Source organism: Trachinotus anak, unplaced genomic scaffold (genome assembly GCF_046630095.1).
Source record: "Trachinotus anak isolate AG129_WGS33_773 ecotype Australia unplaced genomic scaffold, CSIRO_AGI_Tana_v1 ptg000013l, whole genome shotgun sequence".
NCBI lineage: Eukaryota > Metazoa > Chordata > Actinopteri > Carangiformes > Carangidae > Trachinotus > Trachinotus anak.
This window is the reverse complement of record NW_027273864.1, coordinates 158,393-280,288: the sequence shown is the minus strand read 5'-3', so window position 1 is coordinate 280,288 and position 121,896 is coordinate 158,393. Positions and strand designations below refer to the sequence as shown.

At 42.6% G+C, this 121,896-nt stretch overlaps 8 protein-coding genes across 20 annotated transcripts in view; 5 read left to right on the top strand and 3 right to left on the bottom strand.

Moving 5' to 3' along the window:
* The first annotated feature begins 597 nt into the window (after positions 1 to 597).
* Positions 598 to 15,973, top strand: usp48 (ubiquitin specific peptidase 48). 4 transcript variants are annotated; one of them, XM_071494966.1, is made up of 28 exons: positions 598 to 737; positions 1,231 to 1,368; positions 1,911 to 2,031; positions 2,204 to 2,345; positions 2,901 to 3,028; positions 3,332 to 3,456; positions 4,447 to 4,555; positions 5,207 to 5,340; positions 5,510 to 5,595; positions 5,803 to 5,982; positions 6,242 to 6,379; positions 7,155 to 7,304; positions 7,670 to 7,870; positions 8,647 to 8,758; positions 9,016 to 9,158; positions 9,715 to 9,789; positions 10,447 to 10,571; positions 11,128 to 11,250; positions 11,473 to 11,534; positions 11,792 to 11,902; positions 12,250 to 12,380; positions 12,557 to 12,663; positions 12,793 to 12,900; positions 13,776 to 13,964; positions 14,043 to 14,168; positions 14,294 to 14,342; positions 14,453 to 14,479; positions 15,230 to 15,973. In XM_071494966.1, exons 2-28 carry the CDS (start codon positions 1,235 to 1,237, stop codon positions 15,250 to 15,252), a joined length of 3,159 nt encoding a protein of 1,052 aa, XP_071351067.1. In that variant the 5' UTR covers positions 598 to 737; positions 1,231 to 1,234; the 3' UTR covers positions 15,253 to 15,973. The 4 variants fall into 4 exon arrangements, 3 of the variants coding, with proteins under 3 accessions (XP_071351067.1, XP_071351070.1, XP_071351068.1); XM_071494969.1 differs by lacking the exon at positions 598 to 737 and adding an exon at positions 803 to 907; XM_071494967.1 differs by lacking the exon at positions 598 to 737 and having other exon boundaries at positions 1,092 to 1,368.
* A 1,098-nt stretch (positions 15,974 to 17,071) lies between these two features.
* zbtb40 (zinc finger and BTB domain containing 40) lies at positions 17,072 to 26,799 on the top strand. 4 transcript variants are annotated; one of them, XM_071494973.1, is made up of 12 exons: positions 17,072 to 17,176; positions 17,790 to 17,989; positions 19,392 to 19,873; positions 19,989 to 20,182; positions 20,653 to 20,866; positions 20,957 to 21,343; positions 21,931 to 22,137; positions 22,561 to 22,725; positions 22,854 to 23,068; positions 23,180 to 23,336; positions 25,237 to 25,475; positions 26,076 to 26,799. In XM_071494973.1, exons 2-12 carry the CDS (start codon positions 17,838 to 17,840, stop codon positions 26,289 to 26,291), a joined length of 2,628 nt encoding a protein of 875 aa, XP_071351074.1. In that variant the 5' UTR covers positions 17,072 to 17,176; positions 17,790 to 17,837; the 3' UTR covers positions 26,292 to 26,799. The 4 variants fall into 4 exon arrangements, with proteins under 4 accessions (XP_071351074.1, XP_071351072.1, XP_071351071.1 ...); XM_071494971.1 differs by having other exon boundaries at positions 17,091 to 17,176; positions 17,825 to 17,989; positions 26,076 to 26,442; XM_071494970.1 differs by lacking the exon at positions 17,072 to 17,176 and adding an exon at positions 17,375 to 17,512 and having other exon boundaries at positions 26,076 to 26,442.
* Positions 26,800 to 27,354: 555 nt separating this feature from the next.
* Positions 27,355 to 31,999, bottom strand: cyb561d1 (cytochrome b561 family, member D1). The gene is made up of 3 exons (XM_071494978.1): positions 31,703 to 31,999; positions 31,252 to 31,289; positions 27,355 to 29,912 (listed from the first exon to the last, which is right to left on the bottom strand). The coding sequence occupies exons 1-3, from the start codon at positions 31,857 to 31,859 to the stop codon at positions 29,406 to 29,408; spliced, it is 702 nt and encodes a 233-aa protein (XP_071351079.1). The 5' UTR covers positions 31,860 to 31,999; the 3' UTR covers positions 27,355 to 29,405.
* Positions 32,000 to 34,819: 2,820 nt separating this feature from the next.
* On the bottom strand, positions 34,820 to 52,368 carry atxn7l2a (ataxin 7-like 2a). Of its 2 annotated transcripts, XM_071494974.1 has the most exons (10): positions 52,189 to 52,366; positions 51,049 to 51,117; positions 49,311 to 49,650; positions 48,032 to 48,291; positions 46,699 to 46,781; positions 42,324 to 42,535; positions 41,485 to 41,665; positions 40,406 to 40,527; positions 36,940 to 37,900; positions 34,820 to 35,211 (listed from the first exon to the last, which is right to left on the bottom strand). In XM_071494974.1, the coding sequence occupies exons 1-10, from the start codon at positions 52,316 to 52,318 to the stop codon at positions 35,194 to 35,196; spliced, it is 2,376 nt and encodes a 791-aa protein (XP_071351075.1). In that variant the 5' UTR covers positions 52,319 to 52,366; the 3' UTR covers positions 34,820 to 35,193. The 2 variants fall into 2 exon arrangements, with proteins under 2 accessions (XP_071351075.1, XP_071351076.1); XM_071494975.1 differs by lacking the exon at positions 51,049 to 51,117 and having other exon boundaries at positions 35,058 to 35,211; positions 52,189 to 52,368.
* Positions 52,369 to 55,147: 2,779 nt separating this feature from the next.
* Positions 55,148 to 69,039, bottom strand: sypl2a (synaptophysin-like 2a). The gene is made up of 6 exons (XM_071494976.1): positions 68,839 to 69,039; positions 68,569 to 68,643; positions 62,768 to 62,886; positions 59,144 to 59,342; positions 58,580 to 58,753; positions 55,148 to 57,204 (listed from the first exon to the last, which is right to left on the bottom strand). Exons 1-6 carry the CDS (start codon positions 68,851 to 68,853, stop codon positions 57,079 to 57,081), a joined length of 708 nt encoding a protein of 235 aa, XP_071351077.1. The 5' UTR covers positions 68,854 to 69,039; the 3' UTR covers positions 55,148 to 57,078.
* Positions 69,040 to 73,630: 4,591 nt separating this feature from the next.
* On the top strand, positions 73,631 to 83,059 carry zc3h11a (zinc finger CCCH-type containing 11A). Of its 3 annotated transcripts, none has more exons than XM_071493522.1 (17): positions 73,631 to 73,726; positions 75,354 to 75,425; positions 76,322 to 76,469; positions 76,579 to 76,698; positions 76,983 to 77,106; positions 77,209 to 77,391; positions 77,502 to 77,567; positions 77,688 to 77,861; positions 78,369 to 78,437; positions 78,549 to 78,641; positions 78,828 to 78,890; positions 79,000 to 79,539; positions 79,663 to 79,733; positions 79,816 to 80,374; positions 80,673 to 80,845; positions 81,154 to 81,356; positions 81,814 to 83,059. In XM_071493522.1, exons 3-17 carry the CDS (start codon positions 76,416 to 76,418, stop codon positions 82,031 to 82,033), a joined length of 2,712 nt encoding a protein of 903 aa, XP_071349623.1. In that variant the 5' UTR covers positions 73,631 to 73,726; positions 75,354 to 75,425; positions 76,322 to 76,415; the 3' UTR covers positions 82,034 to 83,059. The 3 variants fall into 3 exon arrangements, with proteins under 3 accessions (XP_071349623.1, XP_071349625.1, XP_071349624.1); XM_071493524.1 differs by lacking the exon at positions 73,631 to 73,726 and adding an exon at positions 74,117 to 74,141; XM_071493523.1 differs by lacking the exon at positions 73,631 to 73,726 and having other exon boundaries at positions 74,791 to 75,425; positions 79,666 to 79,733.
* Positions 83,060 to 83,966: 907 nt separating this feature from the next.
* LOC139630260 (zinc finger protein 562-like) lies at positions 83,967 to 86,676 on the top strand. The gene is made up of 2 exons (XM_071493525.1): positions 83,967 to 84,232; positions 85,727 to 86,676. The coding sequence occupies exons 1-2, from the start codon at positions 84,046 to 84,048 to the stop codon at positions 86,530 to 86,532; spliced, it is 993 nt and encodes a 330-aa protein (XP_071349626.1). The 5' UTR covers positions 83,967 to 84,045; the 3' UTR covers positions 86,533 to 86,676.
* A 6,268-nt stretch (positions 86,677 to 92,944) lies between these two features.
* Positions 92,945 to 121,896, top strand: part of nfasca (neurofascin homolog (chicken) a) — a 123,500-nt gene continuing 94,548 nt past the window's right edge. Inside the window, exons 1-3 of one of the 4 annotated variants that reach the window (XM_071495244.1) lie at positions 92,945 to 95,252; positions 95,352 to 95,434; positions 95,647 to 96,475. The gene's annotated coding sequence lies outside the window, so the exon portion shown is untranslated. The remainder of the gene's footprint in view (positions 95,253 to 95,351; positions 95,435 to 95,646; positions 96,476 to 121,896) is intronic. The other 3 variants (XM_071495246.1, XM_071495245.1, XM_071495247.1) reach the window with 3 other exon arrangements.

The following is a 121,896-nucleotide window of genomic DNA, read 5'->3' as shown; positions in this document are numbered from 1 at the left end:
ATCAAAAAAAATGCAGCTCCTGTGATCTGGATATTGCACATAACCATATTGTATACTTCTATAGTATTTTGATTCATTGTTCAGCCCCAATAGAAAGTAATAGAAAGTATTTTAAACTAGCTCCACCTCCAGCAGCTACAACAGTGCTGCTGACTCACTGATGCTTCAGTATTAATTATCCAATGATATCATATACATTGTATAATAGGCCTAATATATAGTCAGAGGACCAAACCAGTACTTTTACGTAATACTTTAACTACATTTTGCTGATACTCAAGAAGGATTTTCCATTCAGGAATTTACTTGTAATTAAGTATTTTCACATTGCTGCATTGGTACTGTTACTTAAGGATCTGAATACTTCCAGCACTGTTTTTAGACAGGTTTGGTCGTTCATACTTAAGACATACAGGTAATATTGGCAAGTAGATGAAAAGAAACAGATTTGCTGAAAACACATTTAACAAATGAGCATAATAACATATAGCTTTGAAAAGCCACTTGGGTTCCGAAGGTAGTGCCCTCATATATCATGAATAATATATCCGCTGTCCGTCCATCCCTCCAGTCACAACAAAGAGACGTCGCCTACGTCACTTGTTGACGTCGTGTTGATTTTGAGCGGAGAAATAATATATTTAAAAACTGACGCAAGGGCGCTAAATCTAAAATAAACCGTGAATAAAATGTGAAAATACATAAATATTTTGGTGAAGCAGCTGCACGCATGAAAGGTTCGACAATATTTGACCTTAACACAATAAACTCGTAACGTTAGCCTCAGGTAGCGTTAAATGGAAAGTGAAGGGAAAATGACTTGCTAACACTGCCGGTCGGGCTAGCTTCATTTTAGCTAGCTAGCTAACATTAGCACAGGGGTAGTCCTTACTTCTGACGTTACCCTGTAAATACTGTTTGTCGTAATTTATTGTATTTTATTGCTCTGCTCTATGTGTTATTGAGATGTGGTGTGATACGCTCACCTTTCAAGTTCAGTAGGATAGTGAAGGAACTACTGAGCTAATGTTAGTTGGCTAGGTTAAGTAGCATCACATAGCTAACGGGAGGTTGCTTCGTAAGAACCAAGCTATGACTCGCAGGAACTTATTTAGCTCATGTTAGCCGGCTATGTTAGCATTCGTACAAACAGTTTTCCTAACCTTGGGCCATTGCATTCTTTCTTTTTTGATTTATATACCCGACTGTGTGGTTAACGTTATATTGTAGGATTATGGCGCCCCGCATACAGCTGGAGAAAGCGGCTTGGCGCTGGGTGGAAACAGTGAAACCAGAAGAAATCAGACAGGAGCATATCGAGCTAGCATATCGCGTCAATCTCTCGGCCTGCAAGAGAGGAGCCTGCAGGTACGACGTTAACATTTCTAAACAACATGCCCGTGTTGTTCTAGCATGTGTCTGTAAAACAAATACCATTAGCATAACCTATATTTGGTCTTAAAGATGATGACTTAATGGCTAATGGCCAGCTTCGCAGAGAGATGCTAATGTGCATCAAAGGTCTGATTAGTTTCCTTGCTTGTGGACAAGTTTTCATAGCTTGCACAGCTGCTCTGTAGACTTTCTATGACGATCACGATAATCCACTCCTGTCTTCACTTGATCATGCCACAAAATAGCTCTAACATACAGGATGGTAGGCATCACAGTCAGCACTAAATCCAGCAGCTGATATGCTACTGAACCTTATCTTGCTCTGTGGCGTCTTGCTGCGTATAAACTGCACATAAACGGCTAATAAAAAGGATGTGTGTCTTTCAGAACATCATTGATTCCTAGATGGATTTTGGCATTAGTTTTGTTTCCACTTGACATGGAGGGTTGCAGTTGGATGTTACTTGTAAAGTTGGTAGTGGAGCAGTCAGGTTAATCATGACTTCCTTTTACAGGAGAAACTGCAAAGGGAATCCCAATTGTCTTGTGGGTATTGGTGAACAGGCGTGGCTGGGGGAAATAGATGAAAATGCTTTCCACAATATTGATGACCCAAATTCAGAGCGCCGAGACAAGGTATTTCTTTCATCAGCTGTATATACTGCAAATTGTTTCCTCACCTGTCATACTTTCCTCTTGTCTTATGATAACCTATCTTAGGTTATCATAAGACCAGAGCTGGAAGAACATCTGATGAGCCAGTTGATCCTATCTCTTTCTCTGTCTCTCTTTCTCTGCCCCCTTACAGAACACATTTGTTGGTCTTACCAATCTGGGTGCAACGTGTTATGTCAACACATTCCTGCAAGTGTGGTTCCACAACCTGGAGCTGCGTAGGAGCCTCTATCAGTGCCACAATTCCAGAGCACAGGAACACAACATTGAGTCTGGTACAACTGAAAACAAAACACTGAGGACACTTCTTTATGTTTGTTCATTCTCTGGTTTAAATCAGCATGTTTCAACTGGATTAAGTGTTTTCACTTTTTTGTGCATACACCTCATTTACTGCATGTACCGTAAACTAGAATATAATTTCCCAAATAAATATTAATTAGTGTTTGAATTAAAACAGCAGGTACTCTGAGAACACAGACCTCCACCAAAACAGAACAAATGTGCCAGGGGTTATAGCATCAACATCAATTTATAACAGATTTGACTATATTTATTTTGTAAACCAATAAAGCTGGGCTTGTAAATTAACAGGGGCAATAATTACTGTCTTTTTGAAAATAATAACTGTTAAGTAAACATCATCACCACGTAGCTGATCTTAAATTAAATCTCACATTATTTCCCATTGTTGTTTAAAATGATCTGACAGAGGGGAAGGCCCAATTACAGGTTGGCAAGTGTTCAAGCATGAGACATCTTTACACTGTAGACACTGTAGGTTTTTACCTTTTCATTTTCATCCTCTCAGACAGACATCTCTTTTTCAGATTACGAGCCTCAGTCCATCTGTGAGCATCTGCAGTACCTGTTTGCACTCCTGCAAAACAGCAACCGAAAATACATAGATCCTTCTGGGCTGGTTAAAGCACTGGGCCTGGACACAGGACAGCAGCAGGTAACTCCCTACATCAAACCTGGCAAATTATCGAAACTTTAATTGAGAAATACACGACTAGTTTCACTGTTTGAAAGATGATTGTGGATATTTCTTTTACTGGGGTTCCATTTTCCTGGCTTTACCTCATGTATCTGTAGAGCTGTATATCATATCAACTCAGTATGTAAATAGTCAAAAATAATACCCATCAGAAGTTCCCAGAAGTCAAAGTAATGCCTTGAAATGTGACCAACTTTTCAGTGAGGTTAGTGGAGAGTTAGTTTCTTTACAGGCCACTGAATTCAAGTCTCTAATTTTCAGGATGCCCAGGAGTTTTCAAAGCTTTTCCTGTCTTTATTGGAGGACACGCTGTCCAAGCAAAAGAATCCCAACCTGCAGAACGTCATCCAGAGGCAGTTCTGTGGACAGTTCTCCTATGTTACTGTGTAAGACCACTGAACACTCAAGTCATTACACAAGTCGTTAACTGTTCTATCATTAGGAGGGTTAGTTTTTTTTCAGTGAAGTCCCATTTACTCTGACTCTGCGGTAGATACGGTTATTTATCGGCTATAGCTTCGATCAGCAATGATGTAAACACAAGACCCAGGTGAATACGCTAATTTTCACCCCTTTTCCGTCTTTCAGAGCTCAGACACTGTAAACACACCTCTCACCTGCCCAGCACGGTGCTGTTACACCAGAAACACCGCAGCCACACTGTGCTGGGGGATGAAAGTGTGAGCTGTAGCCCTGAAATAAGTTTTTAAAAAACCAATCACCAGCTGAGGCTCTGACACTGACAGGAGCACCAACCCGGAGATGAGATGCACCAGATCAGTTCTACCAGGCTGTACAGCCGCTAACAGCTCAACTCTTTCTCCCCTGTTTGTGTGCTCTGTAACTGCATGAGATAACATATAGCACCCTGCAGTTGTGTGTGGAAGGCAAATTTGGATAGCTGTGTAAAAGTTGTCATGTTTTTACACATTTTCATACATTGGTAAAATCACCTTTTTTAGAGAGTTTACCAATGTCTAAAAAAACTGCTTATGCTGGCTAGTTTTGGAGTATCAGAGATAAGTAGTGTTCTTCTTTCCTAAGGAAATGTTTTAAAAGTCATGCTGTATCAGAAGTGATGCCAGTCATAGGATTAACTACCATTTATTGCACAGTCCTGAGGGAGACGGAAGCCTTGCTGTTGTCAAGTTAATGGAGTGAGGTAGTTACCAGGCATTTTTATAAGGCTTGGTTTAATAAATGTAAAGGTAATTGTTTTATTAGTCATCATTTGGACCAGAATCATGCAGCAGCACACGGTTATGTTTTTTGCTGACTAGGTTTTTATAAGAAGAGTGGACACATTTTAGTGTTAAGCCACAAAAAAAGGTGTTTCCTGTTGTGTGGTGAACCAGTTGTCTTGGTCTGTTCTCCAGCTGTAACCAGTGTGGACGATCATCTGCTCTGCCTTCCCGATTCTACGAGCTGGAGCTGAACATCCAGGGCCACAAGAACCTCACTGAGTGCGTCACAGAGTTCCTGAAGGTAACTTTGATGTCTACTACTGTAAACCATACTTGGGATGTGTATGTTGTGAAATGTGGAGTGTGACAACAAAACAAAGGAGAAAGTAGAACTCATGCCAGTGTCTCTGTAGGAACTGGCCTTATATTGATGTAAAATAGTTGATATGAACAACAGAGTTTTTTTGTTTTTTTTTGCTAAAGTTTTCTATAAGCAGAGCTGCACAATTAATAGAAATACATTTGTGATCTCACTTCAGGCGTGTCATGTTTATGTGACAACAGTTCTGCCATGTTTACAGTAGTGAGTAGAAGCATTGCATTAAAACAAACACACCTAATTTCTCTCACAGGAAGAGAGGGACAGGACACTGATGTAAACAAACCTGCAGTGGTGAAAGGAAGTGATTTTCAGAAAAAACAAGAATTTGCAGATATGTTGAGGAAGAGCGAATAAATTTATACTGTCTGTCCCCAGCTCTGACAACAACAATCTTAACATGTTGTGTTACCTGCTCTGACGTTATACACTAATGTTAAATGTCAAGCAGCAGTCAAGACAGAAATGGGGAAAAATGTATCATCTAAGATTTGCTTGTCTGTGTCTGTATGTGTCACAGTTTAATTACTGCTTTTGTCTTGACGTGTATTTATGTGTGTCTCTACCGTGCAGGAGGAGAAGTTGGATGGGGAGAACCGCTACTTCTGTGAGAGCTGTCAGAGTAAACAGAGTGCCACCCGAAGGATAAAACTGCACAGCCTTCCCCCAACCCTCAACCTGCAGCTCATGCGCTTTGTCTTTGATAGGTCAGGCATCATTTTATAGTGCACTGTGTAAAAACACACAGCATTAACAAAATGCTAAATGCTAAAAAAAAACCAGTTTATTTTGCTGGTTTTAGTTCATGTACTACATTATCTACTGATGACACAGTGTGTACAGAGGCTTTATAAACTGTTTTGTCATATTCTTCAGACAAACAGGCCACAAGAAGAAGCTGAACACTTTCATCAGTTTTCCAGAACAGCTGGACATGGGACCTTTCCTGGAAGGAAAATCAGGTATTAGCAATGTGAATCTCTGTGACTCACATACACAGAAGACACAAAATACATACATTCCTCTTCTCTTAATTCAAAAAACTAAACATTCTATTCAGAAAGTAAGTAGTAAAATTTTCAGTGGTCCTCAGTATAAAATCTGACATTTTCTGTTTGATGCCTCTTTAAAAAGTAAATGTGCTGATACTGATGTTTCTGTTTCTCCAGACCAGAAGTGTGTTTATGAACTGAGTGCGGTGTTAATCCATCGGGGAATCAGCGCCTACTCAGGCCACTACATCGCCCATGTGAAGGATGCTCGCACCGGAGACTGGTACAAATTCAACGATGAGGAAATCGAGAAGATGGAAGGCAAGAAGCTGCAGCTTGGCATTGAGGAGGACATTGGTGAGTGGTTTTAAAGATGAACTGAACAGCTCCTCCTTCCTAAAATCCACGGATACCTTTATGCTGTAGGCACTAGTCTTATTGTTATCTAGTACAGTTTGTAATGGAAAATAATTTTCTTTTTTGGAGGACAACTGAAATGTTCAGCTGCAGCAAATAAGATGATGATTGTGCTTTAGTAAAAGACCTGGGAGTTTCTGTAAATGTACACACTTTCTCAAAGTTGTCGCTCCTCTTCTTCCTTTGTCTTGGTCGCTAGCTGAGACAGTGAAGTCCCAGACACGGAAGCCAAAGTGCAGTAAAGGCTACCACTGCTCCAGAAACGCCTACATGCTGGTGTATAAGGTCCAAGAAGAGGAGAGCTCAGATCCCTCCAGGACCAACGTTGAGGTGCCGGGTGAGTAGTGGAAGTTCAACTACTCTCACATTTCTCATGTTGTGTGTCATTACACCTTGACCCAAACAATTCGTCTATGTTTGCATCAGGGATCAAGGAAAAATAAAATACAACTTACTGTGAGGTATGGGCTGTACGGGCCAAAAAAAAAAAGTTTTTTAATCATGCTTGGGCCCTATTCTTGATTTTATGTGATTTTTTTTTTTGTTACCTACAAGACTAAACCCTGTTTAATAAAACATCCTATATATTTGTTACTAGTGTGCAATACAGTTAAGCAAGAATAACAAAAGACCTGAACCAATTGCAAAACTGTCATCTTTAAAAATACAGATTACCCCATACAGTTACAGATAGTGTTTGTCCATCTTAATAGTCAGGTTGGGACAGTCGGAACAAAGTAGAATCTTTGTGCTTTTCATACCTTGTTACCAAACACAAACCAAGAGCATAGATCAGTGAGCAGAAGACAATGCAACCATTAAATTCACATGAAATAGTGAGAGGCAGAAAACCACCTGAAGTTGGTGGCACCTGGAGTCACAGCTGTGCCACAAACAAAATTATACGAGACTGTCGTGACTCACCACAGCTGATGTAGCCAGCTATCATCTGTCCCACTTTTTGTGTAAATCGTAATAACTTGATTTTTATGGTGGAGTCATTTTACACATCATCCAAAAGCATGATTATTTTCGAGCCCTCCCCACCATCGGGTCCATGTTCCCCTTGTCTAATGGTTTCTTTCATCTCTGTCCTGGCTCCTTCCCTCCAGCCTTTCTTCAGAGGCTGGTGGACCAAGACAACCATAAATTTGAGGAGTGGTGCAGTGAAATGGCAGACATGAGAAAACAGAGCGTGGATAAGGGCAAGGCCAAACATGAGGAGGTGAAGGAACTCTACGAGCTTTTACCCACAAAAGACGGTCAGTAAAAAAATGTCCTGATCACCCACCGTCTGAACACAAACACTAAAGACAAGTACAGAAAGTGTATTAAGGGGACAGTCAAAGTAATGGGGGTTATTGATTAACTTGTACTACAGTTCACTTGCCTGTAGTAATACTGATAGTTCTCCAAAGTGCTACAGAACCAGGATTATTTGTGAATTTTGAAATACAAATATTGTGTCTCTATGATAATAACAGTTTCCAGTTAGTTTGAAATGTGTAGTTGTGTTTGATTCCATGCAGCTTCCACACTTAACGTGCATTTTACAGTTTTTAGTCACAGGGGAAGCCTTGAGTGAAGGAATCACAGTCAGAGGTCTTGTGTCTCTCTGTTTCCTCAGGAGAGCCGTATGAGTTCATCCCCCTGGACTGGCTGAAGAAGTGGCTGGATGACTCCACTGCCACCAAAGAAATCGACAACTCCCTCTTCCTGTGTTCTCACGGCAAACTACACCCAGACAAGGTGGGAGAGTCCAAGAGGGTCTCCCTGCAAGCTGCTCAACTCCTCTACGAGCGCTATGGTGGAGGACCAAGACTGGACGGTAAGTTTAAGCAGGGTGTGGTCTCTTCCCAGATTGTGGGCTTCTGTAAAACTGAGTATCAGTGCTTCTAATTCAATAGGTACACGAAAGTAAGTAATACAGTAATCAGTTTACTATTCTGTTTTTAATTCTGAAAATCATCATGTAATCAACTTTTCATAGCTTTAAACACTCAGGTGCTTGGTCAGTGTTAATCCAGCTGGGAATAAAAGACTGGCCTTTCAGGACACAGAAAAAATGAAGCATAGTGAGACAGTCTGCTGGTCGCCACTTTATGACGTTGGTTAAGTCTCGGCATGAAAAAAATTGTTGCCCACAGAAGATGATGTCGGATTCACAGTCTGTGCCCTCAGATTTATAAACAGTGACCTCGGAACCATGCACAGTAAATACAGCATTACACAATGAAAGCAAACCCTGGCATGTGCTCACTGTACATTGTGCAGGTGCTGCTCTTTCCAGGTGGTGTAGTTACAACTTTTTTTTCATGTCAAGTAACATGTAGAAAAGCAATATTTGAAGCTGTCTTGAAATCCACTAGTCCAAACCACTTCACAGTCAACATTCCACTTCCTCTTGTCCTCAGAAATACAGAAATACACCCAACTAGTTTGAAGTCGAGATGAGCAGCTGAGGAGAAAATTCACAGACAGATAGTTATTTATAGTTGGATACACTTGGATGCAGTCAGATGGGAAACTGTCTCTACTATCTGTAATCATAACTGATCCTAAAACCACAATGTTTACATATGACAGTTGTGTGTGTTTGTTCAGACTCCTCTCTTTGTAGAGAGTGTGTTAGCCAGCGATGCAGAGTGCTGCGGCTGAAGAACCAGCTCAATGAAGACTACAAGGAGGTCTCCAACCTGGTCAAACGCACACTCAGGTATCTACACTCAGGATACATGTTGGGCTCGTGGATTGTGGTGTTGTGCATAAAGTCAAGTGTAGATCAAATGATATTTGAATGATTCCACTGTCTTGTGTTTATGCTGCTGCCAATAGTGATTCATGACACAGCAGAGAAATAGTTGATTAATGTGAATTATGGCTATTTCAGGACCAATTTGACTCCTCAAGGGAGTGATACAGAGTTGCAATGTTATGTAATCATGTGTATTTATCACTGTGTGCGCGTCTCAGCGGTGAGGGCTACTGGGTGGGCAAAGCTTCTCTGCGTAGCTGGAGGCAGTTGGCTTTGGAACAGCTGGAGGAAGACGAACATGAAACCAAACACAGCAATGGTCAGACCAACGGACAGGGACCACACATCAACAACAGCAAAGGTGGGGGGAGTGGGATGTGGTTTGGTTTCTCTCTGTGTCTGTTCATCCATGGTGGCTCCTGTGGTTCTGATCTGACCACAAATTTTTGTCGCATTGTTTACAAGAGATATACTGCTTGTTGTTGCATTGTTGTAAATTTAATAAACTTGTCTGTAGGAAGGTTTGTCAGAAAAACTAGAAATGTACGATGGGCAGATGTCAAATAGTTGGATAAATAATTACATAATCGACCAATTATACTTTATGATCTTAAAAAAATCACTAGATTCATTGATTAGCCATTGAGACCTGCGATAGGCTGGTACAGCATCTACAGCCAGTATCATTCAGCAGGAGTTTTGAAGTCAGGATGATGGTGTTGATTTGTGCGTACATGATGTATCAGCAGGATTTTATACACTGCTGCCACATAATTGGCTGATTAGATAGTTGCATGAATAAGCAGGTGTACAGGGGTTCCTAATAAAGTGCTCACTGAGTGTATGAATGTCTTGTATTTTAGTATTAAAAATTTACTGAACAGCTCTTGTGCATTAACGTTCTTGTTTGATTGTAGAGTTTGGCCCAGAGCTCTCTGAGGGCAACGAGGACGAGATGAAGACTTTCAATGAAGACATTGTCTGCAGTCATGGTACTTCCCCTTCATCTACAGTGATCTTAGCAAAACCTTTAACAATGCAGGGTTCCAACAGGTCCTTAAAATCCTTCAACATTTCTGAATTAGACAAAAAAAGGTCTGAAAAGTTTTTGAAAATAGACAGCTCATTAAAAGTGCTTGGATTCATATATTTTGTGCTAAAATAGAAATTACTTTGATAATGTTAGTAAAAAGGACGGTGTCTCCGGCTGCCTCTTAGCTCTTCAACTTGTAATAATCATCTGTCACTATTGCTCAAGTTCCAGAAGATGTTGTTTTGCTGTGCTGTGTTAAAGATGACAAGAGACCACACAGTCTGCATCACTGTGACACAGCACAGAGCAGAAGTGTTCACAACAGTCAAACCTCTCTCTCTTTTTAATTTTTCTCTGAACTTCTGTAAAGCTGCTAGTTCTCCTCATAAAAATTCTTTGTGTGGGATCAATGATTAACCTTTATCCATGAATTTGGCCTGGAAGTCCTTAAAAAAATCTTTGAATTTGTTGTTTAAGAAGGTGTGGGAACCCAGACAATGAGATTGTGCAATCTTTAAACATAAAATGTCAACTGTTACCATTTCTATTACACAGGCACCCATATTTAATTTTTGATAGGCTGGCTCTGAAATATGTTTGTCTGTTCCTGCTGCAGGGGGTCTGAGTATTCTGGAGACTGAACGGAAGCTGGTGTCTTCTGAAGTCTGGACCAAGCTGAGGGCATACTTCTCCAAAGCCCCAGAATTCACCCAGAACCAAGAGCCCTGTCAGCAGTGTCTGGTGAGTGGACACAGACAAACCATCCAGTCGTTCAGGAAACTGATCCCTCACTCTCATCTTTAATTTTTTTATTTAAATTTTAATGATGCACAGTACTGCCGTCCCTGCTGTGGGTGTCTCAGGTGTAGCTGAGTTATAGCTCAGACCATCACAACAGTAGACCATAGTGACTGTTTTTAGATTCTTGCTTCACTGTGTGATGCAGAGTTTGTGTGATGACTCTGACCAGGGACATGGCTTCATTAGGTGTGTGTTACTGAAAATCTCTGAGACTCTTAAAACTGTTTTAACAATCTCCACCTGCAGGGGAAAGCAAACTGACCAATCACAGTTCTTCTGGTATCTCTATCACCAAAAGTGTACTCACAGCTACAACTGCTATTTAGGCTCTGTTGCGACTCTCTATAGCCAGTAAAATGGAAGTATAAAGGGAAGCTGTAGTCATACAGCAGACAGAAACAGTAATGAGTCCTGACGTCCACAGATGGTGGATATGTGGACATACAGTGAATCACTGGGGAAGATGTTGGATAAAAACTTGTTCTTGTGTTTCCAGACGTTAGAGCAGGAGGAGAAGGACAATGAGGCCGTCAGTAAAATGATGGCCCTGGACCAGAAGAACCAGCTGCTCAACCTCTTCCATGAGAAGAATCGACCGACACTCACCAAGTGGCCTCAGGTAGACGTGTGTGTGTGTGTGTGTGTGTGTGTGGGTGTGTGTGTGTGTGTGTGGGTGTGGGTGTGGGTGTGGGTGTGGGTGTGGGTGTGGGTGTGTGTGTGGGTCGGTGTGGGTCGGTGTGTGTGTGTGTGAGAGAGTGAGTCTTATACAGTGTCATGACAGATAATAACACACTCTGATTCTGGGTGAATACAGTTAATCTTCTCTGGTTTATCTCTCCAGGGCACAGACGTACTTTACATAGTTCCTCTGTTTTTTGTGGATGAGTGGAGAAAATTCATCAGGTAGGTTTGTTTCAACAGTAAAATGAACAAACCGATGTTACTGTGTTTGTTTTCATGTTGTGACTGTATGCACTGGAGAAACAGGGGTAGTAAAAGTTTGGCCTAAATATCAGATGTGTGTCATTGACCAAACCTGAAGTTGATGTAGTTTGCAGGAAGGTTGAGCTTTGTATTTTTAAGTTGGTCAGTCCCTAACCATGTTAAACATGACTGTCACTGAAATTGTGTGTTTTTTCCCATCTCTTATTGTTTCCCAGGAGGCCGACAAAATCCTCTCCAGTGTCTAATGTGGGCAACACTCTGCTGCTCTGCCCCCATGGAGGCTTCATGTTCACCTATGACTCCCTGATCAGTGGAGACGCACAACAGTGAGTTCTGCTTATTCAAAAGAGCCCTGTGGAGTTTACCTGTAAACAGAATGTGTACCCAGTCACTTTGCAAATTTATTTTAATACTATGTTTATCACATCAATGTGCGTTAGCTTGATCACTGGAACAGTGTCAAACCATAGGCTGTAATATGTAGCGTGTCACACACACATGCACATTGTGTGTATGTGTGAGATAAACAAATCAGGGACCCACTCATGGTGTTACTAGAGGTCAAAACTCCACAGGGAGCCTTTAACTGACCATTAGTAAAATGAATATATGTGAGGACCTGACCTGAGGTGTTACTGCTGTGGTCTCATGTTGTGCCGTTTGTCCTGCACAGTATAGCTCTGCTCTGGCCCAATGAATGGGAAGTGATCAGCAGACTCTTCATCGTGGACCAGCCAATCTCCATCCACTGCTTCAAACAAACCACACCCAGTGGTCCCACCACCCAGTACACCACTCAGCCTGGTAGGACTGCAGAGTGATCAAAATGGTTCACCACTTTGTAAAACTCCTACAGTTTGATGCTCCACATGTTGGGCAGAGTGTTGCAGGGTGTTGCAAAGTGTTGCGTTGACCTGTTTTGTCTTCATAAAGGCCTTGATTGATTTGATGATGAGGTGGGTGTGTGTTTATGTGTTCAGATCTGTGTTGGGAGTGCAGAGAGAGCTTCCTCTTCCAGCAGCAGAGGGACCTCAGAGAGTACACCCAAGCAACCATCTATATCCGCAAAGTCATTGAAGACCAGAGGGTATGACAGAAAGGGCATCTTAGGTTGACCAAACAGTGACAAGTGTGTTTTGTGACATCATGTCTAAAATCAGGTCCACAGATTTTGGTGCAGGCTGTGACCTTGTGTTTTCATGCTGTCTCTGCACAGATGATAAAGGAGGCAGCTCCAGAGATGAACGCCAGCAGCTCCGAGGCAGAGGAGGAGAAAGAAGAACATCCAAAGGTGGATGGAGAGAAAGACCCAGACTTCAGTCAGGTCAGCTCAACATGCTACAGCAGTAAACCGAAGGGTGTCACCTCACCCACACCATCCACTGACTGCAGCACTCCAACGAGTAGTTAAAGCAGCCAAATACTGTGTAGAGAAAATCAGACCCGGACTCTCAGCACTGTCCAGGGGTCATCATCATAGGACTGGTTGTGTTCTCCTTTTTCTCTTCTGGTTAATTTTCATTGTTTACATTATTGTTTAGAAGCACATGGAGTTAAACAACCTAAAGCAACACTGAAGCGCCCTCTGCAGCCACAACTGGTCATTACAGGATGCTGGAGCATTAAATTCTGTTGGGCACTGGAAGCAAACAGCTTATGTACAGGAGGAAAAGCCTGTCAGTCGCTCAGGCAACAAACACAAAATTCATTAAAGGTGTGATTAACGAAGCATAGAATTGGCAAACTAGCTTCCTACAGCTAGCTGGAAACCCATAGTTGGTTGTGTGTGACGTAGCGCCCTGAAGCATTAAGCACTTCTCGCAGAATATCGTACCCATCCAACCCAAGTTACATAGTGAAAGAAGACAAGAGGTGCCATTCTCCCTATTACAAGTCAAAATGATTTTGAAGCTGCTATTTTCAGGTTTTCAATTTAATCCTTTCACTGCAGCCATTGTTTTTTCTCACTCGCCAAACTAGACTCCTTTGGTTAAAAACAAAAACAATGAATAGTAAAAGTACCAAGAAACAGTAAAAGCAGTAGAACTAACAAAAATGGCAGCAGACCAAAATTATCTTGATGTTCAATTGTTATTGTTTTATCTGTAACTTGACAATTTTTGTGTTGTCACGGATGAGGAACATAGGTATCATGTGTTGTCAGCCACAGTAGATAATAATCATTTTACTTTCTTTCAGTCACAAGACGGTGCGAAGCGTCTGAAGCTGTGTGACAGCAGCGCAGCAGCAGCAGCAGCAGCTGCCGGTCCTGTGACCAATGTGACCAAACTGGGTGGAATCAGGAGAAGCACCCGGCACAGGAAGCTCAGAGGAGAGAAAGCACTCATCGTTTCAGCTAATCAGACACTGAAAGAGCTGAAAATACAGGTCAGGGCTCCAAGTGACTGCACAAAAGGGTTCATCTGTTTACACCAAACTGACTTTACTGTGTCTGTGACCCCATAGATTATGCACGCCTTCTCTGTGGCTCCATTTGACCAGAACCTCTCCATCGATGGAAAGAGTCTGACAGACGACTCAGCCACACTGGGCAGCCTGGGTGTCATTCCAGAGAGCATCATCTGTCTAAAGGTACATCCAGCTGTGACTTCCTGGTGGCTGGACCTTTACATGGAAATCTTAACCACAGCAGCTTTGATCTGGTAATTAGAGGTATTTTTCTTATCCAAAACGTTCATTGCATTGTTTCCTGGCAGGCTGATGAGCCAATAGCAGACTATGCTGCAATGGATGATGTCTATCAGGGTAAGTGGTGTCATCTTCACCTCCACTACGGCAGTCACATTCACCTTGGTTTAAAAAAGACAAATTATGATCATGCTGTACTAATATGGAGTCAATACTGTCATTCACAGTGAGGATGCCTGAAGAGGGATTTAAAGGTGAGCATACTTTCCTTTTTTCTTCATGTAGGAAGTCATTTTCTCTCAACATGAAGCTGAGAGTGACAACCCTGATAATCAGACTGAGCTCACTTCGTTGTGTACTTCATCAGTTCTTTATCAGATAATTTCATGATTCAGATGATTGTTTTGTTAATTGTCTCATGTAAGGGGCGGGCAACTCCTTTCTCTTTGTTTTGTTATTGTTTTTTTGGTGTTTTATGTGGTGGCCCTGAGAGCTCAGCACACTGCAACTTAAGAAAACACACACAGAAATTCGGAAAACATTTTTTGACAGCATGTGCCGCAAATACTTACAACACAACCAAGTACACAAACGTGCTGCAATTAGCACGGACGACAACAGAAGTGTTTCCTGGAGACAAAAAAAAGTGAAGATCCCGGCTGGATGCACTTACATGGATGTATGATAAGACATCCATGCTCACTTATTGTTCAATGCTTTTAATTTCAGAAGTCACAAATCATTGAACAAGTGTGTTGCAGCCAGGTTCATCTCTTTTTTTGTGTTCCCTAGAAACACTTCTGTTCTCGTCTGTGCTATTTGCAGCATGTTTGTGTACTTGGTTGTGTTGTGTGTATTTACAGAGCTTGTGTTGTCAAATTGATGAGGATGTTTTCTGAATTTCTTTGTGTTTTGTCTGTGTTTTCTTAAATTGCAGCGCATTGAACTTTCAGGGCCATCGTGGATTTAGTTTTGAGTCTAATAGTTTGTGTTTCTCTCTGCAGGCACTGGGCTTCTCGGGCACTGAGGAAAGCTGTGCTGCAGCTATGCTTGAATTGGTCAGATGACAGATAGAAATTTTAAAAAAAGCTTGAATTTGTCAAGTGTCCATATATAAATAAGTGCTTTAATTTGGTTTTTTTTACATTTTGAGTAGGCTGTCTTTAATAAAACTGTGACTATGTTGCAAAGCCGCTGTTTTTCTCGACATAAGGTTAGCTGGCCTTTGATATTTAAAGTTCCTAATCACTCTGAAGGACTGTGGTAGTGCTTCTGCCTGACTAATAGAAACACAAGGAAGCTAAGTGGATATATTGTATGCTGAGGCTTGTCTTCAGTTAAATTCTACTGTTACTTATGAAAATGGGCTTTGTTTTTGACTATTTTAAATTATGGCAGAAGAAAAATTAAAGAAATTGTTCTCTCTTTCCATCATGTGGAAGCTTGTGTTCTCACTGCACAGTTTTTCAGGTTTGTCAAAAGAATGCACGAGTAACTGTTAGGTATTACAAATATAACTGCTCTTTAATGTTAGAACATTTATTACCTCTACAGCAAATCTATATCCATAATACTCCATGTGGCATTTAGAGATACATAGCTACACGGTATGTATACAGGCTGATTCCTGCAGAAGATTCAGCAGTGCAAACCTTATGAGTTGGAAGTGAGAAACAGAATGCAAGCAGTGTAATGTCCTGTTCTTTTCACAGTTATTTCTTATGAACAATAAAGTTATTTTCAAATCACTCTGTCCTTATGTGTGTCATTTATAGATTAAACAAATTGTCATTTGAAGTGGAATTACGATTGTTTCAGTCATGTGATCGCAACATCAACATCTACCAAAGATTAGTTGTTTCGTTTTAAGTGTAACAGGCTCTTTTTTCCATTGTTAATTAATTTCTGTATATTAAATTGTCTACCTAAAGTACTAAAAAGGTAGTTTTGATGGAATCAAAACAAAAACATAAACAACAGGAAAAGAAACGACTGTTGTGCTTTTGTAACTCATTACCTGGTAACATCTGCTGTCTCTTTTGATTTTTGCCTTGGAAATAAATATTTTAAATTAAAATTTGTTGTAACATTGTCGATAGGACATCCTACTCTGAGAACATTAGTGACAACACTCATTGGCTCATAATCATCATCTCTGCAAGCCAAGGCTTGAGCCAGATACACATTTTAATGTCTTTATTATTGACGTTTATATTTATTTATATTATTTATTTTTGGGGCATTTAATACACAGACGCAAGATGACAGAAAATTAAGGAAAGAGGCTCCCCAGCCTCACACCAACACTGCACCTCATGGTGGTATAAATGAACCCCCATGTAGTAGAGGTGCTCCATCGTAGTCAAATATATACTTCACTGTTGACTTGAGGATGACAAGACACATCTTTGGGTAAACACTATCATTTGCTGTGCTGTTTTGAATATGTAAAAAAAAAAAAGAAAATTGTCATAAGACAACCTACAGCAAAAATATTTAGTTTTTGTTTTGTTTTTTGTTATTTTTGTTTGTTTTTGTGTTTTTTACATTGCATAATTACCATTAGCTGTTGTGTTATTGTAAACTTCTTAATTCATTTTCCTCGTAGCGGAAGCTGCTAAGTTAGCGCTCCACGTAGCTTCATTGCTAACAACTTGTTGGTTGAACCCAGCAGGCATCGCTTGAATAAAGTGGAAAAAGATTGCGTACTTTCCCTAATGTGTCCAGAATTAATTACTGTGATAGTTTTACTGTACAGATTAATATTTAATGTTATGACAGAGTGAAGAGCAAACTCTTTGAACAGTGGACTGTTCCTTCGCCGGAAACGGCCCCATTTAGTCGCCGTACCGTCCGACGCCATTTTCAAAATAGCTAAGCTTTATTGCGCACACTTGGTTTGTTCAGCAAAGAAGTTTAAATAAAGAGACGGATCGTTTGAATAACTCAAGGTAAAGACACCCACCGTCTGGAAGCTGCATGTCGGATGACTGTCAGGGGTTTATTCAAAATATAACTGCAGTTTCCCAATAAGCTTCCCTGACGTCATATTATTTATCTTCTCTAGATGACATTGGCATGTGTAGCTAAAGCTAGCGATGGATGTCCTGATAGTTGGTTAGCTTGTGTTTTATCTTATACTGACTGAAGACCCAGTGAACATCAGTGTCCTAAACCTGTACGTGAACCCGAGCAACAGTCGGCTGCTAATAAAACGTGGATCACAGACAGTAGCTAATAAAACACTAACTGACATGACCCATTTTCATCCTGAGTGACTGTTACAGGTACATAACTCAACGTCCACATTACATTAATACATTTCAAACTTCAAGCACTTGACTAGTTTCCTTCCTGTTCCCAAGATCTGCTGTAGAATACAGAGCATTAACCATAAACCAGTTGAACTTGCTGTTAAATACACTGTGAGCTCCTCTGTGCTAAGTCTGTGTTATTCTATCAGTTCATCCACATGATGATGTGGCTACTGTCAATACTGTACATGAATAAACTGTCAGTTTCTGAATTGATTTTAATTGATTTAATTATGGTCTTTCCATAAAGACACAGCTGAACATTCTGCCCCCCATCCCCTCCAGACCATCACACAAAATGATGGAGCTGCCCAACTACAGCAACCAGCTGATGCAGCAGCTGTGGGCCCTGAGGAAGGAGGGCCACTTCTGTGACTGTACCATCCTGGTGGGAGACAGTCCTCACCGGGCACACAAACTGGTGCTGGCTGCCTCCAGCATGCTCTTCAGGTAGTGTGAATGCGATTTATTGAAGTGAGATATATGATGGGCTGGAGCTCAGGTCTCATGTCAGTCAAGGTTAATCTAAGTGTGGTCTCAAGATATTGGAAGTGAGTCTCACATCGAGCTTGAAAGATCATTCTTTACCCTGGAAACAAAATAATCAGATCTTTACTCAAGGTCCACTCACTATTTTTTTCTGGAGCTTTTAACCACATATAAAGACTGAGATGCAGCTGAAAACTCCAGAAAAAAAAAAAAAAACAGTTAATTGAAGTTTCAAGTCACTTCACAAATACCTGAGGCCAAATGAAAGATTTCATGTCTTAATAAACAAGTGAGTATAGTCAATAGTCAATAATAGGTTGGTGACCAGACCCATCACAGTACTTCCTGTGGATTTGAACATTTCCCTTTATGTTGCATATGCATTAAGTTGTTTCTTTAAACTTTTCTAGCTTACTTTGGTACAAAGTCACACCAGTAAACTAATAAGAGTGTTTGCATTACACACTTTCAAATCATCTGTTAAAAAACGTAAAGATTAAACTTTGACAGTGAGTCCATGCATGGACGACTCTGAACAGAACAGACACTGAGGTGTATTGAAGTTAGCTTGTTAGCTTACAAGTGAGTAAATAAGATTTCCATTCCAAAGAGTGGATGTTCATCATCCTGCTCAGCTTTAAATAAATATGTTGCACAAGAATGAAAGTGGCATTGATGATCATCTCATCTAATATATATATCTCATCTCTATCTTATATAATAATAAATAATTTTCACAGAATATGACAATATTCCTCTGACATCCCATCAGTTGATGTTTTATATATTTTATATACAACTATTATAATGTAATCTTATTGGTTATTCAGCTCTTTGTACTTAAGCAGACGATATAAAGGTTTAAAGTAGCATCTCCATGCTGTTTGTAGTAGAAGTGTTTTTCACAGTATCACTGAAAAAAATTATTGTGTATAAAGTGTGTTCTGATGACTCTGTACACACACACGTTGTGTGCAGAGCAGAGTGGGGGTAAGATGAAAGTTAAAATTCCTTCAACTCTGATCTGCAATGTGCAGAACTTTGCGCTAAATACTGCGCTGACCAACCCTTGTTTTTCTATTGTAATGTGAATCTGTCAAAGCAAATATCAAGTTAGAGACAGACTGAAGTCTCATCAGTGCAAGACTCAGGTCTTCTCAAAACAAACCTCGTGTAGGACTGCAACTGATGATTGTTGTCATCACTATTTTATCTGCCAAATATCTTCTCAGTTAGTGAGACTCATTTAAAGTCTATTGTGTCATCTTTAAACTAAAGTTTTAAAACTAGTGGGATATTGTTTTTTTTTTTTGTTGTTACCTTTGAGCTTGAACAGAAATAAAACTGTCTTCGTCTGTGTCAGGTCTCTCCTGGACGGCTCCGACACCATTTCCATCGACACGGCCGTGGTGTCCTCGCAGGAGTTTGGCTGTCTGCTGGACATGGTGTACACCGGCAAGCTGCCTGTGGGCAAACACAACGTCAGTCGCATCGTCGCCGCCGCAGACAACTTGCAGATGTTTGACGTGGCTGTTGGCTTTAAAAATGTCCTCAAAAGCCTTGTGAAGCAGCAGCCCCCTGTCCCGGTCCCAGTCCCAGTCCCGGTCCCAGTCCCGGTCCCCGTCGTCTCGACACAGATGTCCGACCTCTGCATGAACCACAAGGTCCAGAGCGTGAACCCTGAAGGTTCAGCCTCATCCAACAAGGATGACTCTGCTTCAGACAAGACAGAGCTGAAGGCCGAGCTGAAGAAGGAAGACGGTGAGGGAGACGGTGAGGGAGACGGTGACGACGCAGAGGGACCAGCATGTAAAAGGGCCTGTGTCAAGCTCTCTGAGTCCTCAGGTCAGTGTCAGTAACAACCGCCCAAGAAACATCCCAACCACCTTCTTATCCTTCAGTATGACAGTCCTGACACTCCCTGACTGGACTCCATGTTCTCGTATCTGTGTATTCACAGGGCCTGAAGAGGCCAAATCCTCAGAAAGTGCAGTGGAAGAAAACAGCACCACAGCAGACAAGGTGTCCAGTGAGTCTGCCTCTGCTCATCTGGAACATTCCTCTCAGCTCGTGGAGCTGCTCACCAACATGTCCTCTGCCCTGGAGCTGCTGAGCCAGGCAGCACAGAGCAGCCTGGATGAGCAGGAGAGACAGGTAGCACACATCGCCCCAGGTCTTCTGCCAAACCTTAGAATATCTGCAACATGGTTTTCCAAGAAATAATTTTTTTCCCAAACATTTGGACTAGAAACTTTTCTAGTTTCTGGCAGGTTCTTTATTTACACCTCTAAACTTCTAATACATGTCCCTGCAGTTGCCTGCTCTCTGTGTTTCCGCTGTATTCCGCACATTTCCTTATCTCCACTCATGATCAGATCAACAGACTCTGATCATAAAGAGTCTGTCTCCACATAAAGATGACTTTATGTGGAGTCATCTTTATTAAGATGACTCCACGTAAAGTCATCTTAATAAAGAGGATCATTTGACTTTAGGTCCATTAATTGCTTTGAACAGTAACTACGTTTATTCAGTAAGTCCTCGTGGTCGTATCCCTCCACCGTTTCAGATCACATCCCTGTTTATCCAAATATTAACCCTTTGTGTGAACCTTTGTCTGCCAGGTTGTGTGTCAGTGCTGTGAGGAGGCAGATCCCAGCTCAGCGCTGGAGAACCTGATGAGCAGAGTGAAGGAGGGGCAGCTCAGTGAGGGAGCGCTCGTCAGGCTGCTCCGGAGCGTCCAGCAGGAATCTCCTTCCTCCTCCCCCCCATCTCTGGTGTCTCTGCTGGAAGAGGTGGAGAGGAGCACACAGGAGCCAAACAGAGTCCAGACTACAGGTCTGTGACTCTGTGGAAGTGGACATCTTCTCTTTGTGTCAACAACGTTGTTTAAAATCAGCTGTTTCACATGTTCTTTGTGTTTTACAGTTGTCCCAGATCAACAGAACAGCACCAGGAGCGAAGAAAAGGAGGAAGAACAGGGGGAGGAAGAAAACAGTAAGGAAGAGACTGAAGATGATGACAGAGACAAAGCTTCGACAGACTCCTCCTCGCCTCCCCACTCCTCCTCCCCCTCTAAGCCTTTCTCCTGTCGCTGGTGTAAGAAGGGTTTTGCCTACAAGTGTCGGATGCTGGCCCACGTGAAGCGCTGCTCCATGTCCCAGGAGTGTGAGCAGCAGTGTCCGCAGTGCCCCAAGAAGCTGGCCAACCAGCGGGCCCTGCAGCGGCATCGGGCCGAAGCTCACCGCAACACCACACGTGTGAAGAAGAAGGTGGCCTGTGACCTGTGTGGACGCACCTTCGCCCACCCATCAGGTGAGAGTCGGCCAGCAGAGCCTGGATCATGCACAGCGCGCTCTGCTTTCACACTGACTCCTAAAGCTGCAGGTCAGCTGCTGCTGTCGTGTTGAGACTTTGACGTAAGGCGTTGAGCTGTCCACAGGATGCTGCTGAAAACATTTTTCCATTTTCATTTTCTAATAGTAAAAGTTTGATTTATTTAGACTGTTACAGAGCTGCTTCTTCCCTGGCACTAAAAAATATAGATGTGATGACCTTGGTTTCTGTACAGACAGCATGTGTTCTCCTTGTTGATATCCTACACAAGATGAGCTGGGTGTCATTTCATTTTAACTTAACATCTCTTGTCCTAACTTAATGTTGAGACATGCCTGACCACCATCTCCGGAGCAGTTAGGCCCGTCTGGAGCTCTCCTGAGACTGACTTCCTGAGTTAGCAGTGTTGATAAATGCTCTCTACTTCTAGTCCTAAAAGTAGAACCAGAAACTGTGTCACTCTGGGGATTTTGTGTGACGTCCTGATAAAATCATCGTCCAAAACAAGTCTGAATCATTTTTCTTTTCTTTTGTTGTTATTTTTTCCTTTATTGCCTGCACCCCAGGAATGATTTACCACAAACGGACGGAGCACTTTGAGGAAAAGCCGTTTGCTTGTGAGGAATGTGGCGCCAAGTTCGGCGCCAACTCGTCTCTGAAGAATCACATGCGGCTACACACAGGAGAGAAACCATACCACTGCAAACACTGCGACATGAGCTTCAGTGTGGCTGCTGCACTCGCATACCACACCAAGAAGAAACACTCAGAGGGTGAGACACACACACACACACACACACACACACACACACACACACACACACACACACTTGTACTTCCATCTTTGTGAGGACTCTCATTGACATAATGCATTCCCTAGCCCCTTACCCTAACCTTAACCATCACACCTGAGTGCCTAACCCTAACCCTGACCCTGACCTTAACCTAAACCTAATTCTAACCATAACTCTAAAACCAAGTCTTAACCCTCAACATGTGATTTGAAGGTGTCTCAAAAAGTGAGGACCGGCCAAAATGTCCTCAATTTCCCAAAATGTCCTCACCTTGTTAGTAAAATACTTTTTTTGGTCCTTACTATGTAGCAAGTACAAGTACACACACACACGCACACACACAAACAAAGCTGAGTGGTAATCTCTGTGTGTTCAGACTCAGTTTGTCTTTGTTGTGTTCAGGGAAGATGTATGTGTGTCAGTACTGCAAGGCCGTCTTTGCCCAGTCCATTGAACTGACGCGTCACGTGCGAACACACACCGGTGATCGTCCGTATGTGTGTCGGGAGTGTGGGAAAGGCTACAGCCAGGCCAGCGGACTGACCGTCCACCTGCACACCTTCCACAGTAAGAACACTAACACACTAATGTGTAGAAGTGATGATGAAGTGAAATCATCCAGAGGGCAAACAGTATATTCTGATAATGAACATGATGTGATATGATGTCAAGTACTTTCTCCTGCCCTCTGTCAGACCTGTCGGAGCCCCATGACTGTCAGAAGTGCTGCCTCAGCTTCTCCTCACTGGACGAGCACCGGCAGCACATCCAGGAATTCCACCCGAAGGAGTTCCACAAGTGTCCCACCTGCAACAAAGTCTTCACCAGCACCAGCCTCCTGGACAAACACAAGGGCACGCACACTGGAGCCAAGCCCTTCAGCTGCGACCTCTGCAACAAGTCATACCAGGTAGGAGGAGTCAGTTCTGAGGATTCGTCTGGATGCTGAACTGGAGGATATTAGATGAGAAGTGTGATACTCTTGATATTCAATCTGTTTGTCTTCTCCCTGTTGCCGTAGCAACTGTCAGGCCTGTGGTACCATAACAGGACCAACCACCCTGATGTGTTTGCGAGCCACACCCGGCAGCTCAAGGCTTTGGTCCAGTGTGATGTTTGTTTCAAGTTCTTCCCCAGCGCTGCCAGCGTGGCCAAACATCAGGCTTCTGAGCACCAAGGTGAGGACAGCACTGGCCCGGACACCAGGGCTCACACTGGCTCACACTGGCACACACAGGCTCACACAGGCTCACACAGGCTCACACTGGCACACACAGGCTCACACTGGCACACACAGGCTCACACAGGTTCACACTGACAGTGGACGTTAATGTGTGGGACAGATGTGGCGCTCCACCGGAATGATATGATGTCAAGAGAAATCTTTGTGTCTCAGGAATCTGCTGTACATATACAAATATAAATACCAGTAACATGACTCTGTAATAATCAGTAGTCAGTGTGAAGAGAAAATGTTGTTTTCTTATCCTTCATTATGAACAACTAGTGGACAGCTCCTGGTGCTGAAATGGAAAACAGTTTCATCAAACATTACCATGTCATTAATTCAAATGAACATTTAATCCATCGCTGTTGTATAACCAGAGGAGATTAAAGAGAGACATTAGTGATTCAGAAATACTCATAATACTCCACTGCTATCTTCCACAGTGTGGAGAGAGACATGATTTTCTTCTGTTGACTTCTGTAGCTGTGTTTAACAGCAGATTTCATGAATCAGCTCAGCAGGTAAACGTCAGGTTATATTTCAGGGTCGGGCTGCTGTACAGGCCAGGACAATCCAGACATCAACCAAACTAGATTCTTCATTTCACAAAACTTCAAAGTTATTCAAAGAATTCAAATGTAATCCTTCCTGTGACTCTGGCTCCAACAAGCTGGCCTCTGCCTGACCCTCACAGCCAACCTTCCCATGCTGGACACAAACCGGGTCCAACAGGATGGTCTGACACTGTCAGTAGACACACAGTCTGAATCTGTGAAATAACAGTCCTAAGTTCACTTTGATTGTTGAAATCAGTCGAGTGTCTCTCAGCAGTCTTTACAGAAATTACAGACAACTCTACAGTTGGTTTCAGGTCATTTCACTGCAGCTACTTAAGTAGTGAGAGACTTAGTAGTGACCATCACAGTCAGCTCACAGCAGCTACTAGTGACAGGTAACAGCCGCTAAAGATTTGGATTTCCTTACAGTTCCACCTTCGACCTTACTGCAAATAAATAAACCACTGTGGTTACATGAATCATTATTACTAAAGGAGGCAGAGGAGGAACTGAGAGAGAACTGAGGGGGGGTGGGGTAGTCATCACTGACTGCTAAAGAAACTAGCACACATATCTGAGTAATATGTAAACAAGAGAAACACCAGCAACAGGAAATGAGACAATACACTTCCTGCAGCACAGCAATAAAAGCCCTGTGAAGAAATAAAGGGTTTCTGCCCACTGAAACGCTAGAGGGCTTTTAATTTGAAATGGTTAGTGTTGAGTTTGTATTAACACAATGCAGTAACTTTAACAAAAGCAACTGAAAACAAGGCTTCGGACTAAAATCCAGCTGTGATCAGTTCTACAGATCAAACAGAGCGAGTTGGACATAAAGACCTGTTAACTGCTGCAGGTGAGGTAGATAAAGGCCCCAGCCACTTTTTGAAGAAATACAAACTGTTGTGGATCCACTGATTATGTTTATTAGGTTTGCATAAGGACCAATGGGAAGAGACCAAAATTCGACCAACCAATGGTGTAACTCCATCACTCACTCAGTCAGGGACATTCTGGGATATAGCACCAGCCTGTGACTGCTCCAGCCACAAAACACTGATATTGATCCTCTCCCTGATCTCAGTGCTGATTTTAAATTCTGAAACATTTCTAGTGTCTGTTTCTGCAGAGTTTTAAAGGCAGATTGTACATCCTCAGGGTTTATTTTGAAGAAGTTGTATTCAGAGAGGAAGGCAGTGGATTCTGTTTGACAGCCTCCAGCTGCACAGCAAAGGCTTCCTGAGAGTTTGTACCTGATGTGTTGTCTCTACTGATCCTGTGTGTGTCCTCCAGGCTCGGCAGTGTCGGGGGTGCAGTGTCCATGCTGCTCGGCCGTGCTGGGCGGGGAGGACGAGTTGCAGGAACACATCAGCAGCCAGCACATCGGCCAGAGCAGCGAGGCGTCCAGCTGCCCCCTCTGCTCCCTGGTTTGCACCACCCACCTGGAGCTGCAGGAGCACCTGGTGTCCTGCCACATGGAGGCACAGGAGGAGCAGGAGGCCGGGGAGGAGCAGGCCTCCACCTCACACACGGTAAGTTCAGATGGGAAATTTAGTTTTCATACCTCAGCCCTCAGCTGTGAAGTGTGAACCGCTGGAACAGTTGTTAAACAGATGTTAAACAGTCACCTATAAGTGAATGAAACTGCTCGACCAGAGTGATACCACATTTCCACACAGTATCAAGATGTGATCTGGATCATGTGAACTGGATGACATCTGAGGATTTGCATTGACACGTGGTATTGATAAGTGTTCTCCCCACATTTTGATCAGATCACAATATGCCCATCATGTGGGCGGGGCTGGTGGACCTGTTTTCCAAACTTGGCCCATGTAGGGTCCATAATTCTCCCTCAGATAAGGGAACGGTTTGTCACTGCTGCTCATGTGATTAAAGTTTTAGAAAAGCTTTTGTCTCCAGAGTGAATCTGGTAAATGTCCTCGAGTTAACTCAACACTCAATCAAACAGGGCTGAAGCTTTAAAGCAGCTGGCCACAACCCAAACAGTGATGTCACAATAAGCGTGGCCAATGTGCAGACGCATTGAAAGTTTCAGCCAACAGAGTAGTGCAGTCTTACCTTTTAAAGTAAATGAAAGTATTTAATATGCAACTTCTCTATCCAATCAGGTGATTTCTGCAGATCCGACAGGTGATGAGGGGGCGGAGCCAGTCACCTCTGAGGAGCAGGTACGGGTGGCAGCTGCCCAGCAGGTTTTTGTGGCTCTGTCAGGTGGAAGAGAGGGTGGATCGTCAGCGGAAGTGGTGGAGGTCAACATGTATGAGCTGCTGAACAACTCCGTCACCTTCATCTGTGAAGACAAACCATCGGGCCCACCGTCTTAACCGTGACCTTTGACCCCTGGAGGAGCAGATTTATGGTTTTATTGTGTCCTCTGATCATTAACACAACAACAACACAGGCTGAACTGATAAAGGTCAGAGGCCAAGGACTCAGTGTTTGGTCCACTGAGACGCAGGCTGCCTCATGAAGGTCGTACCCAAAGAGCATGAAAGTCAGACACAAAGCGGGAAAACAAAGACGTCACCGCGGCGGCCTCATCTGTTTCTGCTCTACACTCCTCAGACTCCAAGAGACGGTTAAGGTCAGTCTCGTTCATCCTGATGAAGACCAGGAGACATGATGTGATGTTGGATTGTCTGTTTAAATGAATCCACCTGTGTGGATGGTGTGTGTGTGTGTGTGTGTGTGTGAGTGAGTGAGATTGATTCAGAATAAACTACAGTGATGTGTGTGTTCATGGTGATGAAGGGAGATGTGTGATGTGTTTTAATGGTGTGTGGAATCAGACACACCAGATTGTGATCCACATAAAACACTTGTAGAAATGTTCTCTGTTGGTTTTGGGTCTTTCTTGAATTATCAGCCTCCTCCTTTAAAATCACACTAACATGAAGTTAACACAGCTGAACTGCATTCTGGGATTTTCTCTGCTACTGTAGAAACTGGTATGACTGTTTCACCTACACTGGATTTCTTTGTGTGTGTGTGTGTGTGTGTGTGTGTGTGTGAGACGTACAGTTTTGTGCAGTGTGAAACAGTTACTGACATGTCACCGTATCCAGTTTCAGAGTGTTCCTCTGTTGTTCCAGGGGCATGAAAACAAATATATGAAAGCAGTTACAGTTTGGTGTTCAGCGTTTTCTCTTTGGTGATTACAAAAGGAAACAGATCACAAAGCACAGCTCACACACAACTTCTTAAAAGACAGAGGAGTCACACAGTGACAAAATACTGAAAGCTGATGAAGCAGAGGAGCTGCCTGTTCACATGCAGCAGCTTCAGAGAGTCTCAGACCCCTTCACTTTATTGTGTTGTAGATTTGATCTGAAGTGGATGAACTGTCCCTCAGTCTCCTCAGGCAGCCATAAGGACAGAGTGAAAACATGGTTTTTCACAAGTTTATTGAAAATCCAAAACTGAAATCTCTCATTTACACTCAACACTGACATTATCACCCAATCACATTGTTATGGCTAACATGTTAGCAAACAGCGGCCTCTTCATTATGACCCAGACACACAGCAACATTAGCATTTATGTGGAGTTGTGTTCATGTCCAGCTGGTGAACAACCCTTACAGAAAACAAGTTTAGTCCAGTGTGCTTAGTGCACTGCTTCAAACTAAAGATAAGAGAGTACACTTTCCGTCTACTGTTTATGTACTAGTCAGATATTATTTTACTAAATTTGAGTGTGTGTGTATATTTGCTTATGGTATACATCAAAGTATATTTTCATAAACTAAAAAGTGGGCTTGAAGTATATAACTAGTATCTATAAGTTAGTTATAGTTCGCAGTATAAAATAAAATAAAAATAAAATAAAACTTCAATGTAACCTAGTTGTGTACTCAAAGTCTACTACTCTTATACTTACAGTATATCTTTGTAAACTAAAAAGTGGGACAATTTGGTCCAAAGAAGTATTGAAATAGTACACTTACAAGTATACTACTAGTATATTGATATCAGTATACTTACTACATGAAGTATACTTGGGGAATCAACTTGAACTTAACAACTTAACTTAAGTTTGCTTAATAAAATGAACTAGAAGTCCACTTATTTTCTGTAAGGGAAGTCCAGTACTCAGGCTTCTCAACACTCTCACTTTGTCTGACTGCTGGTTGGTTGGAGCGGGGAGCGGACAACCAAACAGCTGACACATCATGAAACCAAAACAAGGAGCTAAGGGAGGATGGGTGGAGCTGCAGAGCTGGAGGTCGTCTGCTGCTGCCAGTGACAGCTTTCACATTAAATCTGTCATCATTCGATTCAGTGTTATATAAAAAATTATTGATTGATGCAGCCAAAACAGACACAACACAGAAATAACATCACTGAATAAATAAATAGAATTCACAGGCTGGTGCAGAACCATCCAGAGCAGCTGCTCCGTGTCCCCTCAGAAACCAGTCTACACTCAGACCTCTGCCTCTTCTGCATATGTAGTGCAAATATTCCTCTGTGAGGTCAGAGGTGCCTGCCAGCTCCTGCTGTGGGGCTGCCTCCAGGTGTTTGTCAGGATAACCGTCCTCTGTTGTGCCCTGGGCTTCACATGTGGCACAGCAGCCCTCATGTTGTGCATATTGTCGTTAAATTCCTCTGTTTCTTATTCCAGCAAGAGTCGGAACGTGAAGATGTGAAGTGTTCAGGAGTCCTGGAGGCATCAGGGGCAACACCTCTGATCATTTGTGGCACAATATCCACACACTCAAGTTAAGAACTTCTACGGCTAAACAATATGCAAAAAAAAAAATCATGTTGAGATGATCTTGGCAGATATTGCATTTGTCATATGAGTCATGATTTCAGTTGGAATTTCTGCATTTTCACTTTCACTGATAGTTTGTTCAAATGACGATGAAGTGATTTGTGTTGGGTCTCGTACCAAACAAACAGGTTCCCTTACGTCTGGAGAATATGATTTATAGGTCTCATAGTTGTGGTGCTGTACAACAACAATGTTGTGACACATTTCACCTTTATCAGAAAAACTGCAGCTCTGTGATTTGGATATTGCACTTGACCGTATTGCAATTTAAATTAATTATGAGGCCCTAAAAACTTTCTACTGTAAAAATACTTCTTTCATTTATTAATGAAAGTGTTCACTCAGCTGCTGTCAATATTCTGGTTTTTGCATCAGACACAACAAACTGCAGCTGCTACATTCATCTGATCTGAGATACATTATTTGATGCAGACAAACGAGAGAACAAACTGATCATTCGTCAGCACAAAACTATCGAAGTGTTTGGGGTCTGATCTCAGCTCCAGTAACTGACGAAGACGCTGAAGAAAAACTTCCTCTCAGAAACCTGTGGTTTCACACACACACTCTTGCTTCAGCTCAGGACTCTCACTTCCACCACAGTGTAAATCCTACATGGCAACTGGATGAATGAAGTGAATCTGTCTCTTCCTCTGTGCCTCCTAGCTGGCGAGTTTCTTGCGGGGCAGGTAGGCATTAGTGATCTGGTTCATCACCACCAGGGCAGGGATGAAGGGCAGCAGGAGGAAGGTCCACCAGGCCACCCCTTTCACCGAGGCCTGGAACCAGTCTGAGAACATGGCCAACACCACGGTGGCTGTGGCCAGCAGGTAGACCACCAGGCCGCAGGTGGCGTGGTACAGCTTCAGTTTGGGCAGGGAGGAGGAGAGGCGCAGCAGCTTAGGGAAGATCATGCAGATCCCACAAGCTGCTTGGAGGACAGTGGTGGCCAGGGTGCAGACGCCCAGCAGACTGTGCCAGGTGACCAGGTGGGGGCGCTCTGACACGTTCTTGCTGGCCACCATGAAGCCCAGCCCGGTGGCCGCAGCTATCAGGACCAGAGCCTGGCAGAACCAGTGCAGACGGACTTTACCTTTGCGGGACTTGAAGCAGAAGGGAGCCCCCTCGGCCGAGAAGAGGAGAATGCCCTCAGTCATACACAGACAATACTGCAGGAGGAGAGACAAGACAGAGGCAAGACACTGTTCAGAGGAGTGTTCCCATGTCAGGGAATAAAGACATCACCTCTTTGTGGTCACCTCAGCTCGTAGTATGAGTTATATTAATGGAGAGTTTATTCCAGTTTATTACAACTCAGGTTTGCTTTTGTAGTTTTCATCTTTTCTGCTGGTGATGATGAACCTGTACTCAATCAAATAATTAACAGGGACTGAATTTAACTGTTTACTCAAACTCTCTGCACCACTTCATGTGGAGGTCAAACTGTCAGTAACATCCCTCACTGTGCAGGACACCACAACTGTGACACCAGCATTGGCTCAAAGTTGAACCAATAAGCTTCAGACAGTCAGTCAGTGAAACTTTAACCGCTCACCTGTTTTCTTTGTCTCACCTGAAGGTTTGTTTTCAGCTGGTCTGAGTTGTTCATATGTTTTGTGCTGTCGTATTGTATGTATATATGTGTGTGTGTGTATATATATATATGTATGTATATGTATATGTATATATGTATATGTATATTGTTGTGTTTGTTGCAATGATGTTGCTGCACCCTGAGAGCTCAGTAATCAAACTTCAACACAAGAATTAAACTGAAATAACACGAGATTTGATCAATCTGAATTGTTCTTTCATTTTAACCTAGCATGACGATGAAAGTTATATTTTACATTTTTCTTTTGGGAAACATGTTCCATCATCACCACGAACACACACTCCAGGTTAGTTTGTAACAACATATCTGAGGAGGGAGTGATGCAACACACTCCCTCCTCCCTGCCCCTCCCATCTATTATTCACAGTGGAAAGAAGCTGGAGACCCAAAGACCAGAGGGTGTGAAGCTAAAGGTATGTTCAGAGCAAACAGCAGGTTCATATTCTACTGATGAATCATTTACCTACTCTATTCCTTTAATTAGCTTAGTAGTCTACGTTTATGTCTGAACTAAGGACCAGATGTCACATGATCACTGATCTAAATCTGATTAGCTTTAAAAACATCATCACTGAACACCTGCCTGTAGCTGTGTGTTAGTATCCTCCGCTCTGTCTCTTTGTAATAACTGAGTCTCTATCACGATTCTCTGAAGATCAAGAAAAAGTTGAACTGATGATAAAGAAATAAAGATTTATTTTTTATATATTTTTGCAAATTACCTCAAAAACTACATCTGATGAAAGGACAAATGTTCCTTCAGTGTGTGATGATGTATTTGCTGCACCTTGTTTTTTTATTTTACATAATGCTGTATCTGACATTATACAGCACTGCAGGTAAACAGCAAACTGACTGGTGAGAGAGTGAAGTCATGTGATCTGTAAACTTACTGCAACAGACATACACACTGGGTGCCAAGAAAACAGACCTGGAACAAAGAGAAACACCAGTTAACACCTTACACTCCCAAACTATCCAACACTATTCAAAACATTTCAGAACTATCCAGAGCTAAGTTTACTATTGTCAAAACTGTGCAGTGCTCACAAAACTAATTGTTCTTCCATATTTGAGTAGCAGATCCTCAGTGGGCTCTATCCTTTATTTCTATCCAGCTTCTATAACCCTTTTCTCTAAAACCATTATTACAAACTCTAATTCTGTGTAAAGAGGCTCCTGGTCTTTGCCATTAATTATAACAAATAGTACTTTAATTGGGATTAATAACCCGTGAAGCAGATCAGTGACTATGAAGACACACATAAAGCATAAACTGCTGGAGCTATGTCAGGTGTATGTGCTGATAAAATCACTGGTCCCGACATCCACAGATTCACTCACTGGTTCCAGGTCTGGACAGCAGGGAGATGATGAGGGTCAGGCCCAGGCCGGTGACATGAGCCGCGATCACCGCCGCCCTGCGCAGCCACACATACAGCCAGAAGTCCCGCATCCCCAGCCCCTCTCCCACCGGGCTGTACTCCACATCAGACCGCATGCTGGCGACCCGCCTGTCCGGCTACCTGCTGGCTCCAGCGTGGGTCAGAGGCGCGCTGAGACGGAGAGACGCGGCGCATGTGCAACCGAGACACCGCCTGAGCTGCACCATCGTGTAATCACGGGGCGGAAAAACCCGAAGCACAGGAGCGACCGGAGATCTGCGCCGACTGACACGGCTCTGAGGTCCACGGAGGAGGGCACCGAGAGCAGCCACGACCCGAGTCAGCTGCACACAGTGACAACACACTGGACTTCCGGTGTGTCTTCCTGGTCAGGTGTTTTAATATCGTAAATTATATGTAATTCAATTTGTAAAGGGTTTAACCTTACACTAAGATGAAAATAAATTAGTTATTGGTTGTAAAACCGATTCACTCTCAGACCAAGTCTAGTTTTCGCGGATTTGGCGAAACAAATGAAACGGACGATGTAATCCCTCCGAGCTAAATCCGGTCCAGCCACGGATGAAAACACTGGGTGGGCCAAGGAACCAGAAGCAGAAACGTCCCCGACAGGAGGGGGAACTGTGTAACACACGACCGCACAGATTTACTGCGGGCCGGACGGTTATCCATGTAGCTCCAGAGCCAGAGAGCCCGCCGTCTGACTGCGGTCACCCAAACAACGCAGCAGCTGTGAGTTCCCGCTGCGAGGACAACCCTGGGCTCCACCCATGGATGTATGATAAGACTTCTTATCATCCATGGCTCCACCTGTCTCTGCGAACGATGCGTTGTTTGGTTCCACTTCCGGATTTGGTTCTTTGTCATCGCCGAAGAGTATGAGAGAAGTTAGATGGTTCACTTCTACTTCCTGCCCTCGCTTCGGCACAGCGGCAGGGAACTGCCGGTTGCCCCCCAGCACCAACAATAATCACACAAACATGAGATTTACTTTATTGTTGGGAAATACTGGCGCGTAGCTCCATCTCAGAAACACGCTGTACATTGAATCTATGGAGGAAAATCCAAAATAAGGTAAAATCACACTGATAACTCCCAAAGTTATCCACGTCAAATGAAACTGTGGGCCACATGTGGACACAATAAAGGTACAGTGCACCTGTGAGCACTTTAAAACTGGTCCAGGTCACATGTATTACCTCCTTTAACACGTTTTTCTTCCTTTCTTTGAAATGTGTCAATGGATGACTGGACTGCGTCCATGAGAAAGAGCTGGAGTTTTTAATTCTACGCAACATCGTCAGAACCACGAATAATGTATTTACTGATATGAGAGGAAATACTGATACCTGCCGATTAATACGGTTATAGCGACACCCAAGAGTGATGTTCAACCAGATGTAAACAATCACATCACATGACTAGAATAAAGAAGAAATGATTGAAGTCAGACTGCGGATAAACTGTAAATTAGGAGATTAATTATCATTGTCTCTTCTGTCTGATGTTGATGATGAACATGTGCTGCAGATCAAACAGTTAACGTGACGTCGGACTGTTTAAGGAGAGAAGTAGTTTGGCAAGCCATTTGAACATTATAAAGCCAGACTGGATATGAGTTGCAGATATCTGTAATTCAGTTGTGCCTGCTCAAAACTGAATTACAGATATCTCTATATGTGGTTTCGCTTAGTCACAATTACGTTACAGATATCTTGAATGAAAAATACGACTATCCAAAATGTAATTACGTAGTCAAAAATATGTTGTTGATATCTACAATGTTAATTCCGGATAGTCAAACTTAGCTTTTAAATGTTAAATCCGCTTGCCACAGAAGTAGTTGATGTGTGATGAGGTCAGTGAGACTGAAATGTTCATTATTAATGAAATATTGATCAGTATGTGGATCATTGATCTGATCAAAGACATCAGAGGTTTAGTTTTTACTTCCACTTCTGCTCACAGAGTCTCCTCATGTTATTCTGAGCTGCAGTGATGAAGAGGAGAGTCACAGCTTCATCACTGTCAGGATCCTGTGGATGAAAGAATCTGTGTTCAGTTCAGATGAAGCTCTAATAGTTCTGATGGAGTTATTTAGTGATAAACTCTCCTGTTTGTTTTCAGCTCTGTTTTAAAACCAGAGAGGACACATGGAAAGACTCCAACAGCAGAATGATTCCACTGATCTGTACAAACATCTACTGATCTGAATTATTTATTGCTTTATTCTAAACTCTTTTGTCCCAGTCAGGATCCTGTAGAAATGATGACTCAGATTTTCCAGGTATCTGATTGGTCAGTAGTTGAACTGTTGACATGTTTTGATCTGATCCTCTGAAGTTAACCAGGCCTGGAGCAGGTTAAGAGTTCAGCATCAGTTATCATGGTGATTTACCCTGGTAACAAGTGAACCACCATCATAGGACCGAAAACCAGAGTTAAACCTGCAGTGACCTTGACCTAGATCCTGCTTCATACTACAGACCTATGGCCAGTTCTGTTTATCTGTTTATCTACCACCATCTTTGTTAGGTGTTAATTACTTAATCAATTGTCATTTTTGTAATAAATAATATATGAAATATTCAAAAATGTAGAGCACAGCTTTGAGACAACCGGTCCTTCTTTATACTGTAAACTGACTGTATACTGACACTGCAACCAAATTTTAGTTAAAAATTCACCAACTAGTTTTGGGCTGCATGCTCCCAATTAGATGACCAGAAGCAAAATAAAAGTTTCTGAACTGATCTGTGACATCATCCAGTAACAGAATAACAGTCCGAACAGCCCAGGTATTTACTGAAGAAATCACTTGCTCCATGCTTGTGTATCAACCTGTATAGATGTCGCAATAATATCATTTGTGAATTCTTTTGCTATCAATAATCATGTAGTAAAAATCTGATATCAAGACGGCCCTACTGGTAAGTAAACAGCTGTAAATGCCAACATTAGCTATCTAACAATTATTTCAAAACTTACAAACAGCTCCTTTAAGACCCACAGACACAACACATATAGCCTTAAAAAATAAGTCACAGAAACCAAGTGTAAAGGACATTTTTAATCCATTTTTATAAACCAACATATTTAATTTAGCAGCATAACCGGATGGTCTTGAGGTATTTCTAAATCCATATTCTGAATTTCATCCTACCCTCCCACTCCCACTTCTCCCTCAGACATTCATCCAGACAACAGCAAACACACAGACCCACACACCCAGCTGCGATTCACACCAACAGATCCATACTGCACTAAATCTGCACATACAAACAACCTCACACACTCACACTTCAGCATATGCTCAATAGACAAAAGACAGACGCACGCGCACACACACATACACACATACATTTGAGTCCTGTTGCCTCAGAGGCTGCAGAGCTGGCTCCCTCATAGTGGCTTGTAAGGCAGGCACACTTAATGGTGCAGTTTTGGCTGTGGGACAAAACAAACATTTGAAATTAGTTCTTTAATTTTACCGACTAATTTAAAGATTCACTTCAAAACTGTACAAAATGGGACAGAAAAAAATGGACATGAAGAAAAGTCAGAATCAGAAGGAGACATAAAAGAAGAATCAGATGGTTGTATGAGACACTTCCTTAATGTTGAGCTGATTATTAAAGTCAGTAGAGACCAGTTTTTGGGATTTGGGGGCAGTGCTGGGATGAGGGGTGCACCTTTCAATAAGTTGTTCTGTATTCTGGGCTGTTTTCCATTTAAATGATGTAGCTTCAAGCTGCTAAACCCTGTTTACACCAACAATCTTTTTAAATCAGAAGATTTTTTTAAGACAGGGTTATTACAGCATCTCAGGATCAGGTGTCGCAGCTACCATAAACTCATCAGAAAACGTTTACTGAGGTAAAAATCAAGCGAGAAGTAGAGACATTTTCCAATAGACTTCAATACAATCAGACTTCTTTTTACAACCAGTGGAGTCGCCCCCTGATGGTCATTAGATAAAATGCAGTAATCGGCTGGACCGCAAAATAGTCTATTATCCAGTCTAGTGTCAGCTGGTTTCAGTCTAGTGTCAGCTGGTTTCAGCTCTTTATCTCTTTGCTTCTCTCCTCCTCAGTGTCCACATATACAGTATTTTAATGCAGCTGAATTCACAGTAAAACTGTTCTCAATTCAAGCTGCTGCTCTGCAGCTGCTAAAATCCTCATTTTCTAACCACAAAGTCGTCTGACAACATCACCAAACATCAGCTACAGACAAAGACTGAGCTGTGATTTCAGCTGGATTTACTGTAAGACGATCACTCTGGGAGAAAGTAAGAAGCTCATTCATGTCAGCTTCAGTCTGGTGATCACAGAGATGTGCCTGCAGAGGGAAAACTCGACCTCACAAAGTAATACGGTCAGCAGTGCTGTAAACACAACATCCAGGTGAACTCGCTAATAACTTGCTGGTAAACCACAAACACCGGAGCTGTGCCTTCTGAGAGTGAACTGCAGACCCATCACTGAAAAGCATCTCACACAAAGCTCAGGCGCACCAATCCAGAGGTGAGATGTGACAGATCCATTTTACCGGTCTGCATGGCAGCTAGCAGCTCACTTTCTCCCTCGGCTGGCAGTGTCACAGGAGCATTTTTTTAAAAACTGCTCATACACACCAATTTTGGTGTAAAAAGGGTATAACATGAGGTTTGTCCAAAAAACTTGCTACATTTGTTGTTTTTTTTTTCTTTTTCTTTTAAGACAATAAAGATGTTGTGAAATCTCGCGATAAAGGAGCTATACTGCTTGTTCGGGCCAAAACATTTGGAAAACAGGAACGACCACTGAGGAAACTCCCACACTCGGCCAGCCAACCAGTGGTGTAACCTTACTATTCAGTCAGTCAGAGACATTCATGTTTATGGGGCTGGCCCTGCTGTCTGTTGTCAGATCAATTAGTCAGATCAGCAGTGTTCACTGTCTGCCTCTTCAAAGCCTGTAGACACCTCACACAGGTGAGGTTACAGCAGCTCTACGACTGATCACAAATCTTCGAGATGAATGTTGGACCTGGAACTTTTGACACTAATGAACAAAGACCCAGTTCACCTCAGCCTCAGGAGAAAAGCTGCATATTCTAACTTAAACTTCCAAACCCTTTTCCTGTCACTGTATGTGCTGCTCAGTTCCCTGCCTCCCTCTCCTCCAGACTCACCTTGTGTGTGCCAAGTTTCTTCTCCACACCCCCGGCCAGCCCCCCACCTTTACTGTCCTTCCAGGGGTAGAAATTAGAGCGTGGAGAGGAGGTGGTGGCAGAGCTGGAAGAGGAGGAGGGCAGGCGGTGTGCTGAGGGTTTGGAGGAGGGCGAGTGTTCCTCCATGTTCCCCTTGCGCTTCTTCACCAGCCCCTGGTGCTCAAAGCCCCTCCCACTGCCCTGCCCGTGCAGTCCTGAGTCCCCCACTGCAGCCCGGCTGTGGGAGTTATTGGTGGTGGAGGAGAGGTCTGGGGGTGATGAATGGCCCAAAGGGGGGTGTGTCCGTCTGTAGGTCCAGACTGCCTTGGTGGCTGGCGAGTGGGACTCTGAAGGGGAGGGCTGGGGGCGGGGTTTGCTGCTGGGGGAAAGCGTGCCATTGGTCTGTCCGTGTGGGAGAGGCGAGGGAATGAGGGCTTTAGAAGAGGAGGATGAGGAGGAGGAAGAGGCGGCAGAGGGTGGGCGGCCCCGGTCCTGGAGGATGATGCAGTTCCTGTCAGGGCCTGAGTGCTCCCCTTCCTGCGACGGGGCTTTGCGTTTACGGAGGGCAGCGGCAGCAGCAGCCTCCTCACGCAGCTTCAGCATCTGCTTGCTGGGACGCCCCACTGGGTTCTTGGGTCGGCCAGGACCCATCTGACGCACTGCCACAGGTTTACCTGGAGACACCAAATGTCCCCCACCGATGCTGCAGCCTCCGCCCCCGGAGTTGTCTGATTGTACGCCTGTCTGGGGTCTCCCTGGACCACGACTGGAAGAAGAGGAACACATGGATGCAGTTTTGAGGGAGGAGCTGATATGACTTCCTGTACGGACCTTAGAATGTAATGAAGAGGAGGACGTGGCAGCTATAGAGGAGGGGGACAAGGATGTGATGGTCTTAGCTGAGGGAGGTGGAGCTTGAAGGTCTGTGGCTTGAGGTATTTTCCTGGATTGAAAGAAAATAAATTCATAAATCAATTTATCACAGATAAGTTGATCAGAAATAAAATCTATGAACTCTGTTCGAATTGTTTGACCTCAGTAACTAAACCTTCATGTACTAAAGAAATGTTCAGATTCTGGTTTATCCAAGGAAATCACAGCTTGATCAGATTCTGTCATTTCTGAATCAAATCATATTATTGCTCGTTACAGACAGGTGACAAAATCAAACGGGAAAAACATGTCGCTCCAAAATTTCCCATAATTCAACTGGACTCAGATGCGGTGACTGAAGGTCACAGCATATCATTCATATAATTTTCATATTCGTCAAACCATCAGTGACCCCTGTGACCTGTGGATGGAGACACCGTCATCCTGTTTGTCCACTCAGTTCTCAGTGGTGTCCTTTAATTTGTCACTGTCTGTATTTAAAATAAATGTATTCAATTGAAGACAGCTTCTATTTTTTCCACAAGACAAAGACGAATGGCAAACTTCACCTTTGAATCCTCAGTTATTTTCATATATCACAACACCTTGTTGTACATTATTGCTTCTTACTGTAGGTATTTGTATTTATATTAGAATAACATGAAACACTAATGCATCAGGCTCTCCATGGACATACAGGTTGTATTGATACAGTACTGGTCTCATCATCTCATGTACATAAAATAAGTAATAATACGAACTGCACACTACAATGTGGTTTATTATACTTATTACACTTATATATACTATTATACTTATACTCTTGTCTGATTTAAAAAAACAGAGTTCAAGTCTGATAATCTCAATACAATTTAGAAACAATATGTCAGCGTTGGTTCAAAGATGGAGAAGAGGGAAAAATGTATTTACTAACCAGGTTACTGCAGGACTCTCCTGATATGACTGAACCCAATTCCTCCCTTTGAGCTTTTTTCTTATGTGCTTGAAAACAGAGTCATATCAGCTGATATTCATTGAAATCAGTCACCATCTTACTGCCAACATCACAGTCTCTTCATACTGCTATTCTGGGCAGCAGAAAACACCATCTGCTTCATCTGTTAGTGACTAAACACTGCGTTACACTCAAGTTTATCTGCTAGTGTTACCAGCACACAGGATCTGAGGTAACTGTCCCTCATCTATCTACTGAGGGTGAGAATCTACAAAGAACTAAAGCTTGACCTGGTTTGACCCCAGATGTTTTCACAGATTTTTACAGATTTATCAGAGTCAGAGGAGATTTTAACACAGTTCTATGTTTGTGCTGATGGACAATCTTGGTGATCGACGATCATCAGATCAGCTTATACCTCAGCCAATATCAAGACAATGTACGTCTGGTTTTCCCATTAATCTATTTACTTTCACAGGGTGACGATAAGACGATCCAGCTATGGATAAGATCACACAGACACAAACAAAACGTTACACTCCATCTTTCCCCCCAGCTAGAGAAGAAACAGTATAACAATTTTATCTCATTATTATAGTGACCAAACCTATCAGTATTAATAAAATGTGCTGAAAAGAAAAAAACATTTCAACAAGTGAATATCTGGATTTAAACATTAAAATAATCCCATGTCCATCACATCTGTGTCACAGATGAGGACCAGGGACCAGTAGCAGTACTGGTCTGTCTGCTGCATGCCCCCCCTGTAAAGCTCTAGTATTATTATTGTTTGCTGTGCTATAAGAGCCTTTAGAGCACAGACACTGGAGACACACCTGTCACCTGGTGCTGGTAAACCGAAGACACAGCAGCTACACTGAGCTCTGGGATAAAGAGTGTGCTGCAGCTCTGACATAAGTTTTAAAAACACACAATCATTGAAGCGACTCAGCAACTACAGCTCACTCTTTCTTCACTGCTTCTGTGTGCATGTGATGACATCTCTCCAAACAGAAAGGTAAACTCGTCTGGCAGTGTGAAAGGAGGCGATCACCTTTTAGTGAGTGTATAAAAGGGTATTATAGGCTGAAAAATGTCTGGAGCAGCTCTGTCGCTGTCTTCAAACAAACCCACGTTGCACGCTGCCCATGTGTCTGGGAGAATGTTGCTGTTGATGCCATACAGAACCTCATGTGAGTAAATTAACCACAGAAATTAATCAAGGTAATAAACAGTTATTGTGATAATTAAAGTGTAAATGGTAACACTAACTGTCTGGCATGGCAGAATATGATTCTGTAGCACCACAACACTTCATTTAAGGTCTGTTGTGACACATTTTATCTTTATTAAAAAATTGCAGCTCCTGTAATTTGGATATTACACTTGGCCATTTCGATAATATTTCAATTAATTGTTCAGCCCTAATTCAAAGGAAGGTTTGAAAAAAATGATAAATCATTAGCATAGCATAAAGGATTTAGGATACAGCCTCTGCTCTGTAAATGCAGCTGAGAAAAGAAACCATGTTTTGTTCCCTTATAAAAATACTCTTCAGGATTAGAACCACAAAGGCAGAGCAAAGCTAAAAAGGCAGGAATGTGAACTCAGGTTTCTTACTTCCAAAGATGGGCACTGATGTGTTGTTCCAGCATACTGCTGAGAGCCGACCTCAGGTGGTGAAGTCTCCTGTCAAACGTGTAGATGCCGTGACCCAGCGTGTGGCTGCCGAATGAACACACCTAAAGAAAGAAGATGTTGATAAGGAATCTGGTCCAGGTGAGTGTTTCCTCTGATTATCTGTGACAGTGGCGGCTCTAGAAACAACTTCCACCTGTGCTGTGTAAAATCTACACTTCTTTCTAGTTTTATATAAACCCACAATTTCATGACATTTTTATCCACATATCGGGCACCTGAAAATTAAGATACTAAGCAATAGTAGATAAACTGGTTTCTACTGTCCACACCTTCACTGTGATTGGGGAACGATGAGGAAGTACTGAAATAAAGAAAAGATCCGGAAGATAAACCTCTGATTGGCCTGTCAGTGGTAGTCAGGTATGAAGAGCTATCTCGAACCATGGTGCATCAGTCCAGTGAGCAATGCTGCATGCACAAACATGATTTGCAAGGTGGTCTCATCACAAGAGACAGTGTCTCCAGTGTGTAAATAAAGGTGTTGTAGATTGATGACATAATTTAGGTTTGCAGAAAAGAACCTGCAAAAAACAGCGTCTGACCAAAAACACGGGGGTGGAAATAGTATGTTTTGTGGTTGTCTTGTATTAATGGATGTTAACATCTTTTGGACATGAACAGTGATAAAATGTGTGTACCACAGACCATAGTTCAGACAATGACGTGTTTAGTGGGACATTTTACTGGCATCTTCTGTTTGGGGAAAACTATTGTTTTCCTACTCGATTAGGTCATAGAACAGCAGGGCCACTAATTCCGATTCTGATTTCAACACCCTTAAAAAAGACTAAATGTAGTTTGAAGCAGTCCAACAAAAAAGCAATGATAACATTAAGACTTAATGAGTGCCTTTAAAGTCAACAAGCCTAAATGTTATTTAAAAATCTGGTCAGCTTTCAAACTTACTTCTCTCATACTGTCTGTGCATGTGAATAAATAGTTTTGGTAGGAATACCCTGGGGCTATGTTCCTCATTAACCCCAGCATAAACTGCTCACCGCTAGTGGTCTGGGATGTGCAGCAGAAGATGAGAACTCCAGTGGCTCCTCTGGTCCCTCTGCCTCACTTTCATCACTGGAGATTCTCCCGTGGACGAGAGGTGACGGAGCTCGGAGACTCCCCTCATCCTGCCGCTGCTCCTCCTCCTCTGGGGTGCACTCTGACACACCGGTAGGTCGACTGTAAAACAAAACAAGGTCGACTGTTGCTTTCAGATGTACAATAATACACTGATGCTGACTGTGTCGGTTGTCTATCCACAGTTACTGTTTGTGTCTGACCCTCTACATTAACTTGCTCCATAGAAACACTGAATCCTGCCTCCAGTTGAATTTTCTACTTGCTTCTGTGTTCTTCACTGTTATGTGGCTGCCAGGGTTTAGGAATGAGGAATCTGTAATTACCAGATTAGTCTTGAAGTAGAACCAGTGCAATTACACAGCTTCAACCAGGTAATATTACACCCAATTTAAACAGACAAAAAAGGTGGATCGTGCTTTGGTATTCAAGATAAATCCATCAACATGTGATCAGCCACTGGGCCACAACCTGGGCTGCCCACCTTTTTAGTGAACAGACATGTCTAAGAGTGACAGTGACATTTCACCCTCTGTACAATTGGAGGCAGAGAGAAAGGAGAAGAGCAGGAGAGAAGCTGAGCTCATGATGAAATGACTGCGTGAGAACGAGAGAGAACTGAATGTGAAAGCAGCTATATTTGGTGATTATGTAATGTCATTCCTTGTAAAGATGTGGTATAACAGTGAAAGGATTGGAACTGCAAACTGGAGTCTGTGAACGTCGACACTTGTACGTAGCTCCAGCAGAGCTCACCGACCTGAAAGCAGGGAGGCTGGCCAGAGGTCTTCGGCAGTGCGGAGTCCCCACCTGCTCCCTGGGAGGCTCTGGGCTGGGGGATCGTCCGCTGGAGGACCCTCCCTCCAGCGACTGGCTTCCCTTCTCCCGAACCTTAGTCTTGAGTTCTACCACCAGCTGGTCAAAGTTCTTGCTTCGGCCCACCACCTTCCTCCTCTGATGGATGGAGTGGATCTGAGGACCAGGACACGGGACAGTTAGGCTGGAGTTATGGTCAATGTATAATGGGGGTGGGGGGCGGGGGGTGTGTCGGCATCCCGCTGTAGGCACCAATTTATTTTGAGAGTTGGATTAGGATTATGATCAGGCCTTATCATACCCATTCTTTACATTGTTTCATTTACTTCATTTGTTTTTTTAATCACTGATAATCAAATTAGATAATAAAGGGAAGACTCTGGGAAGACTATGGGATTCAGGTATATGTTCTTATTTTACCAAAGTTTTAACAAGAGCGACCCAACAATACTCATGTTGAGGTATTGGGAAGTACAAAATGGTATCGGACCATCTACAGTGAGCAGAGAGGGTTGTGGTGAGGTAAAGGTCACAGTCATTATGGTACAGGTAAGAGTTCACGTAATTGTATTATGATAATAAATACATGAGAACCTAATTAGGTAGCAACTCCAGTGTGTCTGAGCTTCCCCCAGGCAGTTGCAGAGGGATGATGGGAGTTATTGAGGACTTAGTGTTAATCTTTCACCCCCAACAAATGTTGATTCCAAACTAGTCAGAGCTCGGGAGACAGAAGTGGTTTCATTTGTTAAAATTAAAGTCCATCCAACTCAATGGTTAGGACACAAACCACATGGGTGTGAATGCACTGAGCAGCGAGTCCCTGGCTGGTTGGACTAAATGTCATTCTCCCCCTCCTCCACATGTCCTGTCTCTCTTTCTCCGCTGTCACTGCCAAATACAGGCAGAAAAACGCCATAAAGTAATAATAACATTAAAAACTCTAAAGTCCAGTTCTACTTGACCATCTGTGATAAGAGTTTGATTTTGGAGCACTGTTCATTGTTACAGTTTGGCAGTGCAAACCAAGCCCCTTTAGGCGGCAACGCTTTCGAGGTATTGGGGTAAATCCATCCATTTTAGACGTCACTTTTTAAAATCTGGATAAACTATATTTAATTTATGTTAACTATTTTTAACAGAATGACAAAATAAACTTGAGTCACTCAGTTAATTGAACTGGTGGCTGCTGTTTATTTAGTCGACTGAGGAGTTCACTCACAGCTCTGCTCAAACACGTCCCACTGTTTTCAAAGAGCAAAAAAAGGGTCAGACATGAGTCATGATGTACTATTTTGATCCTGTGCCATCCAAAATAATCCCTAGTTATTAATGAAGATCAATTCTTTTTCAAATATTTGATTGATTTATTCTATTAAAGGAGAACAGGAGTGAAATATCCCCATCACATTTACCTCTGCAGTAAACATCATTTCCTCAGGTTCCCCGTTTTCCAAAAACATTTCATTAGGAGTGAAATGGTGGTAGGAGCATGTGTTTGTTACCGTTATGGTAACAAACATTTAAATTTCTGTCTGAACACAAATTTCCTTGGTGTAATTAATTGTTTTGGCTTTTACTACATAAATGATTTTATTAAACAGAAGCACATTCGAGAGGCTTCATCGAGTGAAATTATGCACCAGTGATTTTCTTCATTTCTAATTTTAATCATTTCTAATTTTAATTTAAAAGAAGTACATCACATGCTTCCTTCCCTCACTGCAGGTGGACAAGAGAACTCAGCCACCTGCCAGGAGTCTGTTCACCTACAACAGGTATGAGACACAGCCTGTCTTCCTGCACGTCTCTCCCATCACTCCTGTCATTTCCTGTTAATCAGGTCATCCTGTCTCTACCCAGTTGGATGTGGTCTCTCACACAAACACACACACACACACACATACACTTCCTCTTTCATAGACACCAGCCACCATATAAGGACTCTTCCTGTGCTGGGAGCCATTTTGCCTGCTCAGTATCAGTCAGTGGTAACAAGGAGCTGTGACTGCAGTTTCATTCATCTACTCTCAATCTTTTCTTCTGCTTTATGCTTTAATGGTGATTAAAATCTGTTCAAAGTACAACTGTAATTTCATCCTGTCTTCTGATTTTATACATTTTAGTAAGATAATCTGAAGAATTTAAAAGGTATTCTGATAGGATCACACAGTGTGACCAACTATTAGGTCCTTCACCATGATAAAGTAACTGTTACTGCAACCTTTAAATACACTGATGACATGCAGACGGTGGAATAAATCCAACTCCACTCAATACAAAGTATGTGTAATGAAATGGTCTTATCAAGTTAACAAGGAACAGCGAACTTCTGCCCTACAGAAACTCACACTGTGTATTCACTTCAGAGACATTATGAGTTTTATCACACAGAGGATAGAAGATCAAACTCATCAACAAAAGGCGCTGAAATCATCACATTAATGCAAAGTTGCTTTGCCAAAAGAAAAACTGCAGCAAAGAGGCTTATTAAATCAATTGTTGGCCTCAGATTTATTGTCTGTGATTAAGTGTAAATGTGGAAATATTTGTCTTGGATCAATATATTGTCACGCAACAGTAATCTGCCAATCACAGCATTAAAAACTGTAAAATTGTCAGTGGTGGTTGATTAATTTCGGTCTGTACAACATGTGTGACAACGCATAACAAATGTTTGATGAGTCTGAAAATGATGCGACAACTATGGGGGTTTTGTAGCGTAGTTGTAGACAGAGCTCTGCACCACCACACACCACACAATGATACCAAGGAGCAGTGAATCTGTGCTGGAGTCTGAAGGTGGAGCAACACTTTACCAACACAAACACACCATATTGTTTTTTCTCATCATTTGTATACACCCTGATACAAGTTTGAAAGTAGTAACAGACTAAATATGTTTGGGTTTTTTTTTACTAAACTTGAGGCCTGGCCAAAAAGGTCAATGTTTTCGTGTAGAATCACAATCCACAATCAGTTCTTTTAAATGTTTATCAGCTCGGTTCCTTCTTCACCTTCAAGACTGTCTTCTGTTTGCAACCTGTGTCACAACCACAATTTTAGCTTAGCTTGTGTGGAGGATTCGTTTGGACAGCCCTGATATTTATTTATAAGTTGCTACAACAAAAAAGGACTGATGTCTCCAGCTGCAGTTAGTGGGCTTGCTAACAGTTAACATGGTCTGATTATCAACTAGCTTTTTAACAGTTAACATGGTCCGGTTAGCGACTAGCTTTGTAACAGTTAACATGGTCTGGTTAGCGACTAGCTTTTTAACAGTTAACATGGTCCGGTTAGCGACTAGCTTTGTAACAGTTAACACGGTCTGGTTAGCGACTAGCTTTGTAACAGTTAACATGGTCTGGTTAGCGACTAGCTTTTTAACAGTTAACATGGTCCGGTTAGCGACTAGCTTTGTAACAGTTAACATGGTCTGGTTAGCGACTAGCTTATTAACAGTTAACATGGTCTGGTTAGCAGCTAGCTTTTTAACAGTTAAAATGGTCTGTTAGCCGCTAGCTTTTTAACAGTTAACAAGGTCTCTTAGCAGCAAGCTGTTCAACAGTTAACATGGTCTGATTAGCAGAGACTGAACTTTTAAAATTAAATATTTAAATATAGAAACTTTTAATGATGTGATGTGTATGATTCATCTGAAAAGCAGATCATATGACAAAGTAAGATCATCCATGATGTGTGATCATCAGATCGCCATACAGTGTGTGAAAATACTGACTTTAGAAGAAATCATCTCTGTGTGCATAGATTAAATATTAACAGTACTTTGTTGAGGCCTAACGAGCACAATTAAGCGAGATTAACAATAATAAATGGGCAGTATTATTATTTAAACTGTGGGAGTGACGTCATATATTCTGACACTGATAGCTGTGTTACCTGCCATGTTGAAATATACTCAACTAGCCATGTAGCATGTGCTTTTAAAAAGCTTCAGTGGTGTCATTCTGTTGTTCATTGCCTCCATCTCACATTAAACTTTCTCCCCAAGAGCTATATTTCTATTTCCTGTTAGCTATCAGATAAATGCCAAAAACATGATCTGACTTGTTGGCTGTGGTCAGAGTGATAAAGAGACAAACTCACAGCCTACTTTCCTGCCCTGATGTGCACTAATTGGGTCGAAAGCAAAAATGAGAGGACTGGATTCTGAAATTAAGCCTCTCAATGTTTTACTAAACTACACAGACAAAAGCAGAGAAAAACACAAACTGAAAACAAGACAAAAGAGGCACCAAAATCTGAGGCAAAAGAAGCAGTGTGTTAGTTTGCTGAGACTGAGTGTGTTTGGAGCTTACATTGCATGTAAGGAGGCGAGTGCAGACTTTCTTCCTGTCAGGGTCGAGGACGCCGCAGTGCTTGTCCAGGTCACACTCCCTCTCTGTGGACACAATAATAGCATGTCAACATCACACAACCAAGAAACAATTAAAAATACGTCAGCATCTCTATACCCCCACACAGTGTTGTCCATCATGGCAACAAACACCCAACTTGTTTAAAACAATCAGCGCCTCGGCGCCGTTTCCTCCATCAACCAGTCAAGTTACAGGAAACATGTCACAGTCTCTCCTTCCTGAGTTGAATAATAGCCAAGAGTGTTTTTAAAAAACATGATGTCACAGTGAAGTTGACCTTTGACCTTTTGGATATAAAATGTCATCACTTCATCATGTTATCCTTTTAAACATTTGTGTTAAACTGTGTCAGAAGCAGCAAATGAATGCTCGAGTTATGCCCAAAAATTAGTTTTGTGGACAGTGACCTTTAACCTATGACCAAACTCCAACCTTTTTAGGTTCAAGACCTGCCAACATGTGGGTCACTAAACAGCAGTACTTTCGCTGGACACACCCATAAGACTGAAGCTGCTGCTGCTGCCAACGTGCCTGCACAACCTGTCAGTTGGACTTGACTCTACTTTTGTCCAAATTAAATACATGCACATGCCAATCCCAGGTGGATTAACTTTAAAACGTGATCAGCTTCATCCCACCTAGTGAACGCAGAGGCGGCAGGGAATAAGACTGTCACCTTTTCAGAAATGTTAGATCCTGTCTCAAAATATCAAACTACTGTGCAGGGTTTTGGCATATGATAATCCCTCAGACTCAGGGATATAAAACCCAAATGAGCCTTTCTGAATTTTTTACACCTCTACAACATGACCCACCAACGCAGCTCCCACAGTGCCATTTCTGGTCTGAACACCTGGCAAGCCAAGCTGGTGAAGGGCCCATTTGGCTGGGTGGCACTCAGACTCACACATGTGATCAAGGTAAACAAAACCTTGTCATGTTCTGTGGATCTTGGCCTCATGCTGAGCCACCTGACTGTGTAAACACCTCAGTAGACAGATGAAAAAATCAGTAGACTTCTAGTTATATTTTAGGATTCTGGTGAGAGCACACATTATCTGAAAATATTACACAAAATCAGACTGAATTACTATTATTATTATTGATATCATGCAGTTTTTCATCATTTCAGCTTCCTCTGAAAGACTCAGATCTAAAAGTAGGACCATGATTATTAAGCAGATAGGCGTGATGAGGAAAACAGTCTATGTGATATCAATCCATCCTTCAACCTCTTACTCCATATTACCCCAATCTCTCCATCTGTACTCACTGGAGGCCACTTTGTTGTACGGTCTGGGGATCCGGTGGCCAGGCATGGCAGAGGCCAGAGGGGAGTCCTTCCTCTGGCTCTGGGTGGGGGACCTGTCAGTGGGCGAGGGCCTCCCAGGTGGGGTACTTCCATGTGGCCACGGGGGATCTCTGAGTGACGGAGGGGGAGAGTTCATTGGAGGCTCCAAAGGTGGCGGCTGCTTGAATACTGATGACTCTGTGTGGCTGCTGTAGGAGGACAACTTCTCCAGGGGGGAATGTCTGAACGATGGGAGAGAAGAAACCAGTTAACTGTTTGGCTCATATTTTGACTAAAAAACTTTTCCATATGTAGTATGTGACTTGTAAAGCAGTTCACAAACATATTTATGTAAAAATGTAGAAGAGTAACAGCTACAGTGTTTTCTAAAGCTGCAAAAATCAACAGCCTGTGTAGAGTCATTGGTTCGGTCTGATCTGCTTGTCTGAGGGTCAGACAATTGCAGACAGCCTAAAACAGCTGCTCAGTCGGTGCACTCTGTTCATGTTCACACTGTTTCATTTTCTTTTCCTTGTATATTTTCTACTGAAGAGCTTCCCCTGTTAGTTTAGTGTCTGAAGCTGGTTGGATGATGATGTTTTTCCATTTCCAGTCATATTTTCGCTCTTTACTTTTTACTACACATAACTGTCATATTTCTCGTCCTCATTTCCTGTAGTCATTCTCGTTCTTCTTCTTCAACAGTACCAACTCTTGACAAGTATAACTGTACACAAATCTAACAAACAAATGCTGACATAGGACAGTAAATTTTTTCATGCAAATTAGGCTGCCTGGTATCAGCATTTTGAGATTGTGGTTCATCAAAGTCATGATACACACTGTAATGGTACTTAAATGTCTACAACTATTGAAGCCAACAAACTATATTTTAAAATGACAACGATCTCCATCCAAACAACCATTTTAACTCTGCATCAGAAATAATCTCCATGTGATGAACTGATGATGACAGTCTGGCACATAACCTCCCTGTAAAACTGTCACGTTGTTTTTACTTTTTACTTTTTGAACAAACAAGATATAACGTGTTAACTAGCCATTATTAGGTCAACTGTTTTAAGACTCTATGCTAAGCTAACTGGCTACTAGCTGCAGGCTATATTTACAAACCAGCAGACAGTGGTAACCAGTGGTCTACTGTCTACAATTCTCTACATCCTGGTGACAAGAAAGTAAGCAGCTCTAACCAGAACTCTGGTCAGAGACTTCTCCCCAGCTTGCTCCACTATGTTCTTACCGAACTACATCCTTGGAGTTCTTGGAGTGTCTGTACTGGGGTGGAGTGGAAGGCTGAGGTGGGGCTACCCGTAGCTGCCCGACCCCTTGGCCTCTACCCTCCCAGGCTGAAGTAGAAGCAGAATTGGTCCCATGGGAAGGAGAGTGGCCATGGTAGGGCCTCTGCTGGGGCTGGGGTACAGGGGTGGGAGAGCGCAATCGGGTGTACAGCTTGGCCACAGGGCCATGTCTCCGTTCGCAGTGCTTTTCAAACGCCTGCGGCTTCACCACTTGGCCACAATGGCTGCATACCACCAGGTAGAAGTCATCGTGGCCAGGGTAGAGGCCGAAGATGGACATGTCTGAGAGGAGAGTAGAGAGGAGGAGTGATGAAGTGAGGAAATATAATGGATACACAGATATCAGGCTACAGAAGAGGAAGCATGACAACGTCTCTTTGTGAGCAGCCGGGGACAACGCTGGTAACGATGGTACATCTTCTCACTTAAAAAAAGCACCATCTGAACTGGACACCATTGGAAGAAAACAGACCTGATGTCAGTTTAACTGGTAAATACCATTTGACAACTTGTAGTGTTATTCTGACTAAACTAAGAAATACCTGTTATTGTGAGCAGATAATGATATATTCACTTTTCAAAAATATGCAAATCGAATTGATTTTTATTACGTGTGCCATTTAAATACTTATAAAATGCAATGGTTGGATACAGCTTTGTTGGGGGTTAACTGTTTTGGGCAGCACTGGTGATGCAGTGGTAGGTTGGTGTGTCTTGGAGTTTAGATGTTGTCATGCTGATTTGAGTGGGTTTCCTTTGGGTGCTATGATTTCCTCCCACAGGTGAAAAAGCTGCAGGCAAGGTGAACTTGTGACTCAAATTAGTGCAGAAGTGTGAAAGGTTGCATGTGTATAGACAGTATGTATTGATCAGCCTGTGACAGACTGGCAGCCTGTGGTGTACCCCCACTTCTCACCCAGTGTAAGCCGAGACAGACGTCAGCCCCTGAACAGAATAAATGGGTATAGAGAACAGATGGGATGAATGGATATTGATCTGCCAATGGTTGTATTTCTGTACAACATGAACTAAAATAAATCTCTATGTAGATCAGAAATAAGTGAGAAAAGGCAGAAATTTCAAATTAAAACAAAAGTGTGAACCCCAGATCATTTTTCTTAATCATCGCCATTTTTGGCAGTTTTCCCATGTGATGTAGATGCAACTCGAGTGTGATATGGTGAACATATTTACACAAAAGTAATATGCAGGTATTCTTTTTGATTTATTAAGTCATGCTTTAACATGCATGCACAAAGAGGGAGCGCTGTCGGACAGCTGCAGCTACACAAGCTATATGTCAGAAGCTGCCTGAGCACAACACCACCTAGCTTTGAATCTTGGCCTGGTCACTGTGAATAGGAAGCTCCATTTATTCACTGTCTCAGAGCAAGGCTGGAGACCACAGAGGAGCGGAGACACAACTCACAAAGACTTTACAGGTCAGTGTTTGTGCACAGAAATACAAGCACTCTGTATGCTTCCTTGTCTCAGATGTAAAGTTCAATTTTATTTATTTATAGGCTAATATCACAGATCACAAATTTGCCTCAAGGGGGTGACTAATCTGTACAGCATAAGACACCCTCTGTCCCAAGACCCTGGAATTGGATAAGGAAAAAGGATGTCCCAAACAACAACAGTTTTAACTGTGTTGAAGACGATGGTGTAAAGACTTACCCTCCTTACTGAGAGACATGGCCTCTGCAGCCTTTTTGCCATTCTTGCTGCAGTCGTCCACATCAGGCCCTGAAACATCACATTTTACATACATGTTTGATGAGCCACATGCGGGGTGTGTGTGGGGTGGGGGGGGTCAGATGTTTTCCAAAAGTTGTATGTGAGGTTCATCAGTAAGACAAAGAATAACCTTCAGTACCAGAATGACCAATTTCTTCACATAACCAGGCTCTTCAGCTGTGTTACATAAAGGACTGATTTACAGGTCAACCGCTCTCCACTGAGTACTGCTCGTGTTGTTCACTAGTCCTTCTGTCATAGTTTGTTAGCAGTAAGAAGCTGATGGTGTTGTGATGTAGACAGGGACTTTATTTGATAGTTTTGGCCAGAGTAGCACTTGGAGGGACGCCAGACAATGAGTGAGCGCACACACTTGAAGGTGGGAAGGGCAAGAGCACTTTTTGGTTAGAAGTCACACATATGTGATTTCCCGTCGCATATAGAAACGTTAACGGTTAAATGGAGGCGCCGACGGTGGCAGTCAGAGGGGAGACATTAAAATGAAGCGAGAGGAACAGAGTAACGTTGGCTAACATCAAAGGCTGGGCCAGCATTTACATGGTGGCAACAGCATCAGGCTCCTCCTCCGTCACCGGTGTCTACTCTGAATCCTCCTGCTGCTAGCATTAGCATGCTAAGGCTAACCGCCTCGTCGTCAGCGACTAGTCTGGCTTTCTCGCTAGCTAGCTAGCAAGCTAGTGTAGCCTTCCACGGTGAGAAGTTGCTCGCCCAACCATCCACACTAGCCTCCTTCCGCTCTGATGCCACCGCTGCCCGGCTGGTTTTACCACAATGAAACGCAGCCCTTAAGCGCTGGCAGCTTGTTTCGTGAATATAGCCCGAAAGCACACATCGCAATGGCTATATCTTAATAACTAACACTTATTATTTTCTTGAAGAGAGCATAAGCAGTGGGACCTGGGAGTGAGCAACATGTTACCCACCCAGCACTAGGACCCGGCAGGGTCTTTGTTTGGGTAACATGGTTAGCTCTGTCCTCCGTTTCCACGAATATAAACCCCGGTGCTTTGGTTAAATGGCTTCCTAGCTGTCGGCGTTTGCGTCAGTGTGTTTTCTTACCATCCGCCGCTGTCACACCGGCCCACTCGGCCCAGGCAGTCCAGCTTTGACCCACGAATTCATCGAGGCTAGGCACCCGCCGATCCAGAGCAGCCATTACTTTTACTGCGCGTTCACGCGACGCCATCATCACTGCGCGGCAAGCAACTTACGTCATATTTCGCGCTCTCGACAGGATAGGAACTTCCTGCGAGCGCGTTCTTGGGACACCCACACAGAGAGAGGCAGGAGACAGGGACAGAGTCCCCAGGTGGTGTCGTTGTCCTCCTCAAGACGACCTCAAAGCACTGATACTGGCAGGCTGCTGAGTCTGTCAGTTAACATGGATCTCCCAACCAGTTCCCAGTAACCTGTTGGCCCCCGCTGTCCCTGGACCCCACACCTCCTGCACACTGTGCACATGTATCCTGTTGGTTCCAGGTTCACAATTAGTACGGTGCACTCCACAGACCGGACACTCTGACTTTAAACATGCCCAGGGACCCAGAAACCAACCAGGTCTCCTTGCTGTGAGCACACTACAATTAAATAACAATCATAATCATAATCATAACCATAATACCAATAACAATAATAATACATACATACACACACACACACACACACACACGCAGGCACTTAAACCAAATTGTGACTCAGGGACCCTATACAAGACAGGGCCTTATCATTAGCTAACAATCAAATCAAAAATGAACTGATGAATTGGCGAACACTAAAACTCTGATCTTTGGGGTCCAGGGGAGGTTGCCTCATATGGAGCCTCCTAAGTCTTCAGAGCTGCTGGCTCTTTTTTTCAGTGGTGGTGCTCTGTTGGCTTGCATCAAAATTAAAGATGTTTCTAATACATGTCTGTTAATGGGGGTAGAAAAACACTAGATTACCTACCTACCTTTATATACAGTCAGCTAATGCAACTGAATACCATGCTCACACATCACAACTGTACATACTATGAGTATGAGAGAGAGCCTGTGTATCCGTCCACACTTAACACAGTGTGAGTGAACCATTATATCTATATATACCTGTGTGAGACAGAATCTTCCTTCCTGTCAATTCCTGCACACAACAGGTGTGAGTCACTGCCCTGATATTTACCGTTGTGTGACTCATGTCATTCATCATCAGTCACACAATTGAGGGGTGGGACATAAATTGTGCTTCAGCCTGTTTTTGTAAATGTGTACAGACAAACACACCGCTGTTCACAGGGGGAGTGTGTTGTTGTGTGCTTTCGTGGTGATCAGAAGTCACAGGTGCACACGCGTGAGCACACCTTCCCCTCTCCTAATCCCTGTAAGTGGTTAAGCCTCAGACAGCGCAGTCAGAGCCGTGCTGAAGAACACACAACTGCACATCACATGCACACTGTGTTTCTGACAATACAATGATCATGTTTAATATTGAACTTGAAACAAAACGTTAATTGGCAAATATGGAAGCAGATTAAATGGATTAAATACTGTATTTTTTGGATTTATCTGACAGTCCCTCTAAACATTTTCTGGGTTTCAACTAAATCCAATATAAATGCAATCTAATTAATACTGGAGGCAAAAAACCTTGTCTAACTTATCATTTTAAAAGGGAATTAAACTCCAAGTTGTCAAATTGGTTGCCTATTAATCTGTCACAATACTGTGCACTGCATGAAGAAATACATTTATGCTCGGTACAAATCCTTAGGTTTCAAACAGAACCCAGTCAGGAATAAAGATGAACCTCTTTAAACAGGTTCCATAAACTCCTGAAACAGTCTGGGTGGGACCTCTTATTGATCTCTGTGGAGTTTCATCATCTTCACTCTGAGCCACCATCATTAAACTGCAGGGTCAGAGCGCCCTCGAGTGATCACAGTGTGGAAAAACCCACCCTGATGTGCAGTATGAATTTGTGCTGTGGTAGTGTGTGTGCTACTCAGGTAGTGTGTACATTCAGTTGGATCTTATAGGTTTAACTGTTCCACTGTTCCACTGTTTCAGGACGGGTGACAAAGTGGATGAATTGAAAGCCTAACAAAAACATCAGGCAGCACACAGCAGTGAAAATCATGAACACTGTTTGTTACCATTAGTATCTTGAGTATTTTGTCTACCAGTTTCTATAATCAGACCAGTATCTCACCAAGGTAGGGTGTCCATGTTAAAGGAAAACTGACCTTACACTGACTGTGGAACAGGAAGTACCTGCACTGATGAGAGTTTGACCTGTGTGAAGAACATGCAGCTCTATGTGTGGTGCAAACAGGGCTCTGCAGACCAACATGAACACATCCTCCCACAGGTGGAGCAGGGTGGAGGGAGCATAAGGATCTGGACCTGGAAAAGGTCACGGTCTCTTCAGGGTAATGTCAGGGTGTCTGTCCTGCAGCAGGACAATGACCCTAAACATCAGAATAAATCCACCTTCTGCAGTGGTCCAGTCAGAGCCCAGACCTGCTGTGGACTGAGCTCAAAGAGCTGCTCACACCACACCTCCTGAGAATGTGTCTGAGCTGAAGCAGCTCTGTAAGAGGACTGGTTCAGACCTCCTCCTGAACACTGAGCAGCTGCTCAGGTCTGATCAGCTGCTACTGAGGAGCTCCTTTCAGGTTACTGGAGCCAAACATTCAGCGTCTTCAATAAAGACACAAAGATTTTAATTGTGTGTTACTATCTTGTCTACATTTGTGATGAAGATCAAATCACAAACCAGGTCATACCACAGGGTTCACTGATTTTTTCTTGCCTCTGCAGATTTTCAATGTAAAGTAATTGTAACTGTGTGTATATGTCAATAAAATCATCACATTTAGCTATTATTTTACCGTTATTGTGTAAACAAACTGTTTTGTCATGTATTCCTTTGATTAATGATAGAACATGACCAGGGCCTCCTCCTCCATGTCTGTAGGTGGAGGGAGAGACCAGTGGCAGAGGAGGATGAGGATTTTGCAGTGTAATGAAGAAAAGAGCCAGAATTCAGCAGTTGCAGCTCTCGTGTTTTTACACATCAGTACAGATAAACCACTGTTGTCCTTTAGCACAAACAAGGCATAAAATACATGAAGTCCAAAATTATTAAACCATCACATAAACATCCACAGATCCCTGTGCTCTACTTAAAGATTTCTCTTTTAAAACTGATAAAGTAACTTACAATATAGTGTCTAATCTCAATATGATGTGGAAAATATATTACTTTACTTACAGTGACTCAAACAGTCCTCACACATTCCCTGGGCTGTGGAAGTTAAACAGCTGCACTTTTTGATTTAAGTGACTGGGTAATCTATTAACGCTCATACTTCATAGAGACCATACGATCCCTCTGAGTGCAAAGTAACTAGTCAATGTGTTGACAAAAAGCTATCAACAGTGACTCAGAAGAACTACAGGGCTTCAATACAAAACCATCTAATGTCAAGTTACATGTAAGAGCAGAACTAAGGGCAGGAGTCACAGAGCAGTACAGCAGGATTACATCACTCTGGCAGCCACATGTCGTCACTTGAACCATCAGTCGTCAAAGGATGAGGCCTGAAGCTACTGAGTGGATGAACAAATTTGACGTTACCAAAAATCAAATCAAAGAGAAGCTGCACACTGACACTTTTCCATTAGGAAATACAAACAGAAACCCAACATTGGTTTAAAAATATGCAAGAGACCAATTAATGTAGATAAAAATACATAAATAATGTCACTGCAAGGCACCTTGTCCAAACATAGTTCAAACAAGGATGAGTCTTAGTGTTATGGAACAGGCTAAATGTAACATGGATCAAACAGGAGCTAAACGAGGTTTGGCCTGACATCAGTCACTGTGTGTAAACCTGGAGAGAGCCCGCCTCGGTCGACACCGGCTGGAAACATGACACGTGTCTCACAACCTGACATGTCAAAGATAAAAGTCTCTGCCTCCCCACGTTAAGTACAGTAGATTCATTGTAGTGTGAATTTACTTTTTCAGTATGTATAGTATAGTGTGTGTTCTGTAAACACGAGAAAATCAAAGTTTGTTGAAGCCACAACAACCATGTGGTTCTGTATTATATTTCGTATGACTGCTGCTTTAATGGTCTGGTGGTTTAATGCTGTAGAAATCCCTCTATAAACACACTGTGGTCAGATTATTTACCAGGTCTGAGGTATCAGCTGTTTTTTAACTGGAGGAAAAAGATCATTGAAAACATTTTGACTGTCAGGCTGTGACTCATCTACTGAAGGTGAAGTGACTGATGTTTAGAAGGACAGTACTTGGAGTCTGTGCTGTAGCACTTCCTCTTACAGACGGAAGAATAGCAGGGCCCGCAGGTGCATTTGCTCCCACTTTAAATGTTTGCTTCTGGATGTTGTTTTATATGTTTAAAGTGTGAGGGCTGTTTGATTTCAACCTCTGCTGGTCCTTTGCCTTTTTCCCCAGACCGAGGACCAGCAGAGGTTCTGGTTCAGTTTCACCTCCCTGAAGGGCAGACGTCAGGGAAGGACGATGCGCTAATGTGGAAGCAAATGTACTGCAGGTCTGCTGCTCTGAGCACCGCGTACATTCAGTTTCAGGTTTCAACACAGGCTGCATTCACAGGAGCTCTGTTGTACTTAGTGTTTAAGTATTTTAGTTTGAATTCACACTTAGTGTTTTTGAGGAACATGGGAGCTGATGACAGATTTAAAAAAAAAAAAAAAAAAAAAAAAATAGGAGGACAGAGGATTTTTCAGTCAGTGGGGACGAATTAAGCTTCAGCTGAAGACCCGTGACTGAAAAACAGTTCTGACAAGTGTTGGGAGGTATTCATGACAACTGCCTTTCTTTTGTTTCCATTTTTGCAAGTTAACATAAGAGACCAGTGTTGGGCACAAAGCACTTCTGCTGTGGGTACAGGGCAAAGCTTAAGGACCATTAGTGATGTGGCTAAGGCCCAGGGGCCCCTCCTTCCTCCATGGTGGCTGGTGGGTTGGGGTCCTTGTGGAAAGGTGTCTCCTTGTAAATGAACCAGCAGTTACCTGCCCACAGGATCAAGTTCAAAAAGCCAAAGGTCTGTAGAAAGAGAGGACACAGTTGATGAGATAATGTTTACTGTACACTCTTAAAACTCACATTGGTCTGTTGATATTGATGAAGTGTTGAAGTGATGCTCAGTCAAAGTTTGTGGTGGAGCTGCACTAGACGGCTTTTATTTAAAGTATCCAGAGGTAGGAAATTAAAATGCTATTTTCATTTAACAATGTGCATTTAAATTTTATTATATACAGATAACTCTGCACTGCTGCAGCAAACAGTGACGCAGTCCCATGTGCAGTTGTACAACAATAACTGGTCAGACCCGCGCTCCTGTACTGTGAGGAGTGCTGTGTTGAAAATGGACACTGCAGTGGTACTGTGGCAGCAAGCAGCTCGGTTGAGAAGTGACAGGAGCAGATACAGTATGTGGTGAATAAGGTTTAACTATCAGCTCTAAACACTGTCTGTCTGTTTGCTTAAATAAAAACAGTATTTAAGCAGCTGTACTGTGAACTCTGTCACTCATCATCAGGAACAAATGGCAAACAATGTGCTGGTAGAGAAAATGACACTTTGTTTAAGTGTAACAGTAAAATAAGAACAGAATGAAATGAATGATGAGCTTCAGATTTCAGTTATTATTTGGTTGTTATGCTGTTGATTTAACATCTTAAAACCGCTGACAGGATGATGTACACAATTCAACCAGCAGAAATAATATAAAACAAGGGGCATCACTTGCAGGTTCATGTAAAGCTCCATGTGCAGAGGTAAACAGATGTTCTGACACCATGCTTTCCTTCCCAACACCAAGTACTGATCTGGCACCACTGTGTTATAAAGTTATTTTAACAGTTGCATGACTGACTCTGTATGGGTGTGATATGACTGCTGTCATTGTTGTATGACTCAGGTTAAACATGAGCAGATACATGAATGATAGAATCTGTCTTTTATTATCTAATTGAACTGTCAGTCACTTCCTACACTAGTGGTCCTGACACTCCATATTAAAAGCCCTACATACTGCACACGTTGTCTTTTTACTGGTGGGACTTTCCAGTGTAACATGTAGCCAAATTCCTCACATTTTGCTAACGGCTAACGTTACACTATTTATGGGAGTCAGTTCTTCTTCGCTGCTCTAACTTCCTGTGGAGACTCCTGCCATTCTATCCATTTGAGAAACTATGAAGTTTATTAATAAATGATGTGGCATGTGATTGTTGCGTAGACTCGTGTCCTTGCCGATACCCAATACAAGTAGCATTATTAATATCAGAACAACTCTGGAGGTAAAGACTCAAAATAGGTTTACCCAAAATGAATTCATGAATAAATATATTAATGAATACAAATAAAAGCAAAAAGATTTCATCTGTTCATGGGTCACTGCTTTAACATGACTTACCACAGAGGCGTTGAGGCGGCCCATGGAGGGAAACTCTCCTGGCTGACAGACTCCCTTGCATGACTCTACCAGGTGCTCAGGGTTTGTGGCCCATTTGACATCAGTCAGGCCTTTACCCCAAGCTGAGGAGGACACGAGCCACAGGAAGGCAAAGGCAGCGGTCACCAGGAGGTCCTGCAGGGAGTACACAGCAGCATGTTTACACACATGCCAATATCACATCAACACTCACAAAGCTCTTAGTTCAAGCTGTAAATATTATCTACTAAAAAAACATGAGCACATCCTCATCCTGAGAACAAAGTTCACACAGTTTTCTCATCTGCTGCAGGTAACATTCACAATTCAGAAGTGATAACATAATTCAAACAAAACAATCAAACTGTGTTGGACAATCTTTGTTATGATTTTTGGTTTTATGATGTCATTCTTTAAGTACTGGCACTAATAAAATGGGGTGTAGTACCATTTGGTGGGCCCCCACAATATCAGTGTACAGGGAACCCTGCCCAGGGCTGGTGGATGTGAAGATAGTTAATGGGTATAAAGAGAGGATGCACTCACAATGATGGGACCGCGGGTGGTCTGGCGGTAGACACTCTGGTAGCCCAGGTAGAGGATCAGTGTGGCAGTGCAATAAAGAAACCCAAATACGCCGACACACACGAAGAACTCTGCCGAGGAGGAGAAGTCGCCCTGCAGGTAGGTCACGTTGGATGGAGTGGCGTTACATAATGGTATCCTATAGGGGTGTGCTGACAACCTGAGGAGATGTACAGAGGGAGAACTCACTGTCAACAACTACTCTGATGACTCCTGTCTCATACTCTGGGTGATTTCAGAGAAAAAAAGTCCTCACCTCAGTTACTCTTTAATCCAAAGAAGGCAAGAGGAGAGAACATGAGAGGATTAAGCGAGACTTCTCAGACTTGACACAAACGAAACAGAACCTTCAACTGATTTACAAGGATTTCACATTTTCATCCAATCATTTCTTAAAATGACAAACTATGAGGTTAAACAGAAGACCCTGTATCAGAACATCACAGTGTATGTCTGGGTAAGATAAATTAAACTGATACTAAATCACACTGCACTTTATCTTAAAACTGTTTAGTTGCAGAATACTGGTTGAACAAAGGTCACTTTTAGATAACTGAAGGAGTTGAGACTGTTTTTGGTAAAATCTTTTGTTTGACCAGATTATTCATGTGAACAGACTGAAAAAAAGAGCCTACGTAAGTTTCCTGGCTGCTTTCATCACACCGCACAACACTCAGAGGATGGAGGGGCTGGGGGCTGCCGTTAACATTGGCTTTCCCTGTTTCTCTGAAAACCTATGATGCAGACACCTGATGCCTAAAATCCTTCATCTGGTTAAAATATATAAAACCACCAAGACAGACTGGAAATTTGAGGTGGATTCTCAGTGGTTCAAAGTCACATCTTCAGTACAGGAACCATTTCTTATCAACTGGTAATTTTGAATCTGTGTGAACCAACTTGTGGGGTTCCCCAAGGTTCAATCCATGGACCGCTTCCGTTCAACATTTACCTGCTGCCATTAGGCCACAACATACAACAACATAGTCTATCATAATCTACCTCACACTAAATCTACCTCTCTCTGTCACCATTTGCAATAAATTAAATTGAACTCAACTAACCTGTTGTAGCCCAGCCTGAAGTTTTGCATCTTTGCCCCTGACAGACAACTTCTTAAGACTGTTTTAATTTTACCAGTGCCACTTCAGGATATTGGGGGGGGGGGGCAGCTGTAGAACTGTCATTTTGACAGATGATTCCATCACTGTTACAAAATATTCAGTCATCAGGGCTGAGAGTTAGTGCTCAATTTAACTCCGTCTCTGAAAAACAGGACGATGTCAGTTATCTTGGACACACTGTTACATTTAAACAGCCGTGTCAATCCATTACAAAGTCTGCACTCTACCGTCTTAAAAATATCAAGAACCAGAGGATTCATGTCCCGGCAGGGCAAGCTTTCATTTCCAGCAGGTTAGATTACTGAAACCAGTCTAATCAAAAAAAAAAAAACAAAAAAAAAAACCTAAAGGCAACTTCAGCTCATTCAGAATACTGCTGTTTGAGTGCTAACTAGGGGTGCCCTGATCACATTGATTTGCTTCCCATACCGATCATCTATAAGTGAGATGGGCTGATACCGATCATTTTTGGTGTTTTGCTGTAGCAGCTGGTTTAACAGTTGGACAGTCTGCTTAGCTTTGTAGTGTACTGGGACCACAAACAGTCGTCCCTGTTCAGTCAACAACATGCTTTTACTTACAACAAGTATCCCACAGTAAGGACAACTGAATTACAAAAGGTCATAATTAATTACATGTGTTAATTCATGTGAATATAACATAATTATTTACAGAGTGAAAAAATTTTTTAAGCCTATTCAATAACAGTGCAAACAGTCTAATAAATAAACGGCAATATGTCTTAGATCATTAACTCAGTTGCATCATGCAAACTAAAGATTAACAGGCTGAATTCAAACTTTAACAAGTGTAACAAATAAAATAAAGATGGCTCAGAACATGGCTCGCAGCTCTGTGTGTATTTGATCTTTCCCCCACAAGGTGTTTTATTGTGGCGTGCACTGCTGATGGTGTACGTTACATCAGTCTCACACACTTTGTAAAAGTTCCACATGATGACTTGTTTTGGCGGCCTGTCACGGGCTGGCACAGTGAACAAGGTGGGAGGAAGGACTACACTACACAGCACACAGAGGCTCTCTCAGCTGCCATACTGCCAGAGTATTCACCACAGGTGATCGGTCTTCAGGTAATCAGTGACCAGAAGTATTAATTCTGATCAAAGAAGAAAAAGTAAAAGTCAGTGCACACCTTGAATCCATGAACACTAATACCTACAAATCAAGCCAGAAATCTCGGTGTAGCTTTAGACTCAGAACTGAATTTTAACAGCCACATAAAGATAATTACAAGACTCAGCCTACTACCATCTGAAAAAAACTGTTAGAATTAAAGGATTTCTGTCTAATCTTCGTAAAAAAAAAAAAATTTAAAAAAAAGAAGAAAAGAAAAACAACCAGACAGCTGCAGCTCATCCTCACTGACACCAATAAAGTGGAGCACATTGCTCCGGTCCTTAAATCACTGCTCTGACTTCCCATGTGTCAAAGGATGCATTTTAAAATCTTTCTACTTGCAAAAGCATAAAGCACTAAATTGCCTTTTAACCTTGTGCATTCACTTGTTTTAGTGCCTTTGGTCACTGCAGCACTTCTTTTAAGATAACTTATTCAAATTTTTTATTTCATTAATTCAGTTTTCTTTGTGTGTTTAAATAGTATGTCAATTTTATCTTAATGTTCTATTTTTTTTATGTATTTCCATGCCTCTGTAGAGCACTTTGAATTGCCTTGTGTCTGAATAGTGCTATATAAATAAACTTGCCTTGCAGGTTTATGCTGAAATCAGTTGAAGTCATTTTCCCCTCATCAGTCTACAATCAAAACCCATAATGACAAAGTGAAAACTGAATTTGAGAATTTTTCCTCATTGAAAAGGAAAAATTGAAATATTACATTGACATAAGATTTCAGACACTTTGATACTTGAAATTTAGCTCAGCTTCCTTCATTTCTCTGGATCATCTTTTAGATGTTTGTACACCTGGACTGGAGTCCACCTGTGGTAAACTCATCTGATGATCCAGAGAAAAGGAGGAACCTCAGCTAAATTTAGAGTCATAGTAAAGTGTCTGTAAACCTATGTCAATGTAGTATTTCTCTATTTCCTTTTTATAAATTTGAAAAACTTTGTTGTCTCTTTCTGCTTTGTCATTCTGGGGTATTGAGTATAGACTGATGACGGAAAATGAAAATCTAAATGATTTTAGCATAAAACTGCAACATAACAAAAGTGTCTGAACACTTGAATACTCTGAAGGCTCTGTATGTCACTGCAACATCGGTATTGATTTTGAACTGGGACACAAAGTAGGAAATTAGAGCGACAGTTGCAGGAGACAGAAGATGGCCAGATGATGGCAGTATTCCACAGCTGTGTTGTTTACCAACAGAGAGAGGAGCAGGATCTAACAAGTTCTGTTCCTGGCATGTTAGTGTTGGTGGCAAACTTTAAGTAATGTGGTCATGGAACAAATGAGCACTCCATTGTTCTATAGTACCTGAATGGGTAGGCAAACACAGGATTGACATGCACCTCCTGGACTCCTGGACATTTGACACTGAAGTGGGTTGTCCCAGAATAACCTCCAGTGGTGGCGAAGGCAAAGATGGTGAAGACCTGTAGTGGCAGAGAAAATGGGAGGGTAAGAGGTTTTAAAAGAGGGGCATAATTATTTGACTGATGGGGGTCTTCAGCTATCAGTTTTTTGATGTTAAAGGACACATGTGAGGAAGGACCAATCTGAACTGTGGTGCATTTTACAGTTCACAGGTAAGCTTCTAAATTACAGCCAATATCAGACTCTTCCTATCTCAAGGTGTGATATTTTTCACTCTAAACTAAATTCACCACTTGACTATCACCATCTTCCCTGCAGTTGTTCCAGTGTGCAGTTAGTGAATCACAAGTATTTTGCTCCAAGTGTAACGTATAGTGGGGAGATTGGTCTCAGACTCTTGTGCCCCACTGCACGTGTAATGCAGCATTGATAAGACAACACTAACCTTCTGCACATTTACTGTGAGTGCTGTGCATGCATCTTTAACTCTGCAGAAGTTGTTTTCATAGAATAATGAATGTCAGCAAAATGTTTCTTCTCAGGGGAGAAAAATAAGCTGGAATCTTCAACTATGCTGACAAAGAACAGACAGCAGGAAGAATGGAAAGCAGAGGGAAACCCAGACCATTTCCTGTAACTTTTCACTTGAACTGACTGTGCAGAAAAACTTTGATTCCACTCCAGGATCTCCAGAGTCCACTCCAGTGCACCAGAAACTGAAGTCAGGGTTTAAATATGGCCAGGTTGCATCTATTTCAGCCAAATGTCTAAGGTGGATTATGAATTAAACAGCAAAGTTTGAACAGCTTCTCTTCATCTGCACATGATTAGATCCACACTGACATTCAGGTCAAGCTGAAAACATGCTCTTAGCTGTAGGACCTGGACTGGCCTCAGACCTTAATCAATCAGACAGCCCAAAATTGCAACCCCATGCAGCGTAAATACTGTGCAATCCACACTGTATGAAAACATTTATAAGCCTAACCCCTGAACATGATCTAGAAGGTAGATTACAACCAAGTCCTCCTAAAAACCTCTTAGGCCCTGGGCTAGCACCAGAAGTGCATTTTGAGCCAGAAAAAGCCTTGTTAAGGCTCTATATCTGTAAGCAGAGTACCTCTGCCGTACTCAACTACAATGTTGTTGATCCCATCTGCTGCTGTTTCATCCTATTTTTAAAGGCAAGACATTAAGTGCTAAAATAGAAACGCAAACTAGGAACAGAGCAGAGTGGGATTTCATACAGCAGCATTCTGTCATACAGCCAGCACTGAGCTGCATTATAGACATACCACTCCTGTAACTGATGTGGAACATTGGGGTGAAAACATGTGAAGTGTCTGATTACAGCTGGGATTCACTCATGACTACTTTTTGGGGAAACATGGTAGTAACAGAAACATCGTTACACCGTTTCACATAAAGTTACTCAGTTCAGTACAGTGTGTCGGCCGCATGTGGCTGTAAGATGTGTTCTAAAGGCTCCTTTACACTGTGTGATAACTGCGATCTTCCTGGTTCATTACTAAGGCTGGAAGAAAAAAAATAGATTTTTCAATAAATTGTGATCTTTATTTGAATGGTTCGATATAATTACTTAAAATCCCATGGTCATTTATGACTTTACTCATTAAACATGTACATCTGCACAAGGGCTGAATGATATGCCCCCCCCCCCCAAAAAAAAAAAAATTTATTTAAGATATTGTGATATGAGTCATGGTTTTAGTTGGAATATCATTTTTTTTTATTTCATTTTCACTGAAATACATTAAAATGATGATGTGATTTTTTTTCTGGGGCTTGTACCAAACAAACATGTCCTCTTACATCTAGAGAATATGATTTGTAGGTTGGGGCAAGATGCTTCATTCATGATCTGTTGTGACCTGAGATGTGGACATAGCACTTGACTACATTATGATTTTGATTAATTGTTCAGACATAATCTGCACCAAACGTTTGTGTGTGCCGTGGTTACTTGTTAGTAGTTCAGCATGATGTGGAAAATGTTTGCTTTTGGAAATCATATATTACAGTTTGAGTTTAAACATGGATGATAGCTGCTTTATGAACCCCCTTAATTCACGACAGCCTCAAACTGTGACCCGCCACACTTTACAGGGCTGTCGTGACTCAGTATAGTTCGGATCAAACCAGGAGATCAGAGCTGATATCCAGCCCATTGCTTGTTGCACTTTGAGTTTTTGTAACTCTATGATATCAAACTCAGCCTGTGGATTCAATGCACTGTTGAAAAAAGCCACAGCGTCCTGTTTAAAAGAAAAAAAAAGAGATTCCAACAGAGACACCTAACCACAATCAAAATCTGAAGTTTGAGGTTATGTCATGTAAATGAAATGGGTTTGCAGCCCTCCGACTCACAAAGCCAGTGAAGATCTTGATCTCATTCTCAGTCAGCGCAGGGACGCACCTCCTCTCCTAACACCGATAACAAACACCCTAATATGCACCTTACTATCACAACTGTATTCTCCATTAATTGCTTTATCGTTTAGTCTGTAATGTAAATGCCATTTACCTTTTCGCCAAGCCCACAACGTTGGCTTTAAATTGTTTGTTCTGTCTGATCAACAGTCCAAAAGCTAAAGATGTCCACCTCACTGCTGTATAGGACAAAAAAAAAGGAAATCCTAAAAATGTCACCGATGACTTCGGACATATCTTGCACTGCAATTTCCCATAACTTATCGGCCAACATATATGCCTATGGTACATCTATGATAAGCTAAAAATGCCAAAAAACTTGGATCACTGCTGGATGGCATATGTAAATATTTTGAATTATTCTCATCACCCAGAAGTGTGGGCAGATGACCCTCACTCATTGCAGGCTGGTAATTCTTTAACTTGTGTTTCTCATATGACAGGGATGACATGGTCGCAGGAAAAATGCTCCTTTCTAACCAAATGGCAGTGTTGCAGTAATAATCTTGTAAAGTATGTATGAGTACACACTACAGAACCTTGAAACGCTATGTGACAAAGGAGACCACCCCCAACACACATGCACTTCTCCCCCTCCCACTACATCCTTCCTACCATGAAAAGTTTCCGATTAGGGCATGTGATTCTTGCTTCCGAGCTTTCTCTCAGGAATAATGTCCCTTGTCAACTTCCACTCACATCTACCAAAGCACATTCCCAAATCATCAGGATCCTGTTCAACTACTTCACAGTTGTATTTAATGGGCCAAAGTACAGGGCCAGATCGGGCTCTAGTAGTGCGGTAGAGGCAGAAAGATAAACAACAGAAACAGACTAAGAAATGGAGTACAGTGTTTAGCAAGCTTTTGGCCCGCTGAGGATTTTGGGGAATGGGTTTCATCTTTCAGGTATCTCTGGATCTCCACAATGTTTCTCAGCTTTCATTTCAGCCCTGTTTGACCCACCCAGGCCACTCTGACCGCACGCCAAATAAACCCTCTAAACAGGGTGTGGGTTCTCCGTCCAGAATCCAGTGTCCACCCAGCCTCCCACAGACTGAAGCATTCGTCACTACCACTCCCGGTCAGGGAGCGGCAGGAGAGATAAGAGACAGCAGCAAGTCATGAGGTTTTAAATCAACAATCTTTATTTGTGTATAGCACCACACATGAAAAGAAGGCAATAATGAACCAAAGAAACAGACCAAGAAAGTCATGACTGCAAAAACAGCCAGACCACCGCCCCCTTCATGACGACTACCCTCCATCTGACACTGTGAAAAACTACTGTTACTGGCTATTGTCCATGTTTACAGGCTGTGGCATTCAGACCAGTTTGACATTCAGTAATATTAATTATAAACATCTTCTCAGAGTATGTAGAGGGGTATGTGGAGGGGCAGCACTAGATTGCCTCACACTGCAAGACATCTGTCTATTTCAGCCTTGAGTCTGACAGATTGACTGAGGAATTGGAAATAGCAGGTTTAAAATCAGAACAATCACTGCGGCTGTGAAAAATCAGATTTAAAAATATGAGTGAATGTTATAAAAAGAGCAAGGAGGCTCAAACTCAAAAAGCTGAACCACCAAACAACAGCCACACAGACGGCAGAAGTCCATGATTCTGACATACACAACAGTTGTGTCATTGAGCTACTTTTTTGAATGCTATCATTTAGCAGTGCTACCATTATGTGTCAACTCTAACAGTTGCATTGTTTAGACCAGGGACCAGCTGATCGTGCTGAAGCCGATATGACAACCAAAACAACAGGCATCCCCACAGAAATAAGGAGGGCACACAGAGGATCCTGAGGAGAAACGAAGCGATGAACGAACGAACTGAGACTGATGGAGAAGAGTGAATCTCCCTTTCCATCATCATTGGAAGCATGAGATCACTAGACAATAAGATGGACGAGGTCACAGCCCGAGTCAGGAATCAGAGGGACTTCTGTGAGTGTAATGTTGTGTGTTTAATGGAGACATGGCTGCAAGAAGATACTCTGAATCATTGATGGCTTTTAGACGGACAAAAATAAATCTGATTATAATTCTGAAAAATGAATACTTTCTAAACTGCTTCTGTTCCAGGATTCTTTCTCTTTTTTAAAATTCAAGACAAACAGTTTCCACTCCAACATGTGCAACCAAATAAATCAAGTGAAACGTATCGTAAGCCTTAAAGGATAAAGATTTTGGCAACCATTTTATTCATAATAACATTGCACTCATCAGGTTAACAGATGTTTTTCCTGGCAGACATTTGGACATACCATTGCAGGAAAAGCACAGGTGTATTGCATAACATTAAGGACAGCTACATTACTAATATGTTTTCTGGTGTGAAACTCCTCAAGACAGCAACAGATAAAACCTGTTGTATATGTTAATTACCAACAGAATGTGGCTCCTCCACAAGCTGCTTAAATACACACAGCACTACCTACTGTAACGGAGCAGTTTGCACAGTAGCCATATAAGGGAGGGGGGGCATTCCTGAACCCTTTCCTTTTTTTAGTATACAGTTCAATCAGTATACAGTCCAATCAGATTAGTCATTACTAGTCAAACACAAATACTGACACTGTAGGGATATGTTAGAGCACATTCTACTGTGCAGCAGCACATTAACACAACCTATTTGATTCTCAACAGCTGGTATTCCTCACAACAGGTACCTATAGCTGGTTCATGGGAGCACCAACACAGGCCACTGCTTTCAATCCTGCCCACCCTACATAATCATCAGTTTCACTGTTAATGGCTTTTTCTTCAGCAACACATGACATCCACATCAAGCCTGTTATGTGGCACCGTCTGAAATTGTGCAACAACTATTGTCTTAACGGGACTATTTCAACACAAGAAATGCCCCTGAAGTGTCCTGGAAATCGTTTCCAGGAACTTAACAACCTCGTTTAGGTTAACATTTAACTTGGGCAATCGGTAGCTGAAGGTAAATTCACAAGGTATGGCATAACTTAATGAGCTCAGGTCTAAAAAGAAGGCTCCGGTGTAACAGAAGAGTAAAGCAGAGACTGAGGAACCTGCAGCAGCTGCACATCAGTCTGTGTACTGATCTAACGTCAGTCAACAACACTGCAAACACACTGTGTGGTAGACGGGGATGCATTACAGGAGATATTCAAACCACGAGGATCGAGTGAGAGAAATGCTGAAAGATATGGTGTCTGATCTAAGGAGTACATAACTTATCACTAACATTAGCATGGTTTGGAATCCAATTAGAGACTTTTCGGTACTTTTTTTTTTTACTTTACTCACCCATTCTAGGACACGAATAAATCCAAGAGGTTCCTTCAGTGGTCCCAGGTCCAGAGTAAATCCAGACGCCAATTTCTGAGTGTAACAAACAAGTTGTGTAAAAGACGAACAAAGATACACAAAGATAAAGTTAGCCAAGTGTAAACGAACAAGTATCATTACCTGTTTGTCACCTTTCTGCTAACTGGCCCTGCCCTTGTTAGCCAACTCCTGCTAGCGATATGCTAATGCTAATCCAAGTAAACCCGTGTATTTAGCTAACTCACCTACCTGAACAGTGTCCATTGAGACGCGAAGCAAGTGAGAAGTAGTTTGCGTTCACTCCTAAAGTTGTCGGTTTGGTTGTAAAGCTAAATTAAAGACACTCCGTTTGAACGGTCGCATGCGATACAGCAGCGACGGACTGTCAACAGGTGGCAGAGGAGCGACCGACAAGCCTCCTGCCAGCGCCAGGACCGCTGAGCCAGCGTCAAGCTCAGCGAGGTGAGGGGCACAACACTTCCGGTTACTTGTCAAAATAACTGCGTGTGTAATCATGGCTATACCTATGGGCTATACACATGAAACGTTTCTCCACTGTTCTCTCTTCGTAATATCTCAAATCTTAGATGAAAAAATACAGTGTACAACCTGGCCATAAAATCAGAATTTAACACCTCTGGTTAACAGATTCATTATTCATTTATATGAATATTGATAATATCAATGTTTCTATACCTTCTTTCAGTATAAAGGAAACTGACCTGAATTGATTTAGCTCAATCTGGTGCATTCTTTTTAAATCTTATTTTTAATTGACAGATTATACAAATAATCTCAACCATTGAGGGACCGGTCCCATGAGCTATTCGTTTTTTGTTTCCAAAAAAAGTGAGAAAACTAAATTAAACAATAATAATAATAAACAATTTTGGTTTTTGCAAATTCATTCATTTGTGGACAAAAATTCTAAATAAAAGCCAAGAGGACACCAGCCCCTCTCCACCTCTGTCCTTTGTGAGTTCTCAGTGCCCTGTTGTCAATACCAACCTGGCAGTAGCCTGTTGTAAGTCATTTTTACTGGTGCCTGCTGTCCTCTCTCCTCACCTTCTCTGGGGATATGGCCCACTGTCAACCCCAACAGCCTGTGTTGGTGGTTGGGAGGCTGCTGCCACCATGCCACAGCCAGGCGTCTCCTCTGCACTTGATTCAGAATTTCCTGATTATAATAATAATAATAATAGTAATAATACTAAACTTTATTTATAGAGCACTTTTCTAAACCCACGTCACAAAGTGCTTTACACAAGTCAGCAAAATAAAACATTCAGGTTATATGAGGCAACAATTAAAAACATCCATCCATCCGTCCATTTTCTAAACCACTTATCTGAGCCGGACATTAAAAGGTCAGATATATAACATGGAGAGAGGCCATGAAGAGTTTCAAAAGTCAACAGCAGGATCTTAAAATCAGTTCTAAAACATACTGGGAACCAGTGCAAGGAGGCTAAAATTGGTGTCACGTGATCACTTCTCCTGGATCCTGTTAAAAGTCTGGCAGCTGAGTTCTGTACAGTTTGAAGTTAATTAATGGATTTTTGATTAAGGTAGGTGAAGAGGCTGTTGCAATAGTCAAGGCTTGAGGAGATAAAAGCATAAAAGATGGTCTCTGTGTCTTTAAGAGATAAAATTGATATTCCTACCCAGTGCTTCAGCCTGTCTAGTAGGATGCCATGATTGACTGAATCAAAGGCGGCAGTGAGGTCTAAAAGAACAAGGACTGAACACATACCATCATCTGCAGCCATTAGTAGATCAGTTGTGAGCCTGAGGAGGCAGGTTTCAGTGCTGTGGTGCTTTAGAAAAACCTGACTGAGCTTTCTGCTATTAAAAGTATTTGCTCATATTTTTTTAACTCTTTGAAATGAAAGTCAGCTTGGAAATTGGTCTGTAGTTCTCAGTGAGAGTTGGATCGAGTCCTGGTCTCTTTAAAAGAGTTTCGGTTTTGAAATAATCTGGGACACAACCACTGGATAAGGAACTGTTAAAAATGGACAACAAACATGGATGGCCCAATAGAGTCAGTGATTCTGTTAAAAAAAGCTTTGCGGGAATTATATCTACAGGACTGGAAGACACTTTCATCTGGGACACTATCTTTATTAGATGATGCATGGACATGGGAGAGAAGTGATTAAAGGTGGTCTGAGGTGAGTGAGAAGTAGTGCATTGTATGCCAGTGGGTGTAATAGAGGCTCTGATGGTTTCTGCCTGGAAATAGGAGAAAAACTTTTCACAGTCAGCATCATTTCCAGCAGCGGTACATGGAGGGGTTGGATTTATCAATTGATCAACAGTCTTGAACAAAATATCTGGGGACATGATGATGGGCAGAAAGTCTGGGGTATAAGTGTGTAAAGAAATATAATCACTGCATATGCATTTTGTCCCAATTGACTGCCCTCAGATTTTGTTCGGGAACATTTATTGTCTTGCTACTTTCCCTCTGTGCCCTGTCACACATGTTCACACTTGCACATGCTTTTGTCTTCTCATGTGCTGTTGTGTCAATTCTCTGCTCATGTGAACAATGCTGTTGCTCTGTGACAGAACCTGCCTCACAGGGTGGTACACCAGAGCAGGCTGGACACAGGGAGCTTCATGTCTCCTCAGAAGAGTTCACTCGAGGGGTGGAGAGTGTGAAGAGACAAGCTCTCACCACAACTGTCCTGCTTGGTGCGTCCCCAGCGGCAACTCTTCCCTGCTCCCTCCTAGGTCCCTGGTGGATCTAGTGACTCAGGGACCCTGAGCGTCAGCCTCTCCTCTCTCCCCTGCTCCGGTCAGAAAACATACAGTATAAACATTAAATGACTGTTAACCCTTGGACACTGGACTGTTACCTAAAGTTCTTGTTGAATAAACAGGAGAAAACTATGCTATAGAAAGAGTAAATTAATGAATGAATACTTTTTAGTAAGTTAATGTCAAATTAAAATTGGAGAGGAACTTTTTCATTTTCGTTTTCTTTTGTATTTACTTATATTCCATGTGTAACGTTGTTATGTCGTGCTGTTTTGCATCTCATGTGTAGAAAGATTTGCTCTTCTCTGTCTGCTAAACACAAATGTATATATTCACTATAGAATTATTAATACTTTACTGATGTAATAATCTGTAATGTGTAAATAAATGATGTGACTTCCAATGACAAAAGATAAACTTTTCAGTTTATAATGAACACAACAGTGGAACTTGCAGACCTTGGGAACAGCTTTTTTCTCACATAAATGTGTATAAAAATGAAAGTAAAAGGGCTTTAAAATAATTAATGGCATACACACAGGTGACTAATGACGAAAAACCAACATAAAGTGTCTGTTTAAGGTGTTGTTCCACCAGGTGCCTCCAGAACACCATCACTGCTTCTTGTCTTGATTCTCCAAGTCTCTGGACTCTCCTGGAGGATGAACACTATTCCTCCTGAGGATTTTCCCTCGTGGTGTTTTCATGATGTTGGTGGCGAGTGCTTTCTAGTATGTCGGTCCAAAACCTCACATAGGTGTTCAGCTGGACTGAGATCTGGTGACTGAGAAGGTCAAAGATGTCAAAATATGATTCATATCATCTTCATACTCATCAAACCATTCAGTGACCCCTCATGCCCCATGGATGGAGGTAATGTCATTTTTCACTGGAAATCCCCCTCCGTCCCCTTTCACAGAGGAAAGGGAAGGGTGTCATACTGGAAAACTACTTCAAAGTGCCATTTCCTGCAAGATAGAGCCAAAATGATAAGACTTAATTATAACTGCTCTGACTTGAGTTTCTATCAAGGAGTAGCACTGTTAGAGCAGGTAGCTAATCACTCTATTTGAAGCATGGAGTGTGCAGAACTCCACCTGCCTGCTGCTCTTTCAATGACACAATCAGTCTTAGAAACTCTCAGCTTCCACGGTCCCACAAATCTGTGTCACAACAAAACAAATGTGCTGAGTTGTATTCTTTAATTTCCCAGTGTAATATATTAATTAATTATATGAAATATTTTAAATGCGGTCTGACTAATTGTTTTTCTGATTTTAGATACTGCTGAAGGGCTCTCAAACTTTCCACTACTTAAGTGCCTTTCTTAGGTTTACATCTGCTATATATTTAACCAGTCACTGCAAATAGTTTGTACCTTAGAGGTGTGAGGTGAAGTGAAAGCGAACATGAGTCACTCCGTTTTTTTCTACAGTTAGTTGTCTACAGTTACAGGACCTCCTGTAGCTCACTTCCCCAGATTCCCCCCATGACCATGAATATTTAACTCTGAAAGCACTGCAGCAACTGTTTTAGTGTTGAAATAAACCTTAAAAGGCCCAGCAGCGCATCTGATTTATATACAGCGTGTTAGGTTTCCTCACTGCACTACTGACTGTGAAGCAATATGGTGTGTGTGTGTGTGTGTGAATGGTTGAGTTGATCAATGCGCTGCGCAGAGCTCTGCAGTGAAATAAAAAGTTAAATATTTCCGGCTCCTTATGAAACTGTGACGGACTGATCAGACTGTCAGTGAGGACGTCAGTGGATGACAGTCCTTCAATGTGGCCAGGACGCATTTGCGTTCACACCGCAAAGAGAATGTGGCAACATGTGTCTCGCACCACCTCCGAATGTGGTCTGAGTGGTCACACCTGAAATTAGAGCTGTCCACTTGTGATCCGATCATCCGAGACAGAATACCAGGTCTGAGCAGGGCCTATGCTGGTTTTTCTTTCAACTTACACACCCGTGTGTATGTCATTAATTATTTTTAAACCCTTATACCTCCATTTCTGTATACATCTATATGAGAAAAGCTTATCTCATCTTCAAGTCCCAGTGTTCACAGAAGCTGAGGTGCTTATAATTATGAATAGCACTACACCTCTGACTATTACACCTGATTTGTTGTAGAGTAGAAGTAAGCATGCCATCGTGGGGGCTCTCTGTTTTAGACACAGTATAGAGGATACGTGAATTACAAATGTCCCATTTCACGTGAATGCATCACGCGCATTGGTCCACCCTCGTCTCTTTTTGTCCTGCAGCCGCCATTTTGCTTTAGTGTGAGTCCGGCTGCGGCAGTCAACGAAGCGGGACGGGGCTTTTCCAGCTTTACACAACTTTTATAGTCTTTTAAAATCTGAAACTGGTAATTAACACCACATACTTTATTTCCACTATGTCTTTAGCTGTTACATTGTAGTCTTAACATATAGAAGTGAAAACCAGTGTAATTACAAAATAAACAGCCGTCTTCACATCTAGCTAACGCTAACGTTAAGGTCGCTAAAAATTGGTGGTTCAGGTAGGCCTCTGTAATGTAGCATATGCTAAAGTAACCCGAACCGTAAGAGCATAGTATGATATTAAAGCATATAGTGTTACAGCTTTCTGATAACTGAAACTACCTAGTAAGGCTAACTATTTTTTAAAGTTACTTCATCGGTTAACATTATTTGGCTAACACTAAGCTAATGTTTGCCGATTCGTATCTTTCCATCATTACTGGCAGTCGCTCGTAGATCGTCCCAGCTAGGTTTGGGCTGCTTTTTTATTAATCAACAGTAAGTATTTGATTGTTTTTTTTGACTGTCTTGGCTTGCAATCCTTGACTTTGCGTTTCTTCAACCAATACAGAAGTTCACATGTAACCTATGTAATTTGGAGTTAAGGAAACGTCGTTTGTAATAATACGTCTCAGATTTTTACCAGAAACTTGAGGCAATATTGACGATAATTGTGGTTGTGCCCCCAGGAAAGTATTTGTTCTACTTGTGATGCGAGTTCATAAGATTACGCGGTTCAATTTTACCCCTTTGTTTCAGTGTAAGTGTTAACTAGAGTGATTCTCCCTGTCACTTAAGATGGACGTCAGACTTGTTCCTCAAGCTGATCGTCATTGTAGAGCAAGGGCCTACATCTCTGGAGTAAATAAACAACCCAATCGGCGTGGACTCCGGAAAACTGCAGACATAGTTGTTCTTAATTCTGGATTGGACACTTGAAATACATAAACATGGGTTGATAATGAAGCTTAGTGATAGTTAGTGTGTCCACTGACATGGATCACTATTATAACTGAAGTCCAGTTGGCTCTGGAGTCAGTATTTGGAGTTTATTTGTGTCGTGATGCTGTACTTCTGTGTGGAAATGTCCAATTGTCTCATTTGTACTTGTGCACAAATGTCTGTCTCTTAATAACCTTTTTTTCAGTTCCCTGGGCAGTGTTTTTGATTGGTTTGTAGGTTTAAAATCATCCTCTTGGCCCTTTGTGGGGATCCCTGGATGTGGATAGCTCCCCCCCATGAGAATACATTGGCAGAAGATTTTTTTTTGTCTTCAGCATTGGTAATCAACAGCTGAAAATCTCTCGAAGCTTGAGTTTCCTGCCCATTTTTTTCTACTGCCATCACCTTAATGTCACCAAGTGTACAAAATGCCACCAAGTCCAAGAAGAAGCTGAGGATTTTTTTTCCACCCTCTCACATTTGTCCCCTTTTTTGCCACATCAGTTTAAGAGTTTTTGGATCTATTTTTTTCTTTTCTGGCCTTTTATGTTCCCCTGTTTATTTCTTTCATTAGTTACACCAGTTTATAAAAAAACAGTGATTTAAAAAAAAAATCCCCAAAGGACTCTATTGCACCCACCATCAGTAGTATTTAGCTTTCTGGCGGAGATAAAGATGTCTCAGAGAATGGATGTCGTAGGAAGACAAGTGTCTCTGGGCGACCCACCCCCCTTTTCCTCTTATCTCATGGATCAAGTGTTCCTTCAGGACTCCATACCACCACGAAGACACCCTACCAGCACTGCGCTCCAGAGGGAGACAACTTCTCAGCCACCTCAGGTACATGTGGAATTACGCTAAACACTGCTTAATGGTGTGGTAACACAAACAAGGTTACCAGTTTAAGACAGAAAATAGAAGTCTCACTGGCCTCTGGATTGAAACTTCTTGAAATCTGTATTGAATTCAAAGACAAACCACCACTGATTGGTTAACGGGTGACACATATTAGTTGTCTTACACATTTTGCTGTTTTATTTTGTTGTTTACGGTTGATCATTTTTTTCTTACACACTGCTGATTTTCCAGTTGAGTCTTAAATAAAAATAAGGACTATGTCCGAAGATGAACTCAAACTTTTGGTTATAAGAAAAAGAAATAAAGTCAGATTCTTTAATTGGTATTATTAGTCCTGCACATATAAATCTAGGCCAGATTTTTGAAGCACATTATCATAATGCTTCTAGTGATTTACAGGTTCAATATTCTGGTGCTTTGTGTCATCAAACAAACAGACCTTAGGTCACATTGAGGACATGGACATTTGTCAACAGCACTGCGGTTGACAAGAGTTCAAATTTACACAAGTTTGATCTGAAGGACACTGCTGCCTTAAAATGACAAAACTTCCCCTCATATGTAATCATTGTTTTTATGTGAAACTGATTATTGTATACAAGGCACAGAAATAGGCCACAATTTCTTTCTTATCAGAAAACTATAAGATATTTTAAAACCCTGGAGTCTCTCTTACCCTTATAATAAAATTAAAGACTTGAGTATTAATCCAAAATGTTCAAGATGGAGCATGTTGACATATCAGCCTAGTCTGCTTGGAAAAGAACACAGTCTTATTTGTAACAGCTCTACGTGCATAGACATATTCATAGTGAACTGACGTCACACAGTAAGTACGTTTTCTTTTTCTGATGTGTTGCTGTGCTCTCTGTTGTCAGGGAGAGTCCTGTTGATCCTGAAGAGAAGCACCTGCTGGGTTTAAAGTTCGTTGCCTCATCACCTCCGCCACTCAAGACGCACACCAGCATTACCATGACCAACAATGGAGATGACTGCTACTTCTTTTATTATTCCACCTGCACAAAAGTAAGCAAAGTCAGAGCGTGAAATCCACATATACAGGCATAATGTAACCGAATGGAAGGTGACAGGTGACCAGGAGGAAGAGTATTTATGCTTCTCATATATCCTGCAGGGAGACAGCTGCCCATTCAGACACTGTGAGGCAGCTATGGGCAATGAGACCGTCTGCACCCTGTGGCAGGAAGGACGCTGCTTTCGAACCATCTGCAAGTTTCGCCACATGGAAATCACAGTAAGCAGGAGTTCAATTTTTTTTTTCTAAACTGAATGTAATATAATATTTCTAAATTAAGAAAAGTCTCTTAGTCCAGACCATCAGAAAAAATCATGACTGTACCATGTTCACGCCACAGAATTGCGTCTGCTCAGTCTTCATACCATTATCTGAAGAAATTTAGGTCCTGAAAAATACTGAGAAAAGAATTCAGTTGTGCTGCGGCATATATGTATTAGGGCAAATTTAATGGACATAAATGTGATCATGTTACGTTTTGTTTATGTCGTGCACCAAAACAGAAAAACCGAAAGGAGATTCCTTGTTATTGGGAGAACCAGCCAGCTGGCTGCCAGAAGCCACACTGTGCCTTCTTCCATGAAAAGGCCCGCTACATTGACGGTGTCTTCGTCCCGGCCAATAAAAGTGAGTGGTCTTCCTCACATGGAACATTAGAAATGTAGAGTTTAAGACCATTTTACACCCACCCGTGAAGGGCTTAAGTGATGATCGTTGTAATTCTTCCAGGTCCAAACAAGAACGACGAACAGCCACTTGAGGAGCCAGCCCCCCCACCAGCTGCCCCTCTCCCCACTGCAGCCAATCCCCAGCTCAGAGGGGTCATTAAGACAGAAACTCAGGAGCCTGTACCGAGCCCCACCCACCCACCAGTGGTGATTAATCCAACCGATGATGATGAAGATGAAGATGGTGAGCTGGATTTGATCTTGCTCTTCTGACAGTATTGTTTAAACACCCCTGTCTCAGGTTGACACCTTTTTCCTTGTGATCTTTGACCACTTGTGTCTTTATGTTTTCAGACCAGTTCTCAGAGGAGGGAGAGGATGGCAAGTTCGGCCCTTCTCCTCGAAAACTATCAAAATCGGGTGAGTCTGGCGCCAGACGCAAAGCACAATTATCATAATTTGTGGTGAAATACTTTATGGCCTTTACGAACTTTATAGATTGACTGTGTTGTTTGATGGGGTAATGTTGTGTCTTGGCAGGTGACTCGCTGAATTTCGGAGTGAGCACCCTGGAGGAGATCAGGCTGAGGAAAGCCCTGAAAGCCAGCATGAAGAGAGCTGGTTACCCCATCCAGAGTGCTGACACCTCGGCCAACGGAGAGAAAGAAAACATCCAGTCCTTTTCCCGACCAGCCCTCTATGAGGCCAGAGATGGTAAAAAACACAGAAACCTCTAAGGGGCTGAATTTCAGGAACTTGGTAACACTAGTCTGTGTCACTCCTCCCAGACGCTGCTTATTTACTCATGTCATATCAAGTCTGTTGGTCTGATGACACTTTGGACTGTGGATAAATTTGCCCAAAACACTGTGTATGACCTTTCTGAATAAATGTCCATGCTATCCTGACAGTTAGCTAGACTGTTGTTGCTGTTTATAAAAATAGAATTGCATTGTTTGGGCAACACAGTTACTTGATTATAGATATAAACAGATAAATTGGATGTAGTAATCGGGACTGAAACATCTCGCTCACTTTGGTTTTTAAGCGGCTCTGATTAAACATGGGGTTTACACTCTAAAATGTCTGGTCTGAATGTTTCCTGCCTGAAAACAAAATATTTAAAATGAGCAGAACTAACCTTTATTTTCACTCCTTAGAGATCACTTAAGTCAATATTATCCCGTTCTCAACCAGTGTGTGGTTCTTCTTTTAACCAAGGCCCCCAAGAACCTGGGAGACCAAGAGGCAGTGTGGCTGAAAGGCTTGGGAGGAAGATGCCCATCACCGGTAAATTTGCACTTTTGTTACACCTCAACGTTCATTTTAGTTTTTTGAGCTTGTCAACAGATTTCAGGTTCTTCTACTGACGATGATGATCACGTCTCATTCTTGCCGTAGATTTAAAAAGTGGAGAAGGCTTTGTGCTGAAGAGGAGTCTGGCTGAGCGTCTGGGCAGAGTTATGGATGAGGAAGAGCCACCCCCTCAGAATGGTGAGTACTGTTAAATATTAAAACCAGCTCACAGGTGTTCACTGTGCATCATCTGCAGCCTTTCACTTGAAGTGATGATGGTGATCGATGTAGGTGGGAAGAGCCATATGTGAAATGTTTATCTAAACAGGTCGTGTTTTGATGGGAATATTTCTTTTTAAACAGTTTTTTCTTTTGCTTCTTTAGCTTTGAAACCTATTAAGGAAAGACTTGGATTAGCTGCTGCTCTTGTTGCGCCCACTCACCCAGGTAACATGTCTGAAGAACCTTGACTTCGTCTGTTGTCTTGCCTGGAAAGACTAATCATACACATTATAATAAAACATTGTTTATTGTTGTTACCCGACTTTCCCAACAGCTGAGAGCAACATGGAGTCAAAGAAAGCACCTGAGCAGATCCGCATCAAAACCCTGGAGGAGATCAGACAGGAGAAGGCAGCAAAGTCTCAGTCCACGAGCCAGAACAATGGCCCTTCAGAAGAAGGTCCAGAAAGCACCAAAACTATCAATACCAAAGCCAGGGGCGTTAAGCGAGCCATCACCGTCAGGGATGACTCAATTAGCCACATCAAAACGTTCTCTGAGATCCTCCGAGCCAAGAAGAAAAGACAAGAGGAGGAGGAGCAGGAGAAGAAGCCAAGCCCTAAGAAGGCAAAGCAAGCTGTCGAGGAAGCTCCAGGCAAGAGCCAAGCAGAGCCAAACACAGAGAGGCCTGGTGCTGGGTCCACTAATATAGGGGAGGTCAGAGTAAAGACCCTGGAGGAGATCCGCAGGGAGAAGGCAGCACGGATACAAACTCAGCAGGCCCTGGAGGCTGGGAACAAGAAAAGCTCCGATACCCAGGAGAACGGTGCTAAGAAACCCCGCCTACTGCGCAACAACAAGCTGGCTTCCCCAGGTAAGGCAGCATAGTTTATACACTTCCTGTGTGTTGACGCAGCAGATTGTTGTTAGTTACACTGCTGTAATTGCCTTTCAGATTAATTCATTTTCAATTAGCTAATCTTCATCTTACATCCAGCAGGAAACGTCACGACAGAGAAGAGTCCTGAAGTGACTGTGAAGAAGAAAACTCAACCTACTGCCCCGGGGGTAAGACCCTGCACTATTGGCTGCTACTGCTTGTACTTCCACTGACTATAGGTGATGTAATTTTATGTCTGTGTCTTTCTAGACCGGCCTGGCCACCAGTAACCAAGTGAAGGTCAAGACCTTTGAGGAGATCATGCGTGAGAAACGCCTTCGCATGCAGGAAATGGAGGAGCAGGACAGAAGCTCAGCTGAAGCAGAGCCGTCTCAGAAACAGACCCTGAAGAGGAAGGGTACTGCTATAGACAGTCCTACATCATCAGGCTCTTCATCACCCTCCTCCACCACTCTGACCCCTGACACTACCCCCACCACCCAAAAGCTCGCTCTTCGTAAACTGATGCCCATCAAATCCAAGGCAGCTTCACCTCTGAATAGCACTGCTCCTGCTGGTGCAACAGTTGCTGCTGTGACCTCAGTCCCTGTGAAGCAGAGCTCTTCCCCACGGGGAGGCGATACTGAGTCCCACTCTCAGAGCCTCAGCAGCTCCAGGGAGGCCTCAGACAAAACCACAAAAAACTCTTCACTGTCGCCATTCAAGCAGCCCGGAGCTGCTCCTCAGGGTCCCACCGCAGAAGCCCCTACTGCTGATACAACACTGAACAATCTGAAGAAGTCCCCAGAACACACTACAGACACCAAAGGTACCTCCCCTCGAATGCTGTCATACGTTCTCCATTTTGCAACCCACATTTCTATCAGAGTGCTGAAGCAGCTCACCTTACACTCAGGTGAGCAGGGAAAACCATCTCTGCATTAACTTTTCACTCCAGTGACCTTGTGATTGTCACATAAACAAGAAGCCCAGTTGTACTTTTTAAACTAAGGGATTTACAGAAACCTGATTGTACCTTTATACACACACAACTAGGTTTCAAGCAGGGAAAACTTGAAGAGCTTACTCATTTCATCTGATGGCCTCTAAACTTTGCTTCTTTCCAGTGAGGCCCAAATTGAATGTGAAGCCTTCTGTCATGAAGCCTGCGGTTCAGGTGAAACCAGGCCAGAAGAGGAGGGGGGCGGCGCGATCTGCTGTGGCTGCTGTGAAACCTCTGAACAGCTCCTCCACAGAGCAGGAGGAGCCACTGCTGGAGAAAGTGTGCAGAGACGGACAGGTAGGAAGGAACATGCGGCACGACCTGCACTCATCTATGTGTATTGCATTCATCTTTATATTTACCTTTATAGGTTGTAGGTTTTTTTTGTGCCTTTCATATTCTATGTACACAAGTCCATCACATTTTGACATTTAAATTATTCAATGCACTCCTGTGTTTTTACCCTTTTCTCTGATGTATCTACTTCTATGAACTGCCTGCAGTTAATTGAAATGTTATCTAATCTTGAATATAAAGAAGAAAGTATGATGGAGAATCGGAACAGTCCAGTGCTGTCAATGACCTTCAGTGACCTTTTTTGTCAGGTGTTCCCTTCCTCCAGTGCAGAGGCTCAGCTGAGCTCTGCTGTTCCCCACAGTCCCAGCTCCCTGCTGGACTCAGGCACCAGCTCCAGTCCACTGAGGGAGGAGCTCCAGACCGTCCCTGTCTTCAAACAGAGTCTGAGCCAGGAACCCAAACCGTCCGTCAGTGTTACTACCTCCAGAGAGGCCTGTGCAGTCCCCCAGAGGTAAAGCTGCACAGACAGTTTAAAAGTTGAACATAAAATGTAAACTTGAGCTTTACTGAGGAAATATCTGTAGGCCAGTATGGGGAGTGAGTTGTGAATTTCTGGCAAAGTTAGAACATTTTAATTGTGTGTCTGTATATATACACAAAAAATAAATAACAGGATAACACAGAAATGTGGTATTGTTTGGTTGACTATAAAAATTTTCATCTCCCAAATAACTTTCTTATAAAAATGTATTGCTGTACGTCAGTATTTAATGTCGCCATAAGAACTCTGCCAGTGTCTCCACACCACTTCATCTATAATTAGTCCATTAGAATTGTATCAATTGTATTTTCACAGTTATATAATACTTTAATAATCTATCTCCATTATTAAAGTTTTTTATAGCTTTTAGAAAAGTGAATGAATTTTCCATCACTAACGAAATAACAAACCTCTTTGTGTGTGTCAGCCCCGTCCCAAAGACCCCCACTCAGACCAAGTCACGCAGACAGAGCGCTGGTGTGTCCCGCACCGCCTCCACCTCCAGCGCTGCTGCCTCCACCTCGGCCGTGGATGACTTTGAGGAGCTGATGAACGAGTTCACTGATGACCATCTGGAGGAGGACGTGGACCCTGGCATCGGAGAGGACGACCTGCTGCAGGAACTGTCAGAGATGATTGACAGCTGAGGGCTCCATTGAGCACAATCAAAACCCCGCCCTTGTTTCTCTCACCTACAGCCTTGTCCTGTGATTGTGTGTTAGAAGTGAAGACCATCATCGGATATCTACCATGGAGCGTTTTAAAGTTGGACTTGTTTAAAGCTTTTTGTTCTGTCTGTTCTGTTCTTCTCTCATACACACAACTCCTTTTTCATTTCCTGCCCATATGATCACCGTATGGCCCGGGGGTTACTCTGGAGGGCTCTGATTTTCTCCATCATGGCTGGTCATCATCAGTGTCCAAACTTTCCAGGCCCTAAGAAGAAAAATTGAAAAAGGCTCTGACTGGGAGATTCATGACTGATTAAATGTTGGGAATGATGAAAGCCTCATTTTAGAGAGCAGTCATATTTGTATACTGAGTATGCAGAGGGAAGAGAAAGCTGAATATAGAAATAATGAACACTGCTGCACTTAACAGTAGTCTGCCCCCAAATGCTTGTGTTCTGGTTTTTAAATTTGACTGGACGAGACTAGTTCCCAGATTATGGCATTTAAATGTTTTATTTAATGATGGACTTTTCCTAAATCCATCTGTCACGTCAACATGAGGATCGTCTTATCCATCAGGTTTATAGAGTTCTCCAATCAGATCTTCTGGAGTGCACCTTCTGCCTGCGACTGTCCCTCCCTGAGTCATTTTTATAATGTTTGACTAAAGTGTTATTTTTTAACCTGTTCTTTTATTGAGTGGACAAACTTTGAAACACCTAGTCTGGGACAAACGTTAAGTCGTTCTCTGGTCTTTGTTAATGAACACCTCAGGGACTGTTTCTGGTATTTGTACTATGATTACAAACACTGTATTTCATTTCAACAATGCTGTCTTATGTTTTTGTGTGTTAGTTTGTATTGGTATTGGTTTATCAATGTGGTCTGAGACAAGATAAACTTGTTTTTTCATCCTCATGTGTTTGCTCTGTCTTAAGCTTTTCCTTGTTTCAAGTCGCCTGTACAAAATGCTGTGTAAATAAAAAATGCTTTTAATAACCAGTGGGATCAATAATTGACCGATCATTTGAAATAGAGCTCTGATAATACTCTGCCAATTAAGTGGTATCCTATGTTTCAGTCTAGATTTTAATAAACACCACACTTTGTTTCCTTCCTTCATTCCATGCATAAGACAAACATGAAATTTTAAAAAAAATTGCCCCCCCCCCCCTTTTTCTTTTTCAACTTTATTTCACGTTAACTGTCCCAACAGTTAACTCGTGTGTGTGTCCGTCACTGTTTGGGTGAGTAAAGTGTGTGCACAGTCTGACATATTGAGGATAACACTACATTTTTGAATAAATACCACAGAGCAGCTGGACACGCCCTGACATCAGCCACTGTACTGAGCTCTCTGACGTCACAGGAAGTAGACCGTCAGGCTGTTTACATTGACCATCTTTTTATTTTTTTCCTCCACCATCTTTACTGAACATAGACGTCACGCATAACAGAGGAAACATTAACGCAGACAAACATGCAGAAGCCATAAATTCATACAAAACAATAATAGAGCAGGGCAGAGAAATCAATAACTATATTCAACAAATCCACGGTTTTTGCAGCTTTCTTATTTTTGGAGTTGAAAATAGTTTCAAAAACTATGAACAAAGGTTTATAACGGCTAAACTGAGATGTATGGTTATGACATTTTGCTAAAATAATCATCAAACTGACAACACGTCATTCTTAAAGTTTATTACTGTTGTTAATGAAACCAAACTGCATTTCCCAGTGGAGTCAGTGTTGTCGACAAAATATCGAGAAACATCTTTCCAGAATTAGTGAGTGTCAGTACATTACCGGGACAGGTGTGGCGTTGTTTCTGCCCCCCCCCAGCTGGTTCACGCCGCCGCCGCTCTGCAGTGCAGTGTGCTCTCCCGTCCGGCAGGCGGCGGGACACGGTGACGGGACGCTGCAGCCGGCGTCCTTGTGTTTCCAGGTTAGTGGATGTAAACAGGAGGACGTTCCCCTGTGGAGAAACCATGAGCAGGCTGGAGCTGTTGAACGTGTTTCTGAACGACAGGCTGACCGCGGCCGGAGAGGAGATTTTCCGCGCCGTTAAAGACGCGGTGGTGGAGTATCAGAGTGAGATCCTGCGCTCCAAGGAGGAGAACGAGCGGCTCAGGCGGCTCCTCAACGTCGCCGTGCAGCGGCTGCTGCTGCAGCCAGGTGAGGACCGAGGAGCTGGGCTTCAGCCAGGCTGCAGCGCCGGAGCCCATTCAAGATACATCACCTCTAACTGAGCTTTGCTCATAGTGCGGTTCCTCTTGTCGCTGTCACCAGGACACCCAGCCCCCGTCATATACCACCTGTCTTCTATTCTGAAAACTGACACTACAGCAGTAAAAGCAAAAGAGACCATAATAATAATGATGATATTGTAATCGTTAACATGAAACAGGGAAGAATTTCGGTTTGTTAATAATATAATAATCTCCCAGGAACCAAAATTTGTATAGTTATAGGATAGAATTACTAATAATATTGATCATCTATTACTACTACTACTACTACTACTAATAATAATAATAATAATAACAATAATAATGATGATGATGATGATGATGATTATAACAAAATAAAGATCAAATGAAATGAAATGTATATGATTGATCCAGTGGTTCTGAAGATTACATAGGTATGAAAATGTTTAGGGCTCAGCTGTGTATTCAGTAATATTTATTTTGTCCCTCCATGTACTGCTTTTAAATTACAAGAACATTACATTATTCCAATATTCTACTTAAAAACATGTAGGTTTTGAAAATTGATGATTTAAGTAAATGTAAATATTGTAGGTGGTCATGTCAAACATCAGTGTTAGGACAATGCTGCGATATTTCTTTTGTTGAATTTTTCCTCATAGTATATAATACAGATTTATTTTCTAAAAATTTTGTAGTTCATATCTTATTTGGCCAACAGAACAAATACAGTTTCTCATGAATACATCTGTATGGATAGAGACCTGTTCATGGTGGGCTTCAAATAAGCAACATTTAAATAATGGGGATCAGTTTTAATTTTGAAATTATTTTCTTACATTTCTGATATTATGATCAATTAAATAATTTTGTGATAGCATTTTTTATTCAATTATATCACATGTTTTTTTTCTTGTCATTCATCTCTCATGAACAAAAAATGAAAAACAACAAACACCAGGCTTCAGAGGAAAACATTTAAATTCATAGTGAATGATCAGGATCTGCCTCAAAATTTACTGAGCTCTTCCCTGGTCCAGGTCTCATCCCTCAACCAAGTTCAGAGAAAATCGGTTGTGTACCTTTTGTGTAACCCTGCTGATAAACAACCAGACAGGTGAGAACATAACCTCCTAATTACAGTTTGTCAGAAGCTGCCACCCAAAGTCAGACTTACATGAGGTAAATCATACAAATGTCAACACGTGACATGAGAGATGCACACAGAAACTTAACAACCTGTTAATTCATCAAAGGGTAAAGGTGTCACATGTCACCTGTATGTATGATTCCTGATCAGCAAGGCAAGATTAAATTCGCTGATTTTTGAATCAGTTGAGACAGACAGAAGAGGGAAAGTAATGTTTTTATTATACAGTAAAGAATAAAAAGTACCTTGCAGGTCAGCTTGAGAGACACAACAGTATTTTCATTGACTGTGATGTTGGTCATCTTTCAGAGCTTCACTCTGTCCAGCCCCAAGAGGACGGGCAGCCCTGTGAGTCTGAGTGGAGAGGCCGTGTGGAGCTGCCGCCTCAAGTTAAAGAGGAACCAAAACTCAGAAACATTCAGACAGATGAAGGAGGAGACTCAGAGGAGGGAAACTGCAGTCATGTGGAGCCACTGCAAAGGTCACATCCTCCACCGGCCCAGACTGTGTGCAGCAGACTGAGTGTCTCCACACCTCCACTCACGTCCCAGGAGATTAAGGCAGAGAGTGGCAGAGAGGACGATAGGAGGCAGCAGGCGGCCAACAGCTTAGCATCCTCTCTGACTGTTCATTCAAACTGTAGAGCGGCTCAGAGCGATTCATGTTCCAGCCCTGCAAAGACTCACAGGACTCAGAAAGCAGACCAGCAGATGAAAGGGTCACTCCGCTCAAACGGAAAAGCGAGCGCACACATATTTCAGGTCAAGAACGTGAGGTCCCTGAAGCCGCCCCTGCCTCGCTCCTCTCACCCAAGCCAGAGCATCCAGAGGTGGCACAGCTGTAAGGAGTGTGGGAAGGGCTTCAGCTTCGCCTGCCAGCTGGAGGTCCACATGCGCTGGCACACCAAGGAGAAGCCGTACAGCTGCGCAGTGTGCCGGAAGAGCTTCACCACGGTCAGCATGCTGAAGAGACACCACCGCATCCACACCGGGGAGAAGCCCTTCCGCTGCCACGTCTGCGGGAAATGTTTCAACCAATCAGCTCACCTCAACACCCACTTCAGGCTCCACACCAGAGAAAGGGCCGGCTGGAGCCGAGCTCCACACAGCAAGTGACTCAAGGCCCTCAGAGTGACAGGAAATCCATCTGTGAACTGTGAAATGCTTGAAAAGTCCAGCTTTCAGGTTCAGACTGTGTACAGTAACGGTGTTTGATTGTGTGTCTTATTGTTGTGCAATAAAACGCTGTATATGAATAATTCTGACCCACTGATTGTGATGTTGATCTCCGTCAAGTGTATTAAAAGGACATTTTCATGCAATGTTTAACTTTAGCTTCAGGGCCAAGCTGTACAGATGTGGTGACAGTCACAGCTGTAAGAGTCCACAGGAGCGCAGAGATGATGACGACAGGTTTGGAAGTGAAAAGTCAATTGAAGGCAGCCGTAACTGCAGATCTCTCCCTTAGGAGACATTCTGACTGAAGGAAAAGCAGGTAAAACTAAGACCATTAATGATGGCTCTGTTGCATCAAGGTGTTCCAGTCAGTAATGACAGTGAGGCAGCGTCCACAGCACCAGAGCTGCCAGTGGACAACTCCCACTTTAACTGAATTAGTTATAAAAAGGCAAGATATCTGCAGTGAGAAAAGACCTCAACCAGGAATTTAAGTCATTTTCTGTTAAGTGTATTTTGACGGGGGTTTCGGGGAAGTTCTGGGTTTGAACCTGCCGGCTGGTGGGGGCCTTTCTGAGTGGAGTTTGTATGTTCTCCCTGTGTCTGTACTCCAGCTCCCTCCCACGGTCCACAGACAGGCTGGTTTAGGTGAACTGGTGACTCTGCCCGGAGGTGAGAATTGTTGTTTGTCTGTATATATGGGTGCTGTGATAGACTGGTGACTGGTCCAGGGTGGACTTGCCCTCACCCAGTGTCAGCTGGGGTTGACTCTGAAAAACACAATAAAAGTAAAAATGGGAGAGGATGTGTGTGGGCAGATGTTTGCAGCTATAGATGAAGTTTGGTGTTGAATTTGATCAGACTGAACTTTGTGTCTTAGAAATGAAAATTTTAAAATGTCTGTGTAGAATTTGTTCATTTTCAACTTTGTCACCAAAATGCTGAACTGTTCATTTTAGCTCCACTCTTTTGTATGATGACAACATTCAAGTCACAGAATAGAATCTTAATAGTAGAATATTTAATAATAAAAATGCTTCACACACGTCTGTGATTTTGAACAAAACATCAGTGATTCTCTTACATTTGTTCACTCTTTAAGAATAACCTCACCTGTTTCCACTAACACATAACAACCCTTCATCTGTATTCTTATTCTAATTATCCTTTATTGCACACCAGCATCAAGAATCCACCACCCTGCATACCAGTGTATATACGCTGCTGAATCAGCAAACAAAACCAATCTCAACCTTGAGACACCTCTGTGTGAGATATGTAGATCTGCCCATCATCAGATGTGGCGGGTTATAGACCATGTTTACCCGCACAGGTGGTTTCAGTCTGGTTGATCAGACCTTTGAGGTTGGGTGGGGTTGTGATGGGAATCACATGGTTGCACTGGACTAGATAAAGGTTTAACCAGTTTCAGTGAACTGGTCACCTGTGCTGTTAGTAGCAGTGCACAACCAATCCAAGCTGCAGGACTACAGCAGTGACGCTGTTAAAGCACTGGGTTCGATGCCATCTGAGTGGGCCTACAACATTCATGAGTTAAGGGTGATGTCACCAGTCCACAGGCACTGATAACTGGTGAGGTCACAGGTGAGGTCACAGTTCACAGAGCCGTTTCTGCCATAAATCTCAATCCACAGTCCCAAAGTGGATTGCTCTGGTGATCGGTGGGGCGCTGGGGCCCTGGCTGCAGGGACTGCAGCTCTAGTCCCTCGGTCCACCGACAGCTGCCTGTGGGCACAGCACCTCGACCCCTGAGTCAGTGGGTTGACATACAGCTGACATACAGCTGTTTGTCGGTGGGCTCACCGAGGGTCGGTCTTTACCCGTCTGTGACATGGCTCGCTTTTCAGCATTGCCAATCCCCCAGTCTCAGATGTGATCTGGACAAGAGCCTTCACCAGTCCTCTATGGGAAAATGTGGCGGGCAGCCGGTTGAGAGCACTGGGACATTTCCTGGTGGCTTGAGAGTTGCTTTGGCCTGAAGGTCAAAGGTCTCACCGAGCTTTAAAGCAAAGTTCAAGGAAGCTAGAAAGGAACTGGCATTCTACTAACCTGGAAGAATCTCTAAAGGCTTGGAGAGACAGCCTATTGGCGTATAAAAATAGTCTCCGTAAAGCCAGAACATTCTATCATTCATCATTGATAGAAGAAAACAAGAACAATCCCAGGTTTCTGTTCAGCACTGTAGCCAGGCTGACAGACAGCCACAGCTCTGTTGACCCATCTATTCCTTTAGCCCTCAGTTGTAATGACTTCATGAGCTTCTTTACAAATAAAATTGTCTCTGTTAGAGAAAGAAATCACCATCTCCTCCCCACAGCTGGTTCAGATGTACTGTCCAGTTCAGCAGCCTCAGAGTCCACTGTAACTGGTTTATATTTGGACTGTTTTTCTCCTGTACATCTCTCTGAGCTCACTTCAACAGTTTCTTCATCTAAACCATGGACTTGTCTTCTAGACCCCGTTCCAACAAGGCTGTTCAAAGAAGTTCTTCCTTTAATCGACACCTCTATATCAAGTCTGATTAACTTATCTTTATCAACTGGTTATGTACTGCAGGCTTTTAAAGTTGCAGTAATTAAACCTCTACTTAAAAAGCCTACTCTTGATCCAGATGTTTTAGCCAATTATAGACCTATATCCAACCTCCCCTTTATTTCCAAAATCCTTGAGAAGGTCGTTGCAAACCAGTTATGTGATTATCTGCACAGAAATGGTTTGTTTGAAGATTTTCAGTCAGGTTTTAGAGTCCATCATAGCACAGAAACAGCTCTGGTTAAGGTTACCAATGATCTCCTCATAGCCTCAGACAATGGACTTGTCTCTATATTTGTCCTGCTAGATCTTAGTGCCGCATTTGACACCATCGATCATAAGATTTTATTACAGAGACTAGAGCATATGGTCGGCATTAAATGAACCGCACTAAGCTGGTTTAAGTCATATCTGTCAGATAGACTCCAGTTTGTTCATGTTAATAATGACTCTTCTATCAACACTACAGTCAGTCATGGAGTTCCACAAGGTTCTGTGCTAGGACCAATACTTTTCAGTCTATATATGCTCCCTCTAGGAAACATTATTAGGAGGCACCAGATAAATTTCCATTGTTATGCAGATGACACCCAGCTGTACTTATCCATGAAGCCAGGTGAGACTAACCAGGTAGCCAAGCTTCAGGTGTGTCTTAAGGACATAAAAATCTGGATGACCAGTAATTTCTTACTGTTAAACTCAGACAAAACTGAAGTTATTGTAATTGGCCCAAAACACCTCAGAGATACACTATGTGATAATATACTGACTCTGGATGACATCACCTTGGCCTCCAGTGCTACAGTCAGAAACCTTGGTGTCATTTTTGACCAGGACTTGTCCTTTACTTCACATATAAAGCAAGTCTCTAGGACAGCCTTCTTCCACCTGCGCAATATTGCAAAAATCAGACCCATTCTGTGTCTAAAGGATGCTGAAAAGCTAGTTCATGCATTTGTTACCTCAAGACTGGACTACTGCAACTCTTTATTGTCAGGATGTCCCAAAAATGCAGTAAAAAGCCTCCAATTGATCCAAAATGCGGCAGCACGAGTACTGACAGGAACTAGGAAACGAGATCACATCTCTCCTGTGTTAGCTTCTCTGCATTGGCTCCCTGTAAACTCCAGGATAGAATTTAAAATCCTCCTCCTCACCTACAAAGCCATTAATGGTCTTAAGGAGCTTATAGTTCCCTATTTTCCCAAGAGGACACTTCGCTCTCTAAATGCAGGTCAACTTGTGGTTCCCAGAGTTTGTAAGAGCAGAATGGGGGCAGAGCCTTCAGCTATCAGGCTCCTCTCCTGTGGAACCAGCTCCCAGTGTGGGTTCGGGAGGCAGACCCCCTCTCTACCTTTAAGATCAGGCTTAAAACTGTCCTGTTTAGTAAAGCTTATAGTTAGGGCTGGCTCGGGTATGTCCTGACCCATCCCTTAGTTATGCTGCTATAGAGATAGACTGCTGGGGGGTTCCCATGATGCACTGGGCTCTCTCTCTCTCTCTCTCTCTCTCTCTCTCTCTCTCTCTCTCTGTCTCTCTCTCTCTCTCTCTCTCTCGATGACTTCATGCCATTAACTTTGTAATTTATTTCTCTCCTGTAGTTTGTGCTTCTCCTCTCTCTCCCTCTCTCTCTGTCCTCATTCTGCAGGTCTCTCTGCCTCTGGAGCAGCAGGATCCAGATCCACCACTACTCATCATTACTATTAACCACTGTTACCTGTCATTATTATTGATAACACCATTACCGACACAGCTGTTCCTGGTCTCTCTCTCTCTCTCTTCTCTCCTCTCTCCTCCCCCCACCCCCTCTTTTTATCTTCTCCTAAACCCAACCGGTCGAGGCAGACCCCCCCACCCTGAGCCCGGTTCTGTTGGAGGTTTCTTCCTGTTAAAGGGAGTTTTTCCTCCCCCCTGTCACCAAGCGCTGCTCTTTGTGGGAACTGTTGGGTTTTTCTCTTTAACAAAGTAAGGTCTTGACCTGACCCTGTAAAGATCCTTGAGATAATGTATATTATGATTTGGTGCTATACAAATAAAATTGAATTGAATTGAAAACTGACTCATGGCTGGAAAGGACTGGAGCCTGTCCAGTGGAGAGGACGCCCGCCATGTCAGCGTCCTTTCTGATTGGTTGGCTCCAGTTAACCAGCAGTCAGCGACACGGCCTGTCTGACTTGAGGAGCCTGATGTGATAACACTGACACCTGCTGGAGGTTTACTGGTACTGGCAGTGTAAATGTACATTTCTCTGCAGTATTTCTAAATATTAGTCAGCTCAACAGTCAGAGAATAAATAAGCAACCAAACATGTGGAAGCCTCCATGTGGTCAGAGGTGGATCTTTATGTTCATCAGTATGCCTGAGTCTAATGAACTGCTGTGTGGGCCGCGAGATGACAGGAGTCCTAACTGTCTCTGCATGTATGAGTGGAAATACAGCAGCTTAATGTATGAAGCTTATTTGTTTATAGATGTAGGATGTGCTTGACTGTGCAGTCCAGACTGTTGGTGGAAGCTGCTCAGTCTCCTCCAGGATCACATTCTTCATTAATGTTTACAGTCTACTGTGTTGCTCTATTCTGTAAACACAACGTCTATCTATTGTGCGTCTGTCCTGGAGCAGGGACCCCTCCTCTTCCTGAGGCTTCTTCCATTTTTTTTTTATTTTGGGAAGTTTTTGCTTCTCCATTCTGAGGGTCTGTAGACAGAAGTGTTGTACTCTGTACAGATTATTGAGCCCTTTGAGACAAATATGTGATTTGTGATAGTGGGCTATATGAATAAAATCTGGGCAGTTACACACCAGTTACACACCTCATTGTCTTTCTCCAGTTTATTCTTTGCAAAGAAGGCCACACAGTCATACAGAGAACATTGCAGTCTGCAGAGTGTAAGACAAGGTGACAGAAGAATCTCTCAGTTATATAGTGTAGTCACAGGCGTCTGAGATATCTGCTGTCAAGGTGAACCAACTCTTGGGAATCAACTGGTGGAATTCAAAACAATCTCCTCTTTGCAACAATCAGATGCTTTGCAACAAGCGAGGTCAGACAGATTACAGAGGAGACAACAGCATGAGGCCATGTCACACAGGTCACAGCAGGGCACTTTCATCAGAGTAACACAAGAGTAAATTCATTTTCCATTACATGTGACATCTATTTTTAATAAAGATGTTAGAAGAAAAAATAACAAAATAAAAAATAAGAAGAAGAAATAATAATGAGAAAAAAGGCTGCATCTGTATCATGACGATGACGAGTCAGGTCAGAGCTAGGTCAGTCGCAGCCCTGCAACACCCACTTGTTCAATTGCCCCACCCTCAACTACACCTGAGTCCAACTGAGATGCGGATATAACAGGTAGGTCACCAGAGGTCTGACTATGAAGCAGGTTCAACAAACCCAGGACATCTTTTCATCATCTGGTTTAACTGAACCTAACGTTGGCCATCCTGGATAACCTGACGCATTATGAACTGGTTCCATTAACCCTGAGTCTACCTATATGGCCACCAGTGTGTTTATGTGAAAAAGCTGTTAATTATAATCAACATCACCAGAAGTATTTACTACTTTACTACTGTTTACTCCTGTAAATAAATGAATGAATTATCATTAAGTTTCTTACTGGGTGAGTATTTTCACTGTTCTGTCTGACTATGAACAAACTATTATCAACATATGATAAGGATTAAAAAAAAAAGAAAAAAAAGTGAAAGTCATGTCGGACAGCTAGTGCTGCCGATCAGAGAGGAGAAGAAAATAAAAATAGTTGATAAGGTCAACCTGACTCAAATGTTCATTTATAATAATGAGAAATAGAGTTGATCATTGCTCTAATCAGAGACATTAGAGGTTTAGTTTTTACTTCCACTTCTGCTCACAGAGTCTCCTCATGTTATTCTGAGCTGCAGTGATGAAGAGGAGAGTCACAGCTTCATCACTGTCAGGATCCTGTGGATGAAAGAATCTGTGTTCAGTTCAGATGAAGCTCTAATAGTTCTGATGGAGTTATTTAGTGATAAACTCTCCTGTTTGTTAGAAGCTCTGTTTTAAAACCAGAGAGGACACATGGAAAGACTCCAACAGCAGAATGACTCCACTGATCTGTACAAACATCTACTGATCTGAATTATTTATTGCTTTATTCTAAACTCTTTTGTCCCTGTCAGGATCCTGTAGAAATGATGACTCAGATTTTCCAGGTATCTGATTGGTCAGTAGTTGAACTGTTGACATGTTTTGATCTGATCCTCTGAAGTTAACCAGGCCTGGAGCAGGTTAAGAGTTCAGCATCAGTTATCATGGTGATTTACCCTGGTAACAAGTGAACCACCATCATAGGACCGAAAACCAGAGTTAAACCTGAAGTGATATTGATAGTTTTAGAGACAGAGATAAAGATAAAGGTAATTGATTTAACAATGTGGTTAATTAGCAACAGCATACATGTCCATGTAACGATTTTCTCTTTACCAGCATGAGTGACATGGTGGAAATCCTGTATGATACAGGTCAGCTTATTTGTTTTCACATTATGAATCGATCATTGTGTGTATGTGTGTGTGTGTGTGTGTGTGTGTGTGTTTCTGTGTGACTGATGGAAGAATCTGAATCACAGAACTCAATTGTGGGAGGTGGGGCAGTATGCGGTTGTGTATATGTCATCCAGCTACACTGTGTAGGCTCATGTGTTGATGTTGTGGCTGCTGGCCCAGGAAGTGTTGTTGCAGTCATATGGTGTAGATCCTGTATGATAGAATATATCTACAGCTTTTGATATTCAGGTTGTGATTATAGGCTGTAGCCTGTATACGTTTCCACCAGATAGAAACCTCATTTGAGCTTCATTATTTTCTTCTCCACTTGCATGGTCCCCTATTTACTCTTAATATAATAATGACAACTCCACCTCAATCTGAACACAACTCTTAACCAACTGGACTGTGTGTGAGCTGTTTACTGCACAAACATATAGCAGCTAATTAGAGGCAATACCAGTCCCACCACGACAGTGGGACCAGTATTGTTTGGTGTGTTTGTGTGTGTGTGTGCATGTGTACGCATAATGATGGCAAAATGTGGTCCTCGACACACCTACTGTAGCCAGAACTACCACAGAGGTGGTTTTGAGTATTTTGCCAGGTATTGATCCTTCTGTGAACAGATTTAGTTGCTGTGACAGCGTAGCAACCTCAGCATACAGTCACTAACGTTCACAGGTGTGTAGTTCAGATCCAAAGGAAGGCTGAGGTCAAAGATGGGTTTGGTCCGACCCATGGCTATTGAATGCTCTTGTAATAATGTAGCAATAACTACTGAGTGCTCATGTAATAATGTAGTAATAACTACAGACTACTCATATAATAATGTAGTAATAACTACAGACTACTCATATAATAATGTAGTAATAACTACTGAATACGCATGTAATAATGTAGTAATAACTACTGAGTGCTCATGTAATAATGTAGTAATAACTACAGACTACTCATATAATAATGTAGTAATAACTACAGACTACTCATATAATAATGTAGTAATAACTACTGAGTGCTCATATAATAATGTAGTAATAACTACTGAATACGCATGTAATAATGTAGTAATAACTACTGAGTGCTCATGTAATAATGTAGTAATAACTACAGACTACTCATATAATAATGTAGTAATAACTACTGAATACTCATGTAATAATATATCTTATCTTCCTCATCTTATATACCGGTCTCTTCGGTGGAAGATCCACCCATTTTTCCTTAAAAAAACAACCATTACCTTGAAAATACATAATAACATTACATTATTACTACAAAATAATGTAGTAATAACTACTGAGTACTCATGTAATAATGTAGTAGAATAAACTCTATTGTATTGAACTTTGTCCAGAGAACTCCTCGGGTCTCTGGAGAAGTGCTGGAGGTTCATGTAAATGGCAGTTAATCTTGTTTATGATAAGTTATGCAGTTATGCCACTTTACTTTTGTACTTTTATTTTGAAGAGCACCACTCTTGTTTTGTTGCTTCCTGTCATCGAAGACGCTAGATTTCCCGCTCCCGTCTCAGCAAAAAACAACATGCTCACGATGCTACAGAACTGGTAAAACATGCAAACAAACTATTAACATGACGTATCTTGTGTTGACAGTTGTGAAAGGTCATTTTATCGTGTTTTGTGTCATTGTATTTCTCATGTAAGGACTGTTACTGCGAGGTGTGTGTGAGGAAGACGGGCTGCTAGCAGGCTGAGCTCAAACTTAGCGCCCTTGGAAGCAGAAGGAGGTAGGAGGAGGCTAATGGTGTACTCGTAAAAGAGTGGTTCATTTTATTTATCTTTTCTATTGGATGGTGAAATCTGGTACTATGGCATTTGTATTTCTGTTATTTTTCATAGTTTTCACGGTGTCAGAAGGTGTCAAATGCCAGTGGTGAAAAGAGGAGAGAATTAAAGTAACACCAGTGGAAGCTCTCTGCATCTTGTGTGCTAATTCCAGGTGGGCGCTACAGTGAAAACTCCTTTGATGCAAGAGACCTGCCATCCATACAGAGAAGCTGGCGCCACCTCATCTGAGATCCAGCTGCCAACCTGTTACCAGCCAGCTGACTCCACTCGCATCCACATCCTGCTCAGGCAAGATTAAAAAGGACAGCACACTAAAGGTACAACTACGGATGCTGAAAAAGAGACAGTAAGCGTCAAGGAGCAAAATGGGACTATTTACACACACATACAAGCTTACAGCGTAACTAAAGTGTTAACATACTAACATCTCACATTTAAGGTCAAAATAGTTCGTGAGTTAGTTTCTATTGCATAACAGTTCTGAAATTGATTAATATTTCAAGACAAGTGGTACATGTGTTTAAGGAGTAATAATTCATGATATGTCTAGGGCTCTGGCCCACGTCTGCACTTGCCCCCCCCCAACAAGACAAACACAAACCGTGTATTTGAGTTTTTATGTTTGAGTGAAATGTGACTGCTTGAAAGACACTGAGCTCAGTGAAGGACAGAGACATTTGAAGAGAGCATCATGAGCCTGAACTCATCTGAATGTTTTTGTCAAGCATGTGACATCATGTGTTAACGGACCACGTTAAAGACAGCTGAGGCGGCCCCCTCCCGCTCCCGTCAGACCCACGTGTGACACACCGGGGATAGAAGAACCACAGAGGGGAGGGGTGAGAGAGAGAGACCTGCACCGCATCGACAGGAAACACGGAGTCAGAGCTCCGGTGACGGAGGCGGACTGTCTCTGATGCCTGTGCGGAGCTGACAGTGCGCGGTGCAGCAGCGGGGAGAGGAGCGGCGGACCAGCGCAGGTAAGCGGAGCCTTTCCACTTCCCACTGTAGCTGTGGCTCCATCGCAGTGACGCATCGGGTGGCGTCCCGGTTCTGGCGGGGCCGGTTCGGGGTGACCATGAGAACGGAGGTTGTGATAAATGACAGCGGGACGGAATGCTGCAGCTCCAGTCTCGTCCGCGAAACACCAAGCGCTAACGTCCCGTCCCTCTGCAGTGTGCACGGCACCCGGTGCACACGGCCCCCCGCCTCTCTGCGCATCTTCTGGATGATGCTGCGGTTTTGTGGGATTTGTGCTGCTCTGCGCAAATCGCGATCAAAGGCACCAAAGTCCGGTGAAATGACCGGGCCCGGCCTCGCCGTCTGCATCTGCAGAGGCCTGTGTGTGTGTGTGTGATGTGTGAGGAGAAGTGTCATTGCAGAGGACAGTGATTTTCAGGGCTGTCAAGTTGGGCTTGTTTGGTTAGGCCCCAGGGCTGCATCCTGGGCAGCACTCAGGGTGAGTCAGGTCTGTCTCTCAGCTCTGGAAGTGGATCAGAGCACATCTGACTGTGAGGGAGGTGACTCAAGGAAAAAGTGGAGTATTTATAGTCGATTATGTCATGTCACCCAGTGGATGTCACACATCTGAAAACAGCACTTATCACAAAAGTCTGCTCCTGTGCTGTTAATGTGTGCACTTGTGTGTGAGTCTGTGTTACTGTTGTTAATTACATGGTGACCTTGCTGTATTTTAATACCTTTCATGATCACAGGCGGCTATATTCCTCTATCTGTCCTTTAGTAGCTCTACACCGTCTGTGTGCATCCAGTGAGGAGTGTAGTTATATTATGAAATCACTTAATAGTGACTGGTAATAATGTGCGTCAACATTAGTCCTGGTCCTACCGTCATGATGTCTCCACAGGGGATCAGCATCAGTGCTGAGAGTGCAGTGACCTGAAGGATGTTACTTTATGGTGTTTTCTCCCCTTTAACCTAAGATTTCTACGGACTGCTGGAATGTAGTAGTTTCTTTAAAGTGTGTATTGAATCATGCCTTATTCATCTCCTGCAAATCACTCAGCTTAATAATAATACTTAATACACAAGTACAAACACTTAAATACAGCACTGGAGCTAATTTACTGTCCACCACTGTTGCAGCACAGTCTACACGTTTATATAGAAAATATATGATTCTTTTATTTTAAACAGCACTAGTAGTGATACAAAGTTTCATCACTTAAATTGAATCATAATAAATTCTGGGAGATTTTTCTCTCATCATGTTAAATTTAGTGCTTGGCCTTGAGTCTGTTGATGAGATAAGAACTTGTCTGTGGTTCTAAGGGCCTGTTATACCTGCAGTATTTATTAATGGCTTTAATATTCCTGTAGTGTTCTTATATAGGGGCTTTGCTACAGCTCTGTAACAGTATAGAAAGGTTTGCATATTGACCTGTGTAATAAGAGCCTAATACATGTTCCCAGCCATGGAGAAATATTTAGTTTATGTGTGTGTGAGAGAGTGTGTGTTACAGCTGACTTGCATACGACTTGTATGTATGTAGTGCAGATAACTGTCAGTTTAATCACTGACCTCAGTTAAAATGAACATTTCTAATCACACCAGCTCACATACAATATAGAAAGAGTGTTTTAGGTTGACATGGCTACTTCAGTAGGTTTGTATTAATCCTAAAGGTTCTATACGTAACATTTAGAAAACCCTTGTCATTAGTGACACCAGTGGTCAGTATGTGAACTGCAGTCAACATCATGTTGCTCGTGCTTGCACATGTGCAGATGCTTGCACTCCGTAGGTCGGCACGAGTAAGCATCCTGGGCATCGGACAAAACAGTGATGTGATGTCTTACTGGGGAAGAAATTCAGCCCTGTATGGTGCTTGGATAGTGACAATTACCAGGAGAAGAGGGAGCAGTCTGCCTTTCTGTCGCCGCCAAACTGCGTGGACCTTCGAATGGGATTAACTGGCCTGCAGACGAGAGCCTGGCGAGTGCATCAAAGGAACATCAGCCGGTGGCGGCCTGTCTCTCTGGCACCCAGCTCGCTCTCATGTGCACCCTGAAGGACAGGCAGAGAGGGCCGCTAAAGAAACTGACAGGGACGGCAAAAACTTTATGGACCTTATTGATAATCCATGGGCACTGGTTGTGTCATAGGCCAGTCCTATGTCGTGACCCTGAATGTGATTGACTGGCATTATATTTATTCTGTAGATGAGATGACTTAAGTTACACTGTTATTAAAGTTTGACTATAAACAATATGTTCGACTCTCCAGAGCTGAATGAAGTGTGGACACCGGTCTGGCCACGCGAGACTATAGTTTTCATTAATGTTATGTTTTTTTAAATAGGATTTGTTAAGTGTAATGTTGCTATCAGCTGAGTCTGACCCCAGTTTCCCCCGAACATCAGTCACATTCCCGTTTGGTCACACGCCCTTCATTCGATAAACCTGGGGTTTGTGTTGGAGACGGTGTCGTGCTGGGAGCTTGTCGTTTCTTGATGTTAGCAGACTCCATTTCTAAGCTAACATTAGCTAGTGTTGCTCACTGTTGGCTCTGTAGGGGAGCAGAAGAGAGGCACTGATCAAGGCAGCAGGGAGTGTAAATGTCACATCCTTTGGATTTTCCCGAGTCCTTTACAAAGGAATCAGTCCACAGGCTGTTACATGAAGTGAGAGTCTGGGAAAGTCTCATTTTTCAGTGCGTTACAATCCATGCGCAGACTGGCAATAAAAAAGTAATTTGTACTTGTAAATTGCTTTCTTACATGTAGTACCTTTTAAATATGGGGACTCATGGAGTCAGGCCAACAGCTCTCAGGTTTCTATGTCTAACTCCATCTTCCAAACATGTTTGTGGAATCATACGTCAAAATCACATTAATCAGTTTAATTTAAAATAAAAACCAATAAAATATAAAATGTTAAGCCATTGTACTGTGGACTATAAACTAAAGTCAAATAAAAATACAAATACATCTCAAACATTATGATAATAACAAGAATTAATACAATGAAATACATTAATTAACCAGCAAATGGAGAAATAATTCATTTAATAGATTTTCACAATAACAGTGTTTTATTAGTTCATTTAACTGTAGGAGATTTATTTTCTAATTAATTTAAAATTAATTGCATTTCTTTCCCAGTGGTGTATGTGTGTGTGTGTGTGTGTGTGTGTGTGTGTGTGTGTGTGTGTGTGTGTGTGTGTGTGTGAGTGAAACCTCAGCATTAATGGTCTTACATAAGAAGAAGAGAGAGGATATCTGGACCTAAACATACACACACACACACACACACACACACACACACACACACACAAAGCTGTAGAGGACTGTTCTCCTCAAACTCTAAACCAAACCGGTGAACAGTGTTGTGCACTGCATTACACACAAGAAGAGACCTGTGACATTGTGACTTGGTACAGCAGGAAGAGCTGAACCTGATAAGATTACAAATGGGATGTGATTTCCTGGAGAAACTGTGGTGTGATTACAGACAGCTGCTGTGGATTTAACCAGCTGAGAGAGCACACAGGATAAGAAAGGCAAGGAACTTTAACAGCATCATAGTTGACTGATTGATTGATTGATTGATTGACTGATTGATTGACTGACTGATTTGGAGCCCAGGCAGGCTACTAAAATACCAATATTAGGAAAAGAAAGCAGATCAAGAGCAGCCAAATAAATGACACATAATACTTCTGAAGCAGAACAAACCATCCACTGGGTTTAAAGCGTTCAACAACCATCTCATTCTGTCATTGTCATCGTTACATTACATTTCATTAACTATAGAGATCCTTCTTAACTCATCACAGCAATTTTCACATTTGACACATGCTGTTTTCCTCCTGATGTTTTGGATATGATTGGCACATTGGAGAGCCAGAGGAAGGAGCTGTGTAACTAAAGATCTGTGACTCCTCTGCAGCTTCAGTGTAAGATGAGGTTCAGGGTCACATTTATTTATTTGGAACAAATCTTTCTGCTTGTGTTAATGCTATGTGACAAATTATTACTGTACATACAGTGAGGTCTAGATGTTTGTGACAGCTTTCTGGTCTCATACTTTTGGACCTCAGTGTATATTATAATTCAGCTTCCTCAAAAATAGCATGGAGCTCTGTAGCCCATGGAGAATTGTGTGCTTTACTCCAAAGAAGAACCTTCTTATTTACCTTATTTTCTGACATATTGAGCAAGTGATTCCATTTCTGTGTTTTGTGTTATTGATCCAGGGGTCCAGCTCGCATCAGCCTGAACAGCCAGAACAGGAACAGACTGGGCAGATAGGTGGTTTTTATAAGTGTCCACATGGTGGTGCTGTTGCAACAGTTTGTGATATGTGAGGTATTTCTCCAGGGGCCTGCTGACTGTCAGGTTTTTATTTCTGTAGCCTTGAAGAACATGTCCCGACTTCAGTTTCAGACTCCTCTCAAACTCAATATTTTTGGCTGCATCTATTTTTCCTGCAGCTCTCTTTTCATTCTGTACACACCTAGTGCGACGCTCGGTCTGGAGCTGTGCAGCTGACGGGTGCACTCCTCCTCCCTGATGAAGGTGATGCAGAGGTTGATGCTGACGTTTCCTTTTCTGAACTGTGACTGAAGTGACCTCCTGGTGTCTAAGTGACACACTGTCAGATAATAACGACACACAGTTGTAGATATAAATAAAGTATGTTAAATTCCCCTCTGCTGTTGGCTTCCATACTGAATATGGGCCACGCTGCCCTGGGAGCTGCAGATCTAAATCTGCCAGAGCACGCTCCGCTTCTGCTTCTGAATGGAATATGTTTTTTCCACTATGAATTAAAGATGTTGGGGCAGTCAGAACAACTCCCATGTTCCTGCACCATTGAGCCTTGTTTGGTGAGCTCCAGTGGGATTGTACCATCTGTCACCGGTGGTTTCATGGTTGGTGGGGTTCCCTGCTAAAACTGATCTGGTGCTTAAAAATGCACCAAAGTATGTATGTTCCTGTTTTGAGAAATCTGACCCCAGGGTGTCAGGTGTCGGCAGTGACTGACTTCCTCTGATAAATGACAGGAAAGGAAGCAGAGAGGCGTGTGAACGCTGTGGACACCCACTTCATTATTGAAATATTTCAGTAATGGCCTCAGAATACTTCAAAAGCTTCTTCTATGATGTGTTGTCCAAATATGTCTGAAGGACACACTCACGCCCACCCACCCACACAGGTAGGGTGAGGGGGCCTCCTCCCGGCTGCGTCCCACTGCCTCCCCTTGTCATTGTAGTCATGAATTGTATAAATGGGGATAACAGCTAACACTGTAAGTCTTTACTGGAAGGCAGGAGAGCTGAGAGAGAGGTTCAAACCCTCCCTGGTTTACCCAGTTGCTGCACTGAGGGAGTGTCAACGTTGGCTTGTCTGTTGAGGAAAGTTTAACAAAGTGTCGGTTGCAGCTCTGTCATCACAAAGGGGCGATCTAACGAGCATCGTAAAGTGAAGTGCAACTGCAGCATGCTGCTGTGGATACACACTCACTGATCACTTTATTAGGAACACCACACTAACACTGGGTAGTTCCTCAGTTCCTCATGTTGTTGAAACTTTATCATGATCCTGCAGGAAGTCGCCATTAGAAGATGGTGAACTGTGACCATAAATGCATCATGTTGCATGAAAAACACCAAAGAAAACCTGCTTGTTTTAGTCCATCTGCCTCCAGGTTCGACGCGGTTATAAAGAGTGACACAGGTGCAAGCAGCTTCTGTACTAACATCAACAGCTCAACAATCTGCCTGTTATTGATGTTAATGATAAACTTCAGACATCATTTTTTCTTCTCTAGGGCTTTACAGCGGTTGTTAAGATGCAATTAGGAATTCCATGTTTTGTAGGATCCATGGGAAAACAGCTGGGCCTCTGATCCAAATTAAGTTTTGTTCTCTTTGATAAAGAACACAGGAAAGTAAAGAGGTCATGTGGATGTAAAATATCCCAGAAGCTAAATCCTGTTATAATTTCCCTAAAGCTTCTTACTGAAGACCCCTGGGTTTCAGTGCTGCAGTTCAGGTGTATGACCAGCAGATGTCAGTGTTGTAGCACACAATACATGTGTCCTCTGGCTCCTCAGTTTTTCATGTTGTTGAAACTTTCCTCTGAGACTGCAGGTCTCCTGTTCTACCACATCCCAAAGGGGGTCTACTGGATCGAGATCTGGAGGCTGAACTGGACTCAGTGTCAAACTTGCCAGTGTCTGTTACTGAGTGACAGGAAGTGATGGAGTTGCACAGCTACACAGAGCTGTTTGGTGCCTTTTGAATTGTTTCATGTCACATTTATGACAAAGTTTATCACCATCCAGTGGTTCATACTTTACAGTGCTTTATAAACAGACAGGAAAAGACTGTCTGTGGTGTATGAGTGGAATACATGAGGGGTCCCACATCTTGCTACAGGCCAGCTCTCTGGAGATTCATTTCTGTTTATACACAAGATGAAGAATCATGAATCAAAGAGAAACCTGAGCATTTTACAGTGGTGCTGCATTTTCTCTCACCTTTAATCCTTTTTATTGTAGCTACACTCTGCAAAGTTTAAAACCAGTGAAGGGTCATTAAAACAGTGGAGATATATTTAACATTTACACAAAACTGAATATCAGCCCGGGACACGGAGTACACAGTGTGTAGTCCACAGCAGCAGACGACGCCGTATGGCTGCTCTCCCAGTCATCTCTTCTCCTGGCTGCCGTTCAGTTAAATGGAGCCTCCAGTGCAGATGGGATGTAACCAGGCCAGGTGGACCCTGGGTGCGATGGGGCGGTGCCCAGTGATAGGTGAATTAATTCTGCATTAGGGAAACCTGCTGGCATCACTATGATCATCTAGCATAGTGTGTCGGTTCAGGAATGTGTGTGTGTGTGTGTGTGTGTGCTGCTCACCTGGCATGGGAGTCAGAAAAACCACCCCCCTGGGCTAAATGCTGGGTTTTAATACTTCACCTGGCGAGAGAGAGAGAGTCGTTCAGACGAGGAGGGGCTGGACTACTCTGTTTAATCTACAGTTTCTGAACTGTTTTGTAGTTTACAAATATAACCAGATGCTGGGTTTCCATCTGAGGAGTCAGACATCTTTACAGACACAAAGTGATACTGGAACTGTCACAGTGACATCTGTGACAGTGGAAATCCACTGACTCCACTGACAGGGACTGTTAAAGAAGAGGTTGGGTGGGTGTCATGGATAATACACAGCAGAGGAACAGTTACACACACACTGCTGTAATGGGAGCTGTGGTTTTCAACAGATTCTCATATGCTGTAGTGTTTTTGCTTTAGAATATAAGTGGTGAAGCTCAGGATAGAGCTGGACCATATGACTTCAAATCAATGTCACCATTATTTCAAACTTTTACCTTGATTACGATGAATCATTGATTACTTTGACTCTCTTTTCTTTAGCCGTTCAGTGATGTGATTAACTAACTGGTGGTGTTCCCTTTGGTCACTGAGAGTGTTTTTTTTTTTTTGGAGGTGATGTCAGGTAGATCTGTACTGATCTCTACTGTTGACCAGTTGATTACTGATTGCTGATTGTTGATTGGTTCCTGTTCAATATGTCTGTTAAAGCCACATGGGTCCAGGTGCATGAAATGTGGCTGATGTTATTTTCCAGGTTGAACCGACTCAGTTGGTATCTGATTGGACAAAAGTCAGTTTCAAACAGCCCATATCATAAATCAAACTGTGCAGCTGCAGCTGATAGAAATTCACAGTTTAAGCTTCATCTTTTCTGTGGCTCGTCCCTCGAGCATCACTACATCATTCAGCCCACAGTCGTCCTTGAATGAAAGACCTTTTCCTCTGCAGGTCCTCTCAGGTTACCTGAGCTGCATCTTCAAGTGTCCATCACTTTCTGCTTTTCAGCAGCTTCTATTTTTAAAAGCCTCACAGAAGATGCTCTTTCCTCAGAGGGCAGGGAGGGAGGAGAGGAGAGACAGAGAGAGAGGGAAAAGACGACTGATGGGAGAGAGAGGAGGAGGAGGAGGAGTGGGGAGGGGAGGCAGAGGAACCCACCAAGATGGATGAAAATAGAAAAACAAAAGATTGCAGGCGTCTGGAGCGAAGGCCAGTGGCACAGCAGTGTCTGGCTGGCTGCCAGGTGGAGAGGATCAACAGAGGGTGGAGAGAGGCAGTCTGCACTGTGGTGATGCTCCAGGCCTCAGTCTCCACTGAGACCACTGACGGGTGAGGAGAAAACAGAGCAGGAGGAAGGAGATATGATTCCACTCTGGTGCTGCTGGATACATTCATCACCTCTGATGTATCAGAACAATTCAGAGAATAAATGAAGATTCAGGGTCCAGTGGTATAATATCACTGTCAGTGTCTCGTCACTGTTGTTTCTGAGGCAGAAGTGATGCGCCTCTGCAGACGGCTCAGTCTATTAGACCAGAGAACGATGTAATGCTCTGTCAAAGGCCTCAGTCTCTGTCAAGTAATGTAAATGAGTGAGAAACGTTTTCTCCCCAGTTTTCTGTTGTAACTATGATTTACATCATAGAGCAACTTGAATCTCTACATTAAAGTATAGACTTATGCTAATGCTGTTGGGTGGGAACAATAACTATGTTTTTATGATGTGTGAGCCTTTACATCACAACCAGCTATAGGATTAATCATCATTGTTAATGGTTTTCATTTGTCAGATTAATCTAAGATTCAGTTTTTAGTGTGAATTTTATCTGTGAAATGTTGGATACTCCTGCCTTTGGTTGCTGTAGTTGTTTAAGGTTATGTTATTTTGAACTATGTTATATTAGGGCTGAACAATTAATTGAAATATTATCAAGCTCACAATATGGCTGAGTGCAATATCCAAATGACAGGAGCTGCAATATTTTTGATGAAGGTAAAATGTGTCACAGCAGACACATAGTAGATTAAACTACACCAGCGTATCATGTTTTGTTGTGTTGTGTTTTCAGCTTTGCGACGATGCATTTTACAGTTTATCCAAGAGATTTATTATTTGTTTATTCATTGTAAAAAGTTGAAGTTTCTGTCTGTCAGGAAATCAGACATAATCCCTGAAAGAGGGCGTGCTGATGGGTGTGTTGGGCTGCACTGCTGGCCAATCAGATGCCAGCTGAACTGAGCACTTAGACGCGTTCTAAAGAAATAAAAGTCACTTGTCATCGACCACACCTCTGAGTGGAGCCGGTTCTCCTGAATAAAATGTGCCAGGTTATGATGATTCCTCACAGTCAGTGGAGGGTGATATGTATGTAAATCACAGATTTGATCAGATTTCATTAAAACTCCGTGCTGGCCCCAGATATCAGTGTAACTCTGGAGGAGATGAAGGCAGGAGCGAGGGAGGGTCAGAGCTCCGTTCAGTCGATTCACACTGACAATATTTCAGCTGCAGCTTTGCCACAGGCCGTTCTTTAACTGTAGCTGCTCTGTGGCTGAGATTAAAATACACCCAGCAGATCTGACCCTCGGAGACAAACTGTCTGATTGGGTAGAAGCTGCCGTTCAGACACACGTTATCAGGATAATTAAAGTTTTGAAGATAATTTTCTCTTTGTTTGGGATCATTTCTCTCTGTCTCTTTATTTATTTCTTATATGCACATTCTCTAATATGATGAATGTGTCTTTCACCCTCCCCCCTCCGCTGATTGAGCTGTGACCAGAGGCTGAATGAATGTGCAGCAGGGGGACAGTAGTTCAGCTGCTGCTCATGAAGCTGCAACTTAACCTTAGTTCCGGATGATTGTGCCAGTTCCATGGCACAGTTTGCCATGTTTAACTCTGCCTGTGGTCCTGTGAGTGTGACTGGCAGTGCTACAACATAAGGCCATGCATATGCATAAAGGGCAGAAATGACACATGGCCTTTTCAGCTGTGCTAAGGACAAAGACGAGCAGAACTTCTCCCCTGATAAGTTTATCCAGAACTTAATGTGCATGCTGAACAGGATCCTTCTGAATTAATTATGGCAACTTGTGTTTTGTTGCTCTTTTGTCCTTTACACAGGGAATAACTTTCACCTTTTTTTCCCTCTACAGAGATGATTTGAATCATTTAAAGCTCCACACAGTCTAAATGTAGATGTCCATGTGTTTGTGATTATAAAGCAGGTCTAGGTTCTATATTAATACTGTGAAAGTATCAAAGCCTCAGTCCACAGAGAAATGCACACAGCCTGTATTCAGAAACTGAGCCTTAAAACCAGCCGTCAGGACTTCTGGAACTTTGTGATTAGCCATGATCCAAGCCTTCTTCTTATTGATATCAACACTTCGACAACACTTAGAATAAAACACAGGAGAAGGTAATGTATGGACTGTTGGTAAAACTGTAGACTTCTCACTTGTTGACTCTGCTCTGTCTGAAACACTGCATCAAGTTAAATCAGGAATAATACAGCGTCACAGTTTGACAGGTATCAGGCAACAAGGGGAGTGGATCCAATGTCAGATACATCAGCATAGAACAGGTTTAATAAAAGAAGACAGTCTCAACAGGTGAACAAATCTGTCAGGGAGGAGACAGGAAGTCAGGTCAGAGCACAGGTGGCAGGGTGGAGATGGGAGCAGTGGAGGAGGAATGACTGTAGAGCAACCTGGGAAGGTACTGTGGGACTAACTGGGTAATGAGTGACTGAGGACAGCAGGTGGACAGGTTTGGGAAGGTCTATTGAAACACAAGAGCTAGAGAGAGGTTGTGAGGGTGAGGGGGAGAAGGGGAAACAGGGCAGGTGTCACCATGTCGCCATGACAGGGTGAGTCAAAAGTCTTCTTCACTAAATGTTATCAATCAAATAGAATCAATAGAAATTCACCCGTGTGTGTGTGTGTGTGTGTGTGTGTGTGTGTGTGTGTGTGTGTGTGTGTGTGTCAGTATTGCCTCTGGCTATAAACAGGAAGCACATGCTAGCACTGTGCAGAGGAAATGAGGCTTATTACAAAGCCTGCACAGTTGATCATTAACTGAGTGAATCCAGCTCCATCAGCTCTGTGCTGGAGCACATCTGCTCCTCTGTGCTGATCAATCAGGTCCTCTTCCTTCTGTTCATTCTGTGACTTTACACACACACACACACACACACACACACACACACACACACACACACACACACACACACACACACACACACACACACACACACACACACACACACACACACAGTCATGTTGTACACCTCCCAAAAGAAAACTGTGACAGTTCTGTAGCAGACTGAGTTTATTCAGACAGGTGTCTCTTGTTTCTCACAATACAAAAAAAAGTTACAAGAAATGTTTGTTTTTAGTGTTGTCACCACACACTCCACCTCAGATGATGTAAGAGTAGCAGGTGAGTGTGGTCCGGTGAGTGCAGGTGAATCTCATCAGTCACATGACCTGCTCCACTCCTACATGTGTGATAGTAAAGGTGCGGAACAGAGCAGGAGGACTACAGACAGCAGTGGAGGTGACTCCGCTCTGCTGAGTGTTTCTAGTCTAAAGTTCAGAGGAGATGACAGATCCAGGACCAGACTGACTTCAGCATCAGTCCATCAGTCCACAGCAAAACCTCAGTCAGATGAAGGATCAGAGAGTCAGGCAGACCAGTAGCTCTGCTTGTGTTGTGGGGTGTAATGGACACTCTGAGCCTCTAGGGGTCGCTGAAGGGGCTTTCAGTTTTAGGTTTGACATGTATTTACTTCCCTGCCTCCTGCATATGTTTGTTAATCTCAGCATCATGTTTAAATGCTGCTGAGCCCTCACTGTCTGTGTGTGTCATAGAGGTGACAGCAGTTCACTCATAGGACCAGTTTTCTTCATGTTGACTCAAACTCATTCCAGACTTTATAGATGATGTTGGATCAGTTGGGCCTGATTCCTGTTTTCAGTGGAAGAGACTGTGTGTGATGGAGACAGTTGTGATGTGTAACTGTAGCTGGACGCCTGGAGGCCTGTTCCCACCACACGTCCCATCTGTCCCTGCCCTGAGTGTCCTCCTGCAGCTCGCCCACTGCGTCTGCCGGGCAGGTCGTCCTCACGATGAAGATTAACTGCCTCAACAAAGGACAGCTTCCTGCTCGCTGCATTCACCCCGTGGGGCTTTCCCACTGATCTCTGAGCAGCAGTCACTGCTGTATTGATCACAGTGAACCCACCCAGCCTGTCACCTGATATGATCAGCTTGACACCTTAGAGCTTCAGGGGAGGGACAGGGTTTGTCACACAGACACCTCCCAGGTCTGTGTTTCAGGTCTTTCCCTGGAGGTTGTGAAGGGTCAAATGACAGAGAGGGAGGGATGACGATGATGATTACGATGGTGACAATATGTAAAACCTTCACTGAGTTCAGTTTTCAGTTGCTGATTAAGTTAAGAAAATAAAATAATTATGACCAACAGCTGATCAGTTAAAATTAATAACATTAATATCAATAACATGCAAATTAAAACCATTAAAGAAGGAATAAAATGAGATTCAATAAAGTAAAAAGACGTGTAAGTGAAAACCAGCAACAGGAACATATTAAGACCACAAAACCAGACGACTGACAGGAATGTTTTCAGTCTAGTTTTAAAGGAATGTTGGAGCACCTCTAATATGATCAGTGGCTTGGAAGTAACCAGCTGATCTGAGGGGTCTCACCTTAAAAACAAGCATTAAGATTGTAAAATCAATTCTAAAAAGCACTGGAAGCAGGTGAAGCAGTGACCTCTGCACAGGTGATGTCTGGTTATGTTTCCTCTAAGTGGAGGTGAGAGGAGAGAGCAGCGTGGTGCTGCTCGGAGGATTAGAGAGAGTTTGTCTTCTGGTCACTTCCCATGAAAACTGATTTTAGTTACAGTAAAGGGCATATTTCAGGATGGCAAAGTGTGTGTGTATGTGTGACCAGTTGAATCACACACACACACACACACACACACACACACACACACACACACACACACACACACACACACACACACACACACACACACACACACACACACAGGCCATTAGCAGCCAGTGTTAATGGGTGCTGATGAGATAAAATCAGAGGTTATCCATCTGCATTAGAGAGCCACGTGTTCACAGGGAGCAGCTGTGTGTGTGTGTGTGTGTGTGTGTGTGTGTGTGTGTGTGTTCAGCAGATGTGTTGCTGCTAGTTTCATTATGTTGCTGCAAAACAAAACTGAGCTAAAACACAATATATCACTGATGATAAGACTGTATCTTAATGAGCTGTAGTTCATTATTCTCAGCAGCAGTTTGAAATGAAACGACCTGTCTTGTATTTGACAGTTTACCATCTTGTATAACTCTGTTCCTTCTTCTTAAACATACACTGTGTGACTGAGTTAAAAGCTGTGAGCAGCGCTCGTCCCTCCAGCTTCCTGTTGATGCTTGAGGGTTGAACTGGGAGAGTTTGGTGACATGACCTGAACAATGTGGGATGTGATCTCAGGCTGCACCTCAGGGTCCGGGTCAGGGTCAGGGTCCTGGTCAGGGTCAGGGTGCACTGACCTGCTGACCCTCATATCCTGTCGCAGAGTTGCTCTCATGTATTTGCTGTCAGATGCAGGGATGGAGCGAGTGCTGGAAAAAGTATCACTGTTACTGTAAAGGGAGTGTTTGTGTAACATGTGATTAGATAAAAGTAAAGAGTAGCAGAGATCTCGTGATGATGGGTGAGACACAATATAGCCAACTCGAGTCATGCTATATCTTGTGCAGTTACGTGTCATGCTAGCCTGCCTCTGTCGCCTCTCCAGGCCGGACCTCTCTGATCTCAGAGAACACGATGATTCTCCACCACAACAATCGGCCTCCTCCAGTTTGATGTTGAACGCCAGGCTGGATTTACTTACACGTGATCTGATTGGCTAGTGCCTGGGCTGGGACATTTGAATAAACATGATATGACTGACTACTGCTTGAAAAGTTGAACTTTTCTCAACTTCTACCACAAGTAGAACAAAGCAATAGAACCACTATGCAGTTTGGCAACATGACATCACCACGTTCAAAGTGAATGAGAAGAGCAAGTCACTTCAAATTCACACTAAATGATGAAAAATGATATACTATGATTATAATATTATATGATTACATATCCCCAGGCTACAAAATAAAGTGTACTGATATACAGTATATACAGTACTGCACCACAGAGTCCAGTCCAACAATGTCGCAGGGCTCAGCCAATAGGGCGCAGCCTGGACCAGTGCCAACAAACTGTCAGAGTCTACGTTGAATGAAGCTCTTGTTGCATACATTAACAGCTGAGTTACTGCAGCCGCTCCATATCTGCAGGCCTGTTGTTGATACGCTACAGTACGCATACAGCTGACTCACAGTGCAGACACACACACAATGCAAACATACACACAGCACAATACATGAGACATACTGAGCTCCTTTCTCTCTGTTCAATGCAGTGATATGAAAGAACCATATATTGTAGAGAAAAGTGTGTGTGTGTGTGTGTGTGTGTGTGTGTGTGTGTGTCCTTCCTCTTACTGTCCATGTCCACCCTGAAGTATTTATTCCCACTGTAAGTCCTCACTTCAGAGTTTTATCTTCCTCACTGACATATTCCGAGTTCAGTACCAGAAATCCACTCTTCTTCTGTTAGTGTGGGGGTGGGTTTTACTCCAGTGGGCTGATGGTTAAGGTACATACCACATAACCATCCACATCCACAGCTCAGCTCTCCCCACGTTATGTTTGTATTTCTGTTACAGCTGTTAGCGTATGGGGCCCGTGGTTCTGAACACTACAATACCCATCAGCCTCTGCCGCTATGCAGAATTAGAAACATGAGTCAAAGCTGCAGTGTATGTGGAACACTGTGCCATAGCTGTGTGACCCACAACCTGAGGGTGATCTGAGGCCGAAGGGACAACTACAGTTTATTATAAGTCTGGTTTCTGATAACTGAGTCTGCACCAACTGAACTGAGATCTCTTAGTAGCCTCAGCTCAGAGCAGCTCAGTGACTGGATGTTTCCTTCACAAATGATGCTCAGAGGTTTTATATTCACAGACTTTGACCTCTGACTTTTTCTTTAAGGGCCATGTTCACTAATGATTCAACCAATCATCACTGTTGGTGCAGAAACAGAAGTTTTAGACAGACATGCAGAAAAAAAAAGTCATATTGTGATTATTTTGGCAGATATTGCGATTGGTCATGATTATAGTGGGAATTATCATTTTCATTCACTTTCACTAAAAGCTTCATTTATGGTCTGTTGTTGTGACACATTTTACTTCATCAAAAAAAAACAACAAAAAAAAAACTGCAGCTCCTGTGATTTGAATATTACACTGGGTCATATTACAATTTCAATAATGATTCTATTCATTGTTTAGCCCCAGTTTTCACTCTATTACTGTCTGCTAGCTTATTTAGCCCTTTTAACAGAACCTGTTTCCATGTGATGGTGAATTATTCTTTTTCTAAGGAAAAAAAAAATCTTTATTATTTTGTCAGCTTAGTGTAATGTGAACTCTGAACATTTCTCTTTCACTTCCAAGTCATTCTTATATCACACTGGTCTCTGTCAGGTGGACACACACACACACACACACACACACAGACAAACCACACAATCACCTCTCTCTGTCTCTGCAGTCTGTCACCATCCTCTGTGACCCCCCCCCCCCCCCACCTCCACCCACCACCCCCCCATCCCCCACCCCCACCCCCCACCCCCCCCATCCCCCACCCACCACCACCGCCCCCACCCCCCTTCAGCACCTCAGCAGATGGGCAGTAGTGATCCCTCTCTCTCTCTCTCTCTCTGTCATGTTGTCTGTGTGTCTCTCTCTCTCTATCTCTCTCAGTGGGGAGCATTCTTTTGATACTTGCGATCCCCTCCCATTGCCTCGGGGGCTCCCCATTGTTTCTATTGTTTTGCCTTGAAAGTGGGTTAAAAAAAAGACGGCAGCAGCGGACAGAAGGGACAGAGGATGGAGAGACGTGGGGGCCAATGACCAAATGTAGAGGGAGGGGAGGAGGTGTCACATCATATGAATACAAGACAGGGAGATGATGAAATGATGGTAACGTCCTCATTACATATGTGTTCAAGTGGGTGTTTGGACTGAAAAACTGGAGCCTGGACCAGGGAACACTTCCTGTCCCCTGGTCCTGAGTCTCTGGGTGTTTGAATGTGTTTCTAGTTGATGACTGAAGTCAAGTCTGTGTTTAACAGCAGCTCAAGAAGTTTTCAGGTTTGATTCTCTGACATCAGATCCGTCAGTAAATCCCTCAGTCCTGATTCTTGGAGCTTCTCCGTCTGTTAAAAAGGCCGGTTGCTAACAAGAGTCTAAATGAGACGACAGAGGTTGTCGGGAACGTTAAACGTCATCAGTCCAACATGAAAACTGATCTCCTCACCAGTCCACCTTTACAGCCTCGTTGTGTTTCTATAAACTGTCACTAACTCTGTCAGAGGAAAGGCTTCTGTAGAAGAGCTCAGAGCTGAATCAGACTACAGGCTGAAGGTTAGTGGTGGTGATGGTGAAGTCATGTGACTGTGGTGTCGTTGGTTTGTAGCCTAACATGAGCTTTTTACTGCTGCTGATTGTATTTAGGCTTCAAACATCATAAAGTGGAGTCATTAGTGAAGATGATCCTGCTGAACTAAACCTGTCAGGATCAGAAACTGTTGCTGATTTTCTCTAATCATCCAAAAAACAACGGAGAAATCCTATTGGCTGTTAGTGGAGGGAACCAGGTGATGCTGATGTCAGTGTTGGACTATAGAAATACATAATCTGGTAGAACTGTATAGATGTGCAAAGTAGGAGGAGCTATTTCCAGAGATGAAGTTTCATTAAATTCTCAGTGTGATGTGCGGTTTGGATTGGTTCAGTCATCAGTCAAAAATATCAACAACTGTATTCAAAAAAAGTTTGATTGGATTCTTTTCTGTGGCGTACTGAGATTGTCTTGTAGAAACAAAGTCATAGGTCATCTGTCAGCAGCAGGTTATTATGACCCATATTTATAGAGCGACAAAGTCCACGTCAGGAGGAGGTTGGGGTGGATGGATGAATATGACACAGGAGAGCGTTGTTCGATTCCCATGTGAAAGTAGCAGTTTATGTTGTTTCTAATATCCATGACCATTTGTTGTTATTATTGTAACCATGACAACAAAGATTGTCTAATGTTCAGGAAGTACTTATTGTAACCCAAATCACCATCTTTTCCTGAACCTAACCAAGCAATGATGGTTATTATAGTAACCATGGTGATGAAGGTAGGTGCGCCGCTCTTGGTGCAGTACACTTGTTCATTATTGTAACCATGACAACCAAGATCTGGTAAACCATCCACCGTAGGAGCACTATTTCAGGAGACACTGCTGTGGGCCGTATCAGAGGGTTGATGTTTGTTCTGGTTGGAGGACTGGTTGGAGGACTGGTTGGAGGTCTGGTTGGAGGACTGGTTGGAGGACTGGTTGGAGGACTGGTTGGAGGTCTGGTTGGAGGACTGGTTGGAGGACTGGTTGGAGGTCTGGTTGAACTCACCCTGGTGTTGAGAGCCGTCCACAGGATGATCAGGTGATTAAATGAACCTGTATGAGAACAGGAAGAATATCCGGTAGAGTTCTGTGTTTCTAGGTGAAGGGACATTAAAGATAATGCTGAAAGGACAACTTGAAATGGGAACACCTACCACCTCATTACCCGATAACAACTTCAGACACCAACTGGTTGAAAAGCCTGTGTGAATGAAGATGTGTGACATGCATTCATCTTGATGGACGAGCCTTCATTTCCTCACAGTGTCCACATCAGTGTAGCTCCTCGTGTGCTTTTTTGAATCCAGTGCTCCTTTTTGCTTTGAGCAGGAGTTTTTCCTCCACAGTTTCACCAAGTGCTGCTCGTTGTAGGAACTGCTGAGTTTCTCTATAATATTTTCAGGTCTTGACCTCACCCTGTACAGTGTCTTGAGATAATGTTTGTTGTGGTCTGGTGTACACAAATTGAATTGAATTGAATTATGATGTGCAGGTTTCTCCAGCTGGGCTGTGGCTCCTGCAGAGACCTCTCTGACACACGTGATGTGTTGTTTTCAGGATGGGAGCTCTAAGTCTCGGTCCCGGCCTCAGATGCAGTTGACACCTGTTTTAACAGGACAAAACACAACAGCTTCAGCAGAGCTCCATCTGTGGAGCAAACGCACACACTGGCACACACACACACACACGAAGATGCAGCCAGGATCCAGATTTTCCACATGGTTTGGGGATCTTGCACGCCCTGGCTCCTCACTGCTGCTCACACTGTTAACAAATACGTGCACACACTCCACATGCACGCATGTCTGTGCAGCCCTCATTAGCTCTCAGTGTGGTTTTGAGGCTGAATGCCTCACCACAGACCTGATTTGTCTGCCTGATTTCCCTTTCATTTAACTCTAGCTCCACTGTGAGCATGTGAGAGAGAGAGTGTGTGTGTGTGTGTGTGTGTGTGTGTCCTTGTTTTGTTTAGGCTGTATAACACAACACTTAACCAAACCAAATGACACCTCTGTCTGCGTTGATTTGAGGCGTATATGAGCCATTATACCAGAGTCAGTGTAATTTCTGCTCAGAAAATGACATCTATTGATTATTGTTTCGTCCTTTGTTGGTCAGCAGCTGTGCAGCTGCTCCACCAATAATTTCAAGGTTGCCTTACAGAGAGAGGAGCTTCAGGGCTGATCAGATACTGCTGCGTCTTTGATCCAGAGCAGATTTATTCCTCATCTTCTTGTCTTCATGTGTACGTTTGTGTTATGATCTGTTTCAGAGTGTCAGGACGACAGATCTTTATTAATTCAGTCATTTAAAAACATGGTCGTTCAGCCACTCGTCTTGAACTAAGACAGTCGTCTGGTCTCTGGTAGACATACAGAAGGAGTGTGCCCACTGTCCCTGGAATAAAACTTTGGATTGTCCTTGTTACCGGTGTGAGACTCATTCTGTCTCCACCAATCATGACACACTTCACCTCCACACCTGCTGCTGCTGCATCATCACCTTCTCCTCCGGTCAGGACACGACTGTGCTGAATCAGCTGTTCCACAGACACACAAGCAGCATCATACAACTTTTTCTTTTCTGCTAGCCAGGAGAACTCAGAAATAACAAACATGATTCTATAAAGTCACATTATTGTGGTTTATTCTCCAGTTGCGTGTTTCCTGTTAAACTCCAGCTTCACACTGCAGCATTATTAGAGTCAGTGTTTGTCATGTTGTTGTGTCACAATCTGTCAGCAGTGTGTAGTGATAATGTGTAAGTATAAAGTACTTTCAGTCTCTTCATGTATAAGTTCAGGTTAATTCTTTCTTATAGTTAATTTGTGTGTCTCAGACACAAACAAGAGAAACAGTTTGATCGGTTTTATTGACACTGACTCTGAATTACATCACTATTTAAATCATTAAATGTTCACACCTGATAATTCTGATTAACACCATAATTGAGCTAATTTTCCAACACTACCTAATTTTAATTGGCAAGTAATAATATAGGATACTGTACATACCACCACTACTACTACTACTACATACATACTATTATCCCCCATCCTCAATTATTGTGTGATATCAAACTGTACAACTAGATTTTTTAGACTGATAATCAATATTTATCAGTTTACATAAAATGTGATAAGGATCCATCTGATTTGCTTTTTGAGGAACGTCAAACTATCTTTAGCATTTTATCTCTTCAGTGTGTTTTTACTCACTGAACCTTGTGTTGAGTAAAAATCATCTCACAGCTCTACTGATGCATTTCTCATTAGTTTTAATTGCTGTGGCTGAACTCCTCTTAGTCCCAGCCTAAAGGGTCTTCCTATTCCGAACTAAATTCAGGGTTTAGAGGAGAACCGTGGAGCGGGCCTCATATTTAGATCACTGCTGCTGAACACATCTTGTCTGGACCAGATCGCCACAGTCTGGTTCTACATGGAGGTAAAAATCGTCATATGATTAATTAAGGTCTTAACCCCATGTGCAGAGCCACACACACAGTAAAGTGGAGCTAATTTGTGGTGTAGTTGATTCATTCACTGTGCGACTGATGTGATGACTAATCTGGCTCCCTGCTCCATCAGTGGTGATTTGTTGTCAGTCACCGGGGACTGCGTGTGCATGAGTCCACTTGGTTGTGTCCATGTAGTTGTCACTGTGTATTCATATGTGCACAGGGAGCGTATCAGTGCTGTGAATGACAGATGCTCAGTCTGGCCTCAGGCAATGAGCTGTTGTGACAATCTGTGTGAATGGGCTCTGGGTTTCATGAGATCCTCCTCTTCCTCTGGATTTGACTTCATCTCTTTCACGGCTGAATGCTCCTTGTTTTGTAGCTTTTATATATCTTGTCACTTCACATTGTTTTGTTGTGCTGTACTATTAGACTTTAACTGATTTATTGTATGTATCTTTATCTGTTGAGGCGTGGTGGTGGTTGTTTCTTTTCCTTTCCTCAACAGAACCAGAATCAGGACTTTTAAAACCATTAGTGTGATTTCTAACTTGGTGTTTGTCTAAGTACTGGAGTGAACCTATGATGTGCACAGCTACATTGAGTCAATCCTTTAAGATTGTATTGATATGTTTATTTTCAATTATGTTCAACAGCTCTGAGGCTGAGGATGTTTTCATTTTAAAACAAAATGATCTGCATCCAGACAAAATATCAGAAATAATCTCTGTCCACACTAACACACTTGAAAACATCACATGACCATTCACCTACACTGAGCATGTGCGAGCTGGTGTAAACAGGAAGCAGATTGTCTCCTCTCAGTTGGTTAGTGAGCAGAGACAGTTGTAGAGTTCAAATCCAGAACTGAGCTGAACAACAGCTGCTGCAAAGACAACAAGGTCAGTAACACATTCATTCATAAGAGAGCTGATAAGAGCCAATCAGGAGCCACCGTGGGTGTCTATATCATCGTTTCCAAAGGTCTCTGTTTCTGTCCGTCCAGACCACAACACAACCTGGAGTTTTAGACTAAAACTGAAAGTCTCTGTTTTAGGGACTGAAGACTCTGGAGGAGAGTGGACAGAGGAGGAAACAGAGAAGAAGAGACGAGTTTAAACTAAAATGTAGAAGAAGAGATGAGTTTAAAATTAAAACATAGAAGAAGAGATGAGTTTAAAAACAAAACGGTAGAAGAAGAGATGAGTTTAAAACTAAAAAAGAAAAAGAAAAGATGAGTTTAAATTAAAACGTAGGAGAAGAGATGAGTTTAAAACTACAGCAGAAGAAGAAGAGATGAGTTTAAAACTAAAACAGAAGAAGAAGAGATGAGTTTAAATTAAAACGTAGAAGAAGAGGTGAGTTTAAAACTAAAACAGAGAAGAAGAGGTGAGTTTAAAACTAAAACATGTCAGTGTGGATGTAGACTAAGGTCAGCAAGTCTATTTCAGTATTTTCCAGTGAAATCCAAAAATTCATTCAATCTGTCCATTTCATATACAGTTTGAAGCCTGCCGACTTCTCATTGTGCATTTCCCCTCAAGGGGAAACTGGGACTTGGACGAAGTCACGGAAAACAAAAAAAGTAATTAAAAATAAAAAAATAAATTCCACAGTCGAGAGTATAAAAATTCCCACTTAAGTAACATATGAAGAAAAAATATCTGCATCTCGACTTAATGGAAAAAATCCACACAGCAGCAAAAAGGAACAAGTGGGTTGGGCTTGGTTGGGTGGTGCACTGGCTTGGGTTGTGTTGGTGACAACAGAACATTGTCCTCTGAAAGGAGTCCAACACAGAAGAGAGAGACTGAAACTGTCATGCCTCAGCTGGATAGCTGAGTTCCCTTTTTTGTTTCCCCTAGTGTTTTGTCTTGTACTTCCTGTTTTATTTTGATACTCACCTCTTTTCTCATTTCAGGTTCCTCACTTCCTGCCCTCATGTGTCCTCCCCTTGTGTGATTACCTGCCCTGCCCTAATGTGCTGCACCTGTGTCTCATTGTCTTCCCTCTCCCTGAGTATTTAGTCTCTGTGTTCCCTCCCTTCTGTGCCAGTTCGTCTAGTTCTGTATGACTACGTTCCAGCCTTTATTCCCCGTGTGCCTTACTCGTATCTTGTCTTGTTTTTGGTTTTTGACCCTGCCTTTGCCCTGAGTCCGAGCCGTTGTTCAGCCTTGACAGAAACTGGTATTGATCCTGTTGATGCAAGAATTGATCTTTAAAAACAAGACGTAGTATCAGAGTATCGATATTTTGGGATCAATTTGCCCACCCATCCCAGTTGGAAAGAATCTGTCTTCTCTCTCTTATCTTTTTTTAGCTAGTCCCTGACTGACTGACTGAGTGATCATATTTCTACCAGTAGTCAGCCGAGTGCCTTGTCACTAAGTTGTAGTTTCTGGCTCCAACAGGTTCTATCAGGGGCTGATTACAGCTGTAGTGTTGCTAACTCAGCTCACTGTCTGTAGATTTAGAGACTTGCTTTCAAACAGACTGGGTATAAACCTGGTCCAGGTCAGGACTTCGTATGAATGTAGACCGGGGGCTCAGATCTACACCTCTTGTTGCGGACAGTCTACTGAGCCCAGCTGCTCGGGAACTGCAGGGAAGAGGAGGAGCTTCAATACACTGAGCCCCGCCTCCATCACAGCAAATAAACTACTGTGATTACATGAGTCATTATTACTGAGAGAGAGAGAGAGAGAGAGAGAGAAAAACACTAACTGCTAAAGAAACTAGCAGATCTGAATAACATGTAAACAACAGAAACACCAGCATCTCTTCTAACTTTCTCTCTGATCATTTCACAGTAAATCCAACTGAAATCACAGCTCAGTCTTTAACTGATGTTTGGTGATTTTGTCAGACAATGTCATGGTTATAATATCAGGATATGACCACAGGAGGTCCTGACATATACCACAGTAAGTTTTAACTTACTCTTGTCTCTCTTCTGTCTCCCACCTCAGCCAGGTGTCTCCCTTTTTATCCATCCTTTCAAATTAAATCTGTGTAACTGAGATTCTGTGATGTTGCAGCAGTGGTTACAGATTTTTACTTCAACATGTAAATCACATGCACCTTCTCTGTACACAGACAGTGACACTGCTCAAACAGTAATTTGGTATATAGAATGTTGTATATAGAGTGTGTGTGAAGTCTGTGTTGTTGTTTCAGGCTGATTTTACAGGAAATGTTCCAGTTTATAATTCAGTCATCATCTGTCCCTGGCTGACCATCAGGCTGAGTCAGAGGTCAGAGGAGGTTTCCCAGAAAACATCCAGAAAACCACTTCTTCTGTCTGAGCCGCCTTTGTCGGGCAGAACTTATGGTGACTCTAATTGCTCGCCCTTCTCTAGTCCCATCTGTCTTCTCACAAACAACTGCTGTAAGTGGAGTCTGTCCAGTGAGAGTGCACACAAAGGCCACTGCTTCTGTCCCACAGAGTGCTCTCAGCATGAAAAATGCATGTATCCAGGTAACTGCACCTGAAGTCAACAAAGCAGAGGGGAAACGAGCTGTACAGACATTTCTACTGTTGGTGGATGTGAGAGTGGTTGATACAGAGAGTAAATTCACATTCCCAATCCTGTCAATATACAGAGACAACATGACAAAACATGATGAAGTGATGGAGAGGAGGAGGAAGAACAGAACAGAGATACAGAGGAAGATGAATGTAGGAAGAGATGAGAGTTTTCCAGAGGTCACCCGTCTGTTCCTGAGCTCCTCGCCTACCAATTATCCCCTGGACCTTGTTATCTCAATGCGCTTAATTAGGCCAGCCCAGGACATCCACTAATTTGATTGGACAGGGTCCCAGCCCTAGACAGGGTGGATGGCCAATCACCTTAAAGGTCTGACCCTGAGGACTATGGGTACCCCAAATTGTCTTTGGTTGAGTGATGATTGGGACGTTAGGATAGATGGACAGAAGAGGATACGAGGTGAGCTGCAGTTAAGGCGTGGATGAACACACGGTCTGACTGATGTGTGACTGTAGCAGCTCATACAGGCTGAGATGTATCATTGTAAACACTGCTGAAATGAATCCCATAACGCTGAAGGTCAGTGGCTCTGGATTAAAGATGAATGTTGCAGTGATGTGGGGCTCCAGCCGGGACTCTTAGTCACCAGTAACACACAGAGCAGTGCTAGAGAGATAGTTATTAGGAATTCAAATTTCATATAACTGATGTATAAACAGGAAGTGAATTAAAGGAATAAAAATGGAATAAATGACATTATGAATGTTGAGACCTCTAATAAGCTTTAAAGGAGCTATATGTAAGTTTTTACTGAATTGCTACATAGCTAATGTTAGCATTAGCAGCTGTTTACTCACTAGTTTAGAAAAAACATAGGGAGTTCAGCATCAAACTTCACCATTTACTCACCAACATCTGTCTCCAGAGGTGGAGACAAACACCAAGCTTAACTCTTCTTTAAGTTAGCATGCAAGTAAGGTACAAGTACTTATAACTTGTATGCTACTTAAGTATTGGAGTAAATGTTCTTAGTTACATTCCACCATTGGAAGAAAAATAACTATTTCCAAGGACTTCAACTTGGTTCAAATCCAACTCGAGCATACTGAGCTAAGGAGCTTTTTCAACCCCCAAGATTACAGGTAACTTATTTAAAATGGTTGATAAAAACAGAGTTAGGCACACTAATTATCTCCTATAATAATCAGTATTTACAGTGCAGTTGCTCCAAATGGTCAGGTTAGTCTGAGCTGGAGGGCGAAGCTCCCGTCGATCTTTGTTCCGACTCTCACCTTTGGTCATGAGCCCTGGGTCGTGACCAAAAGAACATGGTATCAGTGGCTGAAATGAGTCTCCTCCTCAGGGTGTCTGGGCTCAGCCCTAGAGACGGGATGAAGGGCTCTGACATCCAGGGGGAGCTCAGCGTAGAGTCACTGCTCCTTCATGGTGAAAGGAGCCAGCTGAGGTGGTTCGTCTGGTCAGGATCAAAAGACAAACTTTCATTTACAATTTACTTGATTAACAAAATGATTAAATAAAAAGAAGAAAAAGTACATAAAATATAAAATGTATAAATATGTTTTTTTTAAACTCAGCTGTAGCTGTTCTCAGTGAATCTTTTGTGAGGAGCATCTCTTTTCTCTGAATATTGATTTGGCCCATCTGATTTAATTTTCTATACACATTCATTTGTAGTTTTAAAATATCAGTCTTTGAAATGTTTTTACCCGAGCTCACAGAATAACTGAAGCAACTGTGACCTGTGTCTCTGACCACACTGACAGCTCTTCTTCTTCTGTACCTTGTACACACACACTGAATGGAGAGGAGAGTAAGATACATGCATACAGTACACGCTTGACTACACCTCTAATGTATGGACAAGGTAATCTCCTCCAGACTTCACTGTATGTGTGTGTGTGTGTGTGAGCAGAGTAATCTGAAGTCAATGGAGCGTAGCAGGTCATACTTGAATGCCAAGG

Coding starts and splice junctions, on each gene's coding strand:
- sypl2a (XM_071494976.1), bottom strand. Junction 62,887..68,568: donor TTATTCGTGTCCTAGAATGG/GTGAGTAAAGTA, acceptor CTGCCACTACAG/GTCTTCACCATCTTTGCCTT. Junction 57,205..58,579: donor GCCGCCTCAACGCCTCTGTG/GTAAGTCATGTT, acceptor CTCTTTCTACAG/ACCTTTGGCTTTTTGAACTT.
- atxn7l2a (XM_071494974.1), bottom strand. CDS start 52,318: ATGATGGCGTCGCGTGAACGCGCAGTAAAAGTAATGGCTGCTCTGGAT. Junction 48,292..49,310: donor AACTCCAAGGATGTAGTTCG/GTAAGAACATAG, acceptor CCCATCGTTCAG/ACATTCCCCCCTGGAGAAGT. Junction 41,666..42,323: donor GCCAGCCTCCCTGCTTTCAG/GTCGGTGAGCTC, acceptor TTTGTTTTACAG/TCGACCTACCGGTGTGTCAG.
- cyb561d1 (XM_071494978.1), bottom strand. CDS start 31,859: ATGCGGTCTGATGTGGAGTACAGCCCGGTGGGAGAGGGGCTGGGGATG. Junction 31,290..31,702: donor GCTGTCCAGACCTGGAACCA/GTGAGTGAATCT, acceptor TCTTTGTTCCAG/GTCTGTTTTCTTGGCACCCA. Junction 29,913..31,251: donor CAGTGTGTATGTCTGTTGCA/GTAAGTTTACAG, acceptor CTCCTCCTGCAG/TATTGTCTGTGTATGACTGA.
- LOC139630260 (XM_071493525.1), top strand. CDS start 84,046: ATGAGCAGGCTGGAGCTGTTGAACGTGTTTCTGAACGACAGGCTGACC. Junction 84,233..85,726: donor GCGGCTGCTGCTGCAGCCAG/GTGAGGACCGAG, acceptor GTCATCTTTCAG/AGCTTCACTCTGTCCAGCCC.
- zc3h11a (XM_071493522.1), top strand. CDS start 76,416: ATGACCAACAATGGAGATGACTGCTACTTCTTTTATTATTCCACCTGC. Junction 77,568..77,687: donor TCGAAAACTATCAAAATCGG/GTGAGTCTGGCG, acceptor GTGTCTTGGCAG/GTGACTCGCTGAATTTCGGA. Junction 80,846..81,153: donor AAGTGTGCAGAGACGGACAG/GTAGGAAGGAAC, acceptor CTTTTTTGTCAG/GTGTTCCCTTCCTCCAGTGC.
- zbtb40 (XM_071494973.1), top strand. CDS start 17,838: ATGATGGAGCTGCCCAACTACAGCAACCAGCTGATGCAGCAGCTGTGG. Junction 17,990..19,391: donor GCCTCCAGCATGCTCTTCAG/GTAGTGTGAATG, acceptor CGTCTGTGTCAG/GTCTCTCCTGGACGGCTCCG. Junction 23,337..25,236: donor TCAGGCTTCTGAGCACCAAG/GTGAGGACAGCA, acceptor TGTGTCCTCCAG/GCTCGGCAGTGTCGGGGGTG.
- usp48 (XM_071494966.1), top strand. CDS start 1,235: ATGGCGCCCCGCATACAGCTGGAGAAAGCGGCTTGGCGCTGGGTGGAA. Junction 11,903..12,249: donor ATCAGTGGAGACGCACAACA/GTGAGTTCTGCT, acceptor TGTCCTGCACAG/TATAGCTCTGCTCTGGCCCA. Junction 12,381..12,556: donor CCAGTACACCACTCAGCCTG/GTAGGACTGCAG, acceptor TTATGTGTTCAG/ATCTGTGTTGGGAGTGCAGA.